Here is a 121,896-nt window from a genome sequence, read left to right as displayed (position 1 = left end):
GCTCGTTATGATTATGCCCACGTACCTGTGCTCGGGTTTCTCCGCAGGCAGTGGCAGGGCGGTCAGACTCTTCCCCACAATAAACCTGTAAGCCTCTGACCCCAGAGCACTGAACAAACCAAACCTGTCGCTCCCACCGAACAACCCAGGATAGTTAAAGCACGACACAGTGAGCGATTTATAAAGTCATTGTCTCCTGTCGCAGGCCTCTGTTTTAAAGGGTTCATTCTTTATAAAGCAGGTTTTGGAGACACAAGGGGGTGCTTGCATTTGTCGATGAGGATTAAAGGGATTCTCTTGTCTTTGATATTAGTTGAATACGCAAACATATTGAAATTCTGCTGGTACGGATGAGGTGAAAAATGAGCCATCTGTGTATAGGAAATGCCATCATGGTCCTGATAAGCAGCTATCATGAAGATCAGGTTAAAATAGACCATCAGATGGATTTTGTAAGGCTTTACCAGACATAAAGGCTTATTTTACTTTGGTAGAGAGTATTTGGTAAATCTAATATTTTTTTCTACATAGAAATCATTATATGACTTAATTCATGGCTTTCTTCTACAGCTGTGATGAGGGAAGGGTTTTTCGGCCTATCCAGGGTCTGATCCAGACTGGGTGGTTCATCGTCTCTCCAAGGTTTGTGCAGAATAATCCTCTTTTGTGACCTGGCTGTGTTTTTCAGAAGGGTTTTCCCACCCAAATATGAACCAACCCTGAGACGGCGCAGCAATGTACCATCTGGGTCTATGGTCAAGCTGAAAGAACTGCGGTCCCTTATGAATAGGATTCTTTTCTCATCAAAAACACTGAAATTATTTATAGGAATTTATTTTACCAGTTTGCCAAAAAACAAAAACGCAATATTTAATCCAATAAAAAGCAGTTGAACATTTTGCGGGAATAAATTAATCATGATGGATCCGCAACACAAAAACAGGACACGTCTTGCATCTTTGCCTTATTGAAAGTAAGGCCTGCGGTTCCATAAATGTTTCGGGCCCATTTTGTTCTGTTTCTTGGTCTAAAATAGGTTTCAGTCTTCTCACCCTTTCTCTGAAAAATGTGCGCTTTATTTAGTCATGTTTGATGGAATTTTTTTTTTTTTTGTCTTAGGAGAAAACCAAGCCTGCTTTTGAGTTAAATTAAATTAAAATGAAAGCGAAAGTGTGAAGGATAAAAGATGAATACTTGGTGTTGTGGCTAACATCGTTCACAAATTTTCTGTAGATGAAACTCTTAACCTAAAAAATAATATTAAAAAATGGTGTCCATCTGCTACAATCGCTTGTGCCACAAGGCTATATAGTTAACTTTGTATCTGTCTTCATCCTAATAAAATTGTTCCAAGGGCCACAGATGGCTCCAGGGCCACGGTTTGAACAGCCCTTGTATAAGGTCTGTGTACTGAGATAAAGGGTGTAAAATCTTCAGTGCTCAGGAGTGGGACGTGGTACGCTACCATCTTGTATATTTACTTATGTATTCTACTTAATTATCTTTAGATAGTAGTTTAATTCCCTCCACACAGTGTTTCTGTGACCCAAAGTGGTTAAATAATTACTGAATCGTTAAAATCAAACATCCCACCTTAGTATTTTTGCTACTGGTGGGAGAGTGAATTATTCTGAAATATTGAATATAATTGCATCTGACACATAATGTCAGAGTACATATTTTTCTGGTCATTATTACACTTGGTTTACCATTTTTTGTCATCAGCAAAGTGCATCCAGATGCAACTTCACCAGATAAAACAGTCATTTAGTCTGTTTGAGCCATCAGCCACCTCCTTCTAGAAAGTAGAAAAGGAGGGACTTGCATGTGCAAAAAAAGAAAAACTAATTGCTTGCAGCTGGGTCTTGGTTACCATTGTCTGTTAGTCAGTAAATAATCAGTAAATTTGTTTGTGAATGTCACAATCTGTGTCAGTGACAGAGGATCTGACCAATCAGCTTCCACTGAATCTTCATGAGTGCAGACAGAGCATCAGAATAGTGTAGAATAACTTAAATAGTCACTGCTGCAACATTTAAATAGTGTTGATTCACATCAGTTCCTTAGTATTGGTGCTTTAACGTTAAATACAAAGGAAGTAATGCTGGAGCGTTAATTAGCTGCACACCTTCCAGTACTGAAAGGCAAATATGCAATAGTGTGATAGGGGTAGAAAAAAAATCACCATATGTTCCCAGTCCATCTTTCCCTCTACCTAGACTATTTTCCTACCCCGTTCTATCTGAATAATATCCCCACAGCCTTATGCTGTCGTTACAGGGTTTGACTGTAGCGCTCTCTGCTTTACAGTGTAAAATGCTGGGCTCAAAAAGTCCCATTTTTATTTACATCAGGCGAGAGGATTTCATGTCTTGATGGTCTCAGAGTCGTTTCTGGCACTTCTGCTGGGATCTGGTTCTGGGAGGCGCCAGCTGATGAAGGCGTCATTTTCAACATTTGTCCCTGAGCCGGACATAATAGGTGTTACACAATATTCAACAACTCCATCTGCTATCTTTGCTTTTTTTAAAAAGAACAAGTCTCTGTCGACAATTTTGGTAATCAATTTGCTTTCATCCACATAAACTAAACAGATGTGGCATCTGGTTTGTGGCCCTTTTAAACACAGGTAGAGGCACCAAAGCTCGGCAACAACTGTCACGAGGTTCTGTATATTTCATATTAAATGGTTAGTGTGGAGTCCAGTGTGTTTACTGTGAAGAGAAAGAAAACAAGAAGACTTGAAAGAGTCCGAAAACCGTCTACTGGTACTGTAGGGCCTTTTCTTAACACTAAAATGTGTTTTCTTTTTTAAGTCTGACATACGTCCTTTAAGACTTAAGTCATAAAGAGAAAAATCATCTGGAGCTGTGGTGTTTGAAAGAGAACATGGTGTGCTCATCTCTGACTGAAGCTGTCAGAAACTGCGACATGCTGCGTCAGCAGGCGATGTCGTCAACAACTTTAATGAGGGAGAAAGTACGAGTTCCATCATGCTCAGTGAATCTTTAGAATCTAGTTCTAGATGAGAATAAAAGCACAACCTTTTACTTTTGGCGACTTGTTCAGTTACACTCTCTGACATTAGAACCCAGGTGAAGTGGTGAAAGCGCGTATGTTCATCATGTGAATGTACTGCAACATCAGGTCAAAACGGAAAACAGATTTGTTAGCAGAGGTACGTTGATGCTGGGTGTATAGCAGCAAGACAAGCAGGGATTTAGTGCAGAACAGAGTCCTACAGGTGGCGTATTGTCAGCCAATATCAAAAGTAACTGGCCTTAGAAACCCGACAGGTCAGAGGTAATCTCTCATCTGATATCTCACGTTTGATTAGGAAAAGATTGGGGGGCCGGTGCCTGACTTCAGTATGAGGGAGGTAGTGCCTAGTTGTCCATGGGGGATGTCTTGTTAACTGTAAAGTGCTGCCTCAGGATAGACAGCTGGGCAGAGGAGGTCCCCGATGTAAGGCTGTGCCACCAGCCTTACATCCATATTTCCACTGAAATAGTACCAGAGTAAAGGGATGCCACTGCATGTGCACATGGTGATCAACTGTGGTAATGCAGAAGCAACTTTCATTGTTGAACAATTTATGCTGCCAACCTCAATGCCTCCCAGCTCTGCTTTGGTGTAAATGCTAGCCTTTACAGGGAAAAAACCTAGAGTCCAGTAGTTGCTAGTCATTAGGATATAATGCAGAATGAAACGGCGCGTTCTCAACAATGCCCAATGGAAGGCACACATTTCATGGGCTCCTCTAATGTTTGATATACAAAACAACATCCCTCCATTAGTGGGGTTTGTACTGGGTGATGAGGACCTTCATGACAGTGTGGGTACCTATCGTGAGCCCATTGGTTCCAACACTGGAGTGCCATGACAGATGACAATCGTATAATACATCCAACTGGCCCAATGCAAACCACCATTGTTACTACTATCTACAAATCATTCTCTGTGTCTCCACCTACTGCTACATAGTACTAAAGCTCAATTTGCGATGTTACATATGATCCCTTCTGGTGCAATCTTTGGATGTACAAGCTTCTTGGAAATTAAATCATTGATATTCCCATCATCGATCTGCATGTGAACCAAGTTACATTCAAATTGACCCATTCCTCCTGGGGGCTTATCTCTTTTGCCAGCTACTGTATCGTGGAACATGGATACATTTTGTTTGTTTTCAGTGGGTAAAGGGCCTTTGTCTGGGAAAAACAAAAACAGAAATCTGTGGAGTCTTGTCTATTCACACTCCTTACAGCAGGTGGTGATAATGTCCTGTAATACAAGTCAAAACCTATAAATTCTGGACTAGACAAAGTTTGTTCACGTATGCTAATTGAGAATGGAAAAACGCAGGTATGATATAAAATAGTGGAGATACTGCCACAAATAGCGTCTGGATACAAGACTCCATTGTGATCAACATGGAAATTGTCTTGTTGCCTGGCAACGGAGTCCGCCGTGGTCCAGGTAAAGACAAAACAGAAGCAGAGTGGACATTGACCATGACCTGGGAGCTGCTTTGTCAACTATAGCTTCACACTTTCAGGCTCTCACCAGGAGCCCAAAAGTTACTGAGCTCTCAAACTATTTCCTGCAAACTCAGGTTAATTTTTAGTTTTACACACAATGTTAAATGATGTTTGTTTTTTTCCAGCGAGTCTAGCTACTGATAGGTAGCCAAAAAAACATTGTTGTATACTTGAGTAAAAAGTACGCCTGATAATAAATAATTTCAGTTTTTCAAAAATAGTTCTTGTAATTGCACCTATTTCTCTTGTATATTTGCACGTAAACAGTAAGTCTGTGAAAAAAAATTCTCTCTTTTGTTTTAGTGATTGCTGATATTGTAACAGCAGCCTTATGGTTGTGCTCGGTTAAGTGTGAAGGGTTTATGGTGCTGGTGGGTCCTGAACCCTGACCAGCAGAGAACCACTGGTCTAAAGTAATCCAGATAATCCAGCTAAATCAACAGAAGAGCTGACATGGGGTCAAAGAAATGATGCGATGTTTTCTTTCAATCAGAAAAACACTATCTGTTTTTGTGTGTAAACTGGTGTTGGGATTGAAGAAAAAATTAGCATCTGAAGGGATAGTTGCAGGTTTTCAAGTGAGGTCAACCTAAAAGGTTGCAGAGTTATTATCTAACCTTTAGTAGATGACTGTCTCAGCCTTTTCATTTAATTTAACTCCAGATGGGAGTCTGAAGCTTGCAGCGAGTCTGAGAGGGGACCCAGACCAACGTTGACTCCTTACCTTCTGAAACAAATCCAATCTCTAAAACGTCATATAGTCAAACGTCCTAATGAAAGTCTTTAAACCTTTAAAGTGTCATATTTGCATTGGGGGATTATTCACAGAAGAGACAGATTATTCACAGAGGAAATGGGGGCAGGAGGCAGTGTGTCAGCAGTGAACCTCCTGAATGAAACCTGTAATCAGAATGGAACATGTAAAGCTTTTCTGTTCAGAGTAACTGAACCGCACCACTGGCTCAAAAGTTTGAGGGCACCCACAAAATGTCATGTTTTTCTAAGAAAATGCACATTTTATTAATCAAATGAATTGCAAAATGCATTAAAATATGGTCAACAATGACAAGGTTAGAAATAATGATTTGTAGCCACCTGAAATAATAATGCTGTCCTTCAAACGTTGCTTTCATCAAAGAATCCTCCATTTATGGCAATTACAGCCTTGCAGACCTTTGGCTTTCTCGCTGTCAATTTGTTGACGTAATCTGAGGAAATTTCACCCCATACCTTCCTGAAGCCCCTCCCACAACTTGGACAGGCTTGATGGGCGCTTCTTACGCAAATCTGCTTCCACGACAGCTCAATAGGGCTGAGATCTGGGGACTGTACTGGCCACTCCATTATAGACAGAATACCACATTGACAATGTCTAGACTGTATTTCTGATTAATTACATGTTATTTGAATTAAATAAGTTTGTGCTTTTTATTAAAAGTATAAGGACATTTCAAAGTGACCCCCAAACGTTTGAGCGGTAGTGTAAAAGTAAAATTGCATCTAAAGCAAAAATAACTAAACTGGTAAGTAGAGATGTTTTGTTCTGAGTACATGTCTAAAAGAGGCAGGCAGAATATCGGTAGTGACTCTCCATTTCCCTTCTAAATGCATAAAAATAGGCATTCTGTGTAAACATCCACCCAGTTCAAATCTTCAAAGGTGCATAAAACAGTGTTTGCACAGACAGCTATGACGCATGTCAAACCGGAGTTGTTTTGGGACGGTACCTGTTAAACAAACCGTTAGCTTCATCCTTCAGGACCCAAAAATCTGGAGTTATACAAGAAAGTTATCTACTAAGAAAACCTCACTTCAAACGTTCCCTCAAGGTTACGAAACAGAAAGAGTTACTGGCCAGGTAATACGTATTTTTCTAGTTCCTATAGTTTTCTCAGACAACACCGTCGGAGGGTAGCTATTCCAGGTTCCAAGCTGTTGTCGACTGACTACGCGTTTATTCGTACTTGTTAAAGAATGTTTCCTACGAGCTTTGACAACTTTTGATTTAAAGTTCTTTTCCATGTTCATCGTCTAATGCAAGAAAATATGCTTACAAGACTGCATAACACTCTACCAAAGGGTTAGAGTAATTTTAGTTGACTGGGGGTCATCATTTGTCATATTTAATAAGACTCCACTGCTTTAAGCATTGATCAGAACAAAAGCACATGGAAACAGGGGGAAACAAAAGGCTTTTACATAATAATATACAACTGGATTTAATTATTTTCAGGATTTTAGCGTTTTGAAGAACCGCTGATGTCCAGTATTCTACAACAGAAAATGAACCCATACACTGTAGTTATTAAATGGAAGTAGGGAGGGAAGAAACGGTAAAGCGTATCTACAAAATGTGCGTACAAACTAGCGAAGCAACAAAATGACCCATTTAAGCCAAACTGGTTATGTGACTGCCTTACATGTGGTTCTGATTAGTTCCCAGCCTGTTACCAGGCTTTGGTCCCAAGGGACAGCGGTTCTACAGGAGTCCCAGTAGTAGAACCTGCTCACTGAGATTCCCAACACAGCCACACTACCTGGCCGTTCATCCCACAGCTCCACAAGTGGCCAAGGCAACATCTGAATTTATAAATTTTTTTACTGCATTTGGATGAAGCTACTTGTTCTCCCTGTTCTATTTTTCTGCATGCCTGTCTTTCTGTGACAATAAAACCTGCTCACTGCTAAAATATGTACTGGTCTGGGTTAACAAATATAAATATCGCTGTTCCAGACCCCGGTGACGCGAAACATAAGCTCTTGGTTATCATAACGTCTGAACTAAGACGCACGTCATCTCCCTATACTTATATATATATTTTGATATTTACAGAAGGAGCAAAAATACAGTTTGTCTGATTAAAGCTTTGCGTGATGTGAGGCGAGGAGGGACAGCACAGCTGGGTGAAAGCTACATACTGCTACCTGAACGCAGCCATGGAGGCGGCGGGGTGCTATATATATATATATATATATATATAAACACAGCGCTGTAAGCATATGACGCACGCTCGCATACGCTACGGCGCAGTAAAACGTGACCTATATTATGAGGAAAAAAAACCCTCTAAATGTTTCATGTTTGCATCTGCGGACACTGCAGGGGACTAGAACATCTATCCTCTGTACACTTTCCTCTGAAACAAAACAAAGAGTTGTTTTTCTTTTACTTCTTCGTGGGACGTTTCAGGTGGCTGCTCCGCTCGCCTCCTCTAAAAAAAAACACCAGGAACCTGTTCGGCTCAACAGCAGCCACAGATTTACACCGATGGCTTAACTTCTTTGCTTCTGCTCTTCCCCTGATCCCGTCAGCTGGATGTGGAAGACGGACGTTCTTCACATTTCCACTTCTTTTTTCTTTTTCTCTTTCCAGCTTGGTTTTTATCACCCGGGGCTCGTTTTTGAAACCAGTGAACAGAGATGCTACAGGCACACGCGGGTATCAGCACAAATAAAACAAGGACCTGATCAACGTTAAAGACCGACGTTCTGCACAGAAGAGCCTCCTCAGTGTATTCTAGGCGCCCTGAGGTCAGGTCGGCTGGTGGGATCTCCGCGGGGGGGGTGGGGGGGGGGCTTGTTTATAAGGATCGCATGCTACGCTGCCGCCTGCACTCGGCTATCCACAGGCGCCCATCGCCTCTGTCCACACAGGACGGGACACAAGAAGGAAAACACAAGCAGATCTGGGAGCAGCACTCAGGTCAAGTGATCCGATTGGTCTGTCATGTCCTCCTCCTCCACTCTCATTGGCTCCACTGCGGCAAAGGAGTTTTGGGACTGGCTGGAGCAGGAGAGGCGGGAGGAGCGGCTCTGCGTGTCGTCCTCGTCCTCCGCCATCACGGGCCTCCTCGAGGGTCGTGTCTTTCTCCGCTGTTCCCCCTTCTCTTTTCCCTTCCCCGCCTCTTCCTCCTCCTCCTCCTCCTGCCGCTGTGCTCTCCTGCTCCTCACCGTCGCCCTCCTCTGCTCCCCTAGTGTCCACATGCTCTCCTCCTCGTCCTCCTTGCCCTGAATCTCCCTGTCAAAGTCCAGCAGCTCCTCCATCATCTCCTCGATCTCCGTCTCTCCGTCCATCTCCTCCTCCCCCTCCGACCGGAGCTCGCCCATGCTCTCCGTCAGGTTGGTGTCGTCCGTCTCCTCCTCCTCCCCGAGGCCCCTCGGCCGCTCGGGAGGGTCGCTGGCCTGGCTCTCGCCGAACTCCAGAATGGTGGGCAGGTTGCCCTGCTTGGGGCAGCGCTTCCTCAGGCTGACCAGGAAGGGCTGAGGCAAGGAGAAGATGTCCACGTTGTTGCCCAGGTCAATCCACGTCACGCTCGGAAAACTGTTTGGGTCCTGCAGCAGAAAATATGCAGGTTATAAAGAGACGTTTGTCTCCTCGCTTTTAGAGAAAGTTACAGTGGGAATAAACACAGCTATCACCCTGCCTTCTTCGTGTTTCACCTCCAAGGAGACACACACTTTTGACATTTTTTCACAGTAAAAGTATTCAGTAGGTTTCCAGGCGGTCTTTTTTTTTGGACTCATTTTCACCTTGAGATTTAAAGGTCCCACATCTACATTTTACCTGGGCACTGGGCTAAAAAGAAGAAAACCACCCAGGATCCAATTAAGGCTGGAGAACGGTTGACTAAGTCCATTTTAAAGGATTACAAAAAAGTCTGGCTTCTCTGTATGAAAAGTATTCATACACCCATGTTACAACCTCAAGCTTTAAAAGTCCTGCATTGGGATTTTGTGACAGACCAAAGTAGTGCATAACTGTGAAGAGGAAGACAAATGACACGAGCAGATCGATCCATCAGTGCGACCTTTTTCATTTCTTTTAAAATATTTATTATTGAGAGGATTTTAAAGTTTGAAAATAACATTGAAATTCCGCAGTACTATATTGTTTGGCCATTTTTTCACTTTTTATCCATGATTATTAAATATTTTTCCTATTATTTATTTATCCTCAAAATTTTATTACTAGAGCCGCACTTTTAACCTGTCTGGCGGCTGAAACCAATCAGTCTCCCCCTTTGGGGATGATAAAGTTGATCTTATCTACATATTAATAATTGCATGATTGTTAAAGAAGTTTATACGCTCATTTTTGCCACTGTTTAGGTGGTTGATCAGCCAATCAGCTCTCTCTGTTTCCACCATCTTCCTGCTTCAGACACTCTGAGGCTCCATAAAAGTCATTTCTTTTCTCTATAGGAACTCTCTTAAGGCCTAGGGTGCTTTGTGAATAACTTCTATCTTACCGAGGTAAAATTTAGTAAAATTCTTAGAATTCGAGAAATTCTAAGATTCTTCCTCAAATGGCGTCACTAAGAGCTACTCTTAGTCTCTATATTCGTTGTGAATACGGGCACTGATTCTTATTTACACTGCAAAAACAGAACTAGAAATAAGTACAATTTACTTGAAATGAGTGCATTTGTCCTAGATTTGAGCAGATAAATGAGATTATCTGCCAATGGAAAGCGTAATTTTACCATTAAAATAAAGATAATTAGATATACTGCACTTAAAATAAGTTGATGGAGTTGATTTCTTCCTATTTTAAGTGCAAAAATCTTATTCCATTGACAGATTATCTTATTTACCTGCTCAAACAAAATACAAATACACTCGTTTCAAGAAACTTTTAACTTACTTTTAGTGCTGTTTTTGCAGTGTAAGGTGTAAAAAGAAGAGAAAACAGAAGCCCTTCTGACCTTCAGGGCATCAGTGAGCTCCTTCAGGATAGTTCTGGTCAGCCTGTTTCCGTTCAGAGCCAGGGTCTCCAGGTGTGGCAGCGCAGCCAGCGTGGGCAGGAGCTGGAGGAAAGCCTCGTCCGTCAGCTCGGTGAAGCCCAGCTCCAAGCTGACCACGTTGGACGCGTGGCGCTGCAGGTGCGCAGACAGACGCTCCATGTCCCGCGTCGTCAGAGGGATGCCAGAGAGATCCAGGGCGCCGCTGGATAACGGGGCCGACAGCACCGCCTTCAGGCTGCAGACACAGGACAGGCAGAATAGTTAAGGTGGTGTGGATTAGATCCACACTGGGTTAAAAGGTTGGAATAATCACTTAACGGTCTGAGATGTTGCTTTTAGAGAAGAGCCGGGCGGCTCATAATTATTCACGATTATAACATCACAGTAGTCGCACTTACAGCATTAGCCACAATTATGATGTTTGTGGTAGAAAAAAATACAGAAATACAAAATTATCTTGATGATATAATTTTTATGCATATTTTCCACATCCAAGCTGTATCCGGTGATGTGTATGTGTGGCTTTAGATAGGGTGTTGTCTAAGGAGAGGAACAGCTTGTATGTGTGTATAGTTATCAGGAAGATCTTGGTACAACGTTTGATGACTCACAAAGTCATCCAAGAGTTTGTTGGAAACATTGAATAGGGTTGCAGAAAAACGAAAAAGAAAGATGCTAACTGATTGCCAAAGATCTGAGAGGAACCAAACATGAAGCTGCCAGGAATCCATTATCCAACAGCGGTGACACATTGCAGAACTGCAACCTACAGTGGTGGTAAAAACTGTCTGCCCCCTACCTTCATTTTAAATAATAGCCAAAGACAACACAAGTAAACCCAAAATGCAGTTTTTAAATGAAGCTTTTTCCTTATTAAGGGAGGGGAAAAAATTCAAACCTACATGGCCCTGTGTGAAAAAACTGCTTGGGCCAACATCAGCAGCTTTGGCCAGGGGTGTCAAACTCATTTTGGTTGAGGGGCCGCATACAGCTTAATCTAATCTCAAGAGGGCCACACGAGTAAACTCATTGCAAGATTAAATAGAACTAATAAAAGTGGACTTTTTGTTGATTATTATATTTAAATGAATTTCACTTTTACACAATATATTATGAATAACCTCAGCGTTTTTAAGAAAAGTATGTGCAATTTCAACAATACTTTTACTCAGTTAAACATTTACTTGTGCATTATGCATAAGAACTGATCACAGTGATTATACAATGTTGAAAAACATTTATTCACATTTTTTGGAACTTAAAAACACTGTCCTGTATGACAAAATACATCAAACAGATAAAAATTAAGAAATTATTTAAAATCAATTTTCCACATCTGAAGCTCAGTGCTACCATCTGCTGATTAAAACACAGCACCCCTCGTGGACAATATAGGAACTGCAGATTTTCAATTAAACTAAGTACATTACATGTTTTTTTCAATAATTATTTTTATCATTATCTTCCTTTTATCTCTTTCTTTCACCTTTTCTTTTTTTCTTCTTGTTCTTCCTTTCCTCTCCTACTTTCCCATTGTAGTGTCCATATCATTAGAGATATTCCCCGCATGAATCATAATAAAACTATTCACATTCATAAATCAAGCGGAGCACTATGGCAAAAGCAGTACTGCTCCACTTGTGAAAGTCAAATCTGATGAGCTCTCTTTGGCATTAAGACAAATTAATTCTTATTGCCACATTGCCAGACAGGACACTGGATAAAAAAAAAAAAAAAAAAAAAAAAAAAAAAAAAAAAAAAAAAAAAAAAAAAAAATTGAATAATGATAATGCATTTAGCCTAACCTGACAACAGCCAGCTGTATGTATCGCTCCGCCTAGCTCCACTCACATACATCTGGGACACGGCTCATTGAAAATGATTTCCCCAACCAAATTTTTGGTCTGGCCAATCAGGACGCAGGGCGGGTGTTTCATGGATGTGACGTAGTGGAGACGCGACCGTGAGATTCCAACAACAATGGCGGCTCGCATCGAGGAAGCAAGCGTTAGCATTGATGCTGCTATTTCCTCCGTGTTGTCCAATCTATCTGATATTGTTTCATTAAAAGAACATCAGAGAACGGCTCTGAAGGCTTTTGTTGGTGGAAACCATGTTTTCGCCCTTCTCCCGACCGCATTTGGCAAGTTTTGTTTTCCGGGGCGCGTACGCGGACGCGCCCCGGAGCGGTTAGCGGCTAGCGCTAACCATATTGGGAGGCCTATTAGTCCTCAACGCGGTCAGCCCGGGATCGACTCCGACCCGCGGCGCTTTGCCGACTGTCTTCCCCCCTCTTCCTGTCAGCTCACTGTCAATAAAAGGTGTGCCACTACAGTGTTTCCCGCATGGATTTGCTTGCCAATCATATGCAAGGAGTTTTGATAAGGCCCAGCCTTCAGTAAAGGCAATGCCTATGGCGGTGTCCCAGATGTATGTGAGTGGAGCTAGGCGGAGTGATACATACAGCTGGCTGTTGTCAGGTTACATTTAGCCAGCGGGCCGGACTAAATTGTTCGGCGGGCCGGAACCGGCCCGCGGGCCGTATGTTTGACACCCCTGGCCTATACTGTTGTTTGTAAGGTGCAGCACATATCAGTGAGCCATAGGAGAGACACTGAAGGACCTAAAATGAGTGTCTAACAAGAAAATACATCTTGATTTGGCAGACAAGGTCTGGGTTCTGGCACATAAAAGGAGGAAAACAAACTGCACTGGTAATGCACCTCAGGGATGAGGGCAACCTGACACGCAGACGTGAGTTACTGGGAGGCAGACGAAGCAGGATACCTAACTCAGTGGTAACTGTTGATGCAGTGGCATGGCAAATCCCCAGCAACTTCACATTGCTGGAATCAGAGCTGCAGCGCGGATCGGAGGCTTCCTGAGAAAAAGACCCACCGTCTTGTGGACTGTGGGATTGAACTGCTATCATCAGCTAACAGATGCTCACGAGCCAGCAGGACAATACAGTAATCTAGGACACAGCAGCCCAAGGCAAGGAAAAGCAGGTCAAAAAAAAAATTAGGTCTCCAAAATAGTTTTGGTCCCCTTGTCTGGTCACAGAGGCAGTCCCCTCTTTATTGGATTACATTTTTGACTTGATTTGAAGCTATCGGTTTAACTTCTCTGATTGGATCATGGTTCTAGAATGTGATGCATTTATTGTTTTCTCTACGTTTTTACCGCATCTCTTAGCATCCCATCTGAGCCAAGGAGGGGAATCTTCTGAAGATCAAACATTTGTTCATTACATTTTTTACGATCTTTAGATCTTTCCACACAATGATTCACTGAAGTTTAACCTCTTAAGACCCGAGAGCTTTGGTCCAAAAAGGCTGAAAAAGATCAGTTTCTCTTCAAACCCATACCGTGTTTGATCAGTTGTCAGGCTCATTTACAAATCTGTCAGGAGAATTAAAAATAGCTTTTAAGAGAAACTGATCATTTTTACGAACACCATTCGGTATTCAAGAAATACCAAATTTCTAAAAAAAAAGCATATTGCATTCTTCAGCTAACATGGTGCGGCTGCACAGACTGACATAACAAGCAACAAGTGGACACATCTGGTTGAAGCTCATCAGATTTCTTTTGCATCAGTTCTGTGTTTCACAGCTGAGGACGTTCCTCTCTGACGGGATCAGAAGGATTCTCTCAGGCAGAACTACACAATCTGGGTTCCCTGGGGACTTCAGGCATGTATCTCATTATACTGCAGTCTCTTTTTGCCATTTCTTACCTCTCCAGCTCAAAACAAGACTATTATAGGAGGCTTGCTGTCACCACAATAATGTAAAAAACAGTGAATTTTATGGTTTATATTTAAGTGAAATATATATCTTAGAATCTTTATGCTTGGACATCCTGGAAAGCTTTTGTTTAAAGCAGCGCAGTATAACTATTAGCCACTAGGGGCGCTAGAACTGTAACTTCCAGGTCTAGTCTTCCTGAAGGCCACTGGACACACTGCACTGTCTTTTGGAATCTGATAGCAGACCACTTTGGAGCAGCAGATTGAGAACCCATTGAGATACTTGGAAAGAAAAGGCAACATTCACTCTCTAGATTAAATCTTACATCAGAACTACGAATATGTCTGATCAGGTAAGTGTCATATCTGTCATAGAATACGTCATGTGACCTAGAGTGGCGCTCTAGGTCACATGACCAATTCAGCAAACATGTTTTTGAGAAGGGCAGCCCACACAGAGCATTGATACGTGCCAAGTGCTGTATATTGACCTGAAAAAATCTTTTAATAGATCTCAAATTAAGCTAATACTTGGGTCAAAACTTACACGGTGCTGCTTTAATATCGAGTAAATGGGACTGTAGTGATGGTGAGTGAGTCCCTGCAGCTGCTCCCTTATTCAGGGGGCGCCACAGCATGTCACTACAACCTGCAGCCAGAGTTGGCAAGGTTTTTACGCCAGATACTTCCCCTGACACAGCCCGGGTTCAAAGCCAGCTCCCCCGTATCAAGACTGAGCTGAGCAACAGAGGTGCAGAATTTAGTGATGGCAAATTGGTGAAAAGGTAAAGAATGTAATAAAAAAAAAAAAAGACAGTGTGGAGAGACAGACACCAGAAACAAACGTTTTTGAAATCTCAGTTTTTCTCAATTGCTGGTGCCCATCTTTAGTTTTTTGGAAGAAGTACCCAGAAAAAAAACAACACCTTCATGGGGAGAACATGGAAACACCATGCAGAAGATGCCCAGAGCCACAGGGCTCGCTACTCCACCACCATGCAGCAATAAATACTGCGGGAAAAACACATTTAATTAGCAAAATGTCCATGTTACCATGTACAGTGCCTCGGTATGCAACCAATAAGTAAGAATCATGAGTGGATGCCACATACAAAACTGAAAAAAAAATCCTGACTCTTCAACCCAAGCCAGTGGGTGTCACTGAACCCCATCTTACCCTTTCCCTCTCAGTCTTAGGTCTAACTATGATTTTATACGAGTTGCCATATAGATAGTGGGAAGATGGGCAAGGGTCTCTAGCCCTTAAAATGTGGTATTAGCTTACAAATACAAAGTACTACCACAAAAGCATTGTGGTATCTACTTTAAAGTGAGCCCATTTAACGCTGTTGTTAATTTTTCTTACACAAAGCGAGGGAAGAGGGATTTTATTTGCTCCCTGGAGAAGCGTTTGACATGGGATTCGCCACTGATACGTCAACCGGCAGAATAGTGATAAACAGGGTTCTTTTCACTGCCTGTTTAAGTCGGAGGTGTCAGCTGTAATATCTTCTTATTAAACTCACAAAAGTAAAAAAATAAAAGGTTTTGTCGTGTTATAGTTGATCAGTTTTTGCAGAACTTCTGCTGACAAAACAACCGTTCTCTCTTTATTTTTTATAATAATAACTAGTATTGCCTTTAGTAAAAGAAACAGTTAAATAGCAAAAGTTCTCCATTTATTAAAAAAAAAAAAACATCCTGGGTGTCTGGAGAGAATGTGTGACGGTCGTTTCTGAGTGCCATTGCCTTCAGAAATTGAAACATTTAATCAAACTCAAACTGCCTGTAGCAGACACAATTTACTAATTGAAATGGGGAAAACCGAATTGGTTTGGCACTTCTTATCCATCGCAGACACACTCTTTGAAGATCTCCTGCAGCATGCCCACTTTTAGCGGTCCTTATTTGGAATCTTTGAAGATCAGGCCCTGTATTAATGTCAGCAATGCATGTAGCATCAGAAAAAAATACTGATAGTATATCGCATTTGTTATTTTTGTCATTTCCCTTATTAAAAAGCATAAAAACTAATGTATGTTAAAATGTGTTGAAAGCTTGGTAACTGTTTACATGACATACATGGGCTCACTGAAGTGTTTCGATGGACGTTCATAAACCGCCTGTTTCATTCAGAATACAATTTCCTTCCCACTGAGCTTAATCCAAACACAATATATTACGATTGGCATGTTTACATGTCACATTTCTATCCCGATCAGCCCTTAATTCCAATTTCTTATGTCTATGTAAACATAGCTACTGTTTCCCATCTTGCCATATGTGCAGCATTTGATAAAATGCATCTTTGTGTCTCTGATGCACTCCCATTGTGAAGAGTGCACATGTATTTGCATCAAAGGTGTCGAATTCACAGCGTGAATGACAATAGCATATGTAACGTAAAATTTTATTTATAATTAAGGATCAACTGTCTTTCTAGGAAATAAATATCAACGCTCAGTGAGTGTCCCCAAGATGTCTATAACTTAGTGGAATTAAACATAAAGTAGGTCATTCTCTCAGATTCATGATCAGTTTAGGCACCAGAATTTACAAAAACTCCTGGATAGGTGTAGAAATGTTTTCAGGAAAACTGAGCGCAAGTCAGGTTGCCTCCGATTGAAGCCTGTTTGCTTTTACCGTGACCTGAATATCTGAGAATATGCACATGCACAGTTTAAGTCATTCAGCATGCCAAAGTGTTAAAGAGTGAAATCCTGCATCTTCTAAGCAATTCTGTCAATCATTAAAACTTTAACTCTTGATTTTTAGCTATATCTTTTTCTATAAAAGTGGAGCACACATGGCCTGGATAGCATCTGAGATACATGGGAGGGGAATTCCAGAGAGTCATTATCCTGAGAAATTTTCTCTTTCCATGCAACTGAAATGCAAATCAGATATGTAAAAGCCTAATGGGAGTATAGGAGAGAAAAAAAAACATGTTGGTGTACGCAACTGTTAAAGAAGTGTTGAACAAGCTTGAGGCAGACGAGGCTGCCCCTGACAGTCTGGGAGAGTGGTCTCAAACTACTTTCCACAGGAGCCCTGGAGGGACGCGCACCAACCCAAGTCCGTGCAGCAGACCATTTCCTCCGCCACGCTAAGTGAAAGTGTGCTAATTAGTTAACACAGTCGGTGCGGCGATGCCCTCGGCCCTCTGTTACTCGCAGATTGAGAACACTGATCTAATCGTTCCAGTCCATAATACGGCCTCCCCATGCTCAGCAGCCCCTCCTCCTCCACTCTGGGCTTTACACGACCACGAGAAAGTAAAATTACACACTCTTAAACCCGAGGGCAATTTTTAAGCACTGCGTGTCATTTGATGTGTCATCAGCAAGGAGAGCTTTTTTCTCCTATGGCTTCATGGTCTTCTTTCCCATGGTTCAACAGGCCCATTGCCTGTCACAGCGCTCCCGCTTCTGCTCTGCTCTGCTCTCCTCGGTTTGAAGCAATAAACAAGCACAGGCATGAGTCGCACAGTGGAAATAAAAAGCAGATGAGAAACCGAGGGGACTCGTGGTGCGTTTGGCTTCAGACTAAAATCCCACGCCATGGAATGTGACACAGTCCTCTCAGCTTCAGACTGGGGTTATTTCCCCCACTGTCTGAACAACATGCAGCTATCTGGTGGAACAGAGGACTGCTCTCCTTCCTGGGATGCAAAGTCAGATTGATCCGGCGGCAGCAGGCCGTCCATCAATTAACCTACAAAGTCTAAACGAAAAGAATTAAAACAGTGTCTGCTCATTTTAGGACAGCACATTTAAATAAAAAACATGTCTTATTGTTGATTTTAGAATTGTTCAAACAATCTCCCAGGTGTGGTTTTGTACTTGTCCCGTGTGACTTCTGCTCCAAGCCTGTCTCACCAAATAGCTTTCTCATAAAAGCTATCTGTCATAAAGTGCAAAGAAGAGCCCTTCTCTAGGCTGCCTCCAGTCATTCGTAAATCACAAATCAAACCTGCAGTATCATCGCATGCAAGCTTACAAAACTAAAGCTGGAACTGAAGAACCAAAGGAGCCATGGAGGTGCATTTAACAGGGTCAATAAAGAATATTCCATATATAAGTTACTTAAGAAGCTGTACTTAAGCCTAACCCTGACCTGAAATTCCACAGCCAGCTACACAAACCTTCTTTAATTGCCACATCAAACAAACTGCTACCCTTTTAGGCCAAGAGCACACAACGACCTAAAACGGAACCGTTTCTATTCACCTTCTACACCGCAGACTTCTCCATCAGCTCACCAGGTTACCACCTACAGAGGTTCTCTGAAGACTCTGCCATAGTGAGAACGACTCAGAGTACAGACAGTGGATCCAGAGCTTTGCAGACTAGTGCCAACAGAACCATCTCATGCTAAATGCAGGGAAAAGGAGCTGGTGGTGGACTTTCACAGACGCAGACCCACCTCACTGACACAGGTGAACATCCAGAGACCTGATGTGGAGATAGTGGACTCTTACAAGAACCTGGATGTTCACCTAAAAAATAAACTGGACTGGAGTCACAACATGGATGCTCTTTACAGGAAGGGTCAGAGCAGACTCTACCTGCTGGGGAGGATGAGGTCTTTTGGAGTGCAAGGGGCACTCTTGAATATCTTTATCTCTATGGTGGCATCAGCCATCTTCTATGGTGTGGTTCCTTGGAGCAGCAGCTTGTCTGTAGCTGAGAAGAAGCGGCTGGATAAACTCATTAGGAGGGCAGTTGTGTCCTGGGATATTCCCTGGACCTAGTGTAGGTGGTGGGAGACAAAAGGACTAAAGGAAAATACCATCACTGATGGACAATGTCTCCCACTTCATGCACAGAGCTGTTGCAGAGCTGCAGAGCTCTTTTAGTGACAGACTGTTGCATCCTAGATGCTCTAAGGAGCGCTTCTGCAGGTTGTTCCTCCCAGCTGCTGTTAGACTTTATAACCTCTGCTGCTCCCAGCAAACTCAATAAGTGTTTACAACACGCTAATGGATGCATGGGTTCTGATCTGATCAAGAATCCTTTACACTGTCTCTCAGATGCTACGATACACTTACACACGCCTTAGCTACTCTGAGATGCGGCTGTACTATCATGCATATTGCATACTATCTCATTATGTTCAGTAAATACCAGTGCTACTAAAGTTAAACCGTTTTTTTCACAGTTTAATTTGAGTATTTCATCCTTTTTAACTGAGCATGCCACGTTATCAATGATTGTAGAATACATTGGTATTTATTTTTACTTTTTATATTACCTTTCTGATAAATCTCGTTCACTCTTGCTTTAGAAGTAACTTTAGATTAGATTAGCTTGTTTTTTTCATTACTAAAAATTGTGTGTAACTGTCTGTGTCTTTGCCACTGCCACGCCAAAATCTCCCCATTGTGGGACAATAAAGGAACTTCTTATCTAACTCAGTAATATGAGGAACCTAAACAGATATTAAGTGACCAGAAATCTGTTTGAAACCAGAATCATCGTCGACCCTATGTGCCTCTAATTATTCCAGTGGCATTATAAGAACTTATGACTCAGCAGCTACTCCTCCTCTCGTTCCCACACCAAGGGAACAGTTTTGTGAGGAATAAGTTGCAGAATGACTGAAAAATGTATTGACCTACTATCTTTCAGAGCTTTTAAATTGACACTGAGGTGATTTGAGCTTCATTCTAATGTTTCTTCCCTGAGTTTTGTTCTAAAATGTATTTCATATTCTTACGACTTTTCAGTTTTTTCTATGTGTGTAACAATGTGACATAACTGTACTGCTGCTCCTTGTCTCGGCTATTATTCGACAGTGGTGCTGGAGTTCGTCCAGCAATTGATCGTCTGAGGTGATCCTCCGCCTCAGACCGTCTCAGTCGTTGTGTCCTTGGGCCAGACACTTCTGACACTTCGGTGGCACCGATGCATGGCAGCCTCCCCTCTGTCAGTCTGCCCCAGGGCAGCTGTGGCTACTGACACAGCACACATAATATTTCCAGTTTATTAATACGATGAAACATATATTTATATGCACACTAGTTTCTCAGGGAATGTCTGACTGGACATCCATCCATACCTATTGCACAGTTCTGTTAATTGAACACTTTAAATTATTGGACATTATTGACTACAGGCATGAGTGAATCATCGAGGGAACTTGAGGGATTGATCCATGCAACAACACAGTCATTTATATAGTTTGTAAAGGGATGGCTATCACACTTTTTGGACTCGTATATGAGTGTTTTCAGACCCTAAAGACTATTTGCATGCTTTAAGCTGTTCAGGAAGCACGTCGGTCAGTGGAATAAACTGATTTAATAAAAAAAAAAAGTGTGTAAATACATCATATCTTGTTGTGTCTGTGTATTATATGTAATCTGTCTGAAATCAACCCCGTTTCCTGGAAAAGACTCATAGCGAATGCATGCGTGACATGTTTGAATGGAACTTTTCTTTTCATTTCTGTGCAATGAGATTTACCAAGATTGTGTCGACGCTGTAGACGGTAAGGTTTGTGTATGCTTCTGTGTGGTTTCAGGAGACATCGCTGACTCCAGGGTAATTACCTTGTTCTGTTTTATCAAATCATCTGCCATCAGCAACTATCTCTATGCACAGGCACACTTAAACCAATCATGGAAGCATGTCATTACACTGATTTGGCCAATTTCAACCGGAGGGAGGGTGATAGAAAAATCTAATGCTGAAGCGATTATTTTATGATAATAACCTAAAAACATTGCCTCCTGTTGGTTTGTTTGGACCCAGCTTTCCTTTCGTCCAAATAGAGTAGGGTTGGTGGAAACGGGCCAATATTCTACTGTCGAGACATATTGACGTTTGTAACAAATATAAAAAAATATATATTCGTAGAAAAGTTACTTACTGTAGCTTTAAGTGGCGATTACATTGCAGTGATATTTCAGAAGCAGCTGTGTGGAGTGTTGGAGCTGCAGCTGCCCAGGTTAATAGAAGATCATGTTTACTACAGTGGTATATGCATAGGAAGGAGACCATTTAAACACAAGGCAGTTTAAGACAGCAGTTAGCAAGTTACTTTCCAAGTTCACAGTCTGACCTTGTTGCTATTTTGTCAACAGAACAACTACTCACTTGTCACCTGTAGTATTTAAATGTATCCTGTCACTTATTAACAATCTTATTATTGTTTATCAAATCTACATTTTACCTAGTAAAATGCTAAAGTACCCGTTCTCATCACAAATAGGATCGGGCTAAAAAAAAAAACTGAGTCATTTTCTTTCCACTTCACCAAAATCTACCACTTTCTCTTTTTCTGTTGTAAAAAAAATGTGTTCAAACTGAGAAAAAGTCCAAGAGGTGTGAACACTTTTGCAAGCCACTGTTCTCACGAGCGTGACTGGTGAGAGAAGCTGGCCTTGAACTTTCTATAATCCCATATTTTAGCAGAGAGCTGATTACCCTATCTCCCGGAGCAGCAGAGTTTGGGCCGTTATCGCCTGTGCCGCACTCCATCTGGTCTTTTGTCAACAGCAAAACTTCAGATGTTATAATCTAACTTCATGATAAAAAAAAAAAAAAAAAAAAGAAAACAAGCTGCGACCAGAACACCCTGGTTTCATTCATGTCTCGCATGCCAAGTTATTCTGAGAGTAACCCAAGTGTCCTCTTGTGCATCTGCTGGCAGTGGGGCTCAGTGGGTAGACCCATTATTGGCACAGCTACCGGGGGGTGGGTGGGGGTCACTGGGAATCAACATGAGTCACAAACAGACGACGGCGCTGCGCTGTGCAGGAGGAACGGACATGGAACCGGCCAAGCATCAGGCCTTTCTTATCTGACCGCGGTGAGCTTATGCACAGATATGGAGCCGTGCCACCGTGCTCACAGCGTGACTCCGTGTCCCGTCAAAGCGGCAGGCTTTCCATACCAGATACCGAGAGGAGAGGTTACATTTGAATGTCTTCAAACACCCATACTTCATATGTCTGGGCTGCATGCTGAAGAAATAATGCTGAATTCTCTGAACTAGTGTGGCATGATAAGCAGATGAGAGTGGGCAGCTCAGAGTTTTTCCAACATTTGAGCCATCTGAAGCGAGAGCAAAGTGACTTGTAACAGGAGTTCCATCTGGGCACAAATTAAAATATTTCAGCTTTTTTTTTTTTTTTTTTTTTTCCTAAGCCTCCTGAGAGTAGATCATTCAAAAATGATCTAAAACACAACCCTCCCAGAAATCACACCGGGTCCTCTTCCTTCTCCAACATTTACGGCTTTGCCCGTCGCTCGGTTTAAAGCGTGAGTATTTTTAGAAAATGGATGTTTGATTGTTTCCGGTGTCGTCCTCTTTATGTCGCAAAGGCACCACGCTGTGTGCAGCCCAGTTAGGACACGCCGAAATGTACAATTTGGCACCTTGCATAAAGGGCAGGGAGAATGACTCACAGGGTGAGTCAGGCAAGAGAGAGAGAAGATATTAGGATTAAAATAAGAAAGAAAATGATCTAAGTGCTTTTAAATTACTGGGATTAATTTTACGTCTTTATTGGCTGCTGATTGTGAATTATAGCCTGGATTAGAACAGAATCCAGTCAAGCTTCCCATTCGGATTACCCTCTGAGACTGGGCAGCTCAAATTTAAGATCAAGAGTATTAGTGACCAGTGCGGTGTGAGCATTTTCATCCATCCTATTCATCGACCTCGACCTGAGCTCTTGTACATATTGGGGACTGAAACTCCAAACATTTGCATTTCAAATAGCTTCAGATGGGCTCAATTTATTTACTATATACATGGTCACCCAGTTCCACCCTCAGTGGATGTAAACCAGTCGGATTCATCTCCTGCAGCGTGTCTGACAGAAACAAGCCAGGTGCAGCTTCCCTCTGAAGTGTTATAGCCAAAAATCAGCATCATGATCACTGGACTGGTTGAAAGCAATGGTAAGGAATTTTTGCAATATTTTGGCAATGAGAAACCTTTCTATAGACCACCAGCTGATATTCACTTCACAGGAAAACTTTCTACATATTGGTTGCTGGGCTTTCTATGACTTTTTGTACATCATTTTACTTTTAAGTTGAATGCCTATTCCCCATATCATTCCACCTACTACATATTACTTTATTTTAATTTCTATGCATCTGTGGATTACTTGTATGATTTCCTATCAATGGAAATATTATAAATATGTTTACAGAGAAAAGCATTGATGGGAGCAATGTTTGTTTTATCCGCCATATAGTCCACCTTATCAAATTCCCATTTGGGATTAAAACAACTACATTTTACTAATATAATTAACCTGTTTTGCTTTTGACATTGAAATTATTTCAACTTTTAACCCCTTTTTGTCAACGAATATGAAACCCTTCCTGTAGAGTAAGTAGACCTTTACCTTAACTGTGAGATTTCCAAAAAAGCACCAACATTTCCGGAGTTACTCTTTTTAAAAAAAGGATAAAACACAGCAACTTTGCTGTTTCGCTTCCTGTTATGTACTATAATTGTCCCCCTTTATCCCTGTGTAGAGAAGAGTTTCTTTTCAAAAACACTTGTGTTGATGGTGCTGTTGCAAGGAACCTTCTCTTTCTGGTGATGCTGAAAACAGTGGAGTCTTCTTCACTTCCCAACAACTTCCACTCTGAAGGGGGTTGTTGTCAGCATTTAGGTATGGTGCATTCAGTTATTGAAAGAAATCTATTAGGTTCTGACCAAGATTTCACACTGCTTTTTTCTCTGCATCTCTAGTTAAAAAAGGACATTTAAAAAAGTTACACAGCAGGAAGTCTTCTCAGAACAAATATGACAACTTCTGAAGGACAAGCTGGAGTGGACCATCACTTGTTCCAGTAAATCCTAGATTCCCTCACTGCTCGACAGCAATATGTGAGGACACGGACTGTTTCTGACAGGTTAGTCTGCAGCACGGGAGCACCACAGGGAACTGTACCGGTACCGTTTCTGTTCACCCTCTACACCGCAGACTTCTCCATCAGCTCACCAGGTTACCACCTACAGAGGTTCTCTGATGACTCTGTCATAGTGAGAACGACTCAGAGTACAGACAATGGATAGAGAGATTTGTAGACTAGTACCAACAGAACCATCTCATGCTGAATGCAGGGAAAAGGAGCTGGTGGTGGACTTTCACAGACGCAGACCCACCTCACTGACACAGGTGAACATCCAGAGACCTGATGTGGAGATAGTGGACTCTTATAAGAACCTGAGTGTTCACCAAAAAAATAAACTGGACTGGAGTCATGGATGTTCTGTACAGGAAGGATCAGAGCAGACTCTACCTGCTGAGGAGGATGAGGTTTTTTGGAGTGCAGGGGGCGCTCCTGAATACCTTCTTTATTTCTATGGTGACATCAGCCATCTTCTATGGTGTGGTTCCTTGGAGCAGCAGCTTATCTGTAGCTGAGGAAGCAGCTAGATAAACTCATTAGGAGGGGACGTTCTGTCCTGGGATGTCCCCTGGACCCAGTGTAGGTGGTGAGAGACAGAAGGACTAAAGGAAAATACCATCACTGATGGACAATGTCTCCCACCCCATGCACAGAGCTGTTGCAGAGCTGGAGAGCTCTTTTAGTGACAGACTGCTGCATCCTAGATGCTCTAAGGAGCGCTTCTGCAGGTTGTTCCTCCCAGCTGCTGTTAGACATTATAATCTCTGCTGCTAGAAACAGGCTCAATAAGTGTTTACAACATGCTAATGGATGCATGGGTTCTGATCTGATCAAGAATCCTTTACACTGTCTCTCAGACGCTGATGTCTATGTACACACATTTTTGCTTCTCTGGGAGCATTTATTTCTACAATCATGTATTTTGCAGTTTTCTCACATTATTGTGTAAATCAGCTGCTGTCTTTTATTTTAACTGTATTATGTATTAATAATCGTTTCATATTTTTTGCCCTTGTGATAAGTTCTGTCTCCTCTGCCTTACAGCTTAACTTTAAATTAAGCTTTTTATTCAAATTATATAATCTAAAGCACAGTCTTGTGTCTTCTGTCTACGTGTGTTTGTGCCTCTGTCATGCCCAAATTTCTTCATATGGGAGAGGACGAGGCAGAGAAGAAGGGAGTGAAAAAGGTTCTGGTACTGCCTTGGAGTTTTTGGCATTGCCAACTTATCAAATAAAACACTGATTGTTATCTAATGTTCCTTGGGAAGCCTTTACCATATTTAAATCGTGTTAAATATGCACAGCAACAAATCCCGCAAACATCTGGGCCTGAAGCAAAATGTCCCAGCCAAAGAGGCAAGGATTTGGCCTTAGAGAAGAATGTTTACTGCAGTTTGAGATCGCCCGTACTGCTACGGGACCTTGTCAAAGCGCCCACTGCCCCGCCATGCTTTGATCCACGGCTGGAACAAAGGCAGCAGAGATTGCGTGTGAAAGGGGATTTGATGGCCAATCGATGGCCTCCTGCAGCCGGGAAAATGGGTTAGAAACTGGCAATGATGCGTTTCCAATAATTCTGTCTGACAGTTCTCTGCCAAACTATGGATACGAGGCCTTTTAAAAGTTTCAATAGAAAGCCAATGTCTTTATAATGAAAGCTGCAGAGTATTCCTTATTTGTTGCTTTAGATTAATAACTGCCATTATCAAACTTCTTGCTCCTAAACTTTTCATACCCCTCTCTGTGGTGGAAATAATAATAGATGGTAAATAAAGGTCCAATATCCTCCCAGACTGGTTCTGTCTGATAGGGAGGAAACACAGACACTGGAATTGAAGAGGACAGAAAAAGGTAGGAAAGGCGCAGCCAGCCTGAGTCAACATTTAACTTCTCCCTCTGCTGGCGGTCAGAGCCCAGGCGGGAGGGCGATCAGAAATCTGTCGGCAAGGCGGCGACAGCCAGCGAGCCGGTGGGCAGCGGGCAGACAGCGAAGGGATCCAAGAAGAGAGAGGAGAGAGAGCAAGGTGCAAGGTGTGAGACCATCTGACGTAAGCAGCGCCGTGTGTGTTCATGTAACTGCTGTTTCCATGGAAAACAATGTCATACTCCGGCAAAACCTTTGCAAGACCTCATTATTTTCCTGCCAACATCATGAAAGCTAAATGAGCTATTTGGGAAAAAAAACACACACAGATGCAAGAGCCAGGAGGGACACAGAGAGCGACTCAGGTCCGGGCCAAATGGTCGGCAGACAGAGCCTTGTTTACGGGCTGTTTATTCAGTCGGAGAACGTTGCAGGGCATGAGGCTTCTTGGCTTTCTGCTGGTAAAGAGCCGTGGCTGTTGCTGCTGAGTTCACTGCAGACAATGGGAGCTTTCTGCCCAATGTTTGACATCCTGGCAGCCCTGCAGCTGCTTTACAACAGTGTTGACACATGGAGTCCTTTTATATTACTTTTTTTTTTTTACACTTACCACGGTGATGTGAATTCAAAAGAGCTTAAGGGGAAAACAGAGACTCCTGACCTCATTTGGTCTTACACGTCTTTGGGTTCTAGCTTTGTTTCTAGGAATATTATTTAAGAATGAAATGTGCTTTTAGAAAACCTCTCAGACACACCCGCTGACCGTAAGCTTACTTTAACCATTTTAAGTAGTTGCTGCACAGAACCACAGAAGTATTCACTTTTTCACAATCAGTCACTTTTTAACCATACTCTTTCATGTATTTTAACATGATTTTATGTCATAGACCAACACAACATTTGATCAGTGGCTTTCAGATCTTCCTTACAAACCAAAACTGTGAAAAGGGTGCCATCCATTTGTGTTCGGCTCCCAGACTCAATCATTTCACGGCTCCACCTGTAACTCAGAAGGATGCGGCATAATGCTGCGTTCACACCAAATGTGTTTTAAGCGTCAGGGGCATCTGGTTTAGTTTACATGCAAAGGCTATGATTGGGAGCGGCGCATTTTGAGATTTCAAGCGTCCGAAGCGGCAGACGCTACGGTTGGAAAATCTGAACTTTTTGCAGCTGGACGCGGCGCGTCAACCAATGGAAGAGACCCCGCTATGTGACGGAGTGGCGGATTTTCCAACGGGACAGAAGGACCACAAAAACCCAGGAAGTTGATAATGAAGGACAAATTCTTCGTCGCTGTTTGTGCCCATCCTGTTATCTATGATAAGTCGAGATATTGCTAATAGAACAAACCTTGCCTGGAGGAGGATTAGCGAGGAAGTTGGGATCTCGCGTAAGTTACCAAAACTTTTAACATGGTTTCCCCGCATTTGAGGAAAAGAACAGGGTAGCTCCTCCCAACGCGCGTCAGACCCGTCTGTCCACACTTTGCTGACAATGAAAGAGTATATTGGCTGCTGCAGCTTCCTGTTCATGTCATGTGACCTGCTCTGTGCTCAGATGTATATAGACAGGTATGGGCAGAGGAAACACTGGTCATAAAAGTTTGGAAAGCTTAAACCAGAATGTTTGGTTAGTAAGGCAGAAGAAAAACTAAGGGCTCTCCACATGTTTAACCGCAACCATGTTACAATATGCTGTGAATTACAAATGAGGTAAATCAACACAAACAGTAATCATACTAACATTAGCCTTTAGCTTCTAGAATGTGCTCAGCATGAAAATGTTTTCAGAAGGAGAAAGATACAGATTTACTGAAGATTGTAACTGAATTTTTGAAGATTGTAACCGAATCAGGATTGTGGTCCAGACTTTGCTGTTTTTGACGATGGCAATCGTACGGGGACTTACCATTATTTTAGTTTGAACACTATTACTACATGTAATCAGTCAGCCACCAGTCCTCCTTCCTCAGTCCCTGTCGGTCCCAAATATCCTACTTATGTGTTTATTGGGATCCGTGTTTAGAAAAAAGTGATAAATCTATGTGTGTTCTGAGTGACATGTTGTCAGAGCCAACTATCATCATTCCCCATGCGAAATTATGCTTCAGCCATTTTATTTCCACAGTAAAAATAGACTTTCAGAGCTTCCGTGTGTGGACAAATGTAATTATTTTCTGAGCGCATCTATCTAGGAGACATGTATATTACCTGACTTAGCTGTTGCTGAAAAGCACAAGCTGCAGCTGCAGAGAGAACCACTGGATGTGTTTCACATAAATTACTGAGATTATGGATTTATAGAAAAAATAAGAGGGTTCAATACACCTAGATAGTTACAGAGCGGCTAAAATATCCACAGCAACATTATGAGGCAACTTTAACATATTCCAGTTAAGCTAGGCTAAAAAAAAAAATATCCCAACCTCAACATAAAGCAGAAGTAGATCTGAGCCATGCACTACGTCCAATCAATGCAAATAACCTGTCAAAGAGGGAGACGTTCCTACCAAACATTTAAAGCAGCTCTGTTCCTTTTTTTTTTTTGCTTGTCCAGCTGGCTGAAGATACAGTTTGCTGGATCTGGCTAGTCCACTCTCTGACTATCCAGTCAGCGGGCGTGAACACGCCGACGTTACCGTACGCCTGCTAGATGGCAGTGGTGTCGCCAACTCTAAATCTGATTGGTTGAAGCAACAGTTTGATCAATTCAAACTTTATGCTACTAGGCCAGTAGAACTAATTGTGAAGGCCACAAATGATGGTTGAAATGCAATTGGTCAAATGCTTTAATATACAAAAATACAGGATCAGAAAAGCTATGAAAGGAAGCAAACAGACCATTTGAAATAATTTAACAAGTATTCGTGGATGAAATATGATTAACATTAGTGTGTGTTATTTTGGACTGTAGGGAAGGGCTTGCAGGCTCTGACGGCCCACCCCCGAAAAAATTTAAACTGTCACTGTTTTCTTTACAATTTATAAATGGAGAGAAAAATAATGTTTTTTAGTTATTTCATTTAAAGTTCTGTTATCTTAGTAACACTAAGATAGTGATTAATAAACAATCTGATTATTTTGTGAAACACATTTAAGATAAAGGCAGATCAGAAAGAAGGTGGTCTTGAGTGTCTTATCCTTTCTAATAATAAAATTATTTCTATGTAAAAGAAGCAAATGATGGAAATGAACCCAGACAGAAAAAACTACGCATACACTCCATGCAAACAAATAATTGTGGGACTGATCTGGAGTAAAAAGCTATTTATGACCTTTTTAAAGAGAATTAGTAATTTATTTCCGACCTGGTATGGCTTCTCCTAGAAATCCAGTAACCAGGTAAACTTATATAAAGTAAAACTTATATATATATAAATCACAGCTGTTTCAAGTGGAAAACAGTGAAACAGATCTGACAGATGCAGCCAAACACAGCCTGCCTGCTAACGTTATTTAGCTCAACTGGAACTTCAGGAACATGTTAGAAAGGTCGCCATTCATTTTCACTGAATATAATTATAAAAACTGCTCTGAAGACAGTCTAAATGTGTATTTATTGAAATCGTTCTTTGTCAAATGGTGAATCAGCTGATTGTTGTGCATCGGCTGGGAGGTTCAGTTTAGGGAACGTTTGACTGACGGCGATGGGAGATGTCAAATAATGAGAAACGAGACACACAGGGGATGAGGTTGTTTATCATTTGTGACAGGCCACGGCGAAACCAGGAACAAGTCTACCCGGGGTCGTTTTGTGTTGTTTACAGATCCTGAAAGAGTGGAATCTAAGCTTTCAAATTATGTCAAACTTGTGGAAATTAATAAAGAACTGAAGGGGATATGACCATCTGAATGTTGTCACACTGCAAAGAAGATTAGTGAGAAAACAGGCCTCAGAGTTTAGTTAGAATCACCTGGGCAGCCCTGCAGGGCCTTATCAAAACCTGTTAAATTTGAATAACTTTGCGTACCTTGCAACACCTTCCACCCTGCCAATTTCCACCCTAAGCACTTTGTTTTGTCTCTGTACTGAATTGTGCTATATAAATAAATTTGCTTGCCTTGCCAATGCCTGACAAAAGGCATTTTTGTGTCTGAAAGTTGCATCATGACTGCAACTTGGACTGAAATAAACATGTTGGTAGAGTTGTACTGCTGCTCTTTAATTGCTCATTTTGTTTTTCAAAGGAACTTTAAAAAAATGTTTTACGGGTACCTGCGTAATCCCTGTCACTGAATAGGGGAGATTATGCATTTCTAGCTCAAAGACAGCAGTTTGAGGGTTGGTGATCAATGCGTGTGCCTGCTCAGAAAGCGTGTATGTACGAAGGTATGCTCCCACCTTTGTATACACTACGTTTTTCCACTTTGTACTTTCAAGCTTAGCCTACGGTTGAAACGGGAGACAAAAATATTGTTTTATGTTAGATAAAAAAAAAAAAAAAAGTATTCTGTCATTTATACCATGTTTGGACATTAAAAATGGAAAGATAGAGCGATAACACAGATTTATTTTCAGTGTGATGCATCATAGTTTTTTTTAAGTTCTCCAAATCTCCCCATTTCTGATGATTCTCATGTCCTTCTGCTGCTAAATAATCCATAATTTTTTTTCTGTAAGTACGCAGCTTATTGGCCGACATGCATAACAAAAGCCTGCGTGGAGCCAAACATACAAATGAGCTGTAGGTTTCCCCTCCCCTACATGTAGATCCTGGTCGGCTGGATTTTAAGATGGAAACAGGCCAAGCTTAAAGACAAAGTTTACTGTTTTAAAACCACCTGTTTAAGCCACTCAATGCTTTAAACTGTCATTTAAATCATTGAGTGGTTTCTTCGTCACTTCAACTAGTACATTTTGCAATAGAAAGGAAAATCGCTCGTTCTCAGAAATTTAAGATTGTTCTTTTTTCTCTGCGTGTGTTCTGCCGACTTGTTCCTGCTTTTCCTCTGCCGCAAAAGCAAATGGCGGCAGGCAGTTCTGCTCATTGTTACTGTTATTTAGTAACAACAGTTAGTTTCCCTCTGGGATTATTAAAGTATATCTGATTCTGATTATTTTACTGTTTTACAGCAGCGCCCCTCCAGCAGTTGACACCCTTGGCAACTGCCCATGTGGCCTGTATAGAGCTGGCTCTGCATGTCAGAACAATATACTAGCTTTTAAAACCCAGTGCTGTCAAAAATGGACCAGAGACGGTAGTATCCTTGTAAAGCGAGTGGGACACAAGCCCAACACCAATGTCAGATGTAAAATCTGTGTGATGATCTTAAGCATTTGTGTGACAAAAAGCAGCGGGTAAACAATTTTTCATGCTACTGTATATATAGTAGCAGACAGTATTTATTCAGCAGGACTAGTTGTGAATTGTGTAGAGGGCAAAATAATAATAATGACACAATAGTTTCTATTTGTTGTCAGCTGTCTGAAAAAACACACAATAACTGCTGTTGAAGCTTTTCTGAGGCGTCAGCTTGGCTCAATGTGAGGAGCAGGTCTCCTCTCTGCTCTGAGTGAGAGCTAAACTATGTGGGAGCAGAAACACAGCGGGGAGAAACGGAAGGAGAAGCGGTTGCCTGCCAACCAGAAGTGTTCCGCTGAAGTCTGATCTCGGGGGGACGAGTAAACTGAGAGCAAATTAGGAGGGAGCATAAAAAAACAACTGAACTCTTTGTTTGTTTGCTCCACCCATACCATATGTGTTTTTAGAAGTGTTATACTTTGTCAAGATACTATCCAAGCCATAGGAGTACGGTTACCTTACTAGCAACATGAAGTAGGCTAAAATATTTAAAACAAAACATGATGCCCTGAACCAAAGAAACAGCTAAGAGTTTAAGTCCACGACATCTCTCACTCTGGAACAGGTTAACAAACTAGGCTTTGGGTCTGCAGTGAGATCCATTATCCCCAAATGGAGAAAACATGGGAATGTTCCCAAGAGTGGCCAGTCAACCAAATTATTCCAAGAGCACCTTGATGAATCATCCAGGAGGTCACAAAAGAACCCAGAACAACATTCAAAGCTCTGCAGATCTCCCTTCCCTCGGTTAAGGCCATAGTTCATGATTCAAGCATAAGAAGGAGAAACTGGGCAAGATGGCTTAAGGGGGGAGTTCCCTGGGGAAAAGCACTGCTGACCAAAACAAAACAAAAAAGGCACAAAGGCCCGTCCCTAATAGGTCAGGAACATTAATGCACATTCTACTGTGTATATAGCTATAGATTCTGTATATATATATATATATATATATATATATATATATATATATATATATATATATATATATATATATATATATATATTCTGCACCATCAACACCAAGTCAAATTCCTTGTAAGTGCAAACCTACTTGGCAATAGACTTGTTTCTGATTCTGAACATCTTACTGATCCTCATGACACACAGTGGGCAAAAAAGTATTTAGTACGCCAATGATTGTGCAAGTTCTCCTACTTAGAAAGGTCTGTAATTTCCACCATAGATATACTTCAACTATGAGAGACAAATTGAGACACCCCCACCCCCAGAAAATCCCAAGGTAGTTTTTTTTTAAGTTTCTTTGTAAATAACGGTGGAAATTAAGTATTTGGTCACCACAAACAAGTAAGATGTCTGGCCCTCACAGATCTGTAACTTCTTTAAAAAAAGCTCTTCTGTCCTCCACCTGTTACCTGTATTAATGGCACCTGTTTGAACTGGTTATCTGTATAAAAGACACCTGTCCACAGCCTCAAACAGACTCCCACCTCAACCATGGCCAAACCCAAAGAGCTGTCGAAAGACACCAGGAAGAAAGTTGCAGACTTGCACCAGGCTGGGAAGAGTTAAATCTACAAAGATTTAACATTTATTTAAACTATCTTCACCTCAGAGATGCGAGCAACTCCCGTCTGTCCGATTGCAGCAAGCATGGGAATAACTCGACGGACGGCTAACACAGCTGCCATTATGAGAGTTTTTAGATTCACTGGATATTTGGCAAATGTTACTGAAAGCTTGAACTTTTGAAGACCAATCAAAGTGCAGGACGTTGTCTTATTCTGAAGGGGGAAATCGGGAGAGAGGCTGTGAAGTTTCCGTACTGCCACCTTACAGACTTGACAAGCCTAGTGACTTCAGAGTGGTTAAATCCAGACCAGGATCCTGAACATCTCAGAGTATCAGAGGGGGTAAAGTACAAATAATAAGAAAAGAGGTCCAAAAATAATAAAATAATGAGGATGTTGAACTTTTTGGATGTGAACAGACTGCGGTTTCTCACATAAAAGCCTGGTGGGTGTTTAAAACAGGGACCCCTGCATGCACAACAAAAATGCCAGCAAACTGCTGCTGCAATGATTACTGGGTGAGACTCAGTAAACAATATTCAGATGGAGCTCACATTCATGACTAAACCCAGTAAATTGGTGCACTGAACCCGAAGTGGAAACATTTCTCATCCCTTTAAGTGACTCTGGGATGTAATTAGTCAGGAAATGTGTGTTTGCAGGGAAGGAAGGGTTTAATGGGGCACGTGTTTCTTTCCAACTCATGATCCGATCTCATATCTCGCCCCGAGTGCCAGAGTAAATGGGGCTCGTCTGTCCTCCGGTCAATCATTCTGCCTGGACTTCCTGACAGCCTCGCGTCAAGACCACAACGCTACATTGATTAAATCCTTTCCAGCAGGGCAGAACCACTTCAGATACCTACCCTCACTCATTTAGAGTTTTTCATCTTTTGGTCTCGGTTTATTCCGACCGTGGTGAGTCATTGCTTTAACAGCATCGGCAGGCACGCACTTGTGTAGACGGCGAAGCACTGACAAACACTCTAAAACACGCACAGCAGGGGTCCAGTCTTACGGCCGACGCTGAATTGTCGGCTCTCTGCTGCGACGCTCCAGCGCCGGGGTGCAAACGCCTTTAGAGAGGAGGCGACGCCTGTTGTTGATGTTAAAAGTAGGAGGAGGAGACGCTTTTATTTCCTATTGATCCTCCTTCCTCACTGCAGCGGGAATCCGTTCCCCAAACGTGTCTCGCCACAAAGTCATTTGGTCGACCATCTGTTCTCAGCAGGACGCATCTCAAGGCCGGCTTCGGCGTTTCTGAGATGGATTTAGACTGTGCAGCAGCACACGGGGACAAGGTTTGTGGCCATGGTGGTCATGATTTTATACCGAGCATGAAATCAGCCAATCAAAAGCATGGAAGCGCACACTTTTACTTAATGGCCTGAACTAAATCATAGAGGGTGTGTTATGTATCAGCCATAACTGTATGGTATGGGAGCTGCACAGTCCAGGAGAGGAAGGATGTAACACAGGTGGTGAGGACAGTGCAGGGGATTGTGGGATGCAGAATCTAGACTCTATTTATGCAGAACCAGTCCAAAGAAGGGCCAGACGCATCTCCACTGATCCCACCCACCCAGGCAATGCCCTGTTTGCCTCTGTCTCATAAAAGGTAAACGCTTTAGAAGCTTCGAAGCCAAAACAAATACATTTAGAAACAGCTTCTTCCCAAGAGCTGTGAGGGCAATCGCCCCCTGATGGGAGACTGCAGTCCAACGCTTTAAAATCACCCCAGTGTTACTAGACCACTGTACGTTACAATTCACTACGGTACTGCCTACTGTACACCATCATCTCTGAACATCTAGATACACATCGCTGTAAACAAAGCCTCAACCATCATTGTTCAATAAGCACTGTAAACCTCATAACCTGTTAAACGCAAAAAAATAAAAAAAATGTAATCCTTGTTCATTGGCGGCTTGTTTGTCAGTTTTTCTGCCTTCATTATGAGCAATGTGACCTGTATGGTGAACCGGCGTAGCCACAGAGAAATGTCGCTGCGGTATTCTTGACTTTACAACCAGATCTATTAAACTCACAGGACTTACAGTTTGTCCAATGATACTCAACAACAGAGTTAGTTTTTTGAATTCTTCTGCTGTTTTGTTGTGAATTTTTATTTAACAAGATAAAATATACCATCATAACAATCGAATGTTGAGAAGAGTACAAACAGACCTCGCTTCAAAGCCAGAGAAGTGCCTCTTTTTTAAGGTTGGGCTGGTTAAAAAAAAACAAAAGAAAATGTATTTGCATGGAGCCGAGTTAGCATGTGTGTTGGTAAAGTAAAAAGCCCACTACAGGACCTAAACATGGATAACAATGCTAGTTTACTAGCTAACATCAGTTTGTCTGTGTTAGGCTACAAAGAGCACAAAGCCTCAGAAAATAACTATGCACAATAAGTACATTTTTCTAACCCCAGGCACTTTTTAAAAAAGCATTTCAAGATGGAGTGAAGGAGACTTTTAGCTGTTTCCATGTGTTTTTGTCTCTGTCCCCGACTCTCTGAGCGAGGTAGGCCCAGCCCCGCATCAGCTGACTTATACTGGGAAAAGCCAGACGCGCAGGTTGAGGGAGGGAAGCAGTGAGGACGTATGGTACGTGGGCTCAGACAGAAATGGGATTTAAAAACATAAACAGGAACTCATGAATTAGAAGAGTAAGGAGGTGAGAGATGTAATTTCAATTTGAAGCATTCACTCAGGCTAAAACAAGATCACTACCCTGAGTTTGTCTGCCATATTCGTTTTGAAAAGAATATGATGGGGTAGCTTTCAGACAGATTTTATGAGCATTGCTGACACCAGTGCTGTACGACACCTTCTTACTCCATTTGCCTATTAAGAATGGCCAGAGGCAGCTCAGCTCAGTGTTTATGGTGGACGTATTTCCTTTATTAGTTATGCTGTTTTAAAATTTTTGCTTTAGTAGAATACATTGTATCTCAATTTAATTACTCAGTAGCTAATTGATTTTAAATATGGAATGAGAGCAACAACAGAGAAGACCGACTGTGCTGAGCAAAGTGTGTTTGCTCAGCACTGAATAATATTTAATGTTGAGCACAGCCCTGAGTCTTTACATAAATCTTCAGCTTGTGCAGAGGAGCTGAGCTGGAGAAGCAGGTGGATTAGTTCATTGCTCCTGATGCCTTATTTGCATTTTGTGCAACCCAGCTGTGTATAAATTACAATTCAGTCAGGATCTGTGCTCTCCTTCGGCCGCAGCCTTTGAAAATGAGCTTTCTACATAATGCAAGTGTGAGGAGAAGGAGCTGCCCGCTGAAATGCAAAGCAGACAGAAATCACAGCCATGCCTCAGAGCTGAAACCGGGGTTTATGACAAATCAAAACAAAATAGCTCAAATCAAACCCAGCCAGGATAATGTGTAGCAAGGGAAGGAAGTTGTGTGATTTTAAAACAGAACGAGGCTTAGTAAGGGAGACGCAGAGAGCGGATTTCAGCTCCAACGGAGGCTATGACAGAGAGGAAACCAGGAAACGCAGACATGAGCAGATTTTTCCGTGGCATCCAAAGGGGCAGCAGATGATGAGACACTGGTGACATACTGAGATGCTAGCCAACACAGAGAAACGTGGTGCACCGTGAGAGTGCCCCCCCCCCCCCCCCCAACACGCACACATACGACTCACCAGGCCTGAGGTTTCCTCTTGAGCAGTCCCTGTCTCCTCCACTGAGAGTGGGGGCTGAGATGGTACGTCAGCTGACGACAGACCTTCTCCATCGCCCCGAGAGAGTCAGCTTCCTGTTACACACACACACACACACACACACACACACACACACACACACACACACACACACACACACACACACACACACACACACACACACACACATACACATAGCAATTAGCTCAAAGACAGAGGGTGGAAAGGAAGTAAGAGAAAAACACAGGTGGTCAAACAGATCTACTGTCATTTGTTGTTTTTTCACCTGCGTCTCACTTTAGTAATGCTGAGGTGGTTAGGTAGGTAACTATAGTCGTGAACACACCTGCTAAGAAGTAATATGGCGGCAGAGGATAAGGCAGATGACAAATTAAGATTATGTTGCAAAAAAAGAAAAAGAAAAAAGGAAGAAAAAAAGGAAAAAAAGGGAAAAAAAGAAAAAAAGGGGAAAAAAGGGAAAAAAGAAAAAAAAAGAAAAAAAGGGAAAAAAAGAAAAAAAGAGAGAGAAAAGGAAGCAAAAAAAAGGAAAAAGAAAAAAAGGAAAAAAAGGAAAAAATTTGAAAAAAAATGGAAAAAAGCACGGCCCAGGCAACCCCAGCCCACCCCCAACTCACCCCACCCGCACCCCCGCGCACCCCGCCCCCCACAACCATCCAGAACCCGAAAAAAGATTATGTTGCACTGGTGGAGACAGAGTGAGAAGTGACTACCATTTTTACTTAGAGTTTGCTGAAATATATTAGAAAGAAATCAAAGGAATACTACAGCAGAAAAATTCTACTTACAACTCTGCTCACATTGTTCAAAGTTCTGTCAAGATAATTTCTTTAAAACCGCCCAGTCAATATTTGTCTAGTCCTTAAATTAAGGTTTATTTGCTTGTTTAATTCTAAATGGGTCCCGGTGCCTGAAAACCAAACAATTGAAATGGCTCTGTTTTTGTGTTTTTAAACAGCAAAAATGTTTCATACATCTCAAACTGTGTCTTTGTTTATTGTAGTATTTTCCCGTTCAGGTTTGAACAGTTTAATTAATAGAGATTTTCAAGTAGAGATGATCAAACGTTAGTCCAGATGTCTCAATAAATAGTGAAATAGCCCTTTAGATGAATGCAGATAACCAAAATGGAGCCAAACCGTTGAGTTAAAGGTGGAGGAGTTTAAGATAGTTTAAGAAATATTTAATCACATAATGTCAACAAACAAGGTAGCTCAAGAAATACTTTCTTAAAAGTGTCAAACATAGATGCATCATGTCAACTCAAATCACTTGCTTTCATAATAACAGCTTATACTTTATTTACAAAGAAATTACAAGGTGAAAGCTACTAGATTGAGATCTGGGGTCTCATTTATAAAACATTGAGCAGGATCTAAATTAAAAGTCTGTGTACACCTGAAACCAAAAATGGCGTACGCCAAAAAGAAAGAAAAAAGAAAATAATGAATTTAAAAATCCTGTATTATAAAACCATGCACACCAGGTTCCGCCTCATGTCCTCCTTCTACACACCCACATTCAAGGCAAGGCAAGTTTATTTCACATTTTAGTAACAAGACAATTAAAAGACAGAACAGAACAGAAGAAAGTGCATAGCAGTGGAATAGTAGCAGTAAGTCGAGATAAGTTGTACTACAAACTATATCTAGGGAACTGAATATTAATATTCAAAGGTAAGTTCTAAAAAATAGGTTTATAACCTTGATATAAAGGAACTTTTACAGTCTTTTGGGAGTTTGTTCCAGATAAGTGGACTATGAGAACTACATGCTGTTATGATATGGTAACCGTATTGATCCTATTTCTATTTTTCTATGTAAATCTACAAGCATCTCCTTTGTTTTATCTACATTCAGAATGAGATGATTGTTTCCACAGCATGCCACCTCCCTGTACTCAGCTTCCTCTCCATCTCTGATGTATCCAACGACTGTAGAGTCATCTGAGTATTTCTGCAGATGACAGGAGTCTGTGTTGTGTTGGAACTCTGAGGTGTAAAGAGCAAAAATGAACGGTGAGAGCACAGCCCCCTGTGGGGCTCATGTGCCGCTGACTACCTGGTTAAACACACAACCCTTCAATCTCACAAACTGTGGTCTGGTTGTCAGGTAGTCTCTGATCCAGGCGATATTTGAGAGCTCCACAGTCTTCTGGAGTTTCTGACAAAGCAAATCAGGTTGCATTGTGTTAAATGCACTGAAGGAATCAAAGAACAGGACAGTGGGTTTGTTAAAGCAGGTGTATGATGGCATCTTCAACTCCATGGCGACAGTCGCCCCACCCCAGCATTACTCTACTCCTGTTGGTTCTTCCACAGACCCAGTGCAGCCAAAAGGTGGTGAACACCACCTGGCAGACGCAGAGCCAATAGACAAGACTGCCTGACCTGCGCTGAACTCTGTAAAGTTTGTTTTACAGAGTTCAAATTTTGGGCTTTATGAGGAAATTTTGCCTCAGCCATGGCGAGGACACAAGACGGAATTCAAAATGCAAAACCCCAGACTTTTTACCGCAATGAAATTATTCTTACAGGTTGCTGCTGCACCTGTGGAAATCCAACATCAGGTCCTTGGTTTTATCCACGTCGATCTTAAGGGCGGTACCGCTGGCACCGGTCCACAAAGTCCTGTGTCCGCGCTCATCAGATAGTACTCAAAATGCCCACTGGGGAAAAATACCTAAAATGCTTGAGTTTGCTCTAAAGAAATAGGGTTTACAGAGAAAATCGAATAGAAAAACTGCTGAGGAACGCGGCGCATCAGAGATTTGAGAGAGGAAGGGGAGGAGAGGTGTCGGGTTGGATAAAAGTTGTCACAGAAAGAGAGCACTGAAGCGTTCTGTGGAAGGAAGAGAATTACTGAACGATACGAGAACCACTGGGGCAAAGAATTAGCAAACACACCTGTCAACTTTCTATTGTTGATATGACACACACACACACACACACACACACACAAACACACACACACACACACACACACACACACACACCCTGAGGAAACAAGTTGTGCATGACGTGTTTATTGGCTGTACACGATCACTCTCCATTTTCCTCCTGGCGTGGCTTATTACAGTCACTTTGGGTTATGAGGGTGTGAGTGTGAGCTGCACATTTATGGATCATGTAGCACCTCTGACTGTGTAAAAATGAACAGAAAACATTATTACATTAAATCACCTTTTCACAGGTTTCCCGCAATAACCTCAAACGAGCCATTTCTGAAAATATCTGTGAAAAATTAATCAAGTCTCTTGCACCTAATATGTGGATTATGAACCGAGAGCAGACAACATGGCAAATGCAGGATTTAAATGATGGAATCAAAAACAACTCAGGAGGAATGAGAAGCAAAAAGGAAAAGAAAATAAACCGTGAGGAAGAACAGCAGAAAATGAGGCAGAGCGACAGAGCACCAGGGAGCATGAAATCAGCAAAGAACTAAAAAACAACAACAACAAAACAGAAGAAAGCCTATATACTGAGGAGAGGTGTGGTGAATGACAAGGACTCTAGTTTTGAGCAATCAGGTGAGGATGAGGGGCCACTGAAGCTAATGAAGACAGAGGAGCTGAGGGGAGGCGTGAAATGAACCAGAACTGAACAGAGAAAAATGCAGGGAAGAAATCTAACAGAATGCAAAATATCTATGAGACGCAAGAAATTTAAAATGGCAGCAACTAGAGATTAGAAATAGGGAAGAAACAGAGACATCAAGAAAGCCGAACACACTTAAGGAACATGACAGCGTAAGTACAGATTGGTTCTGTTTTTGTTAATAAAAAGGTAAAGCAGTTGCCACACATCAAACCAAGAACAGCCTCAGAGGAAAAGCACAAAATGTCCTTAGGTAAGGAACAATCAAAGTGTTTGGTAATTGGAGCGGGCTCAGAGTCTATCTGGGGTCTGCACCAAATGAACCGGATATGTATTTAGTTCATATCCAGAGCAAACTTTCTTTAGCTCTGTATGTGATTTCCTAGTGGAAAAAAAACAATGATACATTCACAAAAATAAAACATTTTATAAATATCGTTTTCAAAACAATTGTCAATGAAACAAGCTTAGGTTTTTATTTCTGCTCAAGATCTGATTTATAGTTTTCGTACGCAGAGACTCCGGGCAGATCCTAGTGGCTGTGCGGGCAAGGTTTACACCAGCTTTGCTGTTAAGTGGCCAGTAGAGTAGAGTAGACGGCATTATTTAGGCCAAACTATTTTAGATTTTGAACAAGGCGTTATCAAATTCAAGGCAGACTGTAAGCAGTGATTTCATTTAGCGCTGTTCAGTGGCAGTTCTAGACTAGTTTTAGCAAGCGGGCCCATGGGGGCACAGAGCAAAAGAATGAAACAAAACAAACAGGACCATATTTCATCATTTAATATATTAAATGAGCAACAGAGCCAAGGTGCCACTTGTTGCAGGTCTCTGCTCTTGCAGATGAAAACTGTGCTCCTATCTTAATAAGGCTGAAGCTAAACGTGAAACAAGATTACTATTTTTAGCAGTATTTAAAAATATATTTATTTAAAAGTATATGTATTTAAAAGTAAAAACATGAAACTGGTCCATGGGACCAATCAGTTACGGTTTTTATGCCGGTGCATATCATCAAAAGAAATAGATGTAGTATTATGTCTTCCATACAGGGGCCAGGACCAGTTCTAGCCCCTGAATAGAACCGCTGATAGAAAGCTAAAGCCAACTTTAGAGTTATTAATAGTTAGCCAACTTCAGTATTTGAGCAGTGCTTACAAATTGTTGATATCTTACCTGTTACTTTAAGCAATTTGTTTTTACCATAATATACCAAAATATTGTCAGCTAAACAATTTCAAAACAGAGGCTTTTTTAATGCTTTTATAACCGAGCATCCTAAGACAGCCCAGGGAGCATTGTTTTTCAGTCGGCTACATCAGCGCACCAAGCCAAATCAGGAACTACTTCCTTTCTCACTTCAAACATAGATACAGGGCATCGAGATAGCAAGACTCACCTTTATACCCAGAGATAAAAAAATACCGTAATTACTCACACATAATGGTGCCACCATAAGAGGTCATGCTGACATGATCTGGATAGAGCTATACAAGACAACATTAACTTTGACAGAAAATATCGTGCTGTTTTAATATGGGGAGGTCTGGTTACACCGCCACTAAACACTGGTTAAAAGGTGGTCATATAATTATTAATCTTCATGTTGGTCCCTAATAAGTCTGAATTAAAACACAGATGAAGTGCTTTAGCATCAAGCACTGAAATGTTTCGTAAGGATTATGAATGCAACCAGAGACACAATGTTTTCCTTCCACCATAAAACCCAGCCGGTCCCGGTTTGGATATGTCAGTCTTGCTTCATACTGAGAAACAGGAGTTGGACACTATAGCAGAAAAATTATTTTTCAGCAGATGAATTTAGAAAGTCAAACCATTTTTACCCACGGGGAAGCAGAGAGTTCTGTCACTTCTGAGTCTGCCAAACAAATTCCTATTTTTTTTTTAATTAAATGGAGCGATGATGAATCCCCTGAAGAAATTGCGAGGATGAAAATCTGCAATTTTTTTTTCTGAGTGCTGCACTGCTCTCCATCCATCTTCTGCTTTCCTGAGATTGTATCATCCCACTCCAGTGATTCTCTCAGGCTCTGATGAGAGGTAACGAAGAATTCCTGGGCTGGACAGGATATATAATTTTCTCAGGTCGTCTTCATGAAGAGCTTTCATCTGTTTTTTGTAGTCGAATCGCAGGGTTCTCGGCACGCTTTTCTATCCAGGGACTGTAGATGAAAAATAGCCTTTTGGCCAACGCTGGGACATTTTTTCAGCAATGCTGTCAATGTACAGAGTCCCTATCAAGTAAACCAGCTCTATACATTATGGAGATTTCCTGCAAGTGAACCCTTCCAAAGAACAAATATACTTTGGAAATTTACAGAACTTTTGTTCTGTAAACTATCGCCTACTATAGCTCATGCACACAGGATGCAAACATGGGTTTGTTGTAGGGATAAATTCTATCAGGAATTTACAACAAAATATCGAAACAAATGGAATCTGCTTAGTTTTCTAGGAAGGGAACATTGTGATAACCTTGACTAGCTTACCATGGTGTGGTTTCTCATGACGTCTGCTGCTTACATTTTAAGTTGATACGGTGATTGGTTAAAACAAACCTTTGGTAGGCGGGCACTAGGTGTCGCTTCGTCCAATCAGCTCAGAGTGTTCTGCTGAACGTCTCCTTTCCCAAAACAGATTCAAAGGGAGCAGTCCCTGATTCATAATGTGCAAAACGGATAGTGCTACACATGTTCAATCTGGCTGCGCAGGTTAACTTTGTTATGTTATAATTTGTGTGATTCTGAGTTTTTTGTCTGACCAGTTTGTATAAAAAGATTTAGCTACAGAGTGTGAAATTATTTTTTTCTTGAAATGAATACAGCTTCCTTTGAACAGTTATAAGATATGGTGTTTGGAACCTTTAGGCCCTCTTCACATTTTGGTTTATTTAGGCCCAACAAACCATCTAAGCTAAAATGTACTGATATTTCACACAAACCTTTAATGTAACACACAGGGAGCCAGCAAAGGAAGAGAGAAAGAGAGCAGCACAGAGTCACTGACATTTTGTCTATTAACCACCTCCTCCATCACTGTCTCCCGTTTTCATTCGCCTGTCGTGATTTCTCTCTATCTCTTCTTCTGCTGATGCCTTCCTGTCTCCTTTCTTGTTCCATTATTGATACAGAGGACATCCTTGAGTGTTCCCTATCTCCAGAGAGCTGATGACCTCTCTCCTCATTCTCTTGCTCAGTCTCACCTTTTCAGGATGCTTCCCTTCACTCTAGCCCCTTCAGGCTACTCCTCTTATAAAGTTAGTTGGCACAGTACAAATTGAACCATTACTTTAGTCCTATTTTTCACTGTATGGCCTGCACACTCTGCTAAATTAGTGCTAACCTCCTCCTCCGCTCTGTAGATGAATTGCTTGGATAATCCAATCAAGGTCTCGTTTCAGCGGTCAGGAGTACAGGGGGAAGACCTGGCAGACGGCTAACTGAGAATCATGGCTTGGTCTCAGGAAGGAATCACTTTATGCGCTCTATAATGCAGGAGATGTCGCAGATAAACCTGTTTTGACATTTCTTTTACTGCCTTTGATCTAACAAAATCAGATAAAATGATCTTTTTAAAAAATCTGTGTGGTTGTGGAAAAAAAGCTTAAAATCTAAAAATGTAAGTCTCAGAGACAGAGGTCAAAATAGATAATAGGGTAAAAATACAAACTGGCTGTAAACATGTTTCGGAATATGATTTGAAATGAACCGATACATTTCAATCAGCATAGAAAGAACACTTATATCCAACTATGGTTTTACACACGGATCGTTTTTCAAGACCCTATAACAATAGAAGGAGCATACACCTGTTTTATTATTGGTCTAACGAAATATTATATCTGAGGTTTTCCTATTTGATCCAACACTGCAGGCAGGAATCTTGGGGGAATAGGGATGGGATTGTGGTAAAAATCAAAGGGATTTAAGAAATCCCAATATACCCCACCCCCCCCAAAATAGTCATCAGTGCATAGCTGATATATAAGATTCTTCCACTTCTGTACTTGTTTGCATTTAATTATCATGTTAGAAATTCTGTCCTCTTTAGTTTATGCCTTCTTTGGTGACCTGATAACAGCCTATGGTGAAGATCCATTCATCCATGTTATTCATTTATCCAACCTTCTCCATCGTCTTCAACTTATCAAAATCGGGTTGTGGGGGTCAACAGGTCCAGGAAGGTAAACCTAGGCATCTCTCTCCCCAGTGACCTTCCCCAGGTCTCAAGGCGTTCCCATGCCAGATGGGATATATAGCTCCCCAGTGAGTTCTGGGTCGTCCCCGGGATCTCCTCTCAGAGGGACGTACCCTGGAAAATCCACAAAGGGAGGCATCCAAGTGGCATCCTGATCAGATGTCGAAACCACCTTAACTGACTCCTTTCGATGCGGAGAAGCAGTAGCTCTACTTTGAGCCCCCCCCCCAGATAACAGAGCTCCTCACCCTATCTCTAAGGCTAAGCCCGGCCACCCTTCGGAGGAAGCTCATCTCGGGTCCTTGTATACGGGATCTCATTCTTTTGGTCATGTTGCAATATGAGTTCCTTGGCAAACAACATGGATGAACTCCAAAACCTAACAAGGACCCAGCCAGAGTACTGGGAGTGTTATGTGTTTCACTGAGACATTGATTATATCACTGATTCCAACATCTCCCTGCCAGGTTTTTGACCAGACGAGTGGACAAAGATTTAAAAAGGAGTGGCAAAAGCAAAGGAGGAGGATTAGTGGTGGCTGTGAACAACAGCTAGTGTAATCCAAGACCTTTCGCTGTGAAGTGTTTCTGTGGCCAAGATATTGAACTTTTAGCAGTTCTTCTCAATAGAATTTACCAAACGAGTTCAGAGTTAACTTAGCAATCACTTACACTACACCATCAGCTGTTGTCACAAATGCATGTGATGTTATCAGCTCAGTTTTTGCTAAGCATAAGTCACAACACCACAACGTGTTTGTGGCAATGTCTGTTGATTTTAATGTCTCACTCTTCGCTACACTTCTTATAGTTCTGCAGTTTTTTTTCAGCTGTCTACCAGATAAAACTAAATAATGGATTTGTTTTACGCAAATGTCGAGAATTCACACATTGCTAAAGCAAGACTTCCTATTGGCAAATGAGATCCCTTTCTTGTTTTTCTATATAACAATATATAAACCCTTGTTCAGAGCCAACCTGTCATGAAGATAACTAATGGTCTCTGAAGAAGCCCTTGAAGATTGTTTGCAGCAACAGACTGGGATTCACAGTGCCAGCCACATGAAGTGGACGTCAGTGCCATTACTGAGTGTCAGGTGAAGAGGCAGCTGAATAGACTGAACCAGAATCAGAACAAGGCTGCAGTTCCAAAAGATGTCATCCCCACAATCATGAAGACCTGTATGGAACAGCTCTGTGGGATTCTGCAGCACCTCTTCAACCTCTGCCTGTCTTAGGAGAATGTTTCAGTCTTGAGGACGATATCCTACCTTGTTCGGTACCAAAGAAAACTGATATGTGGAGTTGGAAATAAAGAAACCATCATACAACCGCTTTAACAAAGGGCATCTGGACAAAGACAGCAGCACTGGGATGATCAAGTTCTTTGATTCCAGTGCATTCAACAGAATTCAGTCTAAATTACTTTATCAGAAAGAGGACACAGCTGGAGGCTACCTGACAAAAAGACCACAGTTTTTCACACTGAGGGGCTGTGTGTCTATTCAGGTCATCAACAGCACAGGAGCACAACAGGGGACTATACTCTCAACATGTCTTTTCACACTGTAAACCTTAGATTTCCAGTACAAGAGTCCTTTCATCTGCAGAAATACTAATAGTTCTGCAGTCGTTGAGTGTATCAGAGATTGATACCAAGCTGAGTACAGAGAACCAGTGGAGTGGTATGATGTGGAAACAGTCATGTTATCTTAAATGTGAACAAAATGAAACAATGGAGACTGTAGATTTCAAAAGAAACAGGAATAGGTCAAAGACTTTTTACAACATCGAAGAAGAAGTGGAGACGGTGGAGGAGTAGTAAACACCTCGGTATTTACCTGGACAACTGAGAATGGACTGGAGATGCAACGGTGAAGCCGTCTATAAGAAAGGACATAGCAAACTGCACTTCCTGAAGAAGCTACTTTTCTTTAGCGTTTGCAGCAAGATGCTGCAGATCTTCTATAAGTCATTTGTGGAAAGTCAAATCTCTTCTGCTATAATCTGTTGCGGTAGCAGTATCAGAGCCAGTGACGTAAAGAAGCTCAACAAACTAATAAAGAAGAACGCCTCTGCTCTGGGGACTTCTGTAGAACTTCTGGAAATGACAGTGCAAAGAACATTTTGTCATAAAATTAAGACAATTAGGTAAAAACCCTGAGCATCCTCTTTAAAGAAACCCCTATGGGTTACAACATTTCATTTTTATTTTGGGAAGAATGAAAATTGATTAATGACTTTTCAAATTTTGATTTAAAAAAATCATTTTGATGAGTTTCAAATTAAATTGATTAGTTGAAATTATGGAGAAATCAATGGAAAAAAATAATCATTTGACAGGAAATTGTGCATTTTAGGGTTAGATTTTGAAACGATTAAAATAAATTATAGTTTTGGATCCAGACATGAGACGTTGACTTTTCTTCCCTGACTTGCAAGTCTAGACAGCAATGCATTACGCTCTTACCGATATTTCACCTCACTTAGAGAATGACAGGACAGTGTCAGATGTAGAAGACAAAAGAGCTTGAAAAGACAGAGAGATGGAAAAGATGAAAAGCTGTGTGTATGAGTGTGTTTTCTGGGCCCCGTCTGTCTGTTAGGCACAAAAGCCATAATGAAACATGAAGAGTCAATAACCCTGCAACTATTATTCATTGTAGACACATGGTTGTTCTTAATTGGTGGGGTTCAGTTCATGTCTAGTTCAGTTTAAATTGCATTCTTAGTCTGAATCCCTGAGATCTTTTAAGATATAATTTTAGTGTATCCATCTCAACAGATAGAACAGTAGAAAAGTAAGCTACTTGAGTATGTTCTTCTCTCCATATTATATGTTTTTGTCAGCTCTATTATGTACATTCATCTCCTTTTACTTTTATTATGTATCATTTATCAGCATATTCTGTGTGTCTAAATTTAATATCTCAACTTCATCTACTGACAGGTCCCTCAAAACTCCTTTTAAGCTGGATGAAGACACCTCCGACAATGTAAATGCAATTTATGATGGTGCACAGATCATGCCATACAGCAGTGATGCTACCCTGCCTGTGCCATTTTGTAAGAAGAGGGTTTCTGCACCTCCACCATCAGTTTCAGTTTCGCTGTCGGTGGAGAAAACACCCTCAGCATTTTCTCATCCTATAAGTTATTCACTTAGGAGTATGTCCGTTCACTGACAACTGTAAAGTGAAAACAAGACCAAACTGATAGCTGGTTGGTGGTGATGGTCAGGTTAGAACTGGGCTGGACAAAGGACTTTTATCGGGATCCAGCATTGAATCTGAAACGTTTTCATATAGTCTACTAAACCGTCGCCTAAGAACTACATCTCAGATGAAAAGGGATATAATAAAATTCAGAGAAAATTAAAGAGGGTTCTATTATACCTCTTGGTTCCAGAATATCACTCAGATGATCCCCAAACTCTGTTGTTACTGTAGGCTGAAGGCAACAGTAACAAGAACGAAAATCCTCCTCGGTTCTTTAACCAGTATGAGTCCATTTCTATTCTGATTTCAGCTGCATGCAGACATATGGATGAGTATGAGATATTTATCACAGACATCTGTTGATTCTCCCAACAGAACATATTGCTACTTCTGATGCTGAGGGGTGATGGTGACATTTTCTATCTGTAGCCATCATTTGTTCCCATGGCAGTGCAAATAAGACCCTCGTTAAAGTGGGGAACGACTGTGTGCCTCCAGTAAACTGTGACAAACTATAAATGGAGGACAGAGACTGGTTATGATTTCAGATGAGCTTATTATCTGATGGAACAGACGGGTAAACAGCAGGGGTACTTTTTAAGCAACACAACAGATTGGTAACAAACTGAGGGGAATGAACTGGTAAACACCACAAACAGTTTCACGCAACACACTTTAAACAGACTCAATGAGAGCTTGAGTAATACTTAATAAACCAAGATATGCCGTCACACCAGAATGAATGCCATCCAGCTGGAAGAAGACTGTCGTTATAATCTAGCTTTGACTTTAAGAAACTTATCGATGTTTTCCCTCATTTTAAAAGTTACATTACAAAGTATTTCACATTTATACCCCTACTGGAACAGACACTAAACAAAGCGTTTCTGTAGCTTCTGTGGACTGAGTGCAGCCAAGCCCCAGGAGTCAAAGCTCCACAACAAGGTGCCTGCCATCATAACCTGACTCCGCCAGATGGATTTGCTCCGCATATCCATCTGGAAACCTTCCGTTGAAGTAATTTTGGGAAGGGGCGAAAATACTGGTTAGCTGATTGGCCTATGTTGGTGATAGACGGGCCAAATAAACCAATCAGATCAACGAAGCATATGACGTACTAACAGCGACAGCGAAAACACAACCACAAGCTCTTGCCGAAACCAGTCGGGAGAAGAGCAAAAACATCTTTTCCTCTGAGAAAAGCCTCCAGAGCAGTGTTTTGCTCTTCTTTCAGTGAAGAAATACTCTGTAATTCCGATAAAACTTGCTCGATAGCCACGCTAACGCTAGTTTCATCGGCTGAAGCCGCCATGTTCTTTAGACTGAACTGTCGCGCTTCTCGTTGCGTCACACCTCAACCCGCCTCAAACCCAACGCTGATTGGACGTTCGTTTGGTGAACGGCTCCAAATTTTCTTTAACGGAAAGTAGCCAGACTGATCTGCGAGTGAAACCTTGAAAGCTCGCGAGATCAGGATGGTCTCACAAGGCTACTGCCATCAAGCCCAACTCCACCCTCACCATAAAGCCGGACTCCAGGAGGGTTCCTGGTCTGACTAATCAGGACAAGGTTTGCCTCCTCTTGTGGTCTGCCATTTCTTACAAGACACTGAACCGTCTTAGTCTGACCCTTGAGGTCAACTTTCCATGGACCTTTCTACCAGGAGCTCAACCCCGTGGTACTTAAAATATCTCCGCCGTAATATGGTGTCGATTTCACAGAGGGCAATCTTGCTGATGAAGATTGAAAGGCTGATAGTGCACAGTGATATGGCCAAAGATAGAACGGAAACACAAAAGTAAAACTTTGTATCTACCGATAACCCAATTTATCCATGTTCTGAGCCTCAGCTATGATTACTAGATATGGATCATAACTGAAAGAAAGAGATCCTACATCCAAGCAGGAGCTCAGGGGATAACAGGGAAGCTCAGAGAGAGTCGCTGCTTTTTCACATCAAAATCAGTCCATTCCGTTGGTTTGGGAGCTTTATTAGGATGCCTTCATGGCACCTCCAATTGGAGGTTTTCCCAGCGCGTCTCACTGGGAGGAGATTCTGGGGGGAAACCACAACCACCTTATAGGGACAACAAATCATTTCTGGCCAGGCCACACCTTGGGATATCCCAGAATGTGATTCAGAGTATCATTGAGAAGAGGGATGCCTGGGATTTAATCTTGCACGTTAGTCCCTGTGACCCAATCTCAGATTAAAGGGAAGACAGTAGAAGAATGTGACCTAGGTTTTGCAGTGTTGTAAAAATAAAGAAAAAAGAAAAAGGTTCATGATAAGAATTAGTCATCCGATGATGATAACAATAAACTCATAGATTTTTCCAAACCCTCATAACTGACAGTATAACCGGGATTCTGCGTTTTATTATTTGAAAAAAAAAATTTCCACTGGAGGTTCCTCAAGATTATTAATAAGTGATGCTTACATTTGAAAATTAAGTACATCATGTACTTTTTAGCAGTTCAACTTCACGACTTAACTGCCACTGATGCAGTGTTGTCGCCCGTGTGATAATGAGTAAGAATTCTGTTTCATGAAGCTTTGACTGCATGCAGTGACAGGTTTATAGCCAAAAACACCATCATTTCTTATCTTCACCTTTATCATTATCAAATGTTGTGATTGATTAAGTCACCATCTCCCACCTCTGAATCTGATACTGTACGATGCAGCGTATCCACTCGGACCTGAGATTCATCATCGGACTCAAACTCCGCCGCAGATATTGTTTTCTAATTGGGGAATCAGGGAAGCTGCTGGATTCACACAGCCAGAGAAAAAAAGGAGACATGGATGGATGAAGCAAAACAGAAGATCAGTGAAAAATAGACTCGACTTGAAAGCAGATGCGAGAACACCTAGGAGGTGTGAAATGGGAAGAATTAAGAGAAGAAAAAGCAGAGAGAGTATCAGCCCAGTCACAAAGCGGCGGCGCCTTCTGCTGCTGAGAGACACCCTGCCTCGGTGCAATGAACACAGGTCTGAAATCCTCTAAGAAAGCTGCTGCTCCCTCACTCAACACTGAGTGAGTGAGGGAGGGAAAGTGTGTGTAGATTTTGACACACCTGCACCATAGCTTCATGTATCTGTCTGCTCCTGCATGTGTTAAACAGTAAATATATGTGTATGGTATTTGCATAAAGTTGCAGTAGGGAATCTGTTTCTTCGTGTATGTTTCTCTGAAAGATGGAGGATGTTTTTCAGGTTCAACCCTTTGCAGAGGAAGCTCTATGGCTTAAACCGGATTAGCTGAACTGATATTCAGAAATCCGGCCGTTTCCTTTTTTTTTAAAGAAACCCCCTTTTCCAGATGAGCCCCAGGCTGACAGGTTCCTCTATTTTTTCGGGACTTTGCTAAATTTACCTGCTGTGTACCAGCACCTGTGGCCAAAAGTGTTGCCATCAAATTAAATGTTGACTAAAACACAAACGTAATAAAAATCTGTTGCGTTTTAGCATTTGAGTATATTCAGGAACACATGTGAAGCTGGGCAAGAGTCCAGCAGAAATCCCTCTGACATTCTAATAAGGAGTATAGAAGATGAATAGGTACGCTCGAGATGAAGGTCTTCTTGTGTTAGCAATCCTTACCTCCAAACCGGTCAGCCTTCATCTATTTGCATGGAAATGTATGTGACAGAAGGAAGGAAGGAAGGAAGGAAGGAAGGAAGGAAGGAAGGAAGGAAGGAAGGAAGGAAGGAAGGAAGGAAGGAAGGAAGGAAGGAAGGAAGGATGGGAGGAAGGACACAACATTTATAAAATGCCCTACCCTAATGGCAATGAAGTCTGGAGAAGTAAATATTTTTTCTATACTTCTCCACACCCGGACAGTACTTAAGCCAAACTCCATGCTTCGGGTTTTTTCAGATTGTGTCTAAACCATGGAGGCTTATGAGCAGAGAAGCGGTCTTAGAGAACTAGAAAAGTACCAGCATCGTCTAGGATGTTCTTTTCCTCAAGAGGTTGCCACAGAAGTGTGTTGCCACCAGGAACACACTTCAGGTGTGTGAGAGCTTCTGCACGCACGGGTCTTTTGAACAGTGGCAGCAAGAAACCTCTTCATTTAAAACCAAAGAAGCGAGATCAGAGGCTGAAGTTCTGCAGGAAGTACCAGGATGAACGGCAGCAGAGTAATCTTTTTCTGATGAACTCTAGATCCAACTGTTGAACTGGCACATCCCACAGATGGTAAAAGGCTTGTACTTGTACAGCACTTTATCAAGTCCAACAACCCCAAAGCACTTTACACTACAGTCAGTCATTCACACACACATTCACACTCTGACGGTGGTGAGCTACGTTTGTAGCCATACCCTGGGGGAGATTAAGAGGATGTGCTGATGTATAATGTCTCATACATCGGTGCCACCGGGCCCTCTGACCGCCACTAGCAGGCAAAGTGTCTAACCCAAGGACACAACGACTGAGACGGTCGGAGATCGAACCGGCAACCCGCCAGTTACAGGACGAACTCCCTAACTCTTTCGCCAGCATCGCTCCACCAACGAAGCATGAGCGAACACTGAAAGATCCTTATATAAACCATGCGTCGCTTCTTGTTATTGAGCTGACTTACAGTTCTGCTTCAGGAACACTCCCACAACTAAAAAGGAGGATCAAAACAACAATCCAGACAATTGTCAAGCAATAGAGCTTCTTCCTACATGATGGAGCACAATGGGCCAAACTAAAAGAGATGAAGAAGACCAGAACACTGAAGGTTTGGACCTGTGGCTATGATGCCTCACGTCTTTACCTGACTGGGAATCTAAGGTTAATTCTTAAAAGCAGTTGGATAAACAGGAACCAACACATTATGATGTACTTCAAGCAAGAAGAAGACAACTGAATAACTACAGACTGCCAATATACTTAATTTCTTCAGTTTACATTGGTACCAACAGATGGGTGCAAGAATGAAATTAACATTGATTTAGTGAATGCTAAAAGTACATATGACATTTATACTGTGTGCAGTCAAGTGGACAAGTCCAATAAGCTTGAAGAAATATGTAAAGTAGAAGTTTTATTGGGCTTTTTTTAATTATTTTATTTTTGGCCTGTGTAAATTAGGCTGTTTATTAGAAGTGTGTGTTTTTGAAAGCCTGCAACCACAAACATGTTCAGCCTTATTTGGTTGGCAGCCACTAACTGAAATGAAGCAGCCGTAAAAGATGGGCACAGAGAAAAGCTGGAGATAAAGCTTTGACGAGTCAGGGCAGCGAATCCCGGCACCAAAATTCCTAAACCTTATGAATATGTTGGCTGAAAGTAGATCATATTTCCTCCTGTGGAAAAGCTAGTTGGAAAACAGTTCTCAGGGTTCCTGTTCGAAGGGAAACTCCCTGCCTCAGGGACAGGCCAACTGCTCAGACACAGTTTTAGGTTCACTTGGTCCTTTTCTGAGTGCATTTTAGAAATGATATCGCTGCCTTCACAACATACTAAACAGAATGATTTAATTTACATTGGCCATAAATATTCCCTTTAATGCCAAAATCGTGCTTTTTAATTGGGCTAAAACTGTCTTAGCATTTTGTCTTCTCTCTGATGTATCAGAGTTGCATTTAGAAATCCCTTCTGAAAATGTCTTTCTTTTGTTCCTCTCAAATCTAATCAGCAACGCTTGCACTGACTGATAATTGTCATAAAAGAATATGTGATCAACCCGTTTAATCTTTGTTCCATTTCACACCTCTCTTCCTCTGCATCTCTTTCAGGATAAAAGCAATCACTTTATGGAATCAGAGGTGTAATAAAATAAATAATTTTAATTTTAATGTACAGCACCTTGCAATAACATTTATATCCCTTCAGCTATTTCACATTTTGCCACTGTTCAAAGTATTTTATTGGCATTTTTATAGACAAACACATACTGTTTTGGTAATTAAATGCCTTCAGGTTATTTAATGTTTAATCAAATAGCCTTTGGTCTGTCAGGTATTGTCCTGTGAATATTAGTCTAATTTGGCTTATATATTAGGACAATAGGTGAAAGAGGGATTCGAGCTCTAGCATTCTCTACCAGCAAACTCTGCACACATAAGGTATAAATAAGTGACAACTTGTCTGAGTATTAGAATTTCTTAACAAAATAATTCAACTTCAAGTCAAAAATTTCAATCAACAACTCTTTACTTAGGCTAGTGAAACTTAACTAAAACTACTAAGCAAAATTAAGATAAAAAACTAACAACTATGTACACAAAGTAGCCCCAAAGGAACATGAAGGAAGGAAAAAAATCCCCCTTGTCACAAGTTAGGAATGCACATGCCTGACCGTAATGCTGAAACTAGGAGTGCATTCATGTAAAGGTCCCCACATACTCGGGTGTAGTTCACTCCACGGAGGTCCATGCGTACTCAAGGCGGATTCTGTGCGTGCATACAGATACGTGCAGAGCTAAATTTTATTGACCGCGTATGCGGTGTCGCACTATAAAGTTCTCAGAGGCAGGATGTGTTCACATTGAACTGTTTATATGTGACACTGAGCTTGATCCACTGAGCTGCTCCAAACATGCGGTCTCCAGGACACACGGCATCTCAGTCCCTCTCTGTCCTCACTGACAGGTGCGCGTTGGGAGTCTGCTGGAAGAGAAACGTGCTCAGCTAGCTAATCACACATTTTACCATCCTTTCCACCACTTTGTCCCACTGGCAGAAAGTATGGGAATTGTTGAAATTTGCCACAAGAAATGTAGGCAATAGTGCTCTCGACTATAAAGGGTAAAACGTCCGTGGAGAGTCAGCGCGAAGTCCACCAAGCTCACAGTATGGGCACAGTAGGCCAGAGTATGTAGGAGCCTTTAGGCAGCCCTAGCCCGGAGTACGCGCTAGCAACAATAAACCTAGTAAGTTAATTCAATATAAAAGTGAAGTTTATTATGGCCTTATGTTAGAATCAGGGCAGTGTAGTCCAACTACTCTGTCCTCCCTACAGAGACGGATAGCTCTCAGTTTCAGGAAAGAGCTGAGTATGCGGAGGGGCGGAGTGATATTACACACCTGAGAAGAAAATTTAATGTGCCTATATAATCCAGTGCTCCTTATGTGTGGACAAAGACACACACAGACACGTTAATTTACCGTGCGACTTATGGTCCGGTGCGCGTTGTTGTCCGAGAAATACGGTACTTACAGACTGTGTTCTTCCTGCTGCATTAACCTGTCAAAGGCAGACGTATTTTCCCCACTAATATTACTCTAGCATTGTAAATTCTGAAACTCCAAATATGCTCACATGCACACAGGCCCACTGTCTTTGTACCAATGCCTCCATTCTGGCCAGTGGCCACAATGACTGCAGAGCTTTTTGCGTACAAGGTTGGGACTCACTTTCAAACGTGCTAAATATAGACGCAAATACTGCGCCTGCAATCAGTTCCATTTTGGATAAATTGCTCTGCAGGTGGTAAGTATTTACATTTGCATATCCTCCACCCACAAATCAGTGCAGTTTGGTCATCAGCATGTGATCTGCACAATCATTAAAGGAACACATGCGAAAAAAGTCTGTGCCTACAGTAGCAGCATCATTCTGTGGAGATGCAGAGAGAGAGAGAGAGAGAGAGAGAGAGAGAGAGAGAGAGAGAGAGAGAGAGAGAGAGGGAGAGAGAGAGAGAGACAGAGAGAGAGAGAGACAGAGAGAGACAGAGAGAGAGAGAGAGAGAGACAGAGAGAGACAGAGAGAGAGAGAGAGTTTGTGTTGTTCTGACACATACAATTCAATAAAATTAAAGATTAAGTGTGTAATAAAATAAACTGTGGTAAAACTCAAGGTTTAATAACTCATTTATAAAGCGCTGTTTTTAATATTTCTGACACATTCTCACTTCTTCAACAAGTGGCTGTCTTGTCTAACGTCGGCATGCCCGTTTTTAACCTTTTTGTCGCCCTAGTTGGTTTCGCTCCAAATGCTGCGAAGCTAAATGGTGAAAAAAACCAACAAAGAGCAGCAGTTGCTGCTGGTCACTGGCAGGTTAGATAAAAAGCCGCAGGCCACAGATGCTTCATTTCATTGAATGGAAACCTGCAAATGTAACATCAAAGCCAGCGAGACATTTTCAAAAGCCGCTACAGTCAGTGTGTAGTGCCAGCTTCACAGCAGACTCTGCTGAGGTATACATTTGTATTCATAGTTTTGAACAAAATATATTTTCACATGCCTGCTGCACCTTGTAACCAATTTGTCTGAAGAGCCCTTCTTTAAAAAAAAAAAAAAAACCTTTGTTGTCTCAAAAGAGTCAATTTTACTGCAGAAGGGTCTAAACTGGGCGAAATGACTCACAGGCCTAGGGGATATGATTTTGACATTTGAAGAAGGAAAAAAAAAAGTTTTATTGTCCTGATTCTTAAAATATTTTTTGATCAGGGAAATTCCTTCTAGTAAAAAAAGCTGCACTGCTACATACTGCTTTTTTTTATTAACGTCAGTATGCTCTTTGTGCTGTTTGATGGATTAGATGCACTTTCAGCGATCACCCAGTTACTATAGAGACAATCAATAACGCGCTGGCTACACTTTGAAAGGTTTTGGCCTCACACAGGTGTTTGGGGATGGAAGTAGCATCAGTTAAATGATGGATATGTGGACAATCTAGATAAGCTTGAATGGGGAACAAGTAAACTGGGTAATAAATCATTAAAGGCTTGATCATAGGAGAACTGATTATAATAGACGTGACCATGACCAATATTAATTATTTACACTGTGGTAGTTTCAGCATTCAGCAGGGGGTTTGGTCCTGGGTTTGGAGCGTTCTCTGTTGCACCGGTGCATGTGTGCAGGGCGCCATGGCGACCACCTGTGTTTGTTTCTGTGTTGATGCTGCGATGGACTGCTGATCTGTCCAGGGTAACCATGACGCAGTTACCGGTATCAAAAGTGCAAAAAGCTTTCCTTCTCGCCGCTCCCACGGTTTGAAGTTTAGTGAGATGCCAGAGGAAGTTTAATTTAGCCACAATGAGCAGAAAGTATTGCGGTGCTGCCCCTCCCGCACGTGTTGCTGCACACCATCCATCAGCTGGCTGAAAAATGGCTACCATGCCCCATGTCCCAGCTTACAAGAAAGACTAATGTGGCTGTCAGGAATGTTTCTGCCAATGCAAATAGCTACAGCTTGCGAGATAAGACTGACATGGCTGTTCAGCAGCTGGCTGGTTACCAGGGCAACTGGCCAAGCTATCTAGCTGGAGACGCCCTGTAAAAGATGCACGCCTTTATAAAGAGTGAAATGACAATAAGCTGTGAAGGACTGGCGACCTTTCCAGGGCGTAGCTCGCCTCTCGCACAATGACCGCTGACACAGGTTGTTGTTGCCTCCGTTCTATTTTTATTTAAAATTGCCTTTCAAGATGACATGTCTGTTCTTGATGTTGTATATTATCAAATAAATTTCCCCAAAAATGCAACATACTCCAGTGTGACTTTTATATGTTTTTTCCTTCTTTATGATGCATTTTATGGCTAGTGCGACTTGTACTCCGGAGCAACTTATAGTCCAGAAAATACGGTAGTCCTGTGATGTTGCCTGGAAGTGTTGATGAAGTTGGCTTTTATCATTTTGGGGAATCTTTGACTGATAGGACTGATTGCTCTTTAGTTTGTCTGGACTCCCTCGGAGAAAAAAAAAAGTATAATTTCTCCTCGCCCTTGGCCAATCACTGAGAAGCAGTGTGTTCATGTCAAAGCTCCATTTGAGTCCACTGGGGTTGGCCCTGCTCTGGAGCAGGGTCGGAGAAACCTGGGCTGGCCCTGAAAAAAAGCTGCTGCTCGCAAAGCGGGTAGAGCCCGGCCGACTGAGGCGGTGGAAATGGGGCTGGAGTTTAGCCAGCAGGACTTTCCAATAGTCCAGTCTGGAGGATCAGTTTGTATCTGGTGGAGTGAGAATGGAGTGTGGTACAGTAAGTACGGTAATCATTCCTCCTCGTTCACTCACACACCAGCTGCATGCACTGAAAGAGTAGCTTGTATTTCTTAGAGTTATTAAAAAGCAGCATAATTCAGGGTTGCGATGACTTGTGCATGATTGGTCTCGTTTTCTTACTTCAACACCTCTTTTCAACCTATTAAGTGATTAAAATCAGCGGCTGGGTTTAAATGACGCAATCAAGCGATTCTTTTTCAGTTCATGTGGCACTGAAAAACAAAAACAAAATGTTTTTAATCCGGTATCTTAGCCAAATAGGCTTATTTATTTATGGAAATGTGTGACTAATCCTCCACCAACTTTCTGCGTTCGTATATTTCTCAGACGGATTAATCAAGCCGGTGACGGGGTGACGGGGTTCGTTCACCGGGCTATTTGTATCCTGGACTCCGGTATCGACTAAAACATTAGCAGCTGACAGAAAATCTCCAGGCAGAGGCGAACTGTACCTCCAAAAGGTCACGTCGGCCTGTCTTTTCAAATGCAAAACAAACAAAAAAAGCGGCGGACAGGGTAACAACTTCACCGGCTGCACAATTTCTACGTGCTTATCCACAAGCACAGCTGTGTTGAATAACGCAGCAGCAGATGGAGGTGAAGGAAACAGAGCAGAAATGCTCATATGATGGAGAAAACCACATCCGTTGGGAAGAAAAAGCATTCCCTTTGCATGAGCACAACCTTGTGTTATCCAGTTGCTGGATGCAGGGCGGTTTGAGTGTGTTGGGCATAATAGAGCTCAGAAAATATGCTTTTATGGCGCTGCATGATGGAACTTTGCTCTTAGAAGGAAAGCTGTCTGCACAGCATCTACAGCGAGGGAGATGCAAGGATGAAAAGCTGTAAGATGACCCAAGTGCGTTCAAGCCTAAAGAGCCACATTTAAACATCATTTCTTCTACCCTATTAATCAATATGCGAAAGGTTTTTAGGATATTTCCGGTTGGTTTTATTTGGGTTGTACTGCTGTCGATGTTTCTAGCTCTTTAAAGTCATTTAAGGTTTGGAGTCCAGCAGAGCACATCAGATCAGCAAAAACTAGAGCAGCAACGATCGCAGCTCAGCCCGATTTCCAGTTAGGATTTTTTTTTTTTTTTAAGTTCTGACCTCACAGAACCGATTTTGGATGACTCACAGTTCTCACCATTAACTTTCAAAATATTATAACAAATACAAGACTTGCAATATTTTAGCTAGTTCTTTACAGACTTGAAAATATGACTGATAAAAATAATATTATCACGGTTCAGTCTGGTTCTGTAGCGGTTCTCTGTGAAGAGAACCAGCTCTTTCTTTCTCTTCCTATTTCTTGGGCTCCCTTTAAGTTTATACCTGTTATAGTTAATGCAAGAGACGGACCGATCACAGATCTTCGCCGTTTATCTGGACTCTATTTTTAGGGGAAAACTGTTACAAATCTTTATTCTACTCACTGTAAAGGCAAGAACAGTCTCCAACCCCAAAGCCCTAGCTGTTTCCAGTATGGTAAGACTGAGGAGCCAAACATAGTGCTGGTGTTTCATTCATCCCTGATGTGCTCTGCTGATTCTATAGCAGCATCCAGCAACTTGTTTGGTTGGCAAACTAAAGGCGTTGCTGAACGCTTGCTTTCTTTGCTCAAATAGACAGATTTGCTGCTGCGAGGTATTAAGCCTCTGGGTCCTATACCGGTACAAGCATATTACTAGGATGTAATACCCATGGTTTGTTTAAACAGCTACTGAAGATGTAGAGAGAAGCCATGGCGGTGTGAACCGTATGGGGAAGTAAAGTCAGCAGAAATGATCAAATTGTTTAAACACAATCTAGCTCTGATCAGAAAACACATTTTCAACCTGTCTAACACCTCGGCTATGTTTTATTGAAAAAAAAAGCACAGCAGGATGTGACTACCAGGTTCCCTACCCTATGGATCTTCTAGAATGTCCTTCAGCAATAGCTCTCAATCATTCCCAGTATGAGAGTAAGTCCCTTTAGGATGGAAGCATTTTGGACCACTCTTCTTTACAATATTGATCCAGTTCATTTAGGTTCTTGGGTTTCTGTGTAAAGAATTCTCCCATACAATATCTATGTCAGTAGTGTGCTTCTTTGGGGGGTAGGAGCCACATGCAGACAGACAGGCAGACGTGGCTTGGTCAGGTAAAGAGTATTATTAATAAAGAAAAAAAGAAAAATGTACAGCTTGGAAAAGATTACGGCCAACATTAATGTGGACAGGGACGGTATGGGAACCAGTTGTGGACCAGGCAGACGTGGCATTGCACCAGTATAATTCAGCCAGGATCAGGTTTAGACTAAGTAATTCTTTATTTTTTCTTCATTTTTATTGCTAATAATTGTGTGTAACTGTTTGTTTTCCACTGTCACACCCAAGTTTCCCCAACACTGGACAATAAAGGAACTCTTATCTTAAATGGCAAAAAAAAAAAAAAAAAAACAATAGAATATGGCAAGACCTGTATAACATAATAAATGACAAAAAGAATGAAAAATATTACTCCAAATGAAAACCATAACCAAAAACCTCAAAATGGGGATGCTTTCCTTTGAATCTGAATCATCATTGTCCTGATGTCAAGGATCAAATGATCATTTGACCCCCCCCCCCCCCCCCCCCCCCCCAGGGGGGAACTGGTACCTTTTCCACATAAATCTTCCATCCATGTGTAAATGATGGGCTTCGAATGGTTTGGTCATTGCCTCATAATCCTGGTCGTGATTAACCATTGGGAAGCAACTGTTGCTTCTCCAAGGTCATTGCTGATAACTTTTCTTTTTACTGTGAGTCGTTCTGTTCTTATCCATCAATGCAGCTCACAACAAAATAGTCGTAAATAAATCCTTCTTTTCACATCAAAATAATCGTAATATTTCATCCAGATTTTTTCATTTGATCAAATACTTTTAATTTACGATAGCTTAGTTTGTAGAAATGTGCGGTTCTTCATTTCTCATCCCTGTTATGCCATTTTCTCCTCAGTTATAATCAAATCAGGCAGGCAATATAGGATTTAACACAGACTTGGTGAATTTGGGAGAAAATGTTTTAGGTGCAGATCAGAAAGTAAAATATGAGAACAGCTTTCTGATTATCCTGTGTTTTTTTTTATTTGTTTAAAGGTTTGAGCCAGTAGGAAGGCTTTAATCTACAGGTTTCGATTTACCACTACATCACTGCGACGGTTTACACGGTGGGAATCGGTGTTCTTAACAACTGCCCCCAAATTACACATCAGGCCTTTTAATTCCCATCTTCACCACTGTCTGTCCTTCCTTCCTTCCTTCCTTCCTCCCTGCATTATTCATTCGGAGCGCTCCCATCGTTCCCTCTCTCTGCCTCTAACCTGCTGGCCGACATGTACGAGCAAACACAATCAGCAGCGGTCGCCTCAATGACGCACGCAGACACACAACCACTTAGAGCACTTCCATAACTTAATAGCGTCAGACAAAATGAGTCCGGAGATCATCTGATAGCAGCAACACAGTCAATCACGTCGGTCAGCGTGCGTCTGAGCATGCTCAGTCATGCTTGTAGCCTGCAATGTTTACTCCATAGGCTTCATGTTAAGAAAGTTTGTTTTACGGTCTGAATTTAGATTGTTTTCATCACGAGGAGCAGACTTGGGGTTTTAGATGGAACTATGAAGACTGAGGAGAAGCTTCCTGCTGTAAAGACTAGGGTCAGGATAGGAGATAGGGAAGGTGATGTCTTACCGTCTTGGGGCAGTGGACGCATCGGGCCAGGCTGATGATGAGGTCATGGGTGATGGGATCGACCAGGTTTCTGAAGCTGGCGTAGCGATACAGCACGTCATCCAGAGAGGTTGACTCCATGCCCAGGTCCTGCATGCATAAAACAGCACCATTAGAAACTTTGTCACATAACAAAAGCTGATAAAGAAAAAAAACGTAGGAGAGGCTTTGGTCTAAAACAGCATCTGTGTTAAAAATCAGAGTTAACATACATGACCCCGTATAAAAGCAGACATACGACAGATCAGCTAAAGATAAACCCACTGATAGAAAACCATTATGACCACTTAAAATGTCATTTCTGATCCCACGTTTATTTTAACATGAATCAAAGCATTCCTTTATGTTAAGCTTTCATTTTGGACCATCAATCTATTATTTTATATTTGACCACCAGCTGGAACTAACTTTTCCCACATTCAAAGCAGGTCAGCTGCCTTGCAGGGTGCGCGTCTGAAGAAACAGCTAAATCTATGCAGCTGTTCTACGGAGTCCAGAAAGGGACACAATTATTGTATATTTGAAAAACTAGTTCAAACTGAAAACATTTTACGTTGATCAAATTTAGATCTTGAGGTGTGAAAAATAAAAAATGGGAAGTTCCTACAGTTCCTATCGGTTTGAATAAAGATTTGAGGGTTTTTTTTTTCGATGACATTTTTCTGTTTTAAAAATTGTAGATCCAAATCTTTTTTTTTTTTTTCACTTTCGGGCGAGGCAAATTTGGTAAAAAAAAAAAAATACAATCCAACAAGCTTTTTTATAGCCATATTAAAAGGCGGCATGTTTAATCATGCTCAAATGCTCAAATGAAAGAAAATGGCTGTGGCAGTTACAATGACACAACTATCATTTATTTATTTCATGTAGCAGCTTCTATATCTCAGTCTGACTCACAATTTACGCTGCAAAATAGAAACACGAAGAAGTTTAATTTGATTTGTATCCGATGATGAGAGAGAGACAGAGAGAGAGAACTTTGCTAGAGCGGCATAGAGTAACAATAACAGAGGGCCGGGCTCAATAAAGCTGTTATTAATCGGAGAAATAAACATTTATTTCCTGATTGTTTCACAGCGGTTACATCCAGCAGGTAAACCAGCCCACAGCAACACACCTCAGCTCCCCTCCCCCCCACCACCAGTTGCTGGTTTCCATGTTCCGGTCTGACTATGCGCTAAAGCTACATCTTTAAAATGAACTGCACCTGTCTGAATCACAATGAAAAGCATTACAGCTCTGTGTGTGAATTTAGACAAGAAACCGCGTCTACCACCAATTTTCCCACCAGCAGCAGCGGTGTGGGCATGACATGCGCATCAGTGGTTGCTGTGGGTTCAGATTCACTGCAGCACGGGCAGCGATGTTTGTAGGTGCTGCGCTATCGATAGAGAGATCGAGTCACTTAATTTAATTTTGTAAATAAAACTTTCTACCCAAATTCAATTTTCCCTCTACTGACGTAAACGATGTAAAGTGAGGAGAGAGAAAGAGACATTTTCTGATTTTCGTTCGTTTTCTTCTCTCATCTGTTGCCTACCATTCTTAACTCTCTCTCTCTTGATTCCTCTCTCCTTCATTACTAACTTTGACATTAAATGTCTCACCAGACAGTTTCCCTGATTTCAGTCAATTGAGCATATTTGCGAGAATGAATGAAGTAGAAGCCGCAAGCTGGGTGCGCATATACAGTTCAATGTGTAGAAGAAGATAACTTCCTGTATATTTCATCTTAAAATAAAGCATAGAAGAAGACTTCTAAATAAACACATTATTATTTATTTACTAAATTTACAGTTTTCGATTTAAATTTTTACAAAGGAAATGTTTATTTACACGACTTCATAGTGTGGGTAAAAAACACTGTCAGACCGCCATTACATTTTTCAGCACCACACTTTGGAAATCCCTGGTGTAGCACATTTCAGTACAAGGACAACTCAAAGTGCTTTCATATCTAACCTTTTTAGTTGGAAGCTGACATACAAAGCTTAGCAGGAACGGATAAAAGTATTTAATCTTTAACATTATTGTCAGAATCATGTTAGCTGTTGGAATTTCCCAGTATTCGCAGCTGCGCTTCTCTCTGTAACAAGGCCGCTCCTCCCAATGGACACAAGAGAACAGGTATGCTGCTGCTTCTTATCAACTTGTAGGCCAGAGTCATTCTTTGCGTAAACACACAGTGGTGATATAAGGTGAGACGCATGGGAGAAGAAGATTTAAATCGTCAAAAAACAAATGATAAGAGAAAATACATGAACAATCTGAATGGCCAAATTATTAGAAACGGGCTGGACATGCTTTTAATGACTGTCCTGAGACAGTCATTAAATGTTAGTAAGTACAAGCTAGACAACACTGACTTTGGTTTATTCTGTTATTAATTCTTCAAATGACTGTAAGTCCATGGACCTTCTGTGAAACACCTCAACTTTGCAGTAGATCACATCTGGTTCCAGGGATCCACCCTTCGTCTGGAGCTCAGATGGTCCTCAAACATTGGCATTGTTCAGAAGAAGGCCGTGCGGAGACAGTACTTCCTGCGGCTCCTCCAGAAGTACAATCTTCCACAGGAGCTGCTGCTCATCTTCTACACTGCCATCATTTAGTCTGTCCTGTTTGCACCCATCACTGTGTGGTTTGGCTAATCCACAAAAGAGGACTGGTCTAAACTGCAACAGACAATTAGGTCTGCAGAGTGGATGTTCAGGGTTAACCTTCCGTCCATCCAGGACTTGTACAGGTCTAGGGTCAGGAAAAAGAGGCAGCTAACTTCTCTGCAGACCCCACACATCCTGCACATAATCTGTTTAGACTATGATCTACATCTCAGTGCTACAGAGCGCTATTAGTTAGAACCAGCCCTTCCAGGGACAGTTTCTGTCCACAGGCTGACCAGCTGATGAACACAATGAGCACCAGAGTTGTCAGCTGCACAGCTGTTGAACAAAACAGGCATTTTGAATTATCACAACCTCCAGTTTTACCCCTTTTTCCTTACATACAACCCCCCCGCCCCACCCATCCCCGCATCCAAATGGACCTCTGTGCAGCCAAAGCTGCATAAAATGCCAGAATTTCACTCTCTTTCTATTCGTCCACTTCCCCTTGAGCACCCGCTGACACAATAAATGGCGTCCTTTAGACACTTTAAACCAGGGGTGTCAAACTCATTTTGGTTTAGGGGCCGCATTCAGCTTAATCTGATCTCAAGAGGGCCACACGAGTTAACTCATTGCAAGATTAAATAGAACTAATAAATGTGGACTTGTTGATTTTTATATTAAGTTAATTTCACTTTTACACAATATATTATGAATAACCTCAGCGTTTTTAAGAAAAGTATGTGCAATTTCAACAATACTTTTACTCAGTTAAACATTTACTTGTGCATTATGCATAAGAACTGATCACAGTGATTGTACAATGTTGAAAAACATTTATTCACATTTTTTGGAACTTAAAAACACTGCTCTGCATGACAAAATACATCAAACAGATAATAATTAAGAAATGATTTGAATTTTTCCACACCTGAAGCTTAATCTGCTAATTAAAACACAGCGCCCCTCGTGGACAATATAGGAACTGTATATTTTCTATTAAATGAAGTGCATGATTTTTTTTCAATAATTGTTTTATCATTCTCTTCCTTTTATCTTGTCCACTTGTGAAAGTCAAATCTGATGAGCTCTTTGTGGCATCTTATTGCCACATTGCCAGACAGGACACTGGACAAAAAAAAAAAAAAAAATTTTTTTTTTTTTTTTTATAATGATAATGCATTTAGCCACAGGGCCGGACTAAATTGTTCGGCGGGCCGGATTCGGCCCGCGGGCCGTATGTTTGACACCCCTGCTTTAAACCATAAAATCTATTTCTACCATGTTTGCTGGACCAAAGCATGCTGGGCATGACGTCATTGTTGTTGTTCTTTTGCGCATGCGGGTCAGTTTGGATCCGCACACAGGTCACACTGGAGTCAGATACAGGCAGCATTTAAAAACAATATGAAAGACCTCGCAAAAACTCTGACTTCAGGAAAAAAACTGAATTTTCTCTCCAAATTGCCCTTCAGTGTCGGTAGATGTGGTTAGTGCTGTGTGTTCTTGTGTTCTCCTGTGATGGACTGGCCTCTTCCCCAATGACCCCCAGAGACAGGGAACAGCTAACCCTCTGCCCACACCCCAGCAACCCTGCATGGACAGGCGGGTGTTGACAATAAATGGATGGATCATTGAAATAAGCTCCATAATACAATCACATTCAGTAAACCAGAACATTAAAAGTCCCTTTATTCCAGTAACCCAATTAACCAAAGTAAAACATTATATAGATTAATTGCTCACTGACTGATGTTTTAAAGCCCATATTTATGTTGATAAAAATGCGTTTTTGCTTACTTATAATGAAAACACAACATGTAAGATTAGACATTAGACAAATGCATTTTAGTACAGAAGTGTGGACTTAATGAAAGGTTGCCTAAAGGTTGTCATTATGAAAGGGTACTCTTAATCTGACAAATGAGCTTCATTGGAACCCATATTCTGATTTATGGAATAGGTCTGTATGTACCAAAAGGCTTAAAGTGGAAAGTCTGAAGCACCGGTACCATATGCTGTCATACACCATAATTGATTTGTGCTGGACACAAATAAATTACTACCAGGTTCGCTGTTCTTGATGGACAGCAAAAGAATAAAGAAAAAGTTTAGTGAGTTAAAGAAAGGCCTGTGTTCATCAACAGCACAAATCTGCTCATTGCATGGCTATCTTATAGTTAGATTATGAAACAATTAAACATTTCATCCTGGCTCATTTGGTACAAAATGGTTAGAGGTCGCCTGTGAGTAGGTGAGAACGTGGGTGATTTTTGCCACTTATCAACAGGTTCCATCAAAAATAAGTTAAATATATTTTGTGTAGAAAACTACCTACCAACCTTCTCATGAATTAATTAGAATGAGCTCATTGGTAAAGCGACAATAACTAATCTAATGCATTTTCTCAAAAAACAAAACAAAAACCTAATTAAAATGAGCCCTCTAATAATAGCAGATGCATGATGTGATATAAACAATACAGACTGTTAATCCGCTTAAATGCGCTGCATTGTTAACAAGGTTTATGCTGAACCATCTATCCATTTTCTATACCAGGCAGGGTCCCCACACACACACACACACACACACACACACACACACACACACACACACACACACACACACACACACACACACACACACACACACACACACACGCACCTAAGGGTAATTTGGAGAGCCAACCTATTCTGAACTTTTATCTAAATACATTAGTAAATTGACTATTTGTTCCTTTCTTTTAACATCCCTTTTTAATCATATCAGCTCTTGTCAAACAATATGTTAAACTATATTGCCAAAAGTATTGAGACGCTTGCCTCACCACACATAAACATTATTAACATGCCATTCCTAAGACATGGACTTTAATATGGAGCAGCTATAACTGCTTCAATCCTTCTGGGAAGGCTGTCCACAAGGGTTAGGAGTTGGTTTATGGGTATATTTCACCATTCATCTAGAAAACAATTTGTGACTGCAGACACTGAGGTAGGATGAGAAAACCTAATTCTGCTTTACTTCAATCCAAATGTACGCTACTGGGTTGAAGTAATGACGCTGTACGGCTCAGTCAGGTACTTCTGAAATCCAAATTAATAGTGTAACATTAGAGGACTGTTTGGTTGACAGTATGTGGTGTTTTAATCACTGAACCGGCACCCATCGCCAAATTTATTCATCTAATAACAACAACAACAACAACAACAGGATAAATGTATCCATTTGTACCCTCTGTTTTATTGGCATTATCATCCCAAATTTGCAAATGAAATAAATCAATGGTGTGCTTTGAATAATAAACAAGAGTGACTAACTAAATTAGTAACACTTGATTGAAACAATTAATGCTTATAAAATGCAGAGGGGACTTCTACAAAGACCAGAGTTCTGGCCAGGATGCTGCAATAATAAATTATCGTACATTTAAAAATTAACGTGTCTATGACCACACATAAACCGCACTGGATTATAAGGCGGACTAAATATTTTTCCCATGTGTGTAATATCACTCCGCCCCTCCACGTACACAGCTTTCTATTGAAAGGGAGAGCTATCTGTCTCTGGAGGACAGAGTAGTTGGACTACACTGCCCTGTTTCTAACATAAGGCCAAAATAAACTCAACTTTTATAAACTTACTTGGTTTATTGTTGCTAGCGCGTACTCTGGGCATGGGCTGCCTTACATGAATACACTTCTAGTTTAGACATTATAGTCAGGCAGTCTTGTAGACAGCTCAGGGGCAGAGAGGGCCATTTTTATTTTATCATCCTGGGCTAAAAAAGCAAGGTTTGAGTGCCACTAGGGGTCTATCTCTGCACGTACCCGCTGATGAGCCTCGACCTGAGCGAGGCCTGAAGCAACACGGTGGGTTTCAACGAACTGCTGTGGTTATGCCTTTGAGCCGGGAAGGTTGAAGCCACATAGCTGAGTTGGTGAGCAGGTGTGAAGCGAGGAAGCCATGAACAGCACTCCTAAATTCTGTTGGAGGGTGGCCTGATCAGATGTACTGTGAAAGACTGAGGGGCTCATCTTTTAAGTCAGGTCACTGAAACATCTTGTGAGAAGGACTAAAGATTACAAAATCCCAACAGGAACAAAATACTACCGTATTTCTCGGACCAGAAGGTGCACGGTAAACTAACGTTTCTAGGTGCATCTTTGTCCACATATAAGGCGCACTGGATTATATAGGCACATTGAATATTCTTCCCAAGTGTGTAATATCACTCCGCCCCTTCACGTACTCAGCTCTCTCCTGAACGGGAGAGCCATCTGTCTCTGCCGGGAGGACAGAGTAGTTGGACTACACTGCCCTGTTTCTAATATAAGGCCAAAATAAACTTCACTTTTATGTTGAATTGACTTACTTGGTTTTATTGTTGCTCGCGCGTACTCTGGGCATGGGCTGCCTTACATGAATGCTGTTCTAGTTTCAACATTACAGTCAGGCAGTCTTGTAGACAGCTCAGGGGTCCGATCAGGTAGTGACACAGTGTACCGTAATGCTCCGAATAACATTCAGCGGAGCGGCTATGATGTTTACCAAAGTGCTACATACACATTTTACCAGACTTTTGAGCACATTGTACCACATAAAATCAGTCAGTAAGCAAAACGATAATCATATATAAAGGCACACCGGATTACATGGCGCACTATTAATTTTTGAGAAAATGTAAGGATTTTAAGTGTCCCTTATAGTCTGAAAAATATGGTAACAATATCTTCCAGATACTACAGACTGACGTGGCCTCGAAGCCTGCAGGTTTTCGCTCTCCTTGTGATGCCACAATTTTCTGCTCTTAAAACTGATTCAAACCATTACTAGTACCCAATACCTTAATCCTGCAGACAGTTTAGGCTATTACGTGTACGTAGTGTACATGCTCATAGTATACGGTTTTGCAGACACTTTATTAGCACTTCAGTTGCAGGACTGACTGATAAGCACCACGGACAGAGATGCTCAGTCTCTTCTGGAAAGCTATGACTCACTGAGTTTTCCATGCTGCCTGTTGTTCTGCGTAGGCGGGGAGGCGTATAATGACAGCAGCTTTGAATTAATGACATGCACGTATTAATTGGCTGCTGTATTTTCAGGTTTGAGTGACATCAGGAACAACACAGCAAACAGGAGAAACCAACAATTAGCCCATCAGCAGATGTCTGAGGGCACGTTTTGGTACTAAACTAGGACTGAAATAACATCCTAGTCTTCTGGCAGTCAGTCATCACAGACCTCAACATCAGGTGTTTGATTTTTCTATTCAAACTACTTTGTATTTTACCACACCTTCAAGTAGAGTTAAGGTGTACAAATCTTTGAATTGTATTTTTTTGTGTGCCACCAACAGGTTTTACAGCTGTTGCTTTGAGTTTGATGAAATTCTTATTAGTGTCAGCATTTAGCTAGAATGTGTGATGGAAATGTACAAGGGATACAAACAGACAAAAGACTCATAAAAATAAATAATAACCATGAATAAGTGTTTAGGTGATTTCCCTTACAAAAAGTGTAAGAACTTGAAATGGTGGAGAGTATTAGCTTACAGCTTAACTTAGCTTACTTGAAGCGTCCAGACGTCCTATGCAATCAGCTTTCACTTCTTAAATCATTTATCCTGCTGTGTTTGTAAGCCAAAGTCAGAGTTTTAATGTTTCTGGTCAGTGGCATAGACCTCAAAACACAATATGGCCAACATAGTTATTAAAGTAGTTATAGTCGCTGTATTAGAATCGTTTGTCGCTGCCTGGGGCTTTTTTAAATCCAGGGCAGCATTTACATACACATTTACCAGGCTAATTTCACTTTCCTGGGGCTTTGGTACACTTCCGAACTTCATCTGTGCAGTCAGTTCATCAGGATTATGAGATAATTTTTAATTCTGCTTGGACTTGTCAGGAGCGGCAGAGACCCGCTGATAGGCTGGTCTCTCCAGGGAGAATGCAGGGGGGAAACCCCCATTGCTGCAGCGTTGAATCGGACAGCCTGTGATTTCCAGCAGACTGGATTGGTTTGTTGCAGCTGAAAAGTTAATATAAACTGTTTACTAAGTTTGTGGGGAATATCTGCATGTAACAGATATCAAATGTGAAAATCTTGCCTGGATGTTTTCTGCATTTTAAGTTAATTATAAACTGTTTTGCCACAATTCTGTAATTAGATTGATATTTTACTACTAATGATCAAACGTCCTTTTATTTTCCTTGTGTACAGAAAACACACATTTCCCTAAGATTGACTATTCACCTAAACCTAAATTGGTGGACTATGAACTATTTTATTATTTACAAACCACAAATGGGCGCACTGTATTTAATCACCTAAATCAGATTGGAACAAAGTGGCTCTGCTTTTCTTCCGTGGGAGGGGGAGTAGAGAAAGTGGAGCCGAATCTTATATTGAATATATCCTATAACCTATAAAGAAAATTTAGCTCTCATCAAAAGTCTGCGGTATTGTATTGAACCAACAGCTTGGGGCAAAATTTAACAATTCACTTGCACCTCAAGAACAAAGTAAACTCTTGATGACAACAATGTCCAAGTTTTGGACAGGGAGAAGAGATGGTTTGAAAGAGGGATGAAAGAAGCCATCTTGGTCAAAACAGAAAAGCCATCACTAAACAAAGGCGGACGATTATGCTTCCAACTCCCCAGTGTTTACAGCTCGATCCTCCAACTTATTCCAAAGAGAATACATCAGCATTCTCATCATAATTCAGGTGACCAAGTGCTCCACTCACACCAAGCAAAACCTTTAACGACCCAGGACAGTGATGGGTGGGTCATTGATTTGCATCTGACTTAGAATGTGCCAAGGAGGATGGGCCTCCATGTCCTTAAAAACAGCAGCACATCAACTACAGGTTGCTTAAGTGCGAGCCACCAGAATGGACAAAGACTCCTGGATTGATGTCGAAATGTTTCCAGAAAGAACTGCGCATAAAGTCCTGTTGCCTCCAATTTCAGCCTGTTTGCTGTTGCGATGACCGGAATAACAAAATTTAGAGTAATGAATACTTTTGAGACCTCTGGCTCTGACTGTAGTAAAATGAAGCGAGAAGCTGTTGTCTTGTAGCCATTTCCCGACATGTAAAGACCAGAAAATATTTGCATTACTGGAAAGCCTTGTTCTCTTGTCTTTTCTGTTTTGAACAATGCCTATAAGAAGTGAGCGTCGGTGTTGACATATTATACTCCATGGAATTGAGTTTTAGCCCTAAGTAAATCTATTGTAATTATCAATTGTATTATAATTGTGTCATTATGAAATAAATAATGAATTTTAAAAGTCCTTTTAAATAGACTTTTGCATGTTTTCAATCAGATGTCTCAATAAGTACAGAAGGTGTGCGCTGGTATATTACACAATGTGACCCAAAAATAGACTTGTGACCCCAAATATTGGCTTTTGGTCAAATGTACATGGCCTCATATCATACTGTTATTAAAAACCTGCATTAGGTTATGCACTGGGACTATATATTCCCCAGTCAGTCTTTAACAACTGAACATTATGGCAGACTGTTAGCAATTCTAGTCCAGATGGCACGCCTCAACGTTCTTATTAAAATTCAGAGTTGAGGTAAAACAGCAGCATCAGTAAATAGTATATTACCCATTTTTTACACGCTAAACAATTTGGAATGCTCCTCTGAACTGTTTTTCTCTTATTCTTCTAGTCTGTACAAGTATGATGACTAACATCCAGGCAAAATTAGTTTATCTCTGGATAACAGAGCTGTTGTCTACTCCTATATTTGAGACACATATGGTTTTTACAGATTTTCTTCCGTTCTTTCTAATTATCAAACAGATTTTAGTATCAAGCAACGGATCATCTGAATGAATACCAAATGCTGTTCTCAAATTATTTTATTTATAAAAAATTAAAAAAGTTATCCAGATCAACCTGGCCCATTCAAAATAAAAAGTGGTTCTTTTAATATAATTATTATTTGAGGGCAACCCTTGAGGGCAACAATGGCCATCAAACTTTAGAAATATGCTATAGTCTATCACTGTGAGGAAATTTTGGTCAACTGTTCTTTGCAGATTTAAATTTTTTTCAGCAAAAAAAAAAAAAAAAACTCAAGGGATTTTGGCCGCTTCAAAACCTTCCTTTTGTCTCAGAGGCAGACTTGCTTATGTGCTTTGGATCATTTGTATCACTGTCTGCATGCATTAAACAAAGTGAATTTTAACGTCACAAACTGATGGCTGGACACGCCGTTTCCAGAACTCATGGTTCCATCAATTACAGGAAGTCGTCCAGGCCCTGAAGCAGATCAGCATCATCACACTTGTGATGTCGGTATGATGCTCTATTTCTGAAAGGCTGCTTTAGTTTTACAACTGATGTTCCAGGATGCTGTAAGGTCTAAAAAGTTCTACTTTTTTTTCCCTCTTCGGTCTGCAGCATAGTTTCACAAAATTCTTTGGGATCATCAAGATGTTTTGTTGCAAATGTGAGATGGGCTTTTATGTTCTTTTTGGTCAGCAGTGCTTGTTCCCGTTAGAACTCTCCCATGGATACAATTTCTGTCTAGTTTCTTTTTTATTGTTGAATCGTGAACTCTGAACTTAACTGAGGTAAGCAGTGCATTAGATGTTGTTCTGGGTGGTTTGTGACTTCCTGGATGAGTCACCGTTGCCCTCATGGATTAATTAGTGTAGACGTCCCTCTCCTGGGAATGCTGACCACTGCTCCATATTTTCTCCATTTATGGATGATGGCTCTCAGTGTGGTTGTTGGGAGACTCAAAATCTTAGAAATGACTTTGGAGCTCTTTCCAGATGAATAGATGTCAAGGATTTTTCCTTAGTGTAGTGTGTGTACTGGTACTTGCAGTTGAGCGAGAATACGTTTTTCATATTTTACCACCAAAGTGAGGACCCCTTGGTGTTTAGGACGAAAGTGTGGTTAGGCCATAGAAAGGGTTGAAAATGAAAGGAAGGTCCTCCATCTCTTATCTTCTCACTTTTTTTCCAGGCTAGGTTTAGGACAAATGTGTAGGTTTAGGTTGGGGTTAGAGTTAGGTATAAACTGGTAAAGGTTAGACAGGGTTGAAAATGAATGGAAGTCAAGGTATGGTTTTCAATAAGTAAAACAAGGATGTATGTATGTACAAACACATGTATGTATGTATGTATGTATGTATGTATGTATGTATGTATGTATGTATGTATGTATGTATGTATGTATGTAAAGTGAAGACCTTTTGTCGGTCGTCACTTTTATTCTGTAATAGGGGTTAGGTTTAGCACTATGGTGTCAATTAGCTTTAGGTTAAGGTTAGGTTCAGGGTTATACGATAGAAAGGCTTCAAGATGAATAGAAGTCTATGGGAGACAAGGTACGGTCCTCACTATGCACATTAAACAAGGATGGGCATATGTGTCTCCAGTGGTAAAATAAACTAAACTAAACCAATGCAGGAAATAAACTAAAAAAATCTTGATTTGTAATAATAAAATATTGTTTTATTTTGGTTTAGTTTGGAGAATGGCACTAAATGATTAACTCAAACCCCTTCATGAATTACAAATGGCAAAGATAAGAGTTTTCTTGATAGGGCTAGATTTTAACTGTATTCAGACACTCTCACAGTAATTGATGCTTTCCAGAAAATAGTGCAGTCTTTAGTGTAGTCCCCATCAACACTAAAAAGAGCGGTCAACATCAAAGAGCTGGTCTGAACCCAGTTCATCCTGAACAAAGAGCTGCAGCCACACACGGCGAACACTGAGACTGAAACGCAGCCCCTTTAGTTAATAAAAGCGAGTGGTGTCCGGGGCAGGAGAACCCATTTCCATGAACGCAATCAGAGCATTCTCACAATCCACTTCTGCTGAGAGGCAGCTTCGTTGAGTCAACATTATTTTTTAATCGCAGAAATTGAGAAAAGCACTTCTGTTTGGGTTTTCATCCATTCAGAAAATGAGAAAATCTATTCAGTCTGGCTCAATGGCACACGGCTGCTGCCAGTTGCTGTAAGTCATGGTTTACATTTCAAAAGCTAACCAGATATATAATTGATAAGGAACCCAAAGCCAGCACAAGGCATGAGTGACCTAAGCTGCTGCTTAGGGCCCCCAAACCATCAGACATTTTCCATAAATGCTTGAATTTTATTCATTATTAAACAGCTACAGAGTGTTTTTACACATAAAGCAGAGATACAGGATAGATTTGGATGCTTACCAATAATATTTTTTAATCCCCTCTTCCCCTTACTACTCCCCAATCAGCCTCCCTCTTCAGGCTGAACCTAAGAACCAGTAGGTCAATTGACAAGGTTATGCATTTAAACTCCCCCAGAAAGAAAGGTTTTGGGAAGTGAATTAGCCTAGAATCATGGTTCAATGAACGTACTCAGAATGGGAAAAAGGAAAACAGTATACACACATAGTATAGACACACACAGAAGAGCTTATAATCTTGTTATTAACAAGATAACTAAATGGGTTCCACATTGATGCCCTTTTCCACGGGCTCCGTTTGGCTGGGCTTTGTTTAGCTCCTCCCACTTTACGAGTATTTCGATTGTGTTTATTTTCCGACCGGGCTGGCTTTTTTTCATTCCTGCTCAGGAGGTAGTACAACCAGAGCTGAGCGGGGGTAAAATACGATGTGAGCAGACTGCTGTTCACTGAATGGCTGAGGGACGAGGAGAAACTAGAAGGTTTCTTGCTGAGGAAGTGCAGGAAAACCTGAAGAGCAACAACATTAATATTAATGAATAGAGTGGGTCAAAGTGAAATATAATTTCACTATTTACAAACCATGAACCAGGCCTGAAGGAAACAAAAGAAAAGAAAAAGGGCACTTCAGCTTTCTATACACAGACAGGTGTGCTGCATTTATTAACTTTAATCAGCTCCACAGTTCAGGGAGGCTTTCTCTCATCTTACACACACTGAAAGTTTTTAAGTTTTGTCTCTAAAGAGTGCCGCCGATAGAACCACCGTATGGGAGAGGAAGGAGGACGCAGAGAGGAGCTGCCACTGTAACAGACTGCTGCAGCGCCAGCTCTGGATCTAACCCAGAGAACACCACGCCCAATCAGCGCAGCGCGAATATCCAATTTCCAACCTATAAAAATAATTCCACTGCAAACAAAAGTCCACGGATTTACGCTTTAAAGTCCTTATTGCCGTTCTCGCATTGACTGAGGCAAAAGCATCCTCAGGAAGCCTTAGATTTTAACTCTGTAAGGCAAACTTTGGAGCAGATCAGACAGTCTCGTCTCCCCTCTTCGCTAAAGCCACCCCCCAGGAGGTGTTCACCACCTTCTGGCTAAACCGGGTCTGTGGAAAACCAACAGGAAGAGAAAAAAGCTGCGGCATGGTGAGTAGAGTCGTGAGTGGGTGAAAATGGCAATGGAAAAGCGGCATTCGTTTGCAGAAATATGACAGAACCGGGTTCCATACAGAAAATAATTCTTGGTTGGAGCCCCTGAGGCAGTATTTTATTTTCTCCAATTGGAATATTGTATGTCATGTGTCTTGCACTGAGGAGAGGCTTCCATCGGGCCATAAAGCCCTGACTGGTGGAGCGCTGCAGCGATGGTGGACTTTGTGGAAGTTTCTCCCATCTCCCTACTGCATCTCTGGATGCAGTAGGTTCTTCTTTACTTCTCTCACCAAGGCTCTTCTCCCACGATTGCTCACTTTGGCTGGACGGTCAGGTCTAGGAAGAGTTCTAGTCGTCCCAAACTTCATCTATTTAAGGATTATGGAGGCCACTGTGTTCTTAGGAGCCTTGAGTGCCAAGGTTACAAATTATTTTGTAACCTTGGCCAGATCTGTGCCTCGCCACAATTCTGTCTCTGAGCTCTTCAGGCAGTTCCTTCAACCTCATGATTCTCCTTTGCTCTGACATGCACTGTGAGCTGTAAGGTCTTCTATAGACAGGTGTGTGCCTGTCCTAATCAAGTCCAATCAGCTTAATTACACACAGCTGGACTCCAATGAAGGAGCAGAACCATCTCAAGAAGGATCAGAAGAAAAGGACAGCATGTAAGTTAAATATGAGTGTCACAGCAAAGGGTCATCATACTTATGACCAAGTAATATTTCAGTTTTTCTTTTTTAATAATTTTGCAAGAATTTCTACATTTCTGTTTTTTTCTGTCAAGATGGGGTGCTGAGTGTATGTTAATGAGAAATAAAATTAACTTTTTTGAATTCAGCAAATGGCTGCAATGAAACAAAGAGTGGACAATTTAAAGGGGTGTGAATACTTTCTGTACACACTGTATTTCTATTGTACTCTATTATTAGGGCTGGGCGATAAATCGATTTAATCGATTAATTCGAATTTACAATTCTTTAAGATTTCATTTTTGGAAAATCTGGATTTTATTTTGCCAATACACTCATTGGGTTTCCATGAAGAGAACAGCATGTGATGCTGAATATATGTTTAAGCAAATGTATTGTCAAAATATTGTTAAGTGGGAACTTTTTTTTGCCATAATTCGAGGTACTTCATTTACTTATTTACTTTTTTTTTAACTTAGTTTGAAGTTCACAAGTGCAGTGAAGCCTGTTCTTAGCTCAATGTGTAAAACCACTAGCAGCAAATATTTTGTCATATTTTCAATGTTTATAATGGCACGGCTGCCATCTTGTTTTACAAGCATGTTTCACAGCTTGTTTTTAGTTGCACTTTGAATCCAGGTCAACTCCCTGACGAAATGCTTGACATAAAAAGCAAGGTTTTAAAATAATTTCTTTAATTTCTTTTAATGAAACAAAAAGGAGGAAAAAAAATCGATTAATCGGATTTGGTATGATAAAATCGGAGATTTATTTTTTAATCCATATCGCCCAGCCCTATCTATTATACATTTACTGAGGATACTGATGCATTTGATTTGGCAGTTTCAGAATAGATATATCAAAAGATTTCACAGAGATTAAATAATAAATATTTTTACAATTCAAAGGAATTGGCAAATTTATGTTGTAAAAGTGAAAAGAATAATCAATATTTTTTTCCATTAACAGAGTTATAATCTCAGTTTTTTGTGTTGGAACTCAGCTTGTTCACAAATACATCTCAGCAAATGTTAACCCATCAGCCACGTTTGCATTTAAGATCAGCCAATTAAACCGGGCCACCTCGCCCAGATTCCACCATATCTGCATTGAAGCGCTGTTTTTAAAGGTTTTGACAGGAAGTGGGAACCCAAATCAAATTCTGCTTAAGGCCCGATACAACCTTGGCCCAGCACTGAATAAACCCGTCTGAGCTGCACATATTGTTGGAAAAATAAATAAAAGCTGTATTTTGTTTAGGTGGCCATGTTCTACACTGCCACCATGTCCAATAAACCAATTCAAGCAATCCGAAGCTGAAGGTTGAGAAGGAATGAGAAGAAAAAAGTATCAAGTTACATCTGAAAAGGTCACAGGCACATTAATGGCTTCTTTTCACTATGTAATTGAGATGTTTATTATTTTTTTCAATGGTGTGAAACATATAGCTGCACCGTATACTTCTATCAAATATTCTGAAAGCAGTCTGACAATACTGTTTCATAAATGGCAGAATGATCAGCTGTCTATGAAAAGCTCTACACTTTATTATTGCTGCTAAAGTCAAACTGCTCAAAATTCAAATGAAACATTTCATGAAATGCAGCTAAAAAAAAAAAAAAAGACAAAAATAGGGGAACTGCTTCACTGCATTATTCTGTGCTGTGTTCACCTTGGAAAGTGTGGAAGTTCAGACTGCTCTTTATATGAGAAAAAAATAATCTGATAAAAATATAAAAAGCATAATTTCATTCATTAACCTGTTATGACCAGCAAAGGGTCTTTTTTGAGAAGTTTTGCTGAAAATGGCATGCTTAAATCTAATTACATTTTAATAAGCAATTACAAACGCCATGTAAATAATCTTGGTTTAAATTGAGATAATCTGTGGAAACCAAATTTACTATGTTTAACAAAAGGAAGTAAAGTAATAAACCTACAAAAAAATAATAAATTTTATCCCCTAGAACTGGGGGCTGTTGGGTTTAAGATGGGAAACATAATTATGTAATACCCTAGTTTATATCATATATATATATAATATAAATTGCACAGCATTTTTTATCACCTCCGTTTTTGCTGTCAACTAGATGTAAAATTAGAGTGATTGACTAATTGAAATACATGCACAGAATTTACAATTTCCACAAATATATCCAAATTATACATATTACTAATTAACAGATTATAGATTATATTTAGTTTGAATTAACCATGGTTACGTAAACTCTTTTCGGTTCGTCTTTTTCTCAGATAGACTAACCACACACCAGCTCAAAATACGAAAAGTAATGGATTGAAAAAAAAAAGACAAAGTTTAAGCAGTACAAGTAAATTAACAGCTTAAAGTGACTCTGCCCTCAACAGAAAATCTCTCTAACTGTAGTCTTTGCACCAGTCAAGATAGTTTAAGGCATAATTTGAAGTATTCCCTCCGGTCTGCTGCCCATTTCCTAATAATACTAATTTGTCTTTGACCATTGTTGTTGTTTTGTGATCTAAAACTGGGAAATCTACAGGAGTTTTTTCTAGAGCTCACACAAAGATTTGCAACCTAAAAAGCTGCAACCTAAAACTTGCAGACCTGACAGAGTTTAGGCCTGTTTCAGCACTCGATCTGGAGCCCCTGCAGTCATGCTTTAATATTCACAGCAAACGGCACATGCTTATTGTTGGAGCTTCGCTTTCTACGCTGGAAACAGAATTTAATCAGAGATGGCTATTCCTCAATAGTCGGTATGATGGCTTGGTCTCTGTTTCCTGCTCTCTTTGCCATTAGTCAAGGATTATACGCATAGGGCTGGTCGGCACAAGAACAGACAAAACATCCGAGGCAAAGGGTATTTCTGGTAACAGCTGAGAGATTAATCCATGTTGTTCAATGAATAGGGGCAATCTGTGATAACCTCACTGCAAAAAGAAAACTAAAAGAACTAAAATAAGTATATTTGCCCTTGATTTAAACAGGTAAATAAGATGATTTGCCAATGGAATAAGATTTTTGCACTTAAAATAATAATAATTCATCTCAATCATCTTATTTCAAGTGCAGTATAAGCAATTATCGTAGTTTAGGGTTCAAAACAGTCATTCCATTGGCAGATCATCTTATTTAACGGCTCAAATCAAGGACAAATACACTAATTTCAAGAAAAATGTTACTTACTTTATGTTTATTTTTTGCAGTGCTGCAGCTGGACATGGCTATTTCCAACACCAGGTTATAGAGCATTATGGTTTCAAAACTGCTAAAATACTATTTTATAAGGCTCCTAAGGTCTAAAGGTCTTTTAAATAGAAAACACCAGGGTAACCAACGTTTTCTCCAGCTCTCATGAGCATACAGTAACCCAGAACTGCCCCTCCCCAACCTGCTGCTACACTGTGTTTCAGTGTTAGTCTTTCTACCTAGATGTAGGTTTTTCCAAGTTTCTACACAGGAATAAAAAATTAACACCTAAAAGTCTGAATTCCATCTGGGAAAGTCAGGGGACGCGGAGTAGGGTTGAGTTCAGTTTCAAATATCCAGGTGCTGTGTGTAAGAAACATGGTTAAAGTACTTTATTTATTATTATATTTGACATATGTGAGAAATATATTGTTACCGGCTTGTGTTGCTAATAATAGCCAGCAAGAACAGCAATAGATCTCACTGTTCCCTAAGCAGGCTGTCCTCAGGTCAGGTGTGATGTCATTCCCAGCTCTTAGACAAACACAATGAACACCTCCGCAGGCAGCAACACTGCTGTGAATCCAACTCAGCATCCTGCACTTCCACAACTCACAATCTCCCTCATTTTCTTTACACAACAAAACAAACAAAAAGCATACTGTTATATAAGAATATCAAATATCTGCACAGATTAGCGCTGTATGCGAAGTCAAATTCCTCCACTGTGCACACAATCATGGCCGATTAAAGATGATTATTTCTCTTTAGTTCTTTGCCTCCTCTCCACCTCTGAGTGTGCAGCAGATGAACCAGCGCGTCATCGCCTCCTAGGATGCTGTAGTGAAAACTACTAAAAAAGGTCTTTCAGTGGAGCAAAGTCATTTAGGGGAGCTAAAAAAAATGATGTAAACAGGAGTGCATGCTTGTCCTCAATGTGCCAGCTGCTCATAAAGAAGCACATCAAGCCCTTAAGGCTACGCTGTCTGTTTTAGGACTATAGTTGGGAAAGTAAAAATTTGTAGTTCAGCTACTGTTACGCAGCTGACTGCAGACTGGCTGCCTGAGCAGGACCTGACCTTGAATAATAATAGAATGCTTTTTACAGTGTTTACACAAAAAATGTATTACATGACCAAATTCTTTTTACTTAAAGGGGCCATGACAACAAATATATTTTTTCAGCTTTCCCCCGCGGTGAACCGGAGCTGGCAGCCAGCGGCGTAACATTAACGTACCCAACACTTTCACTGAGGAGGGACATTCGGCCTGGCGTTATTTTTTTTTTATGAAATTCTGTGGAGAAGTTACATATGCAGCAATATCAACTACATGAAATGGTCAATACAGTGATGTCATGGCACCTTTAAAAAAAATAAAGGCAACAGCTGACTGACCGGCAGTGGGGGCCAACGGGTGGGGCAGCACTCTGCTGCTCAAGGTTTCCTTAAGGTGCGTTCACATTGAACGTGAATGTGTCAGGCCGAGCGACAGATTTACATGATTTCCCTTTGAACAGCGAGCACAAGTGGCGACATTGTGGCCCCGGTGTGAACGCACCTTTAACATAGATCAGAGGAACAGTATGACAGAGGATTTTGACACCGTACATTTTTAAAACATCGATATATCAACAAGCCTAACTAACTTAACCTTGCCTTCAAGATGAAATGTCACATGAGAATCAATCTTCTACTGCTCCCGTTTCAACCGTTTGTGGGCGAACCGAAGACGGTTTGGGCCAATCGCGTTGGAGTATTGTGGTTTGAGTCGGGACATACCAACTTGTGATGAAAGCAAGAGCTGCCGAGCCCACAGCCAAACCAAGATAAACATGGTGGCGCAGGAAATGACAACACAGACGTGAAGGCTGCTGCTGCTGCTATCACATCTGTTTTGTCAGAATCCACAGTTTTTTATTTGAAAGAACAGCAAGAAGTGCCTGCTGCTTACATTTTTATTTGATACCGTGATTGGCTGAAACCAAACCTTGGTAGGCGGGTAGGTGTCACTAGGTGTCGCTTCCCCCAGTCGGCTTGGAAAGTTCTGCTGAACTTCCCTCCTTTCTCATGTAAAGTGTTACACATTAACAATCTGGGCTGCCGGGTTACAACTAACTAGCTAACCAGCCAACAACTTGCTGATGCTCTCAGCATCCCTCAGTAGGAGCAGAACCAGTAAAAACGGGATGATATCCCAGGCTTTGAACCTAGACCCTTTTGTGTGAGATCACAAATCCAAATGTTACTGATTACACAGTTTTGCACCATAAATAACACTGAACTGAAAAATAATAATACATTTAACATTTTTTCAAATACTGTGGTATTTTCCCTCAAGGTTACCGTACTATAAGAATCTCCCATGCTTACTTGCAGGATAGAGTCTGCCGTTCATCTCTCCTCACTCAAACATATCTAATCAGCCTGACTTCTCCTTATTTCTCTCCATACAGCAGACACCCTCCCCTCCTTTGACGCTCTCCAACTTTTCCCTTCCAAGCTGTTGCACCTCCATTCTGCTCCATCCCTTTGTGTCTCGCCCCACCCAGTTTCTTCCAGTCTTTTAGTCTTTTGCCTTCCTGCTGTAGCATCGGCAGCAGCCAGCCAAGCCCAGGCAGAGTCAGGCTGTAAATCAGAGTACTGTTCACAGTTCAGCAGCTCCCACCATCCAGGAGGGGAGGTGGTCATTTTACTAAGCAGGGAGGGCATTCAATCACTCACTCAGTTCATTCAGTGTCAACAGGCAGTGTGAGTCTGGCGTTTGCTTCAGCATCAGTACAACAAAAACTTAACACAAAGAAAAGAAGAGATGGAACAAAAACAGACACTGATCAGAGGTGCTGTTATCCCTGGAGGGGCCTTCTCACCCTTCAACACCCATTTCAACAAACACGCCCGCATCTACCTGTCTGAGCGTCCTCAGCATCTCAGTGGCTTCGTCCTGCTTCCCCTGCTTGGCCATCATCATCATCTCCTGGATCATCCCGATCCGGCGCTGGTACGGCGGCGGCGGCGTCGTCCCCCCGCGGTTCAGCCGGTCTCCAGACTTCAGCATCAGGGAGGCCAAGATGTCCCCCCTCTCCTTGGTGGGAGTCCGTTTCCAGCTGTGTTGAGGACTGGCCCCTCCGGGCTCCTGGCCTTTGGACTGCTTGGCCCCCATGGTGCTGCCTCAGCGTGAACTGTGATAACAAGGACACCGGTCCCACCGAGCAGTCATGCAGAGCAGGTTTGATTAACGCTGGAAATGTTCTGTTCATTTAGATCAGGCCAGCAGCAGGTCACAGCCTTTTAAAACCAGGGGAGCTCACGTTGGGAAAGTGAAGGAGCATCAATGAGGGGGAGGCTGAAACAGCTGGAGAAACATCACCGGTGCTGCAGCAGAAGGGAATGGAGCAAAGTGGCAAAAGAGCCAAAATAGTCCGAAGTTGTTTCCCGTTTCCAGAGAGCAGCTCAGGTTGGGAACAGATCGCAGGATGCTGCCTGCAGCATGGCCGCTCAACGTGACCCCAACAAAGTCAGGGTGTCCGATCACTAAAGTCGGCTACAGTTCAGCGCCTGGCCCGCGGCATCCTCCCTATCCCGAACACAACTCCCGAATATTCAACGCGCCCAGCGGCGATCCCATCGCCTCGTCCCCTAAAAGCGAACCCTCTGTCCTGGGCTAGCGGAGTCGGAGGAGGAGGTGCTGCGTGAGGCAGGGCATGGCAATGTTTACACTGCGGATCAGCCTCGTCCTTCTTCGCTCGCAGGAAGTCATGCGTTACCTGCATCGCACGCAGCGCCCGCCCTCCTCCAAGGTTGAAGCTCCATCCGCTCGGGAGCAGCGAGCGGGAAGCGGGCCGCCTCAGCGTCTCGGTCCTCGGGCTGTGCAGCGGCCGCAGCTCCGGAGGTTCGGCTCTGATGGTGGGGCGAGCCTGTGGCGTCCCCGGCCGGGAAGTGGACTGTGCATCGCAGCCTCTGCTCAGCTGAGAGGGGGGCGCGCGCACAGGCGGTGCACGAGCACAACTCCTCCAGCACACTGAGATGTGAGAGAGAGAGGGGGGAGAGGGAGCAGCAACACGGCGGAGCTGGCTGTTTCTGGGAGGCTCTCCACCGACTTGCTCTGAAAACACTGCGTTTTATGGCTGCGCTGCACATCAGCAGTGGTGCATGGACTGTAAGGATGAGTCACACTGTCTCATTTTTCGCTGTCTCCAAGTTAAGCTGACAGTGTTCCAGTTATTTTATTCTGCACAGGGCCGATCCAAGGTTATAAGAGGCCTCCAGCAGAGTCACATTTAAGGGCCCACTTCCGGTTTGCCCCCCCCCCCCCCCAACCAACCACTACAGCACCACAGAAACTGATGGTGTAAAAGCATGTGTTTTGGTTGACAATTAAATCAGGGATTTTACATTATTAATTAAATATCACTTCAAAAAAAAAAAATATTCACAAATCAGTACCTTAATGTTATTTTTTTCAATATGTGATTTCTATAGTAAGCACAGATTCTAAGATAATCCGGCTTCCACGTTCAGTGTAAATTCAAGAAAAAGGAGCCAAGGTTAATGTCGCGTCACTACACAAAAAAAAAAAAGTAATTTCCAGTTTCCATTTTTCTAAGCTTCAACCAACCAACATTTATTTTGCACGATTGTTTTTTGTTTTAAGCATTCAGAATTTTATTCCAGCCTTTCCTCCTTTGAACAGTTATACATGGGTCAAGAGATTACTTTGCTGTTACATGGTGCCACATCAACTGAACTGAAATATTTATATTATAGGAGCAGAGGCGTTGCCATGGCAACGTGAAAGTGAGCAGCTGCTATAAAACACGACATTAGCATCTAATGACAGCTTTAGCATCTTATAAATGTGGTTAGCATAGCGAGCATTTCAAATACAGTAACCTGTGTGTTAACCTCTACATTTTCTATAACTGAGAAGTCTACTCAATATAAAAAATATAGATCACACCTTGACAAAAAAAATTTCTAGCCCTGCTGATGCTAGTATTTGGTCTGTTAAAACTGGGTTTTACTCTTTTTAAACAAACAAACAAAAAAAAAAAAGATTGGTTTACATTTTAAGCGATCTTTAGCATAGCAGCAATCAGCATTCTTACCTAGTCTCTGTGTATATTCCCTAAAGACTGCAAACCCTCAACGCTAAGATTTCCTGACAAATCTAGAATGTTCTGTAAGAGGTTCAAAGCTGAGAGACAAAAACCCTGAGCAGTTTTACTGTATTTTATTCAATCTTCACAGTATGTGCTCTTTCAGCTTACTTATACCACGCAACACCTGAACCAAGAAAGGTTTAAGTGCTTTTCCTGTAACACTGTATTAGCACAATGACTAACTTCCAACTTCCTAATCATAAAATTAAAATCCTCAAACATTTTCCCATTAGTTTATGCCTTATAGTGAGGTTTTACATTATTATCAAGTTGCCTAGAATTAAACTTAAACATCCTATAAGATTCTGAAAAAAAAAAAAAATCATGGGAAACCATCTGGTCAATGGAATGACTCTACCGACCTCTGGTGGTCATTATTAAAACTTCAGATGAAAAGGGTTTAAAAATTGTAGTAAACCTGTTTTTATCCTTCCAGGGCTTTATAAAACACTGATTTAACAACCTCACATGATATTTTTTTCAATTTGCATAAACCCATACAAAGAAAATAAAAACTCACAATAAACCCAGATATTTTTGAAAAGGTTTATTTCCTTTGCTTTTAATTACATCTCTATTTACAGTATTTCAAACATCAGAGTTGCTTCAAATCACGTACTAATGCAACAATGTTAGCTTCTGTCTTAACTTTAAGGGGGAAATGTTGAGCTCATCTCTCTCTCCCTGTCAAAATCAAACAGCCAAAGACATCCATCAAATGGTAGACGTGTCTCTTAAACACAAAAGTACAAACCTCCCCCCAAAACCCCCAGACACAAAACTGTGGCCACCTACTGCTTGGCTTCTTGCGCTTTTGTTGTGCAGCTTCTGTTATTCAGACTCTAACTGGGCCTTAAGCAGGAGGAGGCTTACATTTGGCTTTCAATGCACGCAGTGGAATAGCTACCAGAGGTTGAGTTGACCAACACTGAATCACAGTGGACATCTAATTCAACAATACTTAATTTAACTAGAACTTCAATTCACACACTGTTCCTTTATTTTTAACGTTCTAATATCAACTAGATGAAAGCAAATCTATTAGTAAAATATTTCCAATAGTCATTCATATAAAGACAACCAACAGGCTCTGTGCAGCATAAACCCAGGTGGTGGCTACGTTCCAATGGTGGGAGGTTTCCTAAGCAGCACATATACAGATAAAAATGAAGAAGTCAGTAGACGTTGCTGTAATAGACGAGGCAGATCGGGATCTCTGCTAAAAGACTCCAGTTTTCACTACAGGTACAGGAATGACTTCAGGTTAGGATTATATGCGCTGTATTTCAGGCTACCTAGGGAGAAAGTAGTGATGTCCACTGTGCTTCACTGTTTAGACACTCCTATGTGGCTAAGAGTGGCGCGGCGTACCTCAGCTCAAATCAAATAGTCTGTTACTTATAAAGGAGGATGAAAAGAAACAGGTCCGGTTAAAATAAATGCTATAACCCACAAACAGATGACCATACAGGGATAACCAGTTTTCAGCTGGAAGGTGGAAAAAAAAAAAGACTTAAAGTTCATGTCCCTCTCAGTTTTCTCAAACCAGGAGATCAGCAGGAAATCCTCCCACTTAAAAAAACAGTCTGGTCAACATTTCACTGATTGCATCTCACAACATCTGCAGTAATTCTACCTTTGACCCAAGCGTCCATGTCTCTAAACAACATGACTCAGGAATGCACAGAGCAGCAGAGGGAACTTCTCCTCTGTCATTTAATCAATTCCACCCTGCTGCTGGGTGCAGCCTGACAGGAGAACCTAGCTGGACGAGTATTTGCATTATGTAGACACTCCTACAGTCTCCTTTTGCTGAAACTGACTGAATGCTGAGGCAGGGTCATAGGGGGAGGACGACTGCAGAGCCAGGACTAGCTTGGTGGCAGAGGACTCATTCAGGCAAGTGAATGTTAGAACGTGTAGCCAGCAGGGGGCGCTTTGTCATCTTTGTTGCTCTCCAGGGAGAAAGGAGGGATCCTGACATCAAAGTGGGAGCCATCAGTTCTCTCAATGCGAAATGTCCCCCTAAAGGAAGAGAAAACATGTCTGAGTTGTTTCCCTCACTGTGGCCAACAGCAGGACATGGAGAGTGAGTCATGAATCAATGGCCGACATCGTCACAGAATGAAGACACTTCACGTACAACAAAGTATTTACAGACAATCTGGACTTCTGGTCAAAATGCAGTACAAATGCAGCCATTAAGACCAATGCCACATTAATTATGGGCTTTTATTATCAACTTATTTACAGCTTTTCCAGATTTAATACATATATAATAAACAACTGTTAAACAATTAGTACTTCAATAACTTTTAAACAGCAGAACTGGTTTAAATTTGTATTTTCTTGTAATCCAGAGCATGAAAATAATTCAAGCAGCTCAAATATACACATCCCTTCTGATATTTGCATCTTTTGACAAGCTGTACCTCACCAATCACCATTGATGTAGTCATCATTCTGGCTGGATATACACTATACTGCTAAAAGTTTTAGCTCCCCTGCTGTGCCTCCCATATATACAGCCTTTAAGTGACCTTCCATTCTTCATGCGTAGCGTTCATGTGACGTTGGTTCACCCTTTGCAGCTAGAACACCTTCACCTCTTCTGGGTTCTGGAGTGTTTATGGGAATGTTTGATCATTTCTCCAGTAGTGCATATGTGAGGTCAGACACTGATGTTGGATTAGACGGCCTGGCTCCCAGTCGCCAATCTAATTCCCCCCTAAAGGTGTTCAATGAGGCTGAGGTCAGGAGTCTGCAGGCTGGTCAAGGTTACACACATCAAACTCTCTCCTCTATGTCTCTATGGACTTTGCTTTGGGCTCTGGTGCACAGTTGTGCAGGAAGAGGAAGGGGCCATCTCCAAACTGTTCAAACTCTAAGCTCGGCACAATACAGAGAGCCGCGTTGTTCTCCTGGTTACCGCCAGACTCAGACTCATCCATCTGATTGCCAGAAGGAGAAGGGTTATTTGTTACTTAAGGAACACGCCTCCACTACTCTAGAGTCTAGTGGCGGCGTGCTGTGCACCACTGCATCTGGAGCTTCGCGTTACACCTGGTGATGTGCGGCTCGGAGCTGTTTGGCCACGTAGACGCATTCTGTGAAGCTCTCTACGCTGTTCTTGAGTTCACCTGAAGGCCGCATGAAGTTTGGCGGTCAGCAGTGGCTCTGCAGAAAGTCGCTGAGCTCTGCCCACCATGTGGCTCAGTATCAACTACCCCCCCCCCCTACCAGTTTACGCGGCTGAGTTGCTGTCCTTCCCAATCACGTCCACTTTGCCACAAGACCACTGACAGGTGACTGGGGAATATTTAGGAATGAGGAAATCTCACAACTGGGCTGGTTGCCCAGGTGGCATCCTATCACAGAAGCATGCTAGAGATCTCTGAGCTCCTGGGAGCGACCCATACCGTCACAAATGTTTGTAGAGCCAGTCTGCATGCCTGGGTGTTTGACTTTCTGCACCTGTGGAACACCTGACTTTGATTGTTTGGATGGATGAGCAAATACTTTTGGCTTCACAGTGTATGACCGTCCCATCTAAAATAACAGGACAAGCCTGTTTGGACTCCTCCTGTTTAAACATCCATCTATGTTATACGACTCTCGGACCCAAACCTTCCCACTTGTATGAAGAGAAACGGGTTAGAATGATCAGGAAAACCCATGAAAGCAGCAAGGCTCAAGTCAACCAGAACCAGGAGAATGTTGCATGGTTCATCTGGAGGTGAAGGTTTGGGTCAGATGGTGCTGGGCGCTCCAGCAGGAGAATGAATGACTGTGGGAAGGTCTACTCACCACATATGACCACTCGGAGCTTGGAGAGACACGTGGCTGCTGTACTGGAAGGCTGGCTGTTCCTTAGATAACACAGGCTCCTGCAAGCACAAACACTGCTGAGTACACAGCAAGCACCGAACACACGTTTTATTTTTACTCATAGTGAATCATCCCAATACTGGAAAAGGTTCAGAACCGACCCGCTGACAAATTATTCTCAATGTTTCTTCATTCTGAGCTAAAGAAATAGCAAAGATAGCAGGTACAATATGAAAGAAAGTGTCCAGCATTGCTCTGGTAAATCTGGGCCTAAGCATCTAAAGCAACCGTGAATCATGATCACGCCCCACACATCCTTGAGGGCATTTAGTCCCTGCAACAGGGTCACTCCTGACTCCAACATGGGACTTCTACCAATACACCGCATGCTCCCAGCAAATAACGACTTCCCAGAATGCGGTACCGCGCGCGAGCTATTTTTAGAAACACAACGTCACGATGACGTCACATCACGTGGTACGCAGTGGGACAAACTCCTGAAAATCCGCCGTTGTTTCGCTGTAAGAGACGTGCGTTAGCCTAGGTTTTACTCGGTAAACGACTGCTTTTTCCAAATCTAAGACCATGGTTTTTAAACATTGTTGCTATGGAACGTGCAACAGCGACTCGAGTTACGCTGATCGGCCGCATATGAAGGATGTTTTCTTCAAGACTGCCAAGGAGAAATGTGTGCGCTGGTACACCGGGGCGGTCGGCCTACACAACAGTTCAACCCGGAAAAAGTTACCAAATTCAAGTACATATGTAGCAAGCATTTTGTCGGAGGAAAGGGTCCAACCGAAGAACATCCTGACCCAATTCCAGCGACATCAAGTCAAGGTAAGAGTATTTTGGTGGCCGACATGTTAATAAAGAAGCGCCTGCTACCATGACAGCATATAGGCTATCATGGTAGCAGGCGCTAACATGATACCCTGCTACCAGGATAGCTTACTCAAAAACATTTCAAATGAGACAAACATTAAACATATACCCATTCCTGGACGGTGATTGCAAACAACAACAACAAACAAAAAACGGCCGACGCTGCCATGATCGCCGCGCAGGAAAAAAAAACAAAGCTTACCGTTCATCAACTCGGCCAGTTTTCCAGTCTTTTTTTAAGCCCTCGAACCTCAAGCCATCGTTTGAGCTGAAGGTTGGTGTGTTCTTCGACAGTGCGACCAGTAAACCGTGCGCCTGGGACATCGTCTTGGGAAAGTTTACCGGCTGTAAAGTCGGTCATATCTGTTATCCGTGCGTTCTCTCCTGTATGCGTTCTCTCCTGTATGCCCTACCTAAGCGGCAAAAGGGGCGTTGCTCTTGAGACGGTGACGTCACGTGCGCGGTACCGCATTCAGTGTCTCAGAGAATTTGAATATTTAAAAAAATGTAAATATTAGAAACTCATGGTGCCCCATGCTAATCAGCTAATTAACTCCTAACACCTGCAAAGGTTTTCATACCAAAGGTTTAGTTTATATAGATAACAAATAGGGATGGGCACCTTTAACATTTGAACCGATGCGGTACCGATACCCGGTACCTGGGGATCGGTACCAGTACTTTTCTCAATATATAAACTTGTTTGGATTTTAGAAATTAGCCACATTAAATAATTTATTTTTATTTCAGAGTGAAGGAGGTGAAGCTGTGTGCAAATAAAATTCAAGGAATTGTTTTAGTGCAAGAGCTTCAGAGAAAAAAAAGAAAGAAAAGAAAACAATGTTAAAAACGTTATATTTTATCCAGCTTTGTAAATCAGGGTGGGATATATTAGCAATGAGGGAACAGAGAGGCTGTCCTCTCTGCTCTCTTTGCTCTGACTGCAGTCTGTGTGCAACAGGGCTTGGAAAAGTGTGAAGGAGCTCACAGCAGCACTCGCCGCTTTCACAAGACAATAACTCCAGAACAATTGTTCCAGCGCTTTCTATCAGCCATGCTTTGTTTACTGGAGCAGCGGATACTGACGTCATCACGCTGTCGTGTGTGAAATGGTCCACTCTTCCACTCCCTCAGTGTCACGGATGTGTCTACATACCGAAACATGGCACCGTTCGATTTTACGTGAATCGGTACCCAGTAGCACCGACAGGATTCAGTCGTTGCCAATAAAAGTACAGAACTCAGTACCCATCCCTAATAATATGTTTTATGATGTTAAGAGATGCCGTGAAAACCCAGAACAGAACATACAAGAGACACTTTAAGCAGATTATTCTCCCCACTAAGGCAGCTCTGTACTGATGTTAAGCAGAAAGATCCACATGTTTCTGACATGTGGATGCTGACGGCTGAACAGAAACACCTTGGTGTGGTACTAACCCTGCCTACAACGCCTCGGCCCCGGACCGTCTCCAGGGTTCCCGACAGGCTGAAGATCCTCCAGTGCCTCTCTCTCAGCTGAACCACCTCGTTGCCCAGATTCTCCAGACGGATGCAGTAGCGCCACTGCAGGGAGACAACGCATGTTGATCCTGTTCGCTGGAAGCTGGGAGCATTTTCAACAGTGCTGCATGTTAACTCACCCAGTACACGTGAGAGTTCTGCGCCTCCTGCAAACCAGAAAACAAACCATTAGGATTTTAAGAGAACCAGACAGAACACCTTGAGTCTGAGCAACATGGACAGAACAAAAGCTGTGGTGGAGTCGCTGTGCTCCAGCCTTGAACCATGGCAACACAAACACACCCACCCTCATTCCCATGTAGAAGGGGATAACTGTGACCCGGATGTTCTCGGTGGTCTCCCTGTGGACGTCGGACAGCTCCAGCCAGGGGTGGTTCTTCTCCTGCCAGGCCTTCAGGGTATCTCTGGCGGTAAATGGAGGAGCTATGGTGTGAAGAGGAGAATAGAAACAAGCCGTCACTGAAAAGGTAAACATGTTTTAGCTTATAACACGTAGGTGATGACGTTCTGACTCCACAACCACTAAAACTGTCCTAAACTAAAAACTGTGGGGAGGATTCAGTTTACTCTCAGAAAGACACCCTTTGGATCACAGAAGAATCACAGGAGAGCGCCTGAGCTGCTGCTCTGTCTGGACCCTTCTGGTTATTTAGTGGAAGATTCAACGCTACGGCCGTCATCTAAGGTATGATGGGAAGTCTGATACTGAAAGCAGCGGGCGGCGATGGAGAGCAGTCCTTACATTTTGTAGGGTTGTACATGAGGAAGCGCTCAAACAGCTCATGCTGGATCGGGACCTGCTCCGCTGAGTTGTAAGGCAGGATGTCTTCATGGCTGACGTAGTCCAGACCTGGTGGAGGAACAGGACACCGGGTCAGAAGAGAGCGACACAGAACCGTGTCCTAACATGAAACTGGACGTTTGGACTTCAGAACCGAGCTGCTTCCTGGGACCAGGATGAGCTCCGGATGGACCCGACCCGGTCTGAGTGTTTGTTAGAAAATGCTGGTTCTGGTTCGTCATTACACTGAGATGGACACTACAGTCATCAATAGATGCCTCTGATTTCATTCCCAGGATCATGAAATCCAATAATTTGATTACACTCAATTTTCTAGATTGATTTCCCACATCTTTAGAACATTTGAGCAATAAGCATTAGCTTTGAACCTGCTTAGACAGCAACCAGGTCTTCTTATCTCCAGGCCCTATAAATAATGTGGGGGAAAAAAACAAAACACTAAAATGCTAAATTTAGCCCCTGATTTTCCAAGTAAAAAGCTGCTGGACAACTAAGGAACTGAGCATCCTACAGGAAATATTTATTTCTAAAGCAGTTTATTAACTGTGGTAGTTTTATTGTGGTTTGCAAAAATAAAAAATAGCAGGTTATTTGACGTATTAAGACCCACTTCATGAACTCCGGGTACAGTTCAACCAAAAATCAAGATAAAACAAATAAAATGGTAATTGATAACAAATGAAAGAACAGGATGTCAAAGAACATCAATGAGTCAAAAGAACTGTATTTCTAAAGGTTTCTAAGGCTGTGCGGTAAAACCAAACATTTAGCTTTTATATTGACCCAGAAATTAATCAAAATAAATCCCAGACGTTTAACACATCCCAGTAGAGGAATCCCACTCAGATCCGGCCCAGTCTCATCTGCTGCTGCATACCTGGGATGGCGTACAAGGCTCTGCTGTCATCATGGTTGGCCAGAAATGTCACCGCCTCAGTCTGAGACCTCTGAGACTGTCGAACACAGAACAAACTCACAATCACACACATGAAGCTCAACACACTAAGCGACCTTTGTAACCGTGGCCCATCCACTCACTATGTAGATTAAATGTGCCAAAGCTACACAGATTCCACATAGAGATGCACCAATCAGAGTATTCTCTAACGCTCCATTGTGCCTCACAGCCATGAGATGAAATAAACATGTTTCTTTTATCTTTCAGGACAGCCCTGAAAGGGACTAGCGTCACGCATGAGACTGCAGCCTTCGTCCACTGATGCTTTAGCTGCTTCCTAACATGTCTACCAGCTCCAACTGTAACCCCATCATTGAGATGCTGGAGCTATGCAGCAGGAAGAAATACCAGCGCTCTCCTGGATGTTTGCCATTCATTCACATGATCTGATGATATTTAGCCGTGCCAGTGTGAACATCAGCAGGATGACCTACTATGTGAGGGCAGTCCCTGGTGTCGATCAGGACCTGGTAGTAGGTGTGAGTCTTCCCCTTCACCTCCTTGGAGCCGTGGGCTCCGGGGGGCTCAGGTTTGCTGTGGGACGACACAACTGTTTCACTCCAAGGAGCCATCGCACAAAGCTACACAACAGCAAGCAGATGTAGATGTGAGCTTTAGGTTAACTCTGGAAGAGATGAGGGGTTACCTGTCAGACACAGGAGGCGTGATGTCTCGGTCATAGAGGCGAGCGTGCCAAGGAAACAACACAATTCCTCTGTAGCCGAATACACTGTGGAGAAACAGCTGGAGGAAGTGGGGGGGGGGGGGGCAGATAAATCCCTGAGATTTTGACTGATGTTTAATACAGCATTGGTTAGATGGGATTACAGACAAGAACGCTTTAACAACACCGCTAAGTAACAGCTTCCTGAGCAAACATCTCACAGCAGCAGCATTAAGATGGAAAATTAATATTGTCCATCTACATGCATGAATGCTTTCAGCTCAACGAGCAGCTCTGCTGTAGGATAATTAGAACGCCTTACCTGTCCAGTTTCATATTTCCCATGCTGCTTCACCGCTTCAAACACACCGACAGGCTCCAGAATCTTTCCTTCGGGCCTGTTCCTGCCAAAACACGGGCAACACACACACACACACACACACACACACACACACACACACACACACACACACGAGTGAGGAAAAGGTAATCTGCTGGCTTCAGTCCCAGCTTCAGCACCTCTTTTTGTCCGAGGTCAGCAAACAACAAACACCATCGGGTCTATCTTCATGCCCGTGGGTCCGATCTCATAACAAAACCCACGAAACATCGGCCAGCGATGATGACAACAGCTGGTCACTAGGAATAAATAACACTCCCACTGGTGGCTCGCCGTGAAAGCTAATCTTCACAGCGCAGATGAAGGGGCGGATTAACCAGGAGGCTGGATTTAATATTATACAGCAAGTTGGATTCAGGTTATCGTTTATGACTATTGCAAAAACAATCATCACGAGGTAACCTGATTTGGCTGAGAAATATGGTTAGAAAACCGAGCATTTGGGCCGATTCCATCCAGAAGTGCACAAAAACAAAAGCTCAGCTCAGAAGCTGATCCGGGCGGGGACGTTGCCACGGTTATTAAAAACACATTAAACATGGCCGGGACAGATTTAAAAAGGTTAATACTGACTCATGTTAGGAGATCAGTAGTAGTAGACAATAGTGTCAGAATTCAGATACATTTCCATGTTACTGCCTCGCAAAATGAAAGATGCAGTCTGAAATACTTTCAACTAAATGTTATTCTATTTATCTGAACAAACAATATATTTGGGCTGGTTCGCATCCAGACACGAGGAAATGTTAGCTTGACAGCGACTGAAGACAGGTCGGTCCTCTTCTTACACTTGCAGTCTCCTATTTTTCTGTAGCCAAGATGAAGTGGTTATTGGTTAAAAGTATTCAAATGGTGGTAGTAGTAGTATAGCTAGTTGAAAACAAAATTTGCACTAAAACAATATAATTAAAACCGTTGTTTTAATCCACACAGCTGTTATAAGTGTTTTATACCTTTAAGGGGGGTAGAGTTAACTTTCAGACTGGTTTAAAGCCAGACTGAACACTTCCTGTTTTCAGCAAGGCTTCACAGCTCTTTGAGGTCAGTGGTGCTTGACTTCAGGTCCCCGTTCCAGAAAGCTGGGTTAGTGGATATCCAGAGTAAATTCCTGCATACCCTGGCCTTTTTGTTTCAGAAAGCTCAGATGCCTTGATCCCCCGAGTCAAATCATTACAATAAATTTCGCCGTGAAATGACCCTGCTACCGAGCAGAGTGGTTTGGGCAAAGCCTGAGTTTTTCCTACTTTATAGCTGAGATCTGCAGAAGGAAGTGTGGGGAAAGGTCTGTCCTTTTCTGGAGGAACCTGTATGCTGGAGTGCAAATACTCCACAGAAGTCTCTGTCAGGAGAGGCTGATCAGACCCTGATTGAATGTCTTCTGATTTCTGGATGAATGTATTTATTCATAAGTGTTACTGTTTTCCAGCGCTGTCATTGATTTATGTCAATATTCTCAGTCCGCACATCACTCTTCTAACACACTTAAATAACAGCACCACTACTTCAACTTAAAATATAAATATCGCCTATATGATTAATATAAAGCAAGGTTGACACAATACACATACAGGAAAATCAGTAGAAGAATGGCTGAAGCCAAAAAAATTAACAGTTATTTCAATAACTCCCAACATCCCATCATTAATTGCAAATGTTGATTATAGACAATTAATGCTTAAGTTGAGTACGGTTAAACATAACTTTACCTGATTAAACTGTATTTTCATGCACTTTAATTTTCCATAAAATCTCTCTCATATGACTCATGCATTGACTTTTGCCATTAACTCGCTTTTTCTGCAGCAACAGCATTGTTTCTCTTTGTTAATTATGGTTGAATATTCTCCATATGCCTTATATAAAGATTTCTAATCCCACTCGCGGGAAATAACACTTCCAGGCTTCTCATTTCTGCTGTTGCCATGGTGAATGGCGTTATCTTTGTACCATTGATGAGGGCTTCTTTCATGCTAGTGCTCAACTCAGGGTTGATGGGATGCTGAGTTTAGTCACCCGATTGATATCACCTGACAGCGTGAAGTAGAAATACTCATATTTATAATAATAAATCAGCCGTTCTTCCTGTACCGGGGTCTAGCTGGAAAAGCTGTGCAGAATATGGAGAGCATTCAGTAGATGAGCTGCTGACTGCTTGAAGCCTTAAACACAGGCAGACGGTTGGACCGACTCTGTTTAGCGGCATCAGAGTAAAGGTGCTGAACACAAATACACGATCCACTTTTCTGATTATCGCTTATCAACAGATTAGAGAACGCTGTGCTGGTCTGTCACAGAAACCCTAATAAAACTACAATGTTTGTAGTTGTAGAGAGATATCAATAATTTTGAAAGGCATTATATATCTTTTCTATCTGTAATACATAATTATTATATATATTTTATATCTGTAATAAATAATTATTGAGTTCTACCGGGACGGACGGGCTTAACAGTGTAAGCAGAGGTCCGAAAAGCTGAGTTTTTATTTGTTTGCTGAAGCCAGACTCACCCCTGTGATCCACAAACATCCTGTTGCTATATTTAACTGTTGTCTGGCCCAAAGGTCAACGGGTAAACTTTTCACTGACGTGGAAAACTTAATACCAGATCCTCTTCGTTATATGAAAATAACTGAAGAAGAGTCTAGCAGAATGTTGCTGGAGACCCGTGGGCCTTTAAACAGAGACATCTATTCATTATAGCTCAGCTGATAAACACTTAACGTATCCCAACAAGTGGGGCAAGGAATGGACTGATCCACATATGCAGGGGTTCTGGGTGCTGTCGGCTCACTAACACATCAGCTCTTTAGTTCACTTCCTGTCATAATAAAAGAAACGTCAGTAAACTGCATCATGGCAACAATCACCGACCTAAATAGAGCCTCAGACAACAGATGAAGCCGTGCTGGTCCAGCTTCTAACCACAGGACTTCACCCTGAAAGCTGCCAAATTATCTGTATGAATAGAGCTATTATTACATCATGTAAGGGTTACATAAGGAAAAGTTGGAGAATGGCAGCTACTATTACTAAGTCAGTGGGGGCACAAAGCCTCCCACATGTACTGGAGATATTTAAAGTACACTCAGTCCCTCGGTGTTCCTGTCGGGAACCGTTTCTGGCTGCAGAGACACCGACCTGTCTGGAAAAAGGCCAACTTCCTTATAAAACCCCGAACGAGTCACAGCAGCAGGTTTGAACTCCCAGACGTAGAGCTAACCGCTCTAAAGCTGCTCCGAAAGCAAAACAAAGTTAAAATGTGGCGCACACCTTCCTAATGATTGTCCCGAGTCTCTAAGCTTTGATCACGTCATCGGATTAAGAGGCAGAAGGAGGAAGGTGCCGAGTCAGGGTTGGTTAAGTTGGCTTCACTTCTTCTCTGGTCAACAATAAAAACAAGATGCAGGTTCACGGTTTGAATCCTGGCTATAGCTGAAACCTGAGCATCGTATGAGCAGAGCACCTTCAACATAACCAGGCAGCCCCTTTTTTAAAGTGTGCTCAGTCCCTCCATATCTAATCTAGTTTATTTTGGAAAGCTGCCTCAGCCTGGCCGTTCATGCTACACCCCAACAGTCAAATGATGAATGTTGTGATTACCGATGGCACAGCATGGGAATCCTGAGGATCAACACAGCTGGCACAGGCCAAACTAACCACCACTGTCCACCTACAAAGTCAGGGTCTTAATATGACCAAAAAAATGCTGCTTTAACGCAACCATGTGGCAGGAACACGAACTAAAGCTGTTCGCGCTCTGAACAGGGTCCAGAACGTCATCCCTGCATCTCCACAGCTCAACGTGTCTTTTCCCTCCCTCGGTTCTAAAGCCTGCCCACTGCTCAGTTCTTCTTCTGGTAGGAAAACCTCAAACTGAAAGCTGATGTCTAGAACATCTGGTCAGGCGAGCAGACTTCCCCATGTGTCGTAAGCGGGCGGGTCTACGTTGAACATTTGTGGTTTGATCAGCGTTTTATCACACGATCCCGCTGCACCTTCCCACAAATCCCCGCTACCTGTTCTCAGACCACCATCCACTATGAAGCAACACTTGCAAAACCAACATGTTAAACCGTTTCTTTCAGCATTCGCCCTTTTGCTTTCATCCAATCTTCAAAATGGCTGCGGCGGCACCTCACAGACCAGCGTCTGACCAGGAGAGTTCGGTCCCGCCAACGGCACACGTCAGATCGGGCCCGGACGGGTCCAAACGGGAACGCACTTACCACGCTTCCACGACCCTTTTACCTGCATCAGATCAGCATCACAATCCACCCAAAACAAGCCCTGCTGTAACTTTAAACGAATTAAGAGCCGTCTTTAGGAGCATTATGAAGACAGGTAGCGTGTTGTCAGGATTATCCTGATCAGTGGACGGTCAGGTCCCCACTTTGCATCCCAACCTGTTATTACATCACATTACAGCCCATTCCCTCTGTAATGGCTCATATCTGCTGACTCCACAACAGGAGTGGTGACATACGATGGATTATAGCCTGTGATCAACCCAAAATAACTCAGAGGGACTTAACTACTCATAAAAATGATGGATTGCAGTTATATTTCCTTACAGCAAAAATTAGTTTAAAGAAAAACACTTTAAACGTCTTAGACAAACTGCTCCATTTCATATTTGCAAAGGTTAAAACAAATACAACAAAAACAAAATACTAAAAGGCATCCATTGTGTTTCTTCCCATCGCAATCAGATGCCCTTAACCGAAAAGATTTAGGATCCCATTAAGGCTTGACAAAGCTTCTTAGCAGCAAAGCTACTCGCTGACGCCATTGTCTCCAGGTTTAGCAAACAAACAAAGCTCGTTGGCTTTGACCAAGTGACCGTTTTTAACGTGAATGCATAACAAACATGGTGGAAAGCTGACTGGAGTGTTCTAAAAGGTGAACGATGGCAAACTTTTTTAACGCGTGTTGTTTATCACGCAGGAAAACAGCAGCGGATTTGAACTCCAGACGCCATTTAATAAATGTCAGGTTAAAAACACAACAAAGTAAATGCTTCCGGTTTGTGTGCGGGTCACGGCTTTCTTTAATAATAGTATTTCATAATAAAAAAAAGAGAAGGGGGGGGGGGTGCGCCTCATGTTATCCAACTTTGACTTAGCAGGTTGGAGGCACTCGGACCAAGCAGTTGTTGCTCAACAACCCATGCTGGCTGCTTGGCTAGCTAGCCAGCTAGCATGTGAGAACAGGACGAGCAGAACTCTCGCCTCCCAGCACCAACAACAAGGCCACGACCTCCAGCAGCCTGCGCTGCACGAATGGCCGCAGCCTCGTTTTCTCCGGACCAGCTCGGCGAGCCTGTCGCCCCTAGCTAAAGCCGCCGGAGTGTGTGTGTATGCGCGTTAGCTTTGGCAGAAGGACGCTGCGTCTCTTACCGTGACGACATAAACCTCTTCTGTTGAACGCCGCCGAGCAGCCCGCAGGCTCGGCATTGTAGCCGCGGCTTGTACGCCTCGAAGCCGCCTTTAATGTCCGTGACACTCGCTATTCTGTGGGAGTGCTTTCTGCTGTATTGGCTGACACCACTGAGGAACCCTCGACGTAACGCACAGGCGGCCATCTTTGCTCCCTGCCTGTGCGGTCATCCCGCACACGCACCATCCAACAGCTGGGTCCGTATGCTGCCTTCACGAAAATCTGGTAAAACAAATGTGGCAACAAACGTTTTTAATGACACCTAAACTCTACAATCCATATTTTTTTTATTATTTTGTCCTAAAATATATCAATAAATTGTTCATATTATTAAGCTGCTGCAGTAGCGCTGATTCGCTGCTATGACATTATACAACGATACGCAAACTTCACAGAAAGAAGATACCACGTTATGAAGGGACCGTGAATGCACCACAAGAGCTCACGTATAACGTAACGAGCAACGTCTACAACGATAATTACGGGACGTGTAACATTATTATCCACATAAAAAAACAATAAAATACTAGTTCCAAAGTTCAATAATACGGTACAACAATATCCAAAATCTAAAGTTTAGAATAATAGTTAATAGGAAACTGGTCACGTGGGTCCTGTGTCACAAGACAAGCAATATGGCCGCTAACATTGTTGTTACCAGCTTGTTGTTTTCGGTGAAAGCCAACATTTAGTGCTCACATTTATTAATGAAAAACTGCGCGGCGGTGTCGCTTAGCCATAGCCTTCTTAGTCTGCATCAGCTGAGAAGACATCATGGCGTCTTCGTTCGTTGTCGGGGAGAAATTCCGGATTCGGGTGACAGAGTTACTGGAAAGCCCGACCTCATCCCTGAGTCAAGAACTAAAAGAAGAACTGGTGGCGATTCTGGAAAAAGCGCAACCAACGACCCTGCCTTTCAGCACAGCAAGGAAGCTGAAGAAACACCTTCAGGACAAAGGTGAAAGCAACCACCAGTAATATTACGCACCGCAGCTAACGTCCTTTAACGCACCTGCTCTAAGTCTCTGTGTATTTGTTCAGGCCATCCTTTCTATCTGCATCAGTTACTGGAAGACAGCTCCCTGCACCTGCCTGAGGTCGTGAAGCCTCCCAGAGTAAGGGTTCTGCTATTCATAACACTATTTATAAGATAGATCAGACACATCTTTACTGTCATGGCACCAACCTAAAAGGCCCAAAACTAACAACTTGTCCATCTGGCCAACACAGCATGATCATGGCCACAAACTGATGTCTGATGCACCAAGCGGCTGACATTTCCAGCATCTTATTAAAGCACCATAATTCCAACACAGTCCTTTCAAATGTAAGGCCGTGCATATTTGTATGGGGCTATGCACACGCGCAACGATTCGTGTGACAAGAAAATGGATCGTATCAAAGGAAGTTTCATTAAAACGTTGTGCATTAAATGTAACGAGGGGAAAAGTTAAATGTAAATGTGGGAGCTAAGAACCAATGACACCAAATGATAAAGTAGGCTTTAGGGTTGTCACTATAATACAATTTCAAACTTGACATCGATACCCAGGAAAATATCCCATATGCGATACCATTTTTGATACTATGGAGATAAAAATAAAGGCAAATAATTAAATGCATAAAAAATATTTTATTAACATGAAAAACTCTAAGCTTTCTGAACAGGATCACAAATGCTAGTTAAATAAGTGTGCAAATAATTGCTAAATAAATAACCCAAGTATAACACATGCCTAGTAGCATGCTAGCCCCAGCTAATCTTAAAAAAATAACGGAGACCACCAGTCGTGCTAACATCAGTAATATGTTTAATGTATTAAATTATGAATGGGATCTTTAATTTAATAACCTGTCGGAATTCATCTTGAAGCCATTGGTGTCGGTCCTTGAGATGTTTGGTCATGTTTTGGATGGTGATTTAAATTATGAACAATTAAAAGATGACTATTTATTGATAATTAGGCCTAAATAAGCAGCCCAGGTCTAGAATGCTAATCTTCAGTGATGCTGTTTTAGTGCTGTACTGATGTTGGGGATGTGATGAGAAAAATGTTTCTTTCAGTTGTTAGATACTTGAGGCTTCACTCTGAATTGGGACAAAAGACTTTAGACTTGACTTGGACATGGAAAAATGTTGAACGTCTCTGATTCAAACTAAAGGCATAATCTGCTGATTTAGACCTGGTGCTAGGAACTCTATGTAAAAAGGTCTGTGATGAACCAAGGGATCCATATAATGCATCCCAAACAACTGACCGTACATAGATTTGGTGCCCAAGAACCTTCAATGACTCTTAGACCAACGGCAAAAGTGGGAAATCCTTTTCCAAACTGGCATAGGAGCAATTTAAGCACTGTTGGAATATGATCCATTTTCCAGGTTTTAATCAAGTCTCTAGCAGCCGCATTTTTGAAGACACCATTACATTAATGCAACCTGATAGAATTGTTTTTACACAAATTTATTTTGTGTGTCCATGTTTGAGAGGCATTTCTTTAATCTGTTAATATGCCTAAATTTATAGTAAGCTGACTTACATAATAGAGTTTATATTGTTAAAAATTATGTCTTTGTTCACATCTGCACCTTGGTTTCTGACTTGTAGTTTTTACTGAGATAAGTTTAGTGTAGATATATAACCTTTCATGTTTTCAGTAATTGCTTCTTTTCTTCATTATACAAGAGGAAAATTGTGACCCATCCACTAATGGGCATTTAGAAACCCTTATTTAGATGCTAATGGACTGTGAAATATAGCATTTATGTCATCAGCATAAGTATGGTAAGAGCTTTAATACCCCTTTGTCATACCAAGGGAGAGAATAGATGTTATTATATTGAATAAAAGTGGCCCGAGAATGAAGCCTTGACCTGTTTGCTCAGATTTCAAATTGACACATGAGACAATGTAGTTCCAATTTGCCGAGTAAGATCGAAATGGTTTAGCACAGTGAATCCTACCTTCTTTTCTAGATTATCATTTAGTGTGCTATAATTAACTAAATAAAAGACCTTGATCTGAAACAATTCTCATGACTTATTACTTAATGAAACTAAAGTCTGACTTAGTTTTTTTGTTATTTTCAGAACCCCGAGTTAGTGGCACGTCTTGAGAAGATCAAAGCAAAGCTGGCCAACGAGGAATACAACAGGATGACGCGTAATGTCAACACTCAGGTGCTTTTTAGGTGTCTAGATGGGGGGGGGGGATACAAAACTGTTCAAGTGTCAACATGCAACGTTTGACATCATCACATAGAGGATATAAATTTCTTTGTTTTGAACTTTGAAAAAGGTTGGTGTTTTTTATCCTCAGGAAATGAACCGATATGGAACGCTTGCAGATTTTGGTCAGCAAGGTCAGTGTCTGATACTTTTTCTATGTTTGATGTTGGGAAGTTGGTGAAAGGCTTTAAATGACTTTAAGTGACTTGAGCTTGTTTTGTTCTCTGTTCTCCTTAGTGCGGTCAGTAAAAGCAGTGGTGGTGACTGTTTTCAACTTCCTGGTGACGTTAGTTGCTGCTTTCGCCTGCTCCTACATGGGAAGTCAGTATTTATTTACTGAGACCGCAGCGGTAAGAGAACATTCAGTCTCAGGTTCACACACCACATGGATTTCAGTCTATTTCAGTCATTGCATCTTGCCATATTCCTTAATACCGGAGTAGAAATCATCAATGACGATGATACATGTTTTATTTTTTTACAACAAAAAAAAAAAAATAAATCTGAAAAGTGCGGTGTGCATATTTATTCGCCACCCTTTAATCTGATGCCACCAAATGCAACCAGGTGAAATTAACGGCCTTTACAAGTCACCTGGTTAGTGTGCAATTTAACTAAGTAAGAATCTAGCTGTTGCATGAAGGCTTTAGAGGTTTGTCGTGGAACAAAACGCCACCAGGAAGACCAAGGGACAAAGCAGGCAGGTCGGAGAGAAATTTGCGGAGAAGTTTAAAACCCTGAACATCTCAGGCTCTGTTCAATTCCAGGTCTGAAAACAGTTTTTCACAACTGTAAATCAACCAAGAAAACGTTGTTCACCTTTACAGAGAGGCTTCTAAGTAGGAGAATATATTTAAAGAATAATTCACAATGGTAAAGGTAATACTGGAGGAGCTGAATAGATCCACAGCTCAAGTGGGAGATGATATTGATGGGATAATTATTAGTCATCCATGCCTTCATGGAAGTGTAGCAAAAAGAAAATAAAGAAATAGTTTTAAAGGGGACATATTATGTTTATCATATAAATTGGACGCTCCGCTGTAAATACTGTGATGTCATTGTTCAAAAAAGTAATAGAGGACGTAAAAAAACTTGGATTTTCCATGATATGTCCCTTTTAATAAGTTCTGTTTGCAATTTGATCAGCCATGATGCAACTGCATGTGGCAGAAATCTGAAAGTGCACATCACGTTGAACACAGGGTGAACCGTGGTGGCAGCATCTAGTTGGAAACGGGGACAGGAAAGCTGGTCAGAGTTGATGGGAATATGGGTGGAGCAAATTACAAGGAGATCCTGGAAGAAGGCTGCAAAGGACTTGAGACGCAGACAGAGGTTGACCTTTGAGCAGGATAACATCTCTAAACATACAGCCAGACATATAATGGAACAGCAAAGCAGAACTGAAGCCAGCCTTGAATATGTGTCAATATTTAAAAATTGATGTTCGCAGATGGTTTCCATCCAATCTGATTGAGCTTTGAGGAGGAGAGAGAGGATTTTATGTCAGTTTAGGGGCCTAAATACAAATGGGCAACACAGTTTTCAGATTTTTAATGGTAGAAATGCTGTAAATCATGTATGGTTTTCCTTCCTTTTCACTGTTATGCACAGCTTTATGTTGGTCTATCACATAAACAGCCAATAAATGGAAGTTTGTTGTTGAAATGTGTTATAATCTGGACAAATGCAAGTGGTATGAATACTTTAGTAAACAGCTAAGTCTCTCAGTTAGGCCCAGGCTTCATGCTAATGACTTCTCCAGTGTAATCTAGAATTTCAGCTGTATTTCCTGGAAACTGTATTCACTGATGATTTTTTTTTTCTATCGACTTGTAATTGTGTGCTACTGAAGCTCTGTGAACTATTCTTGTGTGGTTTGTTGCAGAGGGTGATATCAGCTGTGATTGCTGCATCTGTAGTTGGACTGGCCGAGCTCTACGTCCTGGTCCGGACCATGGAAGGAGAACTAGGGGAACCGTAGCACCTATGAAAATCATACAGATGTTTACATTTTTGTTTTATTAATTGATATTATTTATTTTACATCATTTGTTAGACTTTTCTTCACTTTTCATTGTCCAGACATGACTGGGGTTTTATTTCTTGTTATTTGCAGTTTTCACCCATTGTCTACTTGTTATTTTTTTATTTTAAACTGTAGCCTACTTTTCTTTTCTGCTGATGTTGCTTTCCTTCATGTCCGGTATGAAATGTAATGTAAATGTAATCATATCTAGTAATTTTTCTATTCATTAAGACTCATTTTGAACTAGTAAAAGTTAATACTTTCAGCTAAAGTGGTGAGAACACCAAAAGATAAAATCTGATGTCGGAAGTATTTCTTTTTCTCGTTTTTTAATGCAGGTCAATGTGTGTGAGAATGTGGCTGAATCCACCAGGATTGTAAGGCAAACAAAAACAAGCAATTAATTAGCTGTGATATCAGATTTTCTTGTCCCAGAGAAAACATATCTTATTTAAAATCTGGCCCAGGGCTTCAAATATCACTTTTTCACTGATCCCTTCTCCAGATATGAATTCATGTTTTTGTAAACCACACCACTCTTGTCAGATCCTGATATGTCATTGGATGGATTAAAAGATGTAACCACATCTGGAATACAAAAAAGTATCCTCCTAAGATCTGAGATTTGACACCCGGATTAAAGGTTTATTGAAAGATTATTTGGTATTAAAGATGATTATGATATGGAGCGATCCGTGTCCAGAGCTGGATGCACCGCCCGCACTCCTGTCTGTCATGTTTGCCTCTGTATTATACCTCTCTCATGTAATATTTCAAAACTTAAATCCATGGCAAATTACTCGGTCTGTAAGCTGATAGACCTTGAGCTTTGGCTTTAATATAGTTCTTATTTTTCTTTTTTTAATTTCCTGTTGTCCATCTAAACCCCCTGATTCTTAGAATACAGAGAGCTATGGAAAATATTTTGATTTAGAAAAATAATTATTCCTGTCATCGTATCTTACCCCAAGTAATCATTTTAATCGGTATTATTTTGGAAGGATAATATTTATGGGTCACAGCAGTGAAACATGCCATGCTTTCATCTTAGAGCAGGAAAACACAGGCTGACATCAGGAAGGACAAAAATACATATTTTACAGTAGAATCCCTGTTGTGGATGAAGTGATTCTTTTCTGTGCTATATTTACTAATAAATTATCAAAATCCCCAGATTGGTTGTTTTTTGGGATTCTTGAATCTTGCTTCCATACAAACCCCTCCACATTTAAAGGCACCACTGGTAAAGATGTGACTTTATTTATTTTTTTTAAACAAAAAAATTGCCTTCTTATAATTAGCAAAATACTTTTTTTAATGTAGAGTTAATGGTTTCCATGTAAATAATTGACACAGAGCCCTATTTCTCTTAAATCTTTAAAACAAAAACACAGGTAAATATGCCATTCAAGTGTGATGGGCGAAAGCTACAAAAATTGTCTGACAAGGTACAAAATTGCCCAGAGGATATACACAATTCACAGTAATTTACTTAAAAATACAGGGCAACATGTAATGAAAAAAGCTTATAGTTGTAAATATTACAAAAGCAATTTTTTTAAATATCTAATTGGTAATATATATACATATATATCAAAAATCATAAAAACAAATTGTTGGCTCAATCAAATGAACAAAAATCTATGTAGCCTACATATTGGCACCTAGCTAAAATAGCCCAGCTGATGGCCTCTGCTAAGCTAAAATTAGCTCTCTGTACCAGTCATATACATAATAAACTAGTTGGACAAAAAAGTATTAGACAGTTATTCTAATTAATTACAGTTAAAGAGTTGAATTTAGAAAAATGATTAGCACTGTTGTATTAGCAAAGAAAATACAATAAAATTAAATTTTAATCAGTTTGTGAAAATTAGCTTAAATGAGAATGGCTGCGCTGTGGTGAAATTCATTATTCACAGAAACAAATATTGCAAAAAAAAAAAAATAGTTATAAAGTTCTGTTTATTGAAAGATTACAATTAGACATTAAAAGTAACTATGAAATGTTTCAAATTGTGCTGAAGCTAAATTGAGGCCTAGCTGCCTATAGCAAAAATTCAACTTGCTGGTTCATTTAGCCATTAACCCTTCCACATGCTGTCAATTTTACCATAATATATACAGCTGATGGACATCCAGCTATTAAACATCTGTTCTAATTAGGGCATAAAGGGTGCTTTGGTTGAAGGCCTTTTTCACCTAAAAAGAGTTTAAAAATATTCTACTTCTGTGTGAGAGAGAGATGTAGCACTGTTAGGTCAGACTTTTTTTTTCACTGGAGTATTTTAAGGTACTTCATGAGGTACTTTATTATGTAGTATTATAAACCAATATAATTTAGAATAGGTTAAGCAGTTATCAGCTACACAAAACAAGTTTTAACCTTTAAATAATAGTTAGGGTAGTAATAGTCAGAAGATCATCTTACTGAGTAATAAATAACGAAAAAAGAAAAAGAAGAGAAAAAGATGCAATGTATTTCCTGACGTTTGAAATAAATCTGCTATTATCCAATCTGATTTAAAACAAGAAAGATCTTTCCAACTTTTAACAATTGTTGTTTTTTAGGATCTTCTAACCTGCTTCATATTTTCAGACGTGTGTCTCAAAATGATTCACTGACTCTGCAGGTCTGCCAGCAATAGGCTAATCAGATCATTTATCAAAGGGATTCACTTGTCACAAGGCCAGGCTGGTGTGGAAAGATTTCTTCCCTAAATGAACAAAATCATCATTTCAAACTGGGTTTTACAATAACAGTGGCTAATTTGGTCTGATGTGGAAGTTAGTTTGATTACCTGAGACATTTAATACTTTATCAAAGGGTCGTTTCTGGACTCTCCTTCAGCATTAGCAGAACATTTGTCTCTTTATGTGTGATTATTACCGTCCTAACATAATTTTATCACAAAATAGGAAATGTTCGGAAAAGATCAAACCGGGTTTAATAAATCACTACATGTGTAAAAACAAAAATACATGGCGTCCAAACATCTAAAAGTAGCTACTACACACAGGTATGGGATAACTTGCCCTAATTTGATTCATATGGATTACTTAACAGCATTAAAATTACAATATTGACTGACTGGCAGCAACAACCATACTATTTAACGAACTAGTCTGGTATAAAATCCGCACTGGCAACACAGGAAGGAGACTTTGAGTTTAGCAACATTCAGTCCATGTTGCTCATGATGGATCATCAGAACTCAAGGAAATTGGTGACAATGGCTGCGTTGTAGATCAGATCTGAGATGTATCCCATGGAAGTCTGAGGTCCCATTTGTGGACGATGATGATGATGATGATGGTGGTGTTGTTGATGGCGGTGACCTTGCCCTTGAGCTACCTCCCAGTACATTGGTTGAGGGTGGGAGGGGACAACCTGGTCCACTGAACTATGACCTCCACCTCCAGCGCTGGCTCCATATATGGGCTGAGGGTTCACAGGTGGAGCAAGGCTCTGAGGCTTGAAGTTCGTAAAGGCCTGGTATGAGCAGGTGGAGGGATGGTGGTGACCCTGCCTGCTGATGGGCTGAGGAAATGAGCCGGAGATGAAAGTGCCGAATCTCGGCCCCAGCTGCTGATCTTCCTCCCAGAGGTGACCATCTGGTGCTTTGGAGCAGCTCTGGAGCAGCTTTGGAGCAGGCTGCTGATGAAGGGATGAGGAACACGGAGATGTGGAGGACACCGGGTTGCTATAAATTTGGATCCAGTCGGAGTAAATCTGAGGCACCTCCTCACAGGAGTGGCTCTGATCTTGCCTGAATATATCTGCCAGGGTGGTTGTAGCTGGGTGGGTGGAGGTCCCACGTCCAGGAGAGGACTCCAGAATACCTCGACCTCCACCATCAGACTTGGTGGGCCTACTGAGTCTGCCTGTTTTAATACTTCTAGCTCTTCTGTTTTGGAACCAAACCTGTTGGAAAAAAACAAAACAAAACAAAAACCAGACTGATCATTGCTGAGTATGCTCACTATGCAATATTAAGGTTTGCTCAGCCAAGGTTACTTGGTACTTTGGAAGGAATTGGATTGATATGAACTTAATTTGGTCTCCAGCGGATTTTCTATGACTTGGGCCATATTTCAGTTGAATATGGCCCAAGTCATATTCAACTGAATATGACTTGGGCCAATTCATCTTGTAAAGTTTTATGTTAATTCTTGCCACAGTCATGTGAGAAAAATATGGCACCCCATTAAATGTTCAACTTCTTTTAAAATAAATGTCAATATATTGATGTCCTGGATTTCCCCATTGCAGGACAATAAAGGAATTCATATCTTATGTCCTATTTTTTTAAGCGCCCTACACAAGAAAGTGATTTAATTTCACCTAAACAAAATAAAGGCACTTTGTTTTATTCATTAACCAAAAGGCCTCAGTCAGTCCTTGGTGGATTCACTGTTATGGTTTGGGAAATTGTTCTGTTGCAAGGTCTAGTCCAGCTTACACTTATTTATTAAAAAAATAGATGCACTCACATTTTCCTCAGGCTCCCTCTGATACATGGTGCAATTCATGGTGAAAGAGCAAAGTTTAGTCTGCTCTTCATGCTGTTTGTAGAGAGCAAAGATTTCCTCCTTTCATACGTCCAATGAAAGTTAAGCTTGTGCAGCCCCTTTGTGATTATACAGGCTTGGACATTGAGGTCAACAATTGCACGAAACTTGCTGTAGGTCCTGGAGTGGCATGTTACTTTAAAAAAAAAAAAAAAACTTCTTCTACAATCTTGCTTTCAGTGTGAGCTTGTCTGGACAGCCAGACGTGAGCACGTGTCTGATGTTTTGAATGTCTTCCAGCTGAAGACATTCAGTTTGAGACCCCAATGCATTTCTTATCAGACTTATAAACTGCTGCCATCTTCTATCTGAAGGCATCACACAGCTCTTTTAATTCCACCATGGGGTTTGATTACTTTAGTCTTAGGTTTTGGTGATCTTAGGTTTTGGTAATTGTGCATGAGGCAGTCTGTCACCTTTTACTATTCTTCACTCTGTAAATTCTGTTCCTTCTTCCTGCCATTTATTCTGTTCATTATGGATTCAGATTGCTACAGTTTTTTTTACTTAGGTCCCTATTTTCCTGCCTTAGTCTTCAGTTCTGTTAAGTGAGTTTTAGGTTCTGCTCTCCTCCTGTCCCCGTTATTTCACTGCTCTCTCTCTCCCTCAGTCTAACTACCAGTACACCTTTAACCTGCGCTCATTGTTCCACCTGCCTTCCCCTCCGTCTCCTCCTCTATTTATTCATCCAGTTCATTCACGTCGCCAGGTCCTCCGTTATGCTCCTGTGTTTCTGGTTCTGGTCATCTCCTGCCTGTAACTTGTTATTTTGTTTATTCTCAATAACTCGTCATCATCCACTTCATCATGCGGCTACCCAGCTCTTGTCTGCACTTTGGTTCACCTTCAAACACCACAGACATGACGCGCCAAGGCTTTCTCTCTCACTCCAACAGTCAGGAGCACGAACAGGATGTAGTAAACGAGAGCGGGTCAAACTGAGTAAACCTCCTTCAGAGTGCTGATTAACACTGTTCTCATTACCAGATTGAATGACGTGGTGCGGAAATAAATCCCAAATACCAAATAATCTTTCCTTAACAGAAAGAACATTTTAGTTTTTTTTTTTCACTTGGCTTGACATTCCCAATATTGTTGAAACTGATATTAAATAGCAATTAAATGTCCAAATATGTTAAAAAAAAAAACACACTCTCCTTATTCATTGCCATTAAACGTGAATGAGCATCGTAAAGTCCTGACAAGCATCCAGTGTACAACGTTGAAATTTGCCAGAGCTTGAGGCTGACTCCTACCTGTATCTTGCTCTCCGGCAGGTGTGTGTGAGCAGCCAGCCTCTCCCTGAGGGTGATGTCCGGGTACGGAGTCACCGCAAAGGCCTGCTCCAGCTCAGACAGCTGGGCTCGGCTAAAGATGGTCCTCTTCCTTTTCCGCTGGCCCTCCATCAAAGCGACGCATCTGTCCGTCTCCTGAGAGGACACGGTGCTCTCGCTCCGACCATCTGAGGGCAAAAATCACATAGACAACCAGGAACAATAAATACACTGCAAGGATTAACCACCAGTTATTCAAATACTTATCTTAGAATATGGATAAGAATAATAGACTAAGGAATAGATGGAGAAGTGTTTTGGTGGAGGAAGAATCATTTATAAATTGTTGGTTCTGTGCAAGCACACAGGCAAAGTCTGTCATAAAACACTGAAGCAAACAGACACAGACACAATTAGACAAACTATAAGGAATTTCTTTTTACACATTATGACAACTTAAAAAAATCCATTATTTTTTATTTAACCATTTAATTTAATTTTCCTTCCACAAAAATATAAATATTTCAGTTTTCATTATTAAATCTGAAACCTGTTTGTCTACATACAGCAACAATTGTAAATGGGCTCAATTCCCATAGCGCTAATCTAGTCATACCGACAAGTGAAGGGTGCAATACGCTGGAGCCACATTCACCCAGTCCCACTCACATTTATACACAGATCCGGAGGCAACCTGGGGTTATGTGCCTTGCTCAGGAGCACGGCAGCATGTGGCTAGAGGATTAATCAGACCCACAACTTTTGGATTGCTGTATTACTTCCCACTGACTCACAGTTACCCAATATTGCTAATGATAACTATCGTTATTATTCTGACAGCCAGTTTAACTGTTGGATTTTCTATTTGAAAATGCTTTCAGATGCAAAATGATCAAGTTCTGCTGTCTTGTTGCAGAATCCTGATCGTGGTCAAAATCAGCTCCTCTCACCTTTACAGGCCTCCTGTTCTCCAAACAGCATCTTCAAATCCTCCAGGTCCTTCAGCTGCTTCTGCTTGACCATAGGGAGCTCCGAGTCCACGAACAGCGCCATCATTTCACCCGCACAAAGATGCAAACTTCTGCTGCTGGGCGTCTGCAGAGGCAGTCAGAGGATGAGGAGGAGCCAGCAGCCTGTTACATCCCACTCAGATTAGATGGGGCGCTCTGCTCTCCCAGCACATGAAAGGTGTTCCACGTACCTCTCTAATCCTCAGTTATTGACAGGCTGGTTTTCATATCACGATTTCAAGATTTCTTCCGCTGTTTGGATAATATTTACACAGCTCTGCATAAATTATGTTTTGTTCAAAGCTAGTACACAACCAGAAATATCTGAATGCCATGAAAAAATTGACATGTTCTTATCCTTTAATCAACCCATTATTATTCCCTTTGAACAGTTACACTATAAAAAAAATCTTTATTTTCACCACATATTAAATATTGTGAATTCTACGGTGCATTTTCACCCCAAGTAGGTCATGGAGCTTTTTAATCCAACAAACTCTAAACACCCCGTTTTCCCCACAAACAAGCCCCAGATTAGGACCCTTGATAATCTTTGGGATCAACAGGAGATCATGCCATTACACATAAACTATATGTCATTTCAGAGATACATCAAGTGTCTTAACGTTCTCAAGATCTTTCAACTTAATTGATTTCAAAATGACCTAACAATGAAACAGGGTGTTACGCTGCATTGGGATTAACTAAGACGCTGCACTGTATTTTAGAAAGACTTGAACCATACAGTGCTTTGCAGAAGTGCTTAAATGTAAACTTTTCCACATTTAGTCAAGTTACAGGAAGAAACATCAACGTGTTTCTTTGGGATCTTGTGTGATTAACCGAGACAAAGTGTTGTGTAATTGGAAGATAGAAGGGAAAAGATCAATTGTCTTCCTCAAATATATAAAAAAAACAAACTCCTGAACCATTTGGTCTGTGTTTGTATACAGCCCCCTTTACTCTGTCACCCCTAAATAAAATCCAGTGTAACTTAGTTGCCTTTAGAAGTCACCTGCTAACTGAATAAAGTAACCTTGTAATTTAATCCTATTTTTGTTGGAGAAAATTAGAAAACAAACATTGTGGAGACCAAGTAACCCAAACCCAGAAGGGAGAAAGATACAGACATATAGACAGGTTTAAAGCAGGATTAGGTTATAAATCAGCATCCCAAGCTTTAACATCTCATGGAGCTCTGTTTAGTCCACCGTCTGATAATGAAGAGTACGCCACAGCTGCCAACCCTAAGATATGTGTGGCAGAAAACTAACATTTTACATCACCCTGAACACACCACTCCCTGTAAGCAACTTGGTGCTGGCAGCATCATGTTGTGGGCAACCTTAAAGGAGCATAGTGTAAATCCCAGGATTTTTTGTAGACGTCTGCCCCCTCTGGCGACAACTTGAAATTACATCAGTGTTGTGCATGTGCATTGGAGAAAAGGAAAAGCATCTGCTGCTGTGACTGCACAGGTCTTTTGTTTAGAGGCATCATGTCTTCTGAGGTAAGAAAGCTATAAATATTGATGTTAGCCGTGTTCTCTCGCTAACGGACTGATTACGGTGGAGACTCAACAAAGTAGCCAGGTGATTGAGAGCGTTCAGCCCATTAAACCGGTGCACACGCCCAGAATCATTCTCTCATGAACTGACTAAACCAGCCTGTAGAGGCAACTGCAGGAAATAGAGGACAACTCATTTTACACGCCGGGCAATTTTAAGGGCATTGGAAAGAAAATAAATAATATTTCAAACTCACACTATGTACTTTTAAGTGATGCAGAGACAGGAAAGTTGGGAGGATGTATGACAATCCTGGAAGAAAACCTGCCAGAGGCTGCAAAAGACTGGAGACCCGGGTTGAGGCTTCCCTTCCAGGAGGACAGCAACCCTCAACCTTCAGCCAGAGCTACAATAGGATGATTACAACCAAACTGTTGAGAATGCTGCTGGAGACTCCGATTTTCAGCCAGACACAGAACTTTGTTTTTATAAAGTTTATTGCAGAATGTGAATAATGACAGATGGTCAAAGTCCACATCATAACCCAGTTTTGAAAAAGATTTGAAAATCCCAGAGTCAATTTAAGCTACCTTGCAAAGATCAGTGGACAAAATGTGCAAAGGTGGTGGAGACATAGCCCAAAACAAATGCAGCTGTTACCACAGCTAAAGAGAGTCCACAGCATAGTCTGTTTTCAGATTTTTGTTGGGAAAAGATTTCCAAATCATTTATCCTCTTCCTTCCAATCCAGATTCTGCATTACTTTGTTTTGGTCAATTGCATAAAATCTCAATAAAATGCAGTGAAAGTAATCGCTATAACAGGACAAAATGTGTGTGAAAATCTGTCTGTAGGATTTTGTTGGTCATGTAGGAATATCATGTTGGGAAGATTCCTGATGTGGTACCAGACTTAAATTTGAAAATAAAAATAATTAATTTGTACACATCGAAAAGAGTTTTTAGGAATTTTTAGTTAGTAATCCATGACTTCCTGCTTTCCTGGGGTCTAACTTTATCATGACACAGAGGCTCACTTCTTGCAGTCACTGACTACTTGTCTAGACGACGACCTTCTTATCACGTACACCGAGGACTGCGGTGCATCTGTCATCACAAAGTCTGATGGTAAACACCTGATTGGTTGGCTCCATCATAAAACTGAAAATTAGTCGCAATGAGCAACAGAATAGTGATCCAAAACATGTCACTCCAATCAACACAGAGATGATCGACCTTCTACAGCCATCTTGCTCCACAGAAGTCTGAAGTCGTTTAGGAGACCTATGAGCCGAGCTGAAGAGAAGACACCACAGAAGAGGACCCAGGACTCTAGTCGATTTAGATCAGGGGTCAGCAGCCATTCCCATCCAAAGAGCCCTTTGTACCTTCGGTCCTGGTAAATAAAAATTGCCCAGAGCTACACTACCCTTTAAAAAGAGACAGAAGCATCAAAAGCATCAACCTGTAAAAACAAACTTAGAAGCGATTTTTCATGGGTTCCATATTAGTGCAATAGAAACCAAACAACTAACCAACCTGTATGTATATATATATATATATATATATATATATATATATATATATATATATATATATATATATACACATACATGCATACATACATACACGGTTTATCACCTTGTAAAAAAAAAAGACAAAACAAAGTACAACTATAGAGACTGTACATGTTAAAGAAGAACCGTTGTCCAATTGGCAAAAGGCAGGGTGTGCATCGACAGCAGGTGCTTCTGCAGGTACGGCAGCAGGGGTGCCAATAATTCTGCAACAAGTAATTTTGTTCAAGAAATAATTTCTAAATATTTGTTTTCTATCCCCAGTGAATACATGTAGCACAATTAAAGGTTGTATTTTTTCAGTTTGAAATCATGCTACTGGCATTAAATATGACCCTTTTTGTTGTGCTCACTAGCTGAGCCAGTACTGTACTTAACATTCAATGCTCACTCTCACCTGTCAGGAACCAATCAGCTGATTGTAAAACCTTCAGGCATGGAAGTGTATATTTTCTAAGGACCCCCGTACCCCTCTCACAACTTCTGTTCAGTTACAAGCCATTTAGGCTTTCAAAGAGCCACACTAAAGGGTTTGACTGTCAGAGTCAATTGGATGTTTGATATTTATTTCGGGAAAAAAAAAAAAACATGTAATGTACACAGAACATTTCATTGGTTTTGTTTGCATTCTCTTTTTAGAATCATCCTCATAACACAGCATCCCACAGCATATTCGGACGGAACCGTCAATCAGCAGCTCATCACACACATTCCTGGTTAACTTTGTGTCAGACCAGAGATTTAACTGAGCAGCATGTCAGAGCATCGCAGATACCTGGTGTTTTCAGTGAGATTTAGGAGACAGAGCACATGTCTGCTGACACAGAGGTTAATCTGGAAAAAAAAATGACCCTCTTTCACACGTATATGCATCACAGCAACATCTACCAACACACACACTTATAAAGTAAATAAAACATCACAGCTAACCAGCCCTGACGTCTGTGCGCAAGTCCATCGCTGTCATTGCTGTTCAAACCCAGTAACAGTAAATTTGTCCAATGTACCATGATTCCAGCTCTCAGCACTCTCACAGTCAGCAGCAGCTTCCTTTGTGCCGAGGGGGAAATTACAAGGGCTCACCACTAGAGGGAGCCCCAGCCTTTCCTAACGGCCCCCAGGCCAGCGTTGGGAACCACTGAACTCTGGGCTGTACAGCTGGCAGTGCAGAAATGTTTTACATCAGCTAACTGGCCACATTTGCTGGGGGTTCACTCAAACTTGCGCAGGTGGTTGTAGAGGGACTGGACGTAGGTGAAGACACACATGGGGTCTGGCTTGCGGCCCATGATCATCATGTCCTCTACCTCGATGAGCCGGTCACAGCTTGCCTTGGCTCTGGGGACAGAGACAGATGAAGACGAGTTAAAGGGGAGGAACAGGCAGGAGACTAGGATGCCAAACTTGACCTTTTGAACTGTCCTGATTCCGTGTTTACAGGTTGAGAGAAAAGGAGCGCTCACAGACAGCAAAACCTGCTACAAGACCACCCACCCCGCCTGAAATCTTCCGTCTTTTGCCGCGTAACAATCACAAGCTTCAATCGGAATTTTGTTTTTTATTTCACAGCGAAAGTAATGAAATGGCCTAGCACAAAGCAGTAATTGTGAGGTGGAAGAAAAATGATCTCTATGGATGTTTGGTCAGTGATAAACTTTGAACAGGGCTGGAAAAAGCTTCCCTTTCATCAAAGGCTTTCTCTTCGCCACTTGTAAGAAATGTCCTGTGGATCTCGGTCCCTCCTCCAGATGTATCTTTGGCCCCCTGGGTGCTTCTCTGATTCATGCACCCCCTATGCCAGCTTAGGCGAACGGCCTTGTCTGATGGTCCGCAAGTAGATCATACTCCCAATATTCCCAATGTTCAAAGCTTTTTTTATTGTTTGTATCCTCCTTTCTCTGCTGTGTTTCTTGGTCTGGGAGCTGAATGCAAATGCAAATTTGCAACAACAACAACAAAAAACAACAACCTGAAAGCCCATTTCACACAACTTCACAGTCAAATTGTACTTTGTATAGGTCTGCCACATAAAACCTTAATAAAATGCATCAAAATGCGTGACTACAACACGACAATATGGGAAAGCGTTCAATGGCTAGCATAGCAGGGTGATGCACGCAGTGAGTAAAAATACCACACAAACAGTTATAAATCAGTCTACCTCTAACAAAAACACCTTCATTAAAAATGTTTTGATGTGACAGACTTACAAAGTGTGTGATTTATGCTTTAATCTGCTAAAGCTCTGAGATCTGGGATCTTTTATAGACGCTAATCTGAAGCTGCCTCTGACTGAACACAGATGATTAATTCTTTATAAGTAAACACTTTTCTTTTATCATTCCAACCAGCTCCAACCAGCAGCAGTCAAACAATGAAGAATTCCTACAACTGAGGGATGCCTTTAATCCCTGATGTACAGTATACGTACGGCGGTCCTGCAGGCGTGTGTGGGATGTCAGATCTACAGCTTGCAGCGTGTTTGTGTGCTGCCACAAAAGGCAGGGATTTCAGATGTCATGGAGTCAGACAAATGGAATGCACACCTTTTGCCAAATATATAAAAAAAACATTCTAACAAAAACAAAAGAGGAATTTAAAAGGCCCTATTAAAGTTTCTAATGTAAAACAATTGCAGTTGTAAAAGAAATAAATTAAACTTAATTAAATAAACATTAAAATAACAAGCACACATCTCCATTTCGCTATAAAAACATAAAACGTCATTGTGAAAAGTGAACATACCAAATCTAATCATCAGGTTAACGCAACTTAATTTGGACACGTGGCAGACAGACGCAGCTACACGTACGTAGGACTCGCTGCACTAAACAAAACGTCCTGCAGCCGTTAGCCAGTGGGAATGAAGCTAGGACTGCAGCTCTGATGCAGCATCAGACAAGAGGTGAATGCGCCATGCATAAAACAGTTTTACCTGTGTCAATACTTAAATGCAGAATTTGAAACAAAAAGTTTGCTCTTAGATCCCAGGCGCTGCAAATGTGACCATTCAGATGTGTTAGCACAGGGCGTAGGAGGAGAGACATCAGCAGTGTGAAACATCACGTGTAACGGCTTTTCCCACCTTGCCAAGCCCCCATCGGACAACTATGCTGCTTTCTGCTTTCTGGATACAGCCTGAACTGATCGCACGACTACAAGCCTGGTTTAGCCCGTCGGACCTCTCTGCCTTCATCTACCTGACCGTCCCTGCGTTAGCCAGGCCCGTTTCTTGGACTCTCTGCCATCCCGCTGATCACCTTTTCCTGTGAGCAGCCAGTTTGTCACATCAGGATCCTCATCTTGCTCCAGCAGGGGTTTCCTGTCTGCTCCAGGTTTTTTCATCATTGATAAATCCTTTAAATGCAACACGGTGTCTGGAGGTAACATCGGGTTCTTTGCCTGCTCAGATGTTGCACCAGCAGGTCACCCAAAGTCCAGAGGAAGCCTGACTGATATGACTGATATGCCGTTTTTCTTTTCATTTCAGAACCAAATGATGACCACAGAGATTGATCATTTTAAATCTAAATGTCTGTCGTTGTCAGGGTGCTATTCTGCCTGCTGCACCTGAGCCTTTCCAGCACCTTCCTCCTCCTGCCCAGCTCCATCTCCACTCTGCCTAATCATCTACACCTGTCAGGTTCTAGTCAGCCCAGACTCTTTCCACCTGCCAGCCTCTCTATAAAAGCCTTCCTCAGTCTGTTCTTCCCTGCCAGATCGTCGTCAACCTTTACCTAAGCCTCACCTGGCTGTCAGAGATTTTCCCACGTCTGTCAGTCAGAGATTTTCCCACATCTGCCTGTCAGGGACTCCTACGTCCACGTCTGTCTGCTGCCTCCAACTTGCCTCTCTGCTGTGCTGCTGATTCTCCTGCTACCCCAGCGCTCCAAGTAATCTCTGCTGAGCTGTTGGCTCTGCTGCTTCTCCAGCCCAAGAGCTCCAGGAACTCTCCCTGCTGTGCTGCCAGCTCTGCCTCCACCCCGGTGCTCTCCCGCCTGCTCTGGAGGCTTCTTGGTTCCTGCAGCACAGCACTCACAGCTCTCCAGTGCTCTCCAGTCCTCCAGCTACTGCACTCATTATTCACCTGTTCCAGCCCGGTAAAGACTAGTTCTCTGATCCACAATCCAAACCTCTCAATAAACTGCCTCTTAACAAGACTGTGTGTGTGTGTGTGTGTGTGTGTGTGTTCGGGTTCTCCGAGACAAATCCTGATAGTAGTAGGTATCTACTTTTTAGTGACTGTAAAACCCCTGCCAAAAGGGCCAAAACAGATGCTAAAAAACTGATCCCTGTGTTTCAAATCAAGCACAGTGGGACGTGAAGGCAGTATTAAAACTATAGTTGGTTCTCTCTGAGGATTCAGGTGCTCAGATTTAAGCTGAAATTATTCATCTTGGCTCATGAAATTCTTCATCATCTGCTTCTAAAACTACCCAAACCTCGGCACCTGCCAAACGCAAGCAAACGCTACGTTCTTTGTCCGGACAGCAAAGGAACATGGTTCCAGCTGCACTAACTGTATAATCAACATGTTGGGTTAAAGTGTATTTTAGTTTCACCACTCCCATACTCACTCTGCAGTCCCAAAGGCTAGCTCAAAGTTGTGTTTGCGATTGGCCGGTGACAAAGCGTTGTAGTCAAACTCCGTGGGGAAGAAGGAGTGGACGAGGGCGCAGAACGCCATGCCATCGCTCCAACTGGACGAGAAGTTCTGGATGTCGATGTTCTGCAGAGACACAAACAGAAAGGGGAGGGAGATCTAAGCATGAAGGAGAAGAGCTGAAAGAATTCAAAGTAAAATGATCCAGCCCGCAAAACCAGCACAAACTAATGTTGTAGCTTTATAAAAGCCGTCTCATTGCTCACTGTCTAGCCCATAATTATGATGGGTAAAACAGACGTTCCTCTCCTCCACGGCTTTCAGACACTTTCAAGAGTCTGAAATCCTTCCATGCAAAGGCTGAACTTTATTAGTCTGGAGTTTGGCTTAAATTGAAACGTAAGATGTCAAGTAATCAAAGCAGCATGTCTCTTAGTGGTGGCTAAATCTCTCAGAGCCTGGGCTTTGCCACGCTTTCCTAACCATGAGAAAAAAACCCATGTTAAGGCCAAAGGTTGAAGAGTACAGCAATTAATTTGGCCATAACATACATGACATATACGTGTTCAAAAGGAGGTGCTTTTTCAGTTTAGGGTTAGGTTTTGGGCCCACTGTCTGTCCACCTGCTCAACTGCTGAAGCTTGGCCCAAACGGTCTCATCAGCAGAACAATAACCCCAAACACAACAGGAAATCTACAGCAGAACGGGTGAAACGGATGAAAGTGTTGTGGTGACACCATAAAGTCCAGATCTCAGCCTGAATGAAACTGTGTATCATGTACAGCTTTTCTACAGTATTTTTACTTGGTCTTTGATCACTTTGTTGTTGCCGCGGTACCTCGGACCCGTTTTTAAAAATCGCGGTGATCGTGCTTTTCAGGTGGTGGCTCCGAGACTTTGAAACGCTCTCCCGCTGTCTCTACGCTGCATAGAATCCATCGTCTCATTTAAGAAACATGTAAAGACATTTTTTATTTAGACAGTCATTTGCTTAAGCATGTTTTGTATTTTTAAATAGTTTTCGCTCCTGTGAAGCACTTCGTGATATCAATGTCTTTGAAAGATGCTATAGAAAACATTTTTTCCTTACTTACTTATTAATGATATAGAAGAATATTCTGAATGTTTTGTAGCCTTAAAGACTGATTTAGAAAGTGGTACAAAGAAAAACGGCAACTAAATATGTTCCGGTACATAAAGTGCCAGAAAAATGCATGCATGTAGATTTGTTTTTGATTGCCTTTAATCTTTTAATCTTTCAAGCATCGCAGAAAGAACATGCATCACCAAAGGTGATAAAAAGTAAATGTGAAAGTAAGCCTAGAGGGGTTTCTGGTTGACATAAACCTTAGTCCCTCAGCTGTGTGCCTGACAGCTGGCATAGGGTATTTTCCCAGAGCCTGTTTGTCTTTCAGCCTGTGTGTTGAGGCCAAGCATCTTCAGCTTGAACTCCTCTGTCAATACTAAAATGGTTCTACAAGCTGCTGAATGTTACTGTGGGTGTGGATTTTCCACACACTGCTGCTGCCTTTCTCTTGGTTTGGTCGTATCGTACAGGGGTTTTTACCTGGTAGCCTATGGTCTTGGAACGGCACCATTCAAGAAGAATCTGCTTGATGCTGCTGGCAGTCGACACGCCAAAACTCTGAGAGCGCTTCAGCCCTGCTGGTTTAGGGCGACTGCGCACATGGGACATAAAAAGGACACATAAGACAGTGATGTCCAGGGACAGTTGTCCCAAAGACACACCAGGCCAGCACTGCTTTATACTCACTTGTTTCCAGCGTCAGAGTCTAATCTTTCGAATATAGACCGACGAGCCTGAGCGCCGATGTTACGAGGGAGAGTCTGGGATCTCACTAGCTCCCGCTTCCTCTCTCCCGCCTGGCCCGAGGCCCTGTCGTTGCTGATGTCATCATCTCTGCAGGAGGCATTGGCGTCACGTAAAGGGATACGAACATCGTCAAAGTTTCTACCTCACCACACACTCACCTGCGGTGCTGAAGTAGACCTGAATAGGTCACAGACTTAGCAGGAGCTGAGTTTGCCTTCTCTGGTGAAGAGATCCATCAACAGGAAATCAGCTACGGTGTTTTTTTTTTTTTAATGCATGAATCTGTTAACACGGTTCAGCGCTCACCATGGAGATTTGGAGATCCCAGAGTGCGGGCAGTTGTTGGGGTCCACGTCTTGGCAACAGATGCTGATAACAAGGAGGCCAAAATAATTTCAAGTCAGAAAATCTTCAAAAAGCACGGGATAAATGTTTAGACGATTAGACTTTCACCCACCTGGCTGAAGGGCAGAATCCTCTGCAGCCAGCGGACGAGAGGTGGTGGGAACTGACTGGTTGCTGGGTGAAGCCTGGGAGCGTGGGGGGGACACGGAGCCCACAGGGCTGCTGGGAGAAATGGCGGAGGCCTTGATTTCAGCTGTCTTGGTTGTAGCTGTGATAGGCAGATGGGGCATCCGCAAAGTGACGGGTGCTGCATGTTGAAGAGGGCCGTCTGTGGGCGGCGAGGCCTTTCCCTGCGCCAACGCTGAATGTTCTGTTGGAGAAGAAATCATATCCTGTAAACCGAGTCTGTGAGCGGACTCTAAGCAAATGTAATCAATAAAAGGCTTTCAGCTGTGTCGAAGCAAAAACTAATCAAAACATAAATGATGAGAACGGGCCAAATACAGGGAACAAGAATAGAAAATAAAATATACTGTGTTTTTAAATTAATTTCAGCAGAACATCAAGGAGCTGATCTTTGCTTATGAGGTAGAAATGTCTGTTCTGGTGCCCCTGAGCGATAACTCAAATATTTAGACAGCACCTTCTAATCTCACCAGTTATCCTGGCCAGAAATTTTTCTTTCTAAATTACTTGTATAATTCTGGCTGATGCTTTGTTTCATCGGTGGGAGATAGTAATATTTACATTTGGTGGTCCAAATTTTAAGATGATCTGATCATTAGATTTTAGACTATGTCCTATTTCTGGTCCAGTAATAGTTGACTTTCTATGTTAGCAATACTTTACACATACTTTCAAAGTATTTTAGCAAGTACTTTGAAAGGTGGTTGCTTTGTTACTTCTTTTTCTACACAGTCAAAAGAATGATTTCTACCTTGATGTGCACAAACCGATAGGATCTGGTAGAAAAATGCTCCTATTCCTACAGTAAATTTAAAACCGCTTGATAAGCTTTGCATGTTTTGTGTGGAAAGCAAAAACAGCTCTTTTACATGAATTAAACCTGAATCTGCCCATTGTGGGACTTTAAAGGTATTTCTATTCCATTGAAAAAATACATCCTGCCATTAGGTTCTTAAAATCTCAATATAACCCTGAAAGACTTCTGTCAAAGCATCAGTTTGTACAAGAGCAGTCCAAAATGTGGCCCAGAGACCATCTTTGGCCCCTGAGCTGATTTTCACCTGACAGTCAAGGTACCTATTATACCACACAGGTGAGACAGATGGAGACTTGTTCTTTAAAACAGAGACAAACTTTTTACTGACAAATTGGCCTTTTTAACTGAAAATGTT

The 121,896-nt window shown here is 41.6% G+C and overlaps 5 protein-coding genes across 6 annotated transcripts in view; 1 reads left to right on the top strand and 4 right to left on the bottom strand.

Annotated features, from left to right (window-relative positions):
• Positions 1-4,831: 4,831 nt before the first annotated feature.
• lrrc75a (leucine rich repeat containing 75A) lies at positions 4,832-82,080 on the bottom strand. Its single transcript, XM_036149768.1, has 5 exons — positions 81,802-82,080; positions 61,025-61,153; positions 36,285-36,397; positions 10,247-10,520; positions 4,832-8,873 (listed from the first exon to the last, which is right to left on the bottom strand). The coding sequence occupies exons 1-5, from the start codon at positions 82,054-82,056 to the stop codon at positions 8,241-8,243; spliced, it is 1,404 nt and encodes a 467-aa protein (XP_036005661.1). The 5' UTR covers positions 82,057-82,080; the 3' UTR covers positions 4,832-8,240.
• A 2,508-nt stretch (positions 82,081-84,588) lies between these two features.
• Positions 84,589-98,744, bottom strand: poldip2 (polymerase (DNA-directed), delta interacting protein 2). 2 transcript variants are annotated; one of them, XM_036149411.1, is made up of 11 exons: positions 98,515-98,744; positions 93,039-93,120; positions 92,699-92,796; positions 92,487-92,586; positions 91,972-92,047; positions 91,035-91,142; positions 90,579-90,715; positions 90,412-90,438; positions 90,209-90,334; positions 87,863-87,942; positions 84,589-86,080 (listed from the first exon to the last, which is right to left on the bottom strand). In XM_036149411.1, the coding sequence occupies exons 1-11, from the start codon at positions 98,697-98,699 to the stop codon at positions 85,966-85,968; spliced, it is 1,134 nt and encodes a 377-aa protein (XP_036005304.1). In that variant the 5' UTR covers positions 98,700-98,744; the 3' UTR covers positions 84,589-85,965. The 2 variants fall into 2 exon arrangements, with proteins under 2 accessions (XP_036005304.1, XP_036005305.1); XM_036149412.1 differs by having other exon boundaries at positions 93,039-93,114.
• Positions 98,745-99,090: 346 nt separating this feature from the next.
• tmem199 (transmembrane protein 199) lies at positions 99,091-104,990 on the top strand. Its single transcript, XM_012857876.3, has 6 exons — positions 99,091-99,512; positions 99,596-99,669; positions 101,646-101,735; positions 101,875-101,917; positions 102,021-102,133; positions 103,675-104,990. Exons 1-6 carry the CDS (start codon positions 99,329-99,331, stop codon positions 103,768-103,770), a joined length of 600 nt encoding a protein of 199 aa, XP_012713330.2. The 5' UTR covers positions 99,091-99,328; the 3' UTR covers positions 103,771-104,990.
• Positions 104,991-106,740: 1,750 nt separating this feature from the next.
• Positions 106,741-111,035, bottom strand: sebox (SEBOX homeobox). The gene is made up of 3 exons (XM_012857875.3): positions 110,612-111,035; positions 109,644-109,849; positions 106,741-107,740 (listed from the first exon to the last, which is right to left on the bottom strand). The coding sequence occupies exons 1-3, from the start codon at positions 110,715-110,717 to the stop codon at positions 107,024-107,026; spliced, it is 1,029 nt and encodes a 342-aa protein (XP_012713329.3). The 5' UTR covers positions 110,718-111,035; the 3' UTR covers positions 106,741-107,023.
• A 3,248-nt stretch (positions 111,036-114,283) lies between these two features.
• Positions 114,284-121,896, bottom strand: part of smtnl (smoothelin, like) — a 31,388-nt gene continuing 23,775 nt past the window's right edge. Inside the window, exons 4-10 of the mRNA XM_012857873.3 lie at positions 120,651-120,908; positions 120,500-120,562; positions 120,352-120,412; positions 120,134-120,280; positions 119,927-120,038; positions 118,333-118,484; positions 114,284-115,093 (exon numbers count right to left, since the gene is read on the bottom strand). Of these exons, the coding sequence (XP_012713327.2) occupies positions 114,967-115,093; positions 118,333-118,484; positions 119,927-120,038; positions 120,134-120,280; positions 120,352-120,412; positions 120,500-120,562; positions 120,651-120,908 (920 nt within the window). The 3' untranslated portion in view covers positions 114,284-114,966. The remainder of the gene's footprint in view (positions 115,094-118,332; positions 118,485-119,926; positions 120,039-120,133; positions 120,281-120,351; positions 120,413-120,499; positions 120,563-120,650; positions 120,909-121,896) is intronic.

This window comes from Fundulus heteroclitus, chromosome 18 (assembly GCF_011125445.2).
Source record: "Fundulus heteroclitus isolate FHET01 chromosome 18, MU-UCD_Fhet_4.1, whole genome shotgun sequence".
Taxonomy (NCBI): domain Eukaryota; kingdom Metazoa; phylum Chordata; class Actinopteri; order Cyprinodontiformes; family Fundulidae; genus Fundulus; species Fundulus heteroclitus.
The sequence above is the reverse complement of the archived record's forward strand: the minus strand, read 5'-3'. Positions and strand labels throughout refer to the sequence as shown.

Excerpts from the sequence above, each read along its gene's own strand:
- sebox (XM_012857875.3), bottom strand. The coding sequence starts at position 110,717 with ATGATGGCGCTGTTCGTGGACTCGGAGCTCCCTATGGTCAAGCAGAAG. Across the intron at positions 109,850-110,611 it reads AGAACAGGAGGCCTGTAAAG|ATGGTCGGAGCGAGAGCACC; the intron begins GTGAGAGGAGCT and ends TTTTGCCCTCAG. Across the intron at positions 107,741-109,643 it reads TGCCGGAGAGCAAGATACAG|GTTTGGTTCCAAAACAGAAG; the intron begins GTAGGAGTCAGC and ends TTTTTCCAACAG.
- lrrc75a (XM_036149768.1), bottom strand. The coding sequence starts at position 82,056 with ATGGGGGCCAAGCAGTCCAAAGGCCAGGAGCCCGGAGGGGCCAGTCCT. Across the intron at positions 36,398-61,024 it reads GCGTCCACTGCCCCAAGACG|GAAGCTGACTCTCTCGGGGC; the intron begins GTAAGACATCAC and ends TGTGTGTAACAG. Across the intron at positions 8,874-10,246 it reads AGCTCACTGATGCCCTGAAG|GACCCAAACAGTTTTCCGAG; the intron begins GTCAGAAGGGCT and ends TTTCTGCTGCAG.
- poldip2 (XM_036149411.1), bottom strand. The coding sequence starts at position 98,699 with ATGGCCGCCTGTGCGTTACGTCGAGGGTTCCTCAGTGGTGTCAGCCAA. Across the intron at positions 92,797-93,038 it reads GGAAATATGAAACTGGACAG|CTGTTTCTCCACAGTGTATT; the intron begins GTAAGGCGTTCT and ends CACTTCCTCCAG. Across the intron at positions 91,143-91,971 it reads AGCCTTGTACGCCATCCCAG|GTCTGGACTACGTCAGCCAT; the intron begins GTATGCAGCAGC and ends TTCCTCCACCAG.
- tmem199 (XM_012857876.3), top strand. The coding sequence starts at position 99,329 with ATGGCGTCTTCGTTCGTTGTCGGGGAGAAATTCCGGATTCGGGTGACA. Across the intron at positions 101,918-102,020 it reads TGCAGATTTTGGTCAGCAAG|TGCGGTCAGTAAAAGCAGTG; the intron begins GTCAGTGTCTGA and ends TGTTCTCCTTAG. Across the intron at positions 102,134-103,674 it reads TATTTACTGAGACCGCAGCG|AGGGTGATATCAGCTGTGAT; the intron begins GTAAGAGAACAT and ends GGTTTGTTGCAG.